The sequence below is a fragment of the Homalodisca vitripennis genome, chromosome 2 (genome assembly GCF_021130785.1).
Source record: "Homalodisca vitripennis isolate AUS2020 chromosome 2, UT_GWSS_2.1, whole genome shotgun sequence".
Classification (NCBI taxonomy): domain Eukaryota; kingdom Metazoa; phylum Arthropoda; class Insecta; order Hemiptera; family Cicadellidae; genus Homalodisca; species Homalodisca vitripennis.
The window spans coordinates 189,764,507-189,900,461 of record NC_060208.1 but is presented as its reverse complement, the minus strand read 5'-3'; the positions used below and the strand labels follow the sequence as shown (position 1 = coordinate 189,900,461).

Genomic DNA, 135,955 nt, shown 5'->3' with positions numbered 1-135,955 from the left:
TTGCAAAGCTAGTTAACGTGTTCGGAAAATTTCCATAGAGTAAACATAATCACAAACAAACGAAAAACAAATGATGTGTAATGAAAAAATCTACGAAAGAGTATTACTAGAAAATAACATAACATTTATGTTATGAGCTCGTGTGAGTTCTATAGTCTCCATCGCAGTATTTGTGTTGTTTGTAACGTTCAATCATAGAAATTTATTGAATGTTTGACATCTATAAACACCAATATTATAGGCATAAGTTATGAGTATCGCCACAATTAAATAGGCATATAGGCGAATGTAGACATAATTAAAAGAATCGAACTGAAATAATACGAACATGTGTGATTTAGTTTCTTTTTAATTAAACACCACATTAGGCCCATTATAATTAACATTTATTTACAGTTTAACTGTGTGGAAATACAATAAAAGCTTAAGGTCGTGGTAGCCAATAGATGGGAAAATTTAGCCTATACTTTCTTTCATAATAGACTCCATAAGTAATATTTCTACAACTGATACCACATTTAAAACTTCATTGACAAACTTGGTTAAATTTTTAGTTTCAGTAGGCTAATTGCACAGCTTATATTTTTAACAAATCCATATTCTTGATCATCAGCACCAAATTCTTTAATATATTGATAGTAGTTATAACTCGCTAAGATGTAACGTTTCTAGAGATTAAAAATAGTATACAATATATCTCGATTTTACCAACAAACAGTCCACATTTAAAACGTGTAAGCACCGATTTACTAAAAGTTTTCAATTAAAACAAACAAAACAAAAAAAAGAACAGAAATTGTCTACTAGAACAGTCTACTCGAAACGAGATTCACTAATCTACCATTTCTTTTGTACTGCCATTTGCCACAGAATTAACGATTATGACATTACTGGAGGAGTTTATGCACAGAGAGGCAGTATACAAAATAATAATTTGAAAATTATTACTTAACATATATAATAATAAAAAATAACAAGTGTGTACAATATTAAAGTTAGTATTTAAAGCCATAAAATAAATTCACCTGCAACAATCAATTTTTTGATCGATTGTTATTAAGTTAAATTTACTTCTATTGTTTTAGTTACTCGTGTGCAGCAGTAAAGTTACGAATAGAAAGTATTGATGATTCTTTTATTTGCACTTTTATATTAGTGTTTAACATTTTGATATGAAACAAAGTTCAAAGAAAGTGAGTATAAAGTGTAACGGGTACATAAGGGTTATAACGACCATTTCATGAATATTAGTAGACTACTGAACACAAGTGTTTTGAGTGCTAGTCGATTGTATGCATTAAGTCAGACAAACAATGATGGAAGTACTTATGCAGTTACCAATTCGGGAATTAGGGACAAACAAAATATGGCTAGAGTTTCAATTGTCTCTAAACCAGCTGTTTTTTAGATTCAATATCACACTAAACCTCCTTCTGCAGTGTGTTAATACATTAATGTGTTTTCTTCAAGGTATTTAAAACACACGTTTAAACATTTATGTATGACAGTTAATGAAGTAAAGGTTTTCTTTTTTATTCCTTCGGAAGCAGCAAAAAAGTAACGAATAACATTGACTTCCCTTTCTTTACTGTAGTAATTTAACATTGTATCAAACACGTTAATACGGAAAATATAGTAGAATGTACCCTTCTTGATCCATCCTAAAAGTTGTTTAAATACTTGTTATGTCTAAGTAGACAAATACACAAGCATATTCGTGTGCATTTGTGTGTGTGTGTGTGTGTGTGTGTGTGTGTGTGTGTGTGTGTGTGTGTGTGTGTGTGTGTGTGTGTGTGTGCGTGCGTGCGCGCGCGCGCGCTCGTTTTACTCAATCACGTAAAACCAAATGACCGATTGTACTGAAACTGTATGTGGACATTCTTAGGGTTCCTGGTTAACACATAGGCATATCCGTATTTCTAATATTCCTCCGGGTTACGCCAAACTGGTCTCTAAATTTAAAAAAATCCTTTAAGGCATGTACTACAGAAAATAAAAATGTTAATAGTGAAAAAAGCATGTTAAATAAATGTAATATATACTGATCTGTGTAAACATTTGTTATGAAAGATCAAACATGTGTTTAATTAATAAAACTATTATTATATTTTTTACATTTACTTTCTTGAACGCAAAGAGTAAGTTTGATGTTAACAAAACTTCTTATTTAATTTTTTTTCTGGAATCGCTGTTAATTTTGCTTAATTTCATAAAGTTAGGCTTAGGAGGAAAATTCCTTAGATTTATGTACAAGAGTTAGTAAATATTAGCTAGTAAAACATAGAATACAAATTTCGATTACAATTGCTATTTCAATATTTCAACTCCTTATTTACGTGGGAAAAAGGATTGAAAGAGGGCTTTATTGAGTGATGTAAATGAAAACCTTTTTACTTACACGTATTGTATACTTCCGGGCCTATTTTCTAGCAAAATACGACGTAGTATCTATTTACTAGACGTAACATAATATTTAACATGGGATTCCATATGATTTTTTGTCATTTATATAAAAAAGGGAAAGCGTAAAATATATTACAGAGTTTAGCGTTTACCAGATGAATATAGAAAATTTGAATATATATTTACTTTTTTTAAATAAAGGAAAAGAGGGTCTTCGGTAGAAGTAAAAATTATAAATACTCATTCGTATCCGTTAGGGTATGCCCTAACTCAAATAATATCAGATCAAATCTATTTTCAGAGTTAAAATGATGATTTTTCGTTTATTTTTTCCATAAATCGATTTATCTTACGCTCCTTTGGGAGTAAATCCCTCTAAAAATAATACGTAAAAAATACCATTTCTAAAATTGGTCAGATGTACAACCATATAATTTTATAATATTTTATATCTATAATTTTGCATTTTTCTGCTATATTAAATCATAGTTACAATTGTTGAAAATGGAGCTTGTATTGGCTTTACTCAATTCAACTACTACATTGAAAACATACCAACCTTTAATTGTAAATCTATATTTGACAGTGAAAATAAAAATATATACAAGATATAAAGAACATTTCTCCCACATTAAATTTAACAGAGAAGAAAAATCTGCAGTGGCACACAACTATATTAATACACCATATCATAGGAAAACCTAAAATTATTAAAACCCGTTAACACTCCAAGGTATTCAAATGCACGGGAATCCTATTGCATAAATGAGAAGAAAAACAAGATTTAGTAAATCAGGAAGATTGACCGATACAAAATTCATATTACTCTCGCGAAGATTACAAAAATACCTTTCAAAAATTAGATTGTATAATTCTAGTAATAATTTATTTTATTTTACACACTACGCCACACAGGACGAATTAATCTTAAATTACAAATCACATGTCTAACTATTATTAAAAATAAATTTAATTTTTGTATTTACTTTTTTGATGTGTCTGAAGAAGATAGCTTTGCTATCGAAAGGCCTCAAAAATAAAAGGTATTGGTTGGTGTGTTTTCAACATAGTTGTAATTCTTGAAAGGACACACTTATACTTTTTGTATCGCCCAGCTGGAACGGATCCAACTGTTAACTACAGACCCATCACGGCGTAGCCGTTGGTGTATACGATATGCCAATAAACACATAACTATAACAAGGTGACTTCACCTCACCTGCCGTAGGCAATACAGGGTGTGCTGTAAAACTAGCGGTGGTGGCGTTAATTGGTGTAACCCCCGACCACCAACGTAGGGTAGGCCCATTAAATTGAGTGACACTTTTATAGTGGGAAATGCCTGAAATTTCCACGAAATTGGTCCTAAAATAACCCTTAGGGTTTAATGGAAACGACCGCAATTACAGCTTAGGAGGGGACACGGTCTCAGACTGTTGCAGGGATAAATGTTCCTTGGATTTCAATGTTTGTCGACTGGGATGAAACATTGTTTTCCCCCTAAAGGTGCTTTTAAATTTTTGGAGATTTTGTTCATTTCACGACTGGTGGCGGACGAGTACCAGCTTATGCTTGCTGCGATAATTGCCAGCTATAAAGTGTAGATAAATCAAGAAAAGTTACATCCGAATACTATGAAATGATAAATGGTACTTAATGAATCACTTTATCTTTGTGAAAAAATGTCCATTCGTATCCAACAAGTTTTAGTCATTTCATGTGTTAGCCGGAGAAACTTGAGAGTATGAAAGTGGTTTAATGATCATACTTATGTATTTAAGTATGATCATTAAGTATTTAATGATCACCAAGAAATTTAAGTCTATAAGGCGAAGGAGATTACGAGGATCGTTTAGTAAGCCCGCGCAAAGTACAAGAGGTAATGGTACTGGTGCGTATGTTCGTTCAGGTGTATGTGGGTGTGTAACATTGAGGTTATGTTCAGTTGGTACAATCTCTTGGAAGAACGCACACCAAGTTTCAGCCCGATCGGTCTGTCTTTTTGTGTTTGATATTCGTTAAAATGGATAAAGTCAAGCGATTTTTAAAAAATGGGCGAGAAGGAATTTCGTGTGCTGAAAAAACATTACTTTATCATAACTCCAGATATCTTTGAAAACAATCCATAATATGGATGATATAAGAGTGAAGGTACATGAGATTGCTAGTTTTGTGAGCATCTCGAGTGATCGGGCTTGAGAAAACTATCCGCAATGCGGGTGCCGCGATTGCTCACGATTGACCAAAAACGTAATCGTGTTAAGTGTTGTAAGCAGAGTTTATAGCTGTTACAGCACAGCCTACAGGACTTTAAGCGTTGTTTCGTCACTAATGATGAAGCGTGGATACACCACTTTACACCTGAGAGCGATCTAAACAATGGTCGCCAAGGGGGAATCTACACCAAGAAAGGCGAGGACTGTTCCTTCGGCCGGGAAGGTTATGGCAGCCGCCTTTTGGGATACGCAAGGAATAATCTTCATCGACTATCTAGAAATGGTTAAAACCATTACTGGTGAGTATTATTCAATGTTATTAGATCATTTGAAAACCGAGCTGCAACAAAGACGTCCACAAAAAGTCCTTTTCCATCACGACGATGTACCAGTTCATGCCTCAGCAGTTGCAGCCGTAAAACTATTAGGGAATTAAGGTTCCACATCGTTTTACGAGTACATTCCCCTATTCACCATACTTTGCTCCGCCGGACAATTATTTGTTCCCTAGTATGAAGAAATGGCTGGCGGGAAGAAGATTTCACTCAAACGAGGAGGTAATAGCATAAACAAATGGCTATTTTCCATACTTGGACAAATCCTATTATTCGGAAGGGATTAACAAGCTAGAATAGTATTGGACGAAATGTATACACTTATAAGGTTACAAGTAGTATGTGTTAAAAAGTAAAAAATAATTAAAAAATAAGCATCAACGACCCTCGTATTAGTTCATGCTTGGTCAACTACCACTACGTGCAATGAGTTTTTTTATTAATAGATCATTGTGTGAAAAACACACTAGTGTAGGTCCGACATTTTTAGAAAAGAATTGTTTGTGAGCTGTAATGTTCTACTTCAGAACCAGATTGAGACGGTAGAAGTTGGATGGATATAATCTGCTATACTTTGTAACTTATCTGTTGTGAAATACTATGATCCTTATCAAGCAGGAAGTAAACACAAACACACATTATCTATTACATTTTAGACAAAGTTTAATCTACTATAAACACGCCTTGTACAATGATAAACCATACCAATTACAACAGTGCATAATGCAGAGTAATATTAACAATTCCAGTTATAAAGAGACGAATAGGAATAGATATCAGAAATATCGTATTATAAATTATTGTTATAAAACGTTACACCTAGAACTAACAAGAAAATAACAACCATTTACAAATATCTTAAGTCAAATAAATAACAATATTTTGGTATAGTATATAGAGAAAATACTAACACCAATGAACAATATAACAGCAATCTACTAGTAGATACTAAGCGGAAGACTTATCAAAACAATATTTAATAAATAACTACATTTCTATGATTAATATAACGTACCTAATGAGTGATATGAAACCACTCCAAGGATATTCTCAAAATGGTCCAAATGCCGTTATGAAAACTGCACACCTGCACACTTCATTTCCAAGTCTGAGTAATCTGAGGATCTGTTAGTGGGATTCAAATGATGTGGAGTAGTGGTGTCTCCAGGACAGGTTTTGCAAGCGAGTGTGTGTAGGAAATCAGATATCAATCTTCATAAGTAAATAGGGATAATTTATATGACTCAACATTTTGAAGAGGACCTATCGGCGAGCACTGAGTTCTAGAAGATTCATTACGTTTAGAAGAGCTACCACAGCACAGGGGACTCCGATGATTAAAAAAATTATTTCGAAAGACTTCAAAGATCCAATTTGACGGGTATCTTACACAGTCGGCTCATGCTCTTAGACCTGATCTAGAGTATAAAAATGACTTCGCGTATCATCTTTTGCTGAAGATTCATTCCAAATTTCAATGGAATTTATGGATCAATTTGTTCTTCATATGTTCTGTAGAAAACTGACAGACAGGTGCGTCTGACAATCTTCCTAGCAGAAGATGAATTAGCCAACCCTCTCCATAGTGATAGCAAAATTTCAAGTCTGTAGCTCAATTCGTTCTCGAAATATCTTGGGGGCAGTTATGTGTTACTGATGCTCAACTAAATCCCATGGAGATACTTGCACAACCATCCAGCTCTATTTTGCCTACATAAAATTTAAGCTTCAAGCAAATATCTAATTTCGGTCTCGAGAAGGCATGCAAGCATAGTGACACGTAGAAAAAAATAAATTTTCAGCTTCGAGTTGTAGCCAAATTTGCAAAAAATCACAGATCTGAAGTTCTATTCATTCTCGAGTTCTTCTGCGGAATGTTAGGCTTTACTAACGCTCTGACAACTCTCATGGAGGGACAAGAATCAGCATCGAATACGATGTCGTCTAAATGAATCTTCATGCATAATTTCATCGCTTTTTTAAGTGTTGGGGCAAAATATGATCTGAGGAATATCTATCATATTTTGATCATTTTAAATAGTTAACCACTCATTCAAACCTCCCACCAGAATTTGGCCAACTAACTATTGATTCCTTTCTCAAGAATATTCCTGTACGGTTTCATGAAATCGTAGGTTGATTTAGAATATTGTGTTAGTTGACTCTTGTGTCCTGGTCCTTAATTAGAATAACTGACAAAGCAAGTCTAACAGCACGTGCCAGCAAACACAGATTACATGATCTTTCAACATTTATGAGAGAAAAGAAAACTGAATTTTAAGTGTTACACTCATTGCAAACACGATAGCTCAATTATTAGATTATTTCTGCATTAGATATATATTTAGAGGAAATTGCATCCTTATGATTAATTTCAAGTTTTAAATTATTAAAATACGTGCAAAATAAATCATTATGTTATTAAGTTATTATGCAGATTATCTCAGTCGGCGCTCCAGATTACTGCTTGATTATTGTAACTCAAGGTTAAATAATGTTATTACTCCCAATTCTTGAATAATATTTAAATTTAATAAATTGGAGAACGATTGGTTTTGTGTTCAATCTTTACTTAGAATGATTTATAAGTACCTCCCTCGTTTTATAAACAATACAAAGATGAAATCTATAAACTGCATGGAGAGGATTTTATATTTTATAATAAGTTGAATCAATAATAAATATTTATTAATTTATTGTTTTATGAAAAAAAAACACTTATAATAGTAGGCTACAATATGAAAAATTGAAACCCCCTATTATAGTAGATGATTTTAAATAATTTTATTAAAAATTAGTATTTTTGTTCTCTTAGGACAAGCAGTCTAGAAAATTGTACCTAGTCTAAAGGACCTTTGCGCTGCTTCCGGAGTGACAGGATATTTTGTATTTAAGGTTGAGAGAATGGAACGCCTCATGTCCAAATTCATGAAGAAAAGTTTAGGGCACTAATCTCAAGTCATGTCCACTGGGAAGAAGCAGAAGCCAGCTCTGAACCAGCATCTCCAGTAAAGCAGGTAGAGAGTGGCACACCTTATATCTAGGCTGGCAAGAACCTTTGACTCTTAGGGAACAAACCACACCAACTCCAACAGTTATCTCTCGCAGTAGACTAGACCTACAGAATTACCCTTGCGCCTCAGAATCTCGACGTTTGCGGTTAGTGATGTGCCACTCCTAAACATCCATAAAGGTGTCCAGATTTAAAAGACACAGGTTTTTGCTGAACCCAACTGGAAGGTATAAACCAGCTAAAATTGAACCCTTTTGGGGGTTAAACATTAGTATATATGAAAAATTTTGGATTTGCAGAATATGTCCTTACTCGAAGTAAAGTAATAAATTCTACAATAAAGTACTAAGTAGAGGTCATAGCCTGTATTACGCTGAAACATCGATTTCAGATATTATTATATTATTGCTGTGTATATTGTATCAAGTTCAATACTGCATTATTAGTGAATTCAGCAGAGTCAAAATTATTTCGACTGGTATTTTAAGTACACAATGCCAGTTTTAATTCTTAAAATACATAAATATTTCTTAAATACTTCACTTTACAACAGAGTAACGACACAACGACCGTTATTACTTAGATAGAAACTCTAGCTGGGAAATTATTCACCTGACGTTACATCATAAGCAATTACTCTTATATTCTACTCAACCATAATAAATTATAGGCATTTAAAATTATGTGGCAAATTTTGAAATAAAAACAGCTGAAGATAAAAAATATTAAATTTTTTCAATACGTATGTGACTTATAGCTTCAGGGGAGTGCCAGATTTTAATCCACTTACGATTTAGGAAATTGCAAGTCACTTTTAAAATATTAAATAGGTACTAAAAACATTAAAATTAAAACTTAAAAAATTACGTGTATTTCATAATTATTTATTAAAGAATTAAAAAATTGTATAAATAAAAACCATGTTTCTCCCTTCAATCATCTTTCATGTAAATAATGGAAAAAGTTCATCGTCTTATCCTTAAAAGTTTTTTTGGAAGGGAGGGGGGGGGTGGAAGCTTGATTTTAGACGTCCCAAATTTAAAATTCCTACGACTCCTCGTACAGTAATAAAAAAGGTCTTTATAATTTTACTGTCTTCTTAGTTGGCATCTTAAAGGACTGAGAGCAAATTTTTTTATAAATTGAAAGGTATTCCAACCAAAAAACGAGTGCACTTTTGGTGATTTGATTATTTTTATTTTGGTATAGTGTATTTATAAATTACTTACCTGCTGCTTCGCTCGCAATTTCTTTGCAACACTCCATATATTTAATTGAGTAGCTCAAACGAGCTCAGTAACACTTAAACTATTTTAGAACACGAAGTGGAACTCCAAAATCGAAGTCCGTAGCTTTTTTAAGCGACAGGACTTATGGTATTGGATTTCTATAATATATTTGGAAAAAGTAGAAATTCACCAATTATTCCAATAGTAAAAAACGAATGGATATCATAAACAACAAATGTTCCATCAGCAGTTATGTAAAACATTTTTAAATTCAACAAAGGAATAAAATTTAAAAAAAGGAAAACAGATTCACATTATATTTAGAACACCTGATTTTAAAAGTAGGTTATCTACGATTAATTCCTTTTAGGTTGAAGCAATTTTTAAAATTATTTTAGTTATGTTGAAGTGCGTGTGTAAATGGTCTCTCGGAGTATCAGTGAACAATACCAAACCAATGATTAGCATCCACTAATCTGTAATAATAAACCATACGAAAATTAATTTTCACAATTTACAGGCATGTTCAGGCAAAACATTTTCGGATGGAACGAAATCAGAGGTCAACGGTGAATAATTGATATATGTGAATATGAGAGTCACACACGTGAATGTTGGGGTCGGAAATTGGTTGCCGTTGGCGTGTCCTTCTGATAGGACAGATTACTCCTGTGATTGCGCCGAAAGGGGTTGGCGGGGGTAGATTGCGTGAAACAACCCTCAACAGGTGGAACAGGCGATGGGCTTATGATGAAGAAGAGGGTTTGGGGAGCGGAAGGGAGGCACTAATTAAAAAATCCTACGAGTAACGGTACTTATAATATGGTTCTTTTTTTAGAAAAGGGTGAATGTGAGCGACCATAACATGGGCAGCAGTAGGTTCTTCTTGCAGTTTACCACATACAGAAGGTGGTTTGAAGACTATTATTATCGCCTTCATTCACGCATGCGCATCTGTGGAACTGGCATTAAAGTACGCCTTCCAATGCACCTAAAAAAAGAAAGGATCGCATAACCTTTAAGTTACTTCATTTCTTCAGTCATATCTGCAAAAAATTAACAAAATCAATTTGCCAGCTTCCAGTTCAAACTCTAACATTTTGCGTTAAACATACAAAGTAAAATTGTAATTTAATTCAAAACGTCATGTCTGTTGTGACATATTCATTGATTATTAATGATTAGGTACTTAAAAGTAACTTATCAAAAAATCTTTATCGCTTGATAAGAGCTGGCAAGGGCGTGTGCTTGCCCATTCGATGGGTAACTTTAACAAATTTGTCAAACATCTGTCAATATATAGGTGTTAAGATGACATTAACGCTCGCTAATAATGATACTTATTGCATTTGGACAATATTATATTGTCTCGCAACGCTGTCATCGGCTCAAGTTGATGTCGTAATCTAATCAGTTATAGGCACTCACTCTTACATGCAGTATCACACATACATACAATCAACCACTTACGCACGACACCAGATCCGGAATTCTCCAAACAGTTTTCCCAACAAACTTTCCATGAACTCATCAACCGGATACTACTCACTCGCCACCAGGTGGCGCTTCAATCGAGCTAGAAGTTTATTGGAATTTTTTAATGTATTCAAGGAAGTTTTTTTTAAAATAAGATGTCTTACAACGACTTCAGACAACAGATGCGCAAGTTCTGCCGTTCTGTGCTGTTGGACTCGGAAGTTGCTTCATACTGGTGGATGCCTCTACCACGTACAAAAACAAACCATGACCAGCATTTTTTAAATATCTCCGTGACATGAAGCCAAGCTAAAGTCAGAAGTCTAAACCTTAACTTCAAGATTTTTCGGACATTTGCCATCGTAAATTAATTAATGCCATTAGTGAATTTATTATTTAAAGGTTAATTAAATAATACCTGAATATCTGAAGAAGAGATCAAATTGTAGATCTCGTATCGTAGTGTTACTGATTTTTTTACAACGATATTTGTCACTGAACGATGGCAAATGTCCGGAAAATCCTGTTTCCTTCACAATCCTTCCATTGTCAAAAACAAACTTCAAACAAAAAATGTAACTTCAATTTCATTTCAATTGCCTTTCTGGGAGTCAAAACACTTTGTTCAGTCGTAAGTGTTTGGCAAATATCCCCGTAGTGTCACGCCAAGTGAAAAATGTATCGAGAGTTTGCCAAATCCTAATAGGCCATTTTTAAGATATATAAAGAAGTTTTAAGGTCTTGTTATTTTAGGTAAAGTTTTGATTGTGTAACAAATACAATCAAGGGTAAAACCTATACATTGTGAAAGCTCTATCCCAGACGGTGACAATATGATCATCCCTAGTCACCCTACGATAATATGGTTCTCCAAAACTTAATGGAGCTTGTCTCATCTAAGCGTACATCATCCACTAATATACCTGAATGAATTTTCTTGTTCATATTTCCTCATACAAAATTGTATAAAGGGAGACTTTCCATTTGTAGAAACAATTACGGTAAACCATCAGTAACAAATCCTTCTAACAAGGAACAAAAAATCAAACAGCTGAGAGCTTTTGATCATCAATGTAACAAGTATTGGATAGACTAATTAACTTAGCGTTAGCGAAGGTTATCATTCGAGAAGCTTAAAAAATAATTTATCCCTCTCTCTCCCTCTTCATTATTATATAAACAATATCGAGTTCGATGATGCTGCACTTCACTCCATTGAATTTGGCTGAGTGTTATATAACATTTTTACGTTGGCATTTGGGATAGGCATAATGGTAAAGAGTAAATCGCAATATAAATAAGTTTGTAAACAGACTAAGTACTATTGTAAAAATGACATTGTAACATGAGTAATTTTGCATGGAACCTCAGGAAAGATTGTTACGCGACACAGTGTAGCGTACTCCTACGTTGTATAACCATAGAATTTCCCAAACTACGTTAGAAGTTTGAATCCATATAGGAAGTGAGTAAGCTGTATTATTTGCAAAACGTTTGTGTGAAGATTTCCATTCAAACTCACCGAAACAGCACAAAATAGTAATTATTGTGATCAGGTTTGGTGGTTACTTTGAGTCGAACGATTTTTCAATCTTGGCAGACGAGGTGCCTGGTGAGATAACTCAACATGAGGGAACATGCTGTTTAACCGCTTGCGTGAAGTACTACCTACCAGACAAAAAAGGGCGTCGTCTTCAATGTACAATTTCGATGGGAGATACCGGAAAAAAGGCAAAGACTAAACAGTCTGCATCAGTTGTTACGATGTCGTTATGTCGGCCGTAACCAGCGTTGTAGCACTGACATAAACATTAGCTAACCACATGTTATACACTTACAATTAGTTCACACTCCTCGCCGTTTGGATGTCATTCGTTCACGTTTACTCCTTCCGTCTGAACCGCCTGTTATATGTTTTTGTACCGCCAAAGAAACGTCCGCTGCTGAAATGAAAGGATCAATAAATTGCTGCTTTACATTGTACCTTGTAGTATTTAAGATTGCGTTTTTAAAGAAACGCCGCTCGTAAAGTCGCTAATAAAGGAACAACAATCAAGCTCCACTGTTTCTGTAAAGTTTACGATAATATTTATTTATTTGGTTCTTAAACTGAAATCGAAATCGAAATACAGTTACTTGTGCCTAATTGGTTGAAAATCATTTAAACGAATTCGTCAACACTGATTATAACCTCTCTGTTTTGCATGAAATCGTTTTGTTGACGCTTTCTAACTTGTTCTTTTCATTGACCTTTCCACTTGATCTGTCTTAAAATTTTGTTTGTAATATTTATGTGGATATAGTAAAATGCCTTACAATTTTGAAAAATCAAAATGTCTTAGCTGTTGATGCCATGTGGATGTTTCCTATAACGTTTTTTACAGTTATTTATATGGACCTTAATTATATTTATAGTTATCAATGGTTCTATTTGTATGAAAAACCGTTTGTATCTGTCCGTAGAATAGTCCGTTGTTGTTATAGCTCCTAACTGTATAACTAAAAGTAGGTTACGGTTGTACAGACACAAATTCGCTGCTATGTATACATATTTGTTTTTCAGCATCATTATTAAGATCACGCACCACGGTTTAATTATTTCTAAATTTATTAGGTCACAATACAATTAAAATTTCGTTTAGGTAAGATTCACATTTTCTATAATACGAAAACTAAACTAAATTTATATATCTCCTGATCTAATAGTTTCATTGGAATGATTTAAAAGGCAATATAATGTTGAATTGCAAAACCTAATTTAATCTATGCGTGAGTATTAGCAGTTGATGCTATTATATGTTTTTCACAACTCACTATCAGATATTAAGCTAACATTCTTTTGCATCAAATCTTTAAAATTGATTTATTGTTATAGTTGAAAGATTATATTACTTATTATTTTTGTCTTTGTATGTTATGAGTTTATTGTAGTTTAAATCCATGTTGATTTTATTTATAATTATATTGTAATTTATGTTTGACATTCATTAGTGCTTGATAATGCCACTTATGACTAATGATTATTCATTTGTGTGGCATAATAAACGTTTAGCCATTTAATTTCTTATTTTATTCTTAGGGCTTGGACACGTATTTTGTTATAGTTCTTCTGAAGTTCAAGTCTAAACTGAAGAAGATATTCCTAAAATATACTGAATCTAATATATTGAATTTCTTTAATTATTTAATTAGTTGTACTAAAGCATGTAAATAAAGTAAAAATATGATTGTATATGACTATGATTAATGAAACATCGGAAAAGTTAGTTAGGTGTGCCCCAGAGATTTAAAACCAGACGTAGGTTGTAAGGTATTGCTGTACTGATGTAATATATTGTAAGTACGGTTCATATGAGATCTTCAACATTCTGAACATACGTTGGAATAAATAAACTATGGAATGTGATGAAATTAAAGTGATTTGTTTTGTAGTATTTCATAAGACCTCTTCGTGGCTTACATTTCTTTTTATTTATCTCACACACAATTAAAATAATTTTTGTTTGATCTATGTATAAAAATATCTAAAGTAAATTAAACTTATTTATGAATTAAAATCTGAATTCGGTTAGAACAGACAGGTGTACCTGTTTATTAAATCATGTACACATGACCTGTCAGTGGAACACAGTCCTATTTCATACTCATATATTCATTTCACCATTTGCATTTTTAGAAAGATTAATGTGAAAAGTAAGTAATTAAAAAGCTACATTATAATAATGGCGAATTACAAAAGCGTATAATATTTACTCACTGCGTTCAAAACATACAGATGTGGATGTATTCTAGTAAACGATAAACGCCTTCATTTTGTTGATATGCTATGGGCATAACTGTAATGCGTATATAGTATATTTACTTATGCAGGCGCTTGGTGAACATACGAGTTTGTATTTTATTAAACCAGAGGCAAAGTTTTTTTTCTCTATTATCAAACGATTCTGACGTGTAGATTTAATTATTTTTTGAGCTTTAATGAAACGAAATTAACGAAAACAATACAGTTTTTAAATTGTTAAAATCTACACTTTATTGTACTGTATATTGAATAGAACACTCATTTTCCAACATTGTACTCTGATACCTTTGATAAACCTGAATCTAAATGCTCAGCTAGAAATCGTTTTCAATAAAGTACTCATTTGAAATATAAGTACTGTGTTCTTTCTTATAGTACAAACTGATTCTCAGAAATAATTATCTATTGTATAAATTATAACAAGTGTGTACCAATATGCTGAATATTAATCGTAAACATTAATAAAATGAAATAATCTTATAACTTCTCCACACATATTTTGTAAATAAAGTTTTTGTACGGTCACAAGTAAAAATAAAAATAAAAGGATTCAGTGAAAATTGTATCATTTTAAAACATATGACATGTATGTACTATGTTTGTCATGCATCTCACATAAACTTCAAAAGTATGCAGGAGACCTATTTGTTTACACCAACTGGTACACTACCAATCTGAATGATTCTTAACAGATAGTGAGGTCTAGGCCTACTGAATACTTGAAGAACAAGCATCCTATACCTTTACTTTTTCAATTAAAAAGAGAAATTTTCAACATAATATGGAGATTGCAAAAGTACAATATAACTATTATTTAAATAAGGAAATTCTGAACTAGTAGAAAATAACAGTCCTATTGCTTTAATCATCCAAGGCTTTTGAAAACATAATCTCAATTAATTCAAAAATTTTTATTAAAATACGATGTAATGAATGGGAACTAATTTGGTTAAAAAAATGGATCATTCTTAGGTATTTTAAATATTTCAACAATCAAAGTGAGACTTGAACAAAAAACTATTCCTATGAGTATAACTATTCTCAATTTAAACAAGACATTTGTTAGTGTAACATCCTGATTCTCCCTACAGAATTACAAAATTATGGGATCAGAGATTTAACTTTAAATTGATTTGAATTATATATATATATATATATATATATATATATCTCAGAGAAAGAATTCAATACACTTACTGAAATAGACTTTCTAGATTCAAATAAGACCGTAACCTCATTACTTGTTTCAGCAATAATATCTGTAAAACTAAAAAAGACAAATTGTTCAATGAATTGTCAAATACATGCATGGGTTTATATATATATATATATATATGTGTGTGTGTGTGTGTGTGTGTGTGTGTTTTGTGTTGTTGTATGCACTCAAAAATAACATACCAGAGATGAGTCTATACGTTATGATAAATATGTATTGTGGACCTTGATTAAAACAATGTGTTTGATACTGACAAAATTAAATCACTCAATAACGTACAAAAGTATCAGACTTGTTTAAAACTGACATTGAGATTAGGCTGTACGGTAAAGACAGAGTAGCCCCCAGAGTTCTGAACTATGAAGACCCAAAGGACCCTTTCCTAGAGACCCAAGAAGACAAAGATCTTTTGACAGTGTTTGTTATTACAACAAAGATCAAAGACAAAAAAGGTTTTGCTTTTATTAAATGGGGTTTACTGTGAACTCGTTGGTTGTTTGCAGATAGAACTGATCCTAAATCTAAAGATAGTTGGTGTAAACGTTTAATACATGATTGGCAAAGGAAATTAATTAAAGGGCAGAATCATCTTTTATTCAATTAAACAATTTTGCATTATCAAGAGATAAGATGCAAAGTCGCTTATCCAAAAATATGAAAATGAATGGCGTGAAATTCATAAAAGACTTTTGGCTGTACAGTACTATAGTCACTTGTAACCTACAATTCGGAAGGCATCATAATAAAAATATTCAAACCATGGATTGTAGATTTTGAAACTTTTTTAATCATTATTGATTTATTGTTTAATAGATATCAAAATAAAAAAAATATTGATTTTGTTGTCAACATAAAATTCTCTTCTAAAAATTAATTTAGGAAATGATCAAAGCAAATATAAGAATTTATCTCCTAAAACCCAAAACCAAATAATCATGTTTGCATCACAGCATGTATTTGATGAAATCATAACCTAAATCAAAAGAGCTCTTTTTCTTGCTAATAAGTTTGATGCTTGCACGTACCATCGTACAAAATTCAACTCTGTTAAAATAGTTTTTGAAAATTCCTTAACCAATTTTATCTTATACAGGTATAGATAGCAGATTTTATATAAAAATGTCAAAACTAAAAGAGCAGAACATTTTGGAAGACAACGCTGCAGGAAGATAGAGTTTGTATAAAAATTTAAGAAATAGGCTGAATAAAGTAATATAAAGACCAAAGGTTTGATCTATTCTTACATCAGTTACATTAATTTTCAATTAATCCTTAAGAGCTGATATTTTCCACCAATAATGGAAGATTGCTTTAATCCGTCTCCTAAACAAGATCCCATCACCCGCTTCAACAACTACAGACCCATTAATATTCTGCCTGCTTTGTCCAAGGGTCTTGAATGTATAGTATCTCAGTTTCTTGAATCATAGAATATTCTCGTCACTCATCAGTCTGGATTTAGACAGTATCACAGTACGGAAACAGCGTTACTGCAAATAACATATGATATTATTGTTGTTGGAGAAGGCACACAAAACACCCGCATTGGTTTCTTTATGCTGAAAATTCCTCACCATAGAAGAGAGCAGTATTCAAGAAGTCATGTATCATAACTGCATATTGTATGTAGTCTTGGCTGTTAAGACTTACTTCTTGCAGCGGATGTCCGCGGTCTTGAGGTCCGGTAGTAACTAGATTTGGTTACTGGCAGGAGGAATGAATGTACAATTCTGGCTTCTCTTCTCCTTTGATTCAAGGTTTTGAAATCTGTTTATATTCATCTAGAAAAATGTTATATTTTGTATGTAACTGTTTTCATATTATGCTATTTTTATGTATATTAGGAGTGGTATTATTGTTATTTTTTGAAAAGTAAGCAAGTGTAATATTTGATCATTTTAATGTACACAGAAACTGTAACTTTTAGTTTTATTTATTAATTTATATTATTTCTGTACATCCTTTAGTCAAAGCAGTTATAATATTTTTAAGTTTAATTTTAGTTTTGTTTTAACTATATTAATTTCTCTTTGTTTATTTGTGTATGCTATTTATTATCAATTGTTTTTTAATTACAAATAATATTGTGCTTATATTTGTTAACACAGGTTGAGTGTTAGAAAAGACTTAATGGTCCCAGCTCTAATAATAGAGAGCTTAATCAATCAGTAGTATATATATATATATTGCTAATACATTGACTGCATGTAAAGATTCAAAAAGGTTTTGGAATTATTTAAAACAAAGTAGTATAGTGGGTGGAAAAAATAGTACATTGGATAAGGAGATATTAGAAATTATTAATATTAATATTTGGCTTGAATGGAATCAATCTACAATATTGATGAAGAGACTTTTATCTGCTATTTCCAAAATAAAAGAGCTAATGACAATATACATTTGACTTTAACAGAAGTCAGTGAGGACATAGTAAAGTCTGCTCTGAATAAGATCACATATAAAGACGTCAGCATTGACGACATATCTATTGTATTAAAAAAAAACACATTTTACTGATGGATGCTATGTGCAGAGCACTGACAGACATCTGAATAAGATTCTAATACTGCAAAAAAAAAAAAAAAAAAAAAAAAAAAAAAAAAAAAAAAAAAAAAAAAAAAAAAAAAAAAAAAAAAACAATTAGATCCCTTGCCAATCTTGAGCATCAACAAAGCTGCAGGGAAGCATTCAAAGCTCTGGGGATTCTTACTGTACCACCTCTTTATTTATGAATCTATCTTACATGACTCAATCTGCAAACCCTTGAAGATGTCTACAACTACCACACATGCCATGCCTCTAGATATATACTGCCCCAGCACCGAACAACTCTTTTTGAGAAAAAGCCATCCTATGCAGGAAGCAAAATTTAGAAATATACTACCGGAGAACTTACAAAATCTAACTGGAAACGCACTAAAGAAACCGCTAAAAAAATTTCCTTCTTAAGGAAACAATTTACAACATAGAAGAATTCAAGAAAGATGTATAAACTCTCTCTATATGCATATCTTACATTATATTCTATTGTAAAAATTGACAAAATCACTGTTCTTAATGTTCATGTAATAGCGATTTTTGACATGCTGCATGACTCATAAAACTTTGACAGTTAAAGAGCCTAAATACCTGTATAAATGACTTGTATTCTGGGATGAAGTCAGGGAGCGTTCTACACGCCAGGACAACATGCTTCATTTTTCTAGGGTTCATATCGAATTTGGCAAGACCTACGTTGTACTCATACAATGACCTCCTATGTAGCAAACAATTGACATGCACTGGTTTTAAAAGGAAGTTAAAGGCACCATCAGATTAACTTCGTTTCGTGCCAGTATTTATCATTATTTATGTATCTCAATTAGTTTTTGAGATATCCGGACAGAGAAATAAACAAACAGAGAGATGATAAATTTTACCAGATCCCTGAGTGATAGGCTTCGCTGATACTCAGACCATTACCATATCCTAACAGATCTCCAAGGTACATCAGTCAAGGGAGGATCCAGAAATGATTTTTGAAAGAAGCCATTTTGATTTTAGTATACCATTATTTTAGTAAATCTATACAGAGAAGCTGAAATGTTTAGAAAAAATGTATTCACACTCAAAGTTTAGTTCATTTTAAGTTAAGTTTATTTTATATTTATGATAACAATACAAGAGTAAGTAATATTTTCATAAAAGCATCTTTGTCCAAAATCTTGGAGGGGGCCTTGGCCCCCATGAACCTTCTGTTGGTTCCGCCACTGATGACCTACCAGGAACTGATGATACCTCTTTGCCCCCTTTCACCAGTCACTTTAACAGCCACCTATAATTGAGAACCTAAACCAATTCATTTATAGGACATTCTTATATTTATCTTATCTTATTTATCTTGTATCTTATGTTTTTATCCTATTTTTTAAAACATTAGTCCTAAGAATTAACATAGACATTAAGAATAAACATTAACACAGAATACTTTAAATATTTATTATACATTTTTTATTATACATTCACACAGCATTAAAACTAAGCAATAACACTTTTATACTGTACATTTTAAAAACATATATTCTTTGTTCATTATATAAATTATAAACTAAAAATAAGCTTGACGTATAAATAGTAAATTTATAGGTGCAGCAATTCTTATATACAGTACTTTTTGATCTTGGATGCTTACAATACTATATACAATATAGAGTATATTGTTAGAAAATATATTTTTAAAGAAAATTCCTAGGAATTATCATACATTATAGGATTTTATATCGGTTTGTTCTATTTTTGTATAAAAATCTCTACCCATTGATTAAATTGGATAAAATATTTACAGGATTTACATAATACGATTTAGGTAAATTATTGTGGGACTTAAATTAGTAATGGTCTTTATTAGATTTCAGATCGTAATTGTCATTTCATATAAGTAAAATTCTTTCTATTTCTTACTGTTAAGTGGAGATTAATTTATAGTTATGTTTAAAAATTAACCAAATTGCTTAATTTCAATTTAAATAATAATAAGGATTTGGCATGTTTTACAAGTTTACAAAAACATGTTTTGATTACAACATTTACAAAAGGTTTTGATAAATAATGGGTTAGGTAGTCGGGGTGTTACAGCTGGAAGTTGTGCATGGAGGCTCCATACTCTGGGCGGAACGCAGAAGCTTTGGAACGCCCTGTACGGTTTGAGAACTCAGAGTAGCGGTCAGCGTCTCCCGGTTGTGGCATCAGCAGCACTGGGTGTAAGTTGAGTGACTTGCGTGAGCCAGCCACTGAGTGAGCGTCTCCCATGAAGCCTCCGTTCACTTCCCCTGCAATAAAATAATAGTCATATATAACCTTTACACAGCAGCACTGGGTGTAAGTTGAGTGACTTGCGTGAGCCAGCCACTGAGTGAGCATCTCCCATGAAGCCTCCGTTCACTTCCCCTGCAATAAAATAAAAGTCATATATAACCTTTACACAGCAGCACTGGGTGTAAGTTGAGTGACTTGCGTGAGCCAGCCACTGAGTGAGCGTCTCCCATGAAGCCTCCGTTCACTTCCCCTGCAATAAAATAATAGTCATATATAACCTTTATACAGCAGCACTGGGTGTAAGTTGAGCGACTTGCGTGAGCCAGCCACTGAGTGAGCATCTCCCATGAAGCCTCCGTTCACTTCCCCTGCAATAAAATAATAGTCATATATAACCTTTACACAGCAGCACTGGGTGTAAGTTGAGTGACTTGCGTGAGCCAGCCACTGAGTGAGCATCTCCCATGAAGCCTCTGTTCACTTCCCCTGCAAAAACATAATAGTCATATATAATTTTTACACAGTAGGATAAACAAACCAAGAATACATAATTGATTGTTTGAACTTTTTGTACAAATTAATTCCGGTTAAAAGTTAGTGCTTCTTTGCTGGCAAATTTGGTATGATGCCGGTGTTCCAAGCTATATTGGTACCTATTTAACACTATACATAAAAATTTAAAATTCTCAAACATCAAGAAACATTTTTCTATCATAGCCTGGCAGAGGTTTACATTGTTAATAGATTAAAATTACAAACCATTATTTAAAATAATTTTATGTTAAAAAAGTTCCTTTTTTAAAAATTAAAAAATAAAATTATCAAATTTTTAATAAACAATTAAAAAGATCTGATAGTTAATTTCAGCCACGTTTAAACATTTTTTTAAGAGTTTAAATTTGGATTAAACATAACAACAAAATCTAAAAAATAAATTAAAAATCTTTAACATAAATAATTTAATTACTAAATGCACTCCAAAGATCGCTATTGCTCTGAAACAAATTATGCTTTTTCGTATTAAATCCTTCATGTAATTATTATTATTATTATACTGATGGAAACCAAATAAGTTATAATTGTGGTAATTCAGCTTAAGAACCATTTACAAATACAGTAAAATATAATATTGAAATACATTTTGAACAATTTTGGTCAAACTTGAACTTTTATGAACATTGTATGTTCGCTAATGGGATTTTTTCAGACTCTTAGCAGGGTGTAGACTACATTCAAATCATATAAGAAGCTTATGACATTGCATATCTATTAATGGCTAAGACCTGAAAGATCTTGGAGTTCTAATATACATACCACAAATAAACACAATAGTAACTTGCAGACAGAAATATTCGAGAAGAGCAAGTGTAATCAATTAAATGGTATCATTTATTTCCATACCATCTCTCTAAGGTGCCAGCAAGAGTCACTGTTGGGTTTCAGATTATGTAAGAAACTTGCAAGGAATGAAAAGGCTAACCATTTGGCAAGTTTGGACTCAGTGGTGAATTGTAAATGTACTCACCCGTCTATTTTGCTTTGTTTTTTTATGTATTCGTTTATGACACTGGACTTCTAGTCACAAGTGAATGCAGACTGAATGTAGTGCCATATGTAGTCTTGTTTATATCTGAATCAGACAAGTCCTTAGAAAGGATAATTAATTAAAATAGCTCAGTAATTAACTAAGGGACCTATATTTTACTGGATTTTTCCACCCACTTAATTGTATAGCTAATTGTATTAGCCATATCTTTATGATCACTTTTTCTTAAATCAAAATAAAATACTTCAGTTAAACCGATCCAAGGAAATAGCCAACAAGGGAGTTCAAGAGCCTCCGGACTCTCGGAATTTTAAATTTTTTCAATAAATTGTTTAGTAAACGATTATTATTATTATTTAAATAATTCAGTATTACTGACATGTACAGCTGAAAGATCGTTCTCAATAAAGAAGAACTGAGTCAAGAACTTTTTAAGGAACAAAAGGGGTCTAACTCACTGTCCACTACGAAAAAATATCAGCTGTCTTGATCCCTCAACATTTTTATCTGGCTACGTTATTGAACTGATCATACCGGACTTAGTAGTGTTGATATTTTCAAGAAACAGCCCACAATGTAAAGGAATATGAGAGTATTGTAATTGAATCTCATCTCAACAAATACGTAGCCTTCTTGTAGCTGAATTGTGTCACAAGTGGACAGTGACAGTTACAATGGAGCAAGTAGGCTAGACCACTCAATCCAGGGTGTTTGGTAATATCAGCATAACAGAAAATAATTTTTTGCTTCAAAAAATCTTAAAATGTATTAAGAAGATTGACAAATAAAAAATCCGTTGCTTCTCATTGCTGTAATTTTTAAGTCACTATAGTCAATTTGAATGCATTTGGAACAATGAGCTATCAACCAAGTGAAGGGCTGTATAAAGATTCACCATTGTGTGTCAGATTGGACAATATTTTACGAGATGACTAGAGAAAGTTTGGTACTAAAAGTAAGTTTACATCGTTTATCATACCCTTCCCTTCTCTGACCAATACAGACCAAGTTGACTATTCAAATCTGTTTCTAAGATTATTAGTAATTAATATTAAAGAAAAATGGCACTGAACTATTCAGATGAAAACAAGAAACAAGATCTTGTTAGATAATTTTTTAATGTTAATCAATGTTGATTAGTTTAATTCAGTAGAATGTTTACCAAATGACAGTTGCAAAGAAAAAGTAGACAGGCAATGTGGGAGAGTCTGATGAGTGTACACCTACACAGAAACTTTCACACCCATGTAAGTGAAGTTGCAGCAATTCCGGCGAGTTATTGCAGTTGAAAGGTAATTATTGTATAGAACTCGTATTATCACCTCATCTGAAGAACTTCAAATAATTTAGTTAGTTCCACAAAATATTCAAGCTTTCAAGGTAACTCTGAAGCTGCTTTAGCTAAAGAAAATACAAAAAAAGGAAGCTACAACATAGTCCGAAAAAATAGATTTCTAACTGGTTATTCTTTCAAGTTGATCCTATGCTCGGTACAGAAAAAAACCAAAGTGTCAAATTTGGATCCTGGATGTCCAAGAATGGCAAATTTAAAAGCACCAAATGTCCAAATGTTGAGATATTGAGGAAAAAGGTTGATCATTATGTTTAATACACTGCGGAGGATTGTTGACTAAGGAGGTGGGGTTCCTTTGTGTTAAAGGTTTTTGTAAGTCCAAAAATGAGAGCGTAGGGTCTCCTGCCTGAATGAGGCCTAAAAATAGCTTGTCTCCCCTTCTTCCAAGATGACATGACTGAGATGGTGCCTACTATTCCTCCTCATGGTGTAACATGAAAAAGGTGTAGCATTAACCCCCAATAGCTATATGCCTAAAAAGAAAAAAACAAAACAGAACAGAAGCCACAACCTTTCTCTTCTAAACATCATTTTCTAGAGACTAAAACACACTGAATTGCTGGTAAAAATTGATATTACTATATCACAAACATAAAAAATCAACATAATATAACTTTAAAATGAAATTGCTTCGTTACTCAGAAAAAATTTGTATAATTTCCGTTACAATTGTTAGATTTTTATACAAACTGTAATTAATTGGTCAATGGGAACAACCAACAATTATAGCCGGTAGACAAATATTAAAGTAATCATTGTCTCAATATTTGCTTTTATTCTTATTTATTTATTATAAATCTATTGCAACGAATGTTATGTTGAACACATGTTTACAAATTGAGAAAAGGGTCGTAAGAAAAACAAAATATTCATATGTATCCAAGCTACCTTTATAGAGGCTACCGTTGAGGCCATAGGTGGGTTCTGGCTGCAACTTGACATGTCTGGTGGCCAAGATGAAGGCAAGGGTTGCTAGGATTACTGCGTCCAGACAACCTATGACTGCCAGGAGGTAGGCCCAGCGCAGCGAGCAATCTCCTAGCGCGTAATGGCCTGCTGTCTGTCCACAGGTGCGCAGGACATCTGGGCTGGACCAAGACAGAGGAAACACTGCCGCTGCCCCGAGCATACACACAGCTGTAACACACAGTTGGGACTGTCTTAGGAGTGTAGGTTTGGGACCACTGATATTACTTTTAGAGACTATTAGATGATGATTGTAAAGAATATATTGTAACCATATTTGACTTCTGGGAAATATATTTAGTCGGATAGTTGTATTTCATAGAAATCTGCCAGATGTCATAATCTTAGAGCATTGTTGGAAAGTTTCCTTACAACTGTGATCATGACCACTGAGTCCAAAACTCTTTGTTGAAAAATGCACACCCATCTTAAAATCAATTTATAGGAAGTAATGTGGCCATCAACAACTATTATGAAACTCTGGCTCTATTTATAGAGATGGATTGAATTTGAAAATGTTTTAAAACCAGGTTTACAGTTAGTAAATTGCTAAATGCTAAAATGAATTAAAGTTTGGTTACAACAAAATTCAAATACAATACTCATTATAAATGTGTAATTTTCACTAAATTCATGATTTTTGAATTTTGTTAACCACAAAAATGTGTTTAATAAAATATTAAATGATTCCATATGGTAAATCATGACACATTTCATAGATGTAAAACAAAAGATCAAATTAAAAAATTTTTACTTCACACCACGAGATTCCACAGATGTTTTTTTAAAAGTTTTGGTAACAAACTGAATGAGTTTTTAGTGCTACTTATGTTATTTGAGTTGTTGAACTGCTTGGGCAATAACGTGTTCTAGGTCAAAAAGCCGATAACTATCATACAGATTACAAAATATCAAATAAATACTACATAAAGCTCATATTAAGTAATATTACCACATTAAAATAAATGACTTTGTTACGAAAGTGTATAATTTTGGAAAATTTCACACTTTACAAATTGTATCCTCTGTTCTTGACCAACCAAATGAAAAATAAAACCTCTACAATGTTGTAATACCTATGTATGTAATTTAGAAGCCTTCTAAAAACTAACCCAGAATCAACATATGCTTTAATTAGAAGTATATCTGATATTACTACAAGAGTAGTATAATGAATTTAATACATTCAAATATACTTGTGCAGTATAGTTAAACAATTCTCATATATTATATAACTTATTTATAAGTATTTCTTTCAATAAAAAGCGAGATACAATACAATACAACTAGATACAAATTGAATGTATTTTTATTCACTGCATTCATAATGTATCAAAAATTTTAAAATGTCGATGCTAAAATGAAGACAGAACACAAATAATAAAGGGCAAGGAATAAAATAAAGAAATCCAATTATAACTGACTGTAACGCCTTCATAAATAATACGCAATAAAAGAACCTATCTGTGCACAGTATGCAGCACCATTAAGGAAGGCGCTCTCCGAAATCTAGAAATCAGAGATGGCTTCAACAATACAAATGTAGAGTTGATAGATTTTCCTTTCATACAGTGTGAAAGTTTATGTATTCCTAAATACATACATTAGCCAATTAATTAAAGCATAATTAAATTTAAAATAGATGTGATTCAACTTACAAGTTGAATGTTAGACCACATATTTCAACTAAAACTTAGTGGACACTTAAAAATTGATTTCATAACAAATTAACCTTTTACGTAACTCTGACAAATGTTGTAAATCTAATTATCATTTCTTTTCATCGCTATTATCGTTAAACAAGTTAAATGGTAAGCTGTAACCATATTACACAAAAAAGATGATGATAGTGGTGGTATCATCTCGGACGTGTCCTTGAATAAATAACGAAGCAATAAGCTACGGCAGTAGGAACAATTTGTTACAGTATGGATAAAAACATATAAGGTTTCGTTCGCAAATTAAAAAAAAAAATGACGAACTTCAAAGGAAATGTGGTTTTGATCAGTTATAAACGGGAAAACCAAAAGTTCTATGTTATTGAGTTTGTTCAGGCTTCAGTAGAATTTTGTTGACTTTAACTGTAACGTTGCTGCTAAAAATACAATCAGCGTTTTAAACAGTAACGGCCCTTTTAAGATTTATCCAGATATTGTATTCATTCATCTTGGCCTAATGCTATAAAGTTGCTAAAGAAGTGAATCGTTAACAGAACACCATCTATTAAATCTTTGTGGTGGACCAGTTATCGTCGCAGACATACAATAATTACTTATAAAAGATAGCTTACATGTTTTTGTGTTCAAATATAACATTTCCCACAAAAACTTGTAAACGATACGCTATGGAATTGCACATAACTCTCAAGATATGCAATAAAACTATACATAGTAATCAGCAACATATGAAAAGTGGATATCAGTAAAGAGTATGGACAAACAATAAATAAATTTTACTTAAGTGTAGGTATCGATGCACCTGGATATTGTCACACACGTCGATCGCTCCTGTTATAATATTAATACATTTACTGGTTTTTCACCTCTTATAAAAATTAGAAGAAAGGGAACAAGATTGTTTATTACTTGTGAAAATGCTTTCCGCACGATATTAATGTTTAATACTGAGATATTTTTTATGGACATCATTGTTGTTTTGATTAACATTTTATAATTTAACTTACATTAAAACATAAAACCAATATTTAATACTTTTATTTTTTTCGTAAGGCCTTTCGATAACGAGGCTATCTTCTTCAAACACTTTTGTGATGTGTCTGAAGAAGATAGCTTCGCTATCGAAAGGCCTCACAAACAAATAAAATTTATTAAATATTGGTTTTATGTTTTAATGTAAGTTAACAGTAACCAATATAAGCTCCATCTACAGCATTTCAACATTTTATATGTATGTAGGCTTATTTTATTTTTACTATGACTTGTGGGTCAAGAGGTGTAGTATTAAAATTATAAAGCCCGTATCATAAGCTTCTGTTATAATGCTTTGGTTGTAGGCAAAAAATTTAAAAATCTAATTTTTCCATCTTTTTAGTTATTCATAACATTAACATACATCACCTTGCTGATTTAAACGGCTAGGCTTAAAAACAACAGCATATAGTACAAACGAACTGTTTAAGGAGCTGTTACTTTTAACGCACCGTGAATCACCTGGGGAATTAAATGTTAAAGTGGTAAGGTTGTTTTAAAACACAACAACCAGTTTACAACAGATTAAAAGTTAATAAAAATAATTACGAAACCTTTGAAACATTGTTTGTAAGCGCTCTATAAGACCAGAAAAAGTAATACAACGCGTATTTAGATAGTTGTTCACGTTCAGATTTAATTCTAGTTTATTGTATACCATGTTTGGTATATGAGGGTATCACATCAGAGATCTATGAAAAATACGAATGCATTACTTTTTAAGCGTACTGTAATAATTCTTAGCGTTTTAAAATTAATGCTTATATAGAAATTAGATAAAGACACTTTACTTGTCTAAACCCAGCATTACGACGCGTAGGCCTACAGCCCCGATACTGAACAAATGAAATCCTAGTCCTTGTGAGGGAGGGCGGGCGGCTTATATAACGGTACCGGGACGGGCGACTGCGGCTAGGCGGCTTGCGGAACACTCACAATTTAGGCTAATATTGTAACCAAGTAACCAGCGAGTAACTGACCACAGATTTACAACACACCCGCGAACCGCTCTGCTAGCCACGCTTTCACTAGAACCGGGCAGAGCCGAGCTGTAGTCCGTTACTCATTACATTTCACGGCGAGCTAACGCCTTCTCTACCTGGCGTCTTTGTTTTCCGGGTGTGTAACATCCCTTCCGAGTATGGTCGTGCGTGCAGATAGATGTATAACTTTTTTTTAAGGAGAGGTCAACCTTTTTTCGCCTGATTCTGCTCGTCCTTATGGGCCATCGCAAGGATTTTATTAAACAGAGTAAGGAAAAGCGGTACAGTACAAAGTTGACAGTACTGATAAAATATGTTTCGGCCACACACAGGATTTAAACCTTAACTAAGATTCTACTATGTTCAATGCCTTAGACCGTACGGACATCGGCTTTCCTCAGATAATATACGCTGTGAATCAAGTACGTAGCCAGAGACCCCCAGTTTTTTAAATGACTTTAGCGATTATTACTGACGATTACCATTATTTAAATAATTAAGTATTACTGACGTACTGCTGAAAGATCGTTCTCAAAATTATTGAAACGGGTTAAGAACATTTAAAGGAACAAAATGGGGAATGAGCGGTTGACTGCACTTTCCTTACTTTTTGTCCATTACGGGAAAATACCAGTCTTGACTCTTGGGGAGAGGGGTGGGAGGGCAATTTCCCTGGCTACCTTCTTGCCGTGAATATTGTGTTACGTTTAAAGGAACCACTAAGGACGTTAAAAAACTTATAGAAATTGGGACTTGTACTCTATACAATATAAATTTTTACTACTTTCTATACAATATTTGGTATTAACAAATGTATACATGTTGAACAATACAATAGACAATAAGGAAATTTGTAAAAATTAGGCTACGTAATTGTATACAATATTGTTTGTAAAATAACTAATATTTTACAGTAACTGACTAGTGTACCTATAAACGTAGGCATTAATATTGGCGTTTGTTTTACATAGTCAGCAAAACAAACATTGAAAGAGAAATGAATGAAGTGCTGGGTGCTTCTAACCACAAAAGAAACCCGTTTAATTCATTCTTCTGCTCGCAAGATAAGTGAATGAAACACTCAATCTCGTATTATAACATCAGCAACTCTGGTTGAAATGTTGTTTAGTATACTGAACTTCATTCATATGGTTACGTCAGACTGCCCTACATGATTCTCAAGCAACCTAGATGTTAGTTTCTGACTCGTAATGACTTTGGCGACTTGTGACGTCACATTCTACGAGTGAGTGATCGTGCACGACCACAAGAGGAGGTTGTTGTACTCAAAACATCATTATTGAAACAGAACCAGTCTAGTGACTCTTATCTCCACACTTGGCCACCACAGCAGCAAGCAACCAGACACCACAGCAACCCCACTTATCGACTGAGTGTCAATGACTCACTAACCGTTGCCTCTCCTGTACACCATGCAGGGCTAACCGCGTCTTACACCGGTATGGAACAACCTACTTTTATACCACAGACCAATCAGTATTGGATAATGAAACAGCCACCTTCGAGAGTCAAGGGATTTGATACAACCACTATAGGTATAGATTTCACCTCTGAATCTCTGATTGGCAGTTTCTGAATTAAAGCAATCGTTTCAGTGATGGACATCAAAATGTAAAAAGGCTGTCGCCCAACTACACGACTGTTGTAAGAAGTCATTTTTGTATTGTAATGTATTTCATTTTGGAGTTATAAAGTTCCCTACCATTTCAAAACAAAAAATATATATTTCAGTAGCACTATAAAGTCACATGGTATATAACTGTTGTATAAAAAGTATAAAGTATGTATTTGTAATCACTATAACAGTTTTTTGTTTCATTTTGAACGCTACGCTATGGTTCCTAAAATAGGGAAAAGAAATGTCACTTTTTGGAGAATCGCCTTTATACAGCAACCAAGCGATGTTAACTTCCCTTCTGTTACTTTAACAAACACGACACTGAATGTAAAATGAGCACAACGTGTTAAAGAGGTGGCGAGGTTTTAAAGAAGCCTTCATTATCCGGTAATGGTCCAGGTGAATGCCTCAACCCACATTCTTCGATACCGACTCAACCTTGAGATATACGTCAAGGTCACACAACTCACCAGAGGCAGATATCTGTGGAATAAATGCACCGTACCTCAAGGTGAGTGTGAGAGGTAACTATCTCGATGCTCTTAGTTCTACCGCTGGAGCAATATATATACAACTCTGCTGTTGTCCGGATTCCAGGCAAGCAACTCTCCTACTAAACAAAAAACAAGTGGTCAAGGACGATATCCAAAGAATTGACCCAGCTGCTCTCAATTTCAGTAAAAAAACACAGGATTCGGTCCTAAAAACAAGCTTTGTTGTTTTGCCACGTTAGCCTACAATAGTGCAAAACAAAATTGATAACATCGAATCAGCTTACGTTCACGAATTACTTCAAAGTACATAATTATGTCACGTAATTTTGAAACTTTTCTGACGCTCATAATTCTGACAAAGTGTTCATAGCTGTGTTCAAGTGTACGCAAAAACATGTTAGCAACAGGAGCAATTCGAATTCGAGATAATTCCGGCCCCAATACCAACCAGGTAATGTTGACAACATTACATTTAGTGGCTAAGTGGACGAGAGGAAGTCTAAGTTATAACTTCGTCTATATAAAATACAATTTTCATTTCATTTAATGTGCAACAATGCTTAAAGCAGTGCTGATGTAAATTAATTGTGGAGCTCAGGGATTTTCTTCAGGAGGCACCGATCCTATACCTTGACAAATGTCGTAGTAACATGTCATTGATTTTTGGCTGGCTATACACATCTGAATATAGAAAATAAAAACATTTTCAAGGAAACTGTCAAGTCTGAGCTTGAGGTTGAATAAAGAGATTCAACAGATGTTGGGTCTTCCACTGTAACGAATTGTGACAAGATAGCACCACTGATATTTCATAACATATAACCTAATTACCTATCGAAAACTTAAACAAACCACAGAACCAACAGACATAAGAGTTATCGAGTGACAACTGGTTCCTACAAACTGACACATCACATTAAAATACATTTCTACGTCTCTGACAATCTGAATTACCATTTATATTCCCGGAAGCAAGGTGAACATAGAAAAAAATATATTTTGGCTTTTGAAGCCTTTTGGCTAATAAAATAGAGCAGGGTGATTTTATATTAAATAATCGTTTGGTTATTGTTTAGGTATTTCCAATTGACTCACAACTACATTCGGTGAACTGAATTAAGATATACTGTAAATTAGGAATTGAAATCCAACCAAACTTTGTTTGGAAATGTTATTAACTCTATTTTACATATAGCAGAGCCTTGACATTTTAAATAACTCATAGTAGTTTTCAGAAACAATGTATCTCATGCTTAATTAAGTAGACATAGATTGAACTGAAAGGGGAATAGGTTCATAAATAGGGAATAGTAAAAATGCTCAGCAAATTCGATGTAATACCCAAGTTGTTGTTGCAAATACAAGTAAGAAATTCCAAGGGCGTGATGGATGTCTGAGTTCTCACCCTAGAAGTGGCTAGGCAATATGGGGTATATTGTAAGGGGGGGGGGGGTTCTCTCTAATAGAAAACAGTGACTTCATAGTTTTATTTAGAGACTTCACGTAGTTGTCCACTCCAGATTATCTGTAGGCCTTTTGCGTACCTTGGAGATGAGACCAACCAGTTTACGATTTTAGCAAATCTACAAACCGCGGAAAACAACTGATTAGATCCTCGGGAAATTCACCTCCTTTGTCCAGTCTACCGTTGCGCTCCCTTGATTTAAACATAGGTTGGTAGCACTGGTCACGTATTTCACAGCCCAGCCTGTAAGTATGTCAGGTCGCCCTGAGGTAATGAATGAGCTTCCGGGACCGTTTTGAACGCACACTCCAAATTGTTTGGAGCGTAAATAATAAACAACAGGAAGGGTAAACCCTAATTATTGCCTGGGCAAGTAGCAATATCTAATTTGTGGTAGATGATAATAGGATTTCCGTGAATACTTTTAACGTTATTGTGGTCGAAAATTAACAAATTTAATCAAGCCGATCTAATGAGGTTCGGCAATTCGAAATCGTTCTCTTTTTCAGACCTCAAAACTTAAGGACACAAGGTTAAACTTATACAAAATTAAATAATACATGTTTTATCAAGCTGGACTTTGGCTTGTTCATCGCCATATGTTATGTTATGTTATGTTTGTCCATATTTTATCTTGTGTTCATGTTTACGTGTCTTAACTTAATATACTTGAAGAAGACAACATATCAGTTGTCGAAATATAATGTTCTATAATTTGTGCCATATAATGATGACATTTGTTCGAAATAGTGTCATCCTTTTAGGTAAGCTTTAGTTGAGATGTGCGTTTAAATTTGAAGTAGAAATGTATTATTTGTTCAATTTTCGCAATAAGCTAATGGTAGGAAATGTGTTATAAAATCCGAATTTTTTGCCCAATTTTAATAAGTTAACAGTAACATTTGGTTTAAAAATATCTAAGCAAGCCGTAATTTCGGATTCAGCTACTAAAACAGATGAAGTTTGACAGAACAAAAAATTTTATGTAATGAACTAAAACCGACCATTAATACACAAAATGTAGTAAAAACAGCTGTGAACAAAGTGTGAGCTAAGTGCAGTTTGTTCTATTTTGAACATACTTGTGCTATTAATCTAGGATTACACTAAATGGTTGTTCGATTAACAAAGGAGCAATCCATCATGCCCTCATGGTAACTTTCACTATCAAAATAAAATATACAATTAAAACATTTATTACATGCATTAAAAAATAATATTGTTCAAATATCACTAAAAAGCCTCAATGTACAAAATGTTAACCAGAAAATTTAAAGCTAACATGGGCCTGGTTTGGTATCAGTGAAGAAATCAGTGCATTACGTTGTTGTATTTCAATGCGTGTTTGTTAAATTTAGCACCCACTAGCCTTCAAACCCTTTAACGACTAACTTTAACTCATAAAATAATGAACTTTATTTTTAAACTGACTTTGGACACAGTTAATTCAGAAGTTTTTAGTTGCACATGCATAGTTATGGGCTGAATATTTGTATTGTAAACCCTATGCTATTGTTTATTAAAGTAGATTGTTTGTGAATATTTTAAAATAATGGCCACCTTGAAACCATATATTAAGCCTATTTATGTTCATTATCCTTGCGTTTACGACCGATTTTCAATGAAATAGCCACAAGACATTGAAGTTAAAACCCATGTTACAAATTCATAAAAAGAGACATTGAATACAGCCTGTATTGGCAGTGTTTTGCACAATATTGCTCAAGACTCAACCGTGATAAGGTATTGTATCCCATTTAAAATGTAATTTATAATTACTTACTAATTTTAAATTCCATTTCATAAAATAAAACTGGAGTGTGAAAGATACGCTTTCATCAGTTTCTAATTTTCAAAAGTCAGCTTCAATCATTCGAGAAACTAGCAAGGGCTATCAATCACAAGGACTTCTACATCGCTGTGGATATCAAATATGACAGTAACAATACGTATTTTGTACAAGTAACCTATTTGATTCATCATGAGTTAACAAAGCAATAAAATTTAAGTGACCTCAATATGTTGAACTTCTCTAGAGCTTAAGTTCAGGCAGACTTGCTATCTCGATTTTTAAATATGTTGAGCATCCGATAAGAAGCACAGACATTTGTCATTACTGTGTTAGCAGCAGATGTGGCGGTGTTAATGCAGATTCTCTGAGAAACCAATGGAGGGAACTACAGTAATCGTAGGACTGTGTGACGATGATATAGAAGGTCGTATGATGAGAACGAGAACGGGTATCCACTCACTGTGAGGATAACGAGCAGAACGACCTAGGCCTAGTTACTGTTATCTATCGTCTATATGTTAACATTTATCAGCGGGACGCCCAATTGTGATATGTAGTAATGCTTTTAACAGCTCGTTTCAATGTGATAAATATGTGAAATCCCCAGACAAAGGATAACATAAACGAAAATTGTTGGCTTCCATAGCCCTGTGGTTGAAATCAGGAATTTACGGATTATATCCAAGACTATTTACAATGTTATCATCGCGACAAGTACCTAACAGGACACAGAAATAACACCTTATCCATAGGTTTAAAACACTTGATTGGCTTTGGGAGGTGGCTTAGAAATTTATTAATTTTTAAGACTAGTCGAAAAATGTTAAATATGAAATCTTTTAGAATAAAGATTTAAAGAAACATTAAATCAAGTGAAAGTTTAATATTATTTAATTTATTACGTACATGTGACCTGTGTTCGTTGGGTGATCCGTTACGATGTGTAACAGTTGTAACCGTTGTGAGTGAAATTGTAATATTATTTAATTTATTACGTACATGTGACCTGTGTTCGTTGGGTGATCCGTTACGATGTGTAACCGTTGTAACCGTTGTGAGTGAAATTGTAATATTATTTAATTTATTACGTACATGTGACCTGTGTTCGTTGGGTGATCCGTTACGATGTGTAACAGTTGTAACCGTTGTGAGTGAAATTGTAATATTATTTAATTTATTACGTACATGTGACCTGTGTTCGTTGGGTGATACGTTACGATGTGTAACAGTTGTAACCGTTGTGAGTGAAATTGTAATATTATTTAATTTATTACGTACATGTGACCTGTGTTCGTTGGGTGATCCGTTACGATGTGTAACCGTTGTAACCGTTGTGAGTGAAATTGTAATATTATTTAATTTATTACGTACATGTGACCTGTGTTCGTTGGGTGATCCGTTACGATGTGTAACAGTTGTAACCGTTGTGAGTGAAATTGTAATATTATTTAATTTATTACGTACATGTGACCTGTGTTCGTTGGGTGATACGTTACGATGTGTAACAGTTGTAACCGTTGTGAGTGAAATTGTAATATTATTTAATTTATTACGTACATGTGACCTGTGTTCGTTGGGGATCCGTTACGATGTGTAGCAGTGGTAACCGTTGTGAGTGAAATTGTAATATTATTTAATTTATTTACGTACATGTGACCTGTGTTCGTTGGGTGATCCGTTACGATGTGTAACCGTTGTAATCCTAATTGATTGTACACCCTTTTTCTGAGTGAGGTAAATAAAAATAAACTGAAATAAAAAAAACCTTCGTTTTGCAAGAATTGTACATGTTTAGAACAATGATATCCATTTATGCACACGTACGGATAATTATATACAGAGATTAGTATAGTTTATACAAAATTGTATCCAGTATTTTTTTAATAATAATACAAACCACCGTATATCATCTCTTAGTTGCAAACCATGAAATAAAAATGTCCAGGAAGATATATTTATTTATGTTTCTGAAAATAAAAAAGACGATTACTTCACCGAACGCTGTTTACGCTACCCATGTAATATAATGAACTGATGATTCAGAAATGATGAACCAATGAATTCTGGAACAAAATAGATTAATTCTTGGCACTGAAAGATCGTATGTGTATGGCGTAGTAAAAAACTATCTTGTAAATGTTATATTATTGTATATAAATAAGACTAGGAGGTTGGTTCTGTCACCAGAGCCAATTTTATATATTGAAAACTTCTGAGGCTGTGCCTAGTAGAATATACATTTTTAATAGCAAATAATCTACTTTTGTAATATTTAAATATTCGAAATCGGACATAAAAATAATGATCTTGGAATTATTTTAATAATAGATTTTATATTTTTACATACACGCATGTGAACCACTAAAAAATGTTTCTCCATAGGTGCAAAACACTCGGGTTCGCATGACATTGTAATATACGAACTGGATTTGACTTGAAAAATTGGAGAAAAAGTCGATTTTAAATTTTGACATTTCATTTTGGCGTTAAACATTTCTCTTAGGACTATGTTAAGAGTTGTCCAATACCTTATATATTAAAATTTATTATGGTGTGATCATTATAAGTCATTTAAAGTCGGGAAATGAAAGCCTACAGAGTAAGGCACGGGAACTTTCGACCAGTTTGAACGAGACAACGCAGTATTAACATTAAAATGTCTTGAAATCCAGAGTGTTCCTGAGGTGGCCAATGAAAATGTGTCGGGGGTTGTTAAAAGTGTATGTGTAGCTCTTAGATTTCAATATCGTTATGTCATGATGAATGTGTAGCATCGTATAGCAAGGCCTAGGAATGGTCCTCGAAGCATACTTCTATTATTCATATTGTTTGTCTGACAACTTATAGGTATAGAGAGGAGGGTGGAGAAGTAATATCCCGAAACGCCCTCAAATCCTAATTAATTTGTTATCTGGAACCTCAACAAATTTAGCAGGGGCGATCTTATCAGTCTCGTGGACGTGAGTGGAGTGACCTACCTACGAGCCGAGCGGTCACCAAAACAATTTTCTCCAGGATGTCAGTGTAACGCGAGACCGCTGCTGGAGCTGTCTAGAAGAAAGGATAAGGATGGGTAACGGCACCGAGATCACCGGAGAACTTTCACTGCATTCCCCACCCGGCCTCGGTCTCTGTCGTACTGCTGGGAGTGGAACATCGGTAATGGAACTGGCATGCAGTTACTGGGTTACCTCAATACCCCTGTTCTCTACCGGTCCGTCCTTACAGGCAGGACCGTTAGATAATATACTTTAAAATATAAAAATATCTTTGTACAAGAGATCCCACCAAAACCGAATCTGACACAGTTTGGTCCGAACAGTTTGGTGAACAAAATAAATAAATAATAATGAACTATTCCATCGATATGACCCCGAGTACAGGACAGTGAGTGAAGAAATGAGCCTAAGATAATGGAGGGTGTTAAATTAAAACGTTTTAAAACGATTTACAAGTGTTTGTAGTGGCGGTAATTTTTCGTAATTTCCTTAAATGTGGCAACACTGAACAAATGTTTAGTGTCGAATTCCTGTGTACTGTTTGCTCCACACATAACGTAGCTAGGGTGGGAAAGGTTGATTCAATGTGAATGTTGAGTTTACTTTCTTCTTAGTGCAGCAGCGTCGGGAATCTCGGTTGCTCCACCGTGCTTACAGGACACGTCTAAAACATTGCAGTGTACTTAATGAGACAATGAGAGTACCTTTTCACCTAGATTGGACTATATTTTGTAGTCTAGGTGTATCTAATACCGTAACGATATAACAATTTCATTTTCAGCGTCTTCGTCTCCAACATTTGCCATATCTTCAGACGAACATGACTTCAGATTCCAGGAATCGTGTCTATGACAAAATCAGATTCCAGATGCTGCACTAAGAGAAAGGTAAACTGAGGCTATACTCTTACTGTTCGTTGTAAGACCACATGCGGATTGTTACTTTGTGTTATTTTCACGTCATGTTTAAAACACTGGAATATTCAAGTGTTTCATTATAATATAATCCATATTATTGTAGAGATACATAACAGGGGGTTTAGTTGTGTTTTTAGCTAAAAGTTTTGGCACGAAAGTTGAACTAAACAAAGTTGTTTACGTAAGTACTAATTAAGTATGTTAGGCATTTCAAACTGATTCAATTGAGTATCATCTTCGTATACGAGTAATGCATTCACTAACATAGATGAACATGCGCTGTTCCTTCTGGTTATTTTTATTCAATCTAATTTATTTTCAAAGCCCTGGGATTTGGTGCTGATTACTATACTTTTAATATTAAACATAAACATTTAATTTTCCTCATTTTCTATCACATTTCAAAAAGAAAAAAAACAACAAAAATGTTTACATTTGTTTAGAGAGTCATGTGCGCTGGTCAATGGGTCTACAAGATAAACACATGATATAAAATTAATCTAAGTTGAAGAGAATTATGCAAAAGAATTAGCTTTTCATAAAACTATGAACACAACTCAGGTTTTTGTGTCATTAGTTTACTGAAGATTTACCGTCGGAAGTACAAATCAGTTATTTAAATTCACATTATTTTATTGCAATTTGTGTGAAATGGTTTTCAACTCAGCATATCTTAATTATTCGAGTAAATTTTACTTGGTTTTAGCTTCTTTTTATCTTTATAGATTAATCACGAAACGTTATATCCGATGTAGTAAAGTTTGTAAGGATATTTCAGACCCCCAAAGTGATAGGACAGTTGTTCAATCAGGACACACTATAATCACGTAATAAGCGCCACAGTTTAATTAGTGTGCTGTGGACAGGGATTGCTAATTACAATGTGCTTAATTAAAACACATGAGTTGTCGAACATGTGGTTTATTGATCACGGTTATTGACAAAATGTCCCTCTTGCCTGATACTCAAGTTTACCACCGTAAAATGGTTTCAACATTCAAGTGGTCTATTGAACATTATTATTGGTTTATTTAACAACTTCACGCATTAGCTTATCTTGTACACACTACCTTAGTTTTTTTTGTTCACTTAGGGCAAGAAGCTTATAAATTGCACTTAGTCCTGTAAGAACCTTTGCGCTGCTTCCGGAGTGATAGGATATTCAGGATGGGTAAGGTTAGGGAGTAGGGGCCGTATCCTATCGAGATCCATGAGGAAGAATTAGGGCACTACATCTCAAAGTAATCCCGGAAGAAGGGGAGGCCAGCTCTGAACCAGCCTCTCCAGTCAAAGTAGGCAGGGGGTGGCACACCCTTGTTAAGGTTAACAAGAACTTCTGAGGTAAGGGAACAAACCCCACCAACTCCAACAGTCATCTTCCACAGTAGACTAGTCCTATCGAATTGCCCATGAACCCCAGAATCTCAACATTTGCGGTTAGTGATGTGCCGCTACTAGACATCCATAAGGTTGCCCAGATTGAAGTGGCACATCGGTTTTTGCTGTTGCAGTGGTGGGTTCAACTGGTAGGTATAAACCAGCCAGAAGTGATCCATACTACCTTAGTTACCGAATAGACACATACTTAAACTAAAGTAGATTATATTTATATAGCTTAATAACTTAAAAAAGTGTCAGAAGTATAATAGTATAACTAAATACTAAGCAATCATTTTTCATCAAAACAAAGTTGTCATCAATGATAACTTTAGGGCCAGCTTCGTATTTGCAACTAGTTGTGAAGAAATCATTCCTCTGTCTGAACATGTCAACTATTGAATTGAATGTATGGTTTGTAAACTTTACACTATGTTCTTGATGATCCTGTGATGTTACTCGTATATTTGATCTATACAATGTATGTACAGCGTGGCGCAAAAGTCAATGGACAGTTGGTTAAAAGAAGAAAAAAATAACAGCATAACCATTTGGCGTACTTGGACCATATTTTTTTGAAGGAACAGTGACAGGAGATAAATATTTTGATATGCTTCAGAATTACGCGGTACCAGGACTCATGACGTTTGCAGAAAACTTTCAAGAACTTTACTTTCAACACGATGGTGCTCCACCACATTACGCCACTGCCGTTCGTGATTATTTAAACGAACGTTTCCAAAGAAAAGTTATTGGTCGAAGGGCAGATATTGACATGCCCCCACGTTCACTAGATATCACACCAATGGATTTTTTCCTATGGGAAGCAGTGAAGGACTCTGTTTATTCTCGAAAGCCTCCATACTATTGACGAACTGAAAGACTCCATACATGACGCATTTTATGATTTGGACAATGATCCCACACTATGCCATAGAGTATGTAACAGTATTCCAGAAAGACTTCAAAGATGTATTAATGAAGAAGGAAAACAATTTGAATATAAAAAATAATTGTAAGTATTGTTTGTAATAAAAAATAATTTCAAATAAATCTAGTCTTGTTTTAACCAACTGTTCAGTGACTTTTGCGCCACCCTGTATATACAGGCTAGTTAAAAACAACATTTAAAAATTAGTTATATCTTTGCTCTATATTAAACACACCATTTCTATTTTCGTACTTTAGAGAACACAACACTTAAATTATTGGTCCCTTCGTTAAGTTATCTACAATATCGACGGTTTATGGTAAGTCCAGAACGCACAACAGATGTTGGTTTTGTAAAATCATATTCCATATCTGGAAGTAAAAGAGAGTAAAGTGATAATGACAAATATCATAAAATCTTATATGCCTACATATCCACCAGCTCAAAATTAAAAATCTTCTCTAAGAGATTTTCCTGACTACGGTTTGCTCCACACTAAAAGTAACGTGTGGTGATTGTTTATGTCGTAGAACTCTTCTACTGAGAACCGCTATTGTTTGCCCAGGAAATACCCACATCAGAGGGCGTTTCCCAACACACAATATCCATTGTTCTACACATGCTAATTGGCTTGTTGCACCCATAGCTTACAGCCTTTCGTACATTTAATGATGTTCGATTACTGTAGATATTAGTCGATACTTGTGGTTCGACTCCTCAACCCGTCATTTGGAACGGAATAAGAAAAATAAACAGAAACATTTCTTTTATGTAACCGTATTACGATGGTTACATCATGCATACCTTACATACAAATTGGTAAAAAACCCCTGCCCGCAGTATATGGCAATCATGAGCCTCCATGCTTGCATGTTCCCCGAAACCATGATGATCACAAATTTAAACATTCAAACGCTAAGAATATGTTTAGATTCACTAATTAAATAAATTTAATTTCCTACCCAATTTGATTAAACTGGGTAAATGACAAAAAGTCCCTTATTGAAAAATTAAAATTTTAACGCCCTATGTACTAAACGTTTGATTTGGGATATCTTTCAATACGTAGTAGCTCTACAGTGTGCTAGTTTATTTACGACGAACAAGGTAGGAAGGAGTAGGCCACACCGCAAGTCGTGTAACAGACTTTGCTGAGGTTGCATGAACCATTTTAAGTAATTGTAATCTCGAGATGCCTTGCGGACACATAGACAGTCAGAAATCAAACAGCAAAGATCCCGACAGAAAAAAACTGTGCCATCCAACTCGGTTGTAGGCTTTAATAACGCTCAGCCAAAATCCACACTTAGACATGCACCATTATTAATAGATCTCATTCTTGTCTACGTAGAAATAGTTTTACACAAATTTAGTCTACAAACGTTAATAATCGTTCCCGAGATAATTTGCTACGTGAAACATTAACCTTTCTTCTAATTGAGTTATGTTTCATAGCATTGTTTAAAAATAAAAGTTCCAAAAGTTCTGGAGAGGTAGGGAAGGCACTACAACGCAAAAGTGCACTGACATAAAATATTGTCACCGACTTTTAACATTGGCATTCCTCTTTTTTTATTTTTTCATTTTACTTTATGAATAAACAACGAGATGTAGGCTACATGTATTAATACGTGAAATGTAGAGATCTCGTGATTAAACCTATTTCGTATACAAATTTATTTATCCTGCTATTTTTTCGTTGTCATGATAGTTACCCTTAAGAGCAATGTAAAAATATTTTGTAACGCTAAGCCAAATCTTATGCAGTGACATGCACCATAATCGAACTAAGTGTTTTCTATATAGAAATGGAGTTTTATGGAAAATTTCAAGTCTATAAGCAATGCCATTTCGTTTTTTAGATACCATGCGGACAGACAGACAGGCTTTTCCAGCTCTACTTCGTTCCCGCTCAGCCAATTACGAGTTTGGAACGCCTTAATGTTATTGATACCATCAACTGCAAAACCATATTTTAATGGAGCGTCTTCAATTCTACACTGCAATATTGCACATTACATCGATATTTTACGCTCCATAATGCAGCCTAGAGGATAATTTCACACTTTGGCTTGCGTGAATTGAGCTTTCAAACTGTCTACTTTCCAAAATTCTAGTTCCTAGCTTGTCTGTACTAGGTGTCCATAAATTACTCAATTAAACCTCCTCGGATGATTTGTCAAGCCAAAATAAATAGAAATAAAAAAAATAGAAGTATGGACAGATTTCACTTCCTGAAAATAAAAACTTTAAAAGTATATCAATATTTTGGTATTTCCATCGATATAATGTTACAATATCTGAAACTCTACGTTTCGAGAACTAATATTTGTCTTTTTCTTCAGGTATTAACCTTCGACATATAAAGCACAAGCAAAAAAATCGAAAAAAACGTCAAAATTATACTTATCAACAATCTGTACGTAAAAAGTGTGTGGCGGTTTCCTCTGACGCTTAGTCTATTTTACGCCTTCATGATTCGTTGGGTGAGTCAGTTATTTTGTGAACCTCCAAAACAGGAGTGACTCCCCTATACCAATTGTGTCTACTTTGTCCACATACGTGTAAATATATTGATGCTGTGAAAAGCGTCGTGTTCTTATAGTAATCACAACTTAGCTTATATAGTTGGTTTATTTTTATTACAATGCGATGGGGAAGGGACCGAATATCACAAAAAGGGCTCAAAATCTTCTTGATTAAACATACATCTAATACTACTATAAACAATTCTCCAGGATGGTGACGTCTATACCAGGGGAGACTGTTTGGGAATAAGCACGTTATCCTTTACCAAATATTTTAGAAATGCATCCTGTTATGCGTTCTCTAAGTTCGTAAGGTGTATAATTTTCCGGTTTTCCATTCCTGTAATCTGCAGTAGGAAGCGAGGCGGCGCAGCGACGGGACGCGCCGAAGCGTGCAACGTTTGAGTCATCTACAGGATAAGAAAGCGATGTTGTCAGGAGTGAACAATCCTTGTGGTTTACGTCATCATAGCTACTCCCTTACTAAGGCTTTTCCACTGTAGTCGTGCTCGACGACACGGCCAGACTTTCTAAAAAAAGGGATGTTGTACTTTCTGAAGACAAATATTCAAAACTTTCATGAGTTGTGAAGGAAACAGGATTTTTCCGGAAATTTGCCATCGTTCAGTGATACAAACAAAATCAGTAACACTACGTTTCGAGATCTGCAATCTAATCTCTTCTTCAGGTAAATAACTAACCTAACACATCATTACAAACTAGGCTAAAATAAACAAATCATACCAGAGCGTTGTGACACGCATAAGTCACGAAAATCTAAGGGCCATTCATTTTATTAGCCATGAGAGATGGACGGATGTCCAGTTTTAGGTTCTTGTAAGTTTACTGAAGTGATTCAGTGGAAAATACGTCCTCCCCCTACCCATAAACATACATTTCATTAGCCATGAGAGATGGACGGATGTCCAGTTTTAGGTTCTTGTAAGTTTACTGGAGTGATTCAGTGGAAAATACGTCCTCCCCCTACCCATAAACATACATTTCATTAGCCATGAGAGATGGACGGATGTCCAGTTTTAGGTTCTTGTAAGTTTACTGGAGTGTTTCAGTGGAAAATACGTCCTCTCCTACCCATAAACATACATTTTAGGTCCATTATTTCGGTACCTACATCGGTCTATTTACTGTCATTTTTAATTGTGCCATAATAGAAAAATAAATAAAATGCTGTATTTATCATTAAAACCTTCATGTGGGTTCTGATACACTCAATGTGGAGTTGACAGTTTTGGAGTTATGTCTTACTGAAATAATGTATCCCGCATGTTAAGTGATTCAACATATTCAATTATGTCCACATATCAGAAACTGAATAGGTTTCCATAAACCAGATATATATAGTAGAGTAATAGTTTCATGTGATCGTGCAAAGATATGCTCTATGATTATTTGTTAGTTTCAAATTTCGAATTGTAGAATCACCACAGGAGGACCCAAAATTGAAAAAGTTGTAAACTGTCTGTGGTATCACCAAATCCAATGTTGTCATTCTTACCTGGTACTGTTGCATCTTCGTTGATCTGTCCGAAACATGACTACCATACAACAATGTTTAATCTCCTTCATCCGAGATAAATTTCTTCTTTACAATGCAGACAAGAAATACGATCTAAGAGAAGAAGTTGATGTGTTGTTTGTTATGATTTATTTACTTTCTTTCAAAGTCATAGTCTGGAAATGTCCCCTGAAAATGTATGTGGGTCAAGAGATGCACGAATGAGGATGAGCAATTACTGTTTTATTTTCAATTACATTTCTAACTCGAATGAGGAGAAAGGATTTCTATGAAGAGGTTATTTTAACGAACTCACTTATATTGAGACTTTTTTAGGGAAAATATTCTTTGTATAATTACATCTATATTATGAGTCAATGGTTATTGCTCTTCACTTAATGTAGTTTACTTTTATTCCAGTGCTAGAATACAGATTAACGGATCGTTTGAATGTCGTCCCTTCATCGAGATCAATGTTTTGACTTTACATTACAAAGTACTCGTATCACCAGCTGAACTCCTGACCTAGTGGTGTTTCGATACTTTGGGAACAACTATCATCCTGAGACCATACCCCTATTATTAACAGACTGAAACTAGGCTCCTTCCCTTTCCATCAGGGAACAGGTTGAATTTATACCAGATTTCATTTTGCAAATAAACTGTGACTCATGAAGAAAATGCTTAATCAGACCTGAAAATTGTAGATAATTTCTGAACAAAGTTTAAAAAGTTTAATCAGTGCCTGTATATACGCAGTTAGAGGTAATCGGGCGTAAAAGTATATCAGATCAGGGCGTAGAAGACACATTTCGCAGTGAATGATAAAATGTGGCAAATTCAAATAGGCCTAATTCTTATGAAATATTTAAAAAGGTTACTAAAATTCTAGATTTTAGCAATGAGAGCGGCTTATAACAGAATTTATATACGGTAATGCAATTTCTCGCAGTGACTAATTTTTACCTTATTACGTATAAAACAACTAGGTTGACAATCTCCTCGGGGTATATATTTTTAAATATGTACATTCATTTTTAATTTTTGGGCAGGACTTTGGGCGTAATACACCGGCTATGGAAAATCATCACCAGCGTGACCCTGTTGTCAGCCATCTTCTTTTTATTGTCAATTATGGCATTGTGTAAGTGTGGCATTATTAAATGTAAATAAAGTAAACACACACTGCAAGTATAGTACGCCTTTTTTCAATTTACTTTATAATCGTTATGTAGTAAGTTTTAAACATTTATAGACTAGTGCCTCCAAAGTACTGTTTTTATTTTCCAGTTTTAGTGTGAAAGTTCAATATTTATTTACTCAGTACAACCTATTTTTGTCAAGCAGAGGCGTTCACGTCTAGATTAATTAAACATGGATCGTTAAATTGTGCAATAGAGGACTTTATGTTATATAATTTTATGGGTATAACACCAAGATTGTAAAATCTAAAAGTAATGGTTAAGAAATGAGATATTTAGACGTAAGTGTTTGCATGGATATAAAATTATGCAATGCAGTTCACGTTATGGCTGCCTCATTAACAATCTCATTGTACAGGGCGCCCCACAAGGAAAGATATAAAGCAAAGAGGTGACTATTAGAAAAAATTCAAATAAACACAGTTATAGTTAGGGAATGTTTTGCATATATTAACGCTTTAAGAGTAACACGATTCGAAAAAGAAACTTCCTAGACTAAAATTACAGAGAATTTTACATAGGTAACTACAAAACTTACAATTTTACTGACAGTGCGAACATTGCTATGGCACCTACCTAGGAACCTCTATAAAAGAATCTTTGCACAAGAAGAACGCAACTGAAATATAAATTATGGTTATGCCCGATTCGTTATATAAACTTCAATCGATTTGATTATGTAATCAATTACGCTCGTCTCCTATTTAATTACTGAATAGCGTAGCAAAATTGTTATGGTACGTACAAACTGAATGACTTCAGCATTCTGGAACAAGCAGAACAACCGAATAATCACACTTTTCATGGTTCCGCGTTCCTAGGATATCTGATTGATTTGCAGTTCACAATGGGTGAGCTAGTTCATTTCCTACACGGTTAGTTCTTTTAAGATTTATCGATATTCATGCCTTCACTTGAAATTCTTCGCCTTCAGTGCATTACCCAATGTTCTAAAGGGCCTTCCTAACCAGCAGCGGTTGTGTCAAGGTGGAAGTGAAGATACTTCATTACTGGGAGAACGTGCCTGTTAACGCGTTTGTTAACATTTGTGAAGGCTGTTCGTGTAGTGAAGCAACCTTTCGTGGGGTTGCCAACGCAGAGGTTAAATTCTCCGCCTTTTAATGTAACTGGCCGCGTTTACACCATTACAGCATTGTTGAGCGGAACGGAGCAATTCCCACGAATAATTAAGTCTCAGAGTGTGCACGACTCGGAGCGACCGGGCACGAAGATTGCCCAATTCACACAGTTTCCAGCGTGCATTAGCAGGTGCGTCGTGCCGTTTTAACACCTTCAGATGGGTGAAACGAAGCGGTGCGGTGATACGTTTATACGATACACCGTTATCAATATGAGTTAGAACATCAGAAGTAAAAAAAAAAAATAGAACACGGGCAGGATACTGGCAGTAATGCAGCATGAGACTGACGTAGGGTATGGAAGATAATTAAGAGTTTCACTCCTAAACGGTGTTGTGTGTGTTACGCTGCACCACATGTCACGGAACAGGCTTCGCTGAGTTTGCATACACAACACGTATCATGTATCATAAGAGTGTACTAGTTTGTGTACCACATTGATTTTGTCGTTACCATTTCAAGTCTATTATAGGTCAGTTCGTTTTCATAATATCATGCGGACAGATAGAAATAACTTTTTTCAGTCTCGAGTGATAGGCCTCGTGTTAAGTGTGGTTACGACGAGCTAAGTCTTATACCTCCAATGGTTAAAGAGGATACATACAGCTGCTCTAATATTTGTATTAGTACCCATAACACCCAAAGATAGTATTAGTAAACTACGGATCAGCAACTTGGTGATTTGTCTGAATTTCCCAACTGTTGTTACACATACGTATTTTTTTACAACGCGCGCGGGCGGTCTATTTATAAACAAAAACAGTAGTAACGTAGTAGAAGATGAAAGTGTTATACTATAACGTCTTTATTTAAAGAATATTTTACAATAAAAAAAATGCAATAATTATAAGGCAGGGAATGGAGAGCAGACAGGTAAAAATCATCCCACCGTCTTCAATTTCAACCACACAAAAAACATAACAAAAGGTCTGGTTCTACATTCCACTCTGTAAAAACGTACAAAGAAAATGACCGGTTTCCTGAATTGGGAGTGTGGAGGCTTGTGAAGGTTATGTTCGACATGGCAACAGCGCGACCGTTATAAGGAATGTTGCAAGGTTGCCAGCTGTTGTTTTGTCGCATCAGCTGTTCTAACCTGACTGAATGTGACACTGACCAATCCTGTGGGCTGTAGAGTGGATCTCAGCCACTGGGACAAGTCAACATCTCGTCCGTCGTTGTACTCCTTCTATCCTACTTCTGCCTTCTGATTGTTGTATTACTTACTCGCTGTAACGTGGAACAGCTTTCACCGAGAGGAAAACGCGGGAGGAATAAAATTCAGTCATCCCTATAGCAAACAGGCACCAACTGCTGTATTGTCGAGTGCAGTCCAAACAATTTGTTTTCCTTCTCAGCAAAAATCCTATACAGTTTAAATCACAATGACGAATATATTCTAGCATGTCCAAAGAATGTTGCTAAAAATCCACGATTATCTCATACCACTTCTCAGGTGTACTCGTACACGTGGGTACTTTTGTTCTTTCAGAGTCATGGTCTCTGTTACTGTTCTGATGTATAGTTTTCCACTGTCCGTGTATATAGTGTCTTCTATAGACAGCATAGGCCACAAAATGTTTATTGATTACATCCGTATGATCATCAGTGTCAATATTTTTCTACAACTTATGCAGATTAATGAATCAAGAATTTTGTTGCCACATATTCACTACAATTTTAACGTTTGTAACCTGCACATAGGAAATTACTTGTAGCTATTCCGAGAAAATCACTGTTCACATATTGTGGTTACGTTTCTATAATAAACAACATTCAGTTCATTTACAATAATGTCTCAACTAATTGTTGCACTTTAAAAACTTTGTGCTGTATTTATTTTGTTTCAAAATATTATAAAAATCGCCAGTAGAAAACTACTCGTATTTTGTAAACGAGTGGATAAAAAAGAGTACACCATCAATCAATGCATGGTATTTGATGTCCTTGAGCCAGTGAGAATGATTGATATGGAAGAGAAACGTCTGTAATTTTACAAGTATAATTGTATCAAATAATTAAATTATTTAATTATACCCTATACCACTTATTATTTTGTCTATGGAGATTTAGTGTTCCACGTAAAGTGAATAAATATTTTTCAGACAATTGTGCACGACACTTCAGTATAGCGCCAGAACACAAAAATTTTTATCTCTAAAAATCATAAAATAGTAAACCCCTAGAATATGGTGGTGGTCTTGCAACTAATGGTATTGTTGGTAGTATACGTATGTTTGTGAATATTGAATTTGGCATGGCGAATGTACCGGAAAGTATAATGTTAGTACATATCTGCATACGATATGACACAATCCTATTATTATTCTACATTTTGAGGTACCAGTTAAAAGTCCATATATGAGATGAGACAAAATGAAATTGATTCGTGCTTACTGATGAAATGGAAAACGTGATTGTTATATACCTTGTAATAATTAGTTATGCAAAACACAGATAAGATTTATTACAGGTACAAAAGTATCAGTCGTTCGTTTAGATTACTTACCCGACAAAACTTGCATCCACCCACAAAGATGGAAGACCTTGGTGGAGGCTATGAAGAAGAAGAGCAGCATTGCAACGATCGTGATAAGAGCAACGAGCACTGATAAGGCGGCCAGGATCGTGGCTATCTTTCCGGGCAGGCTTGGAATGCTGGAGAGGTCATCCAGACGACCTTGACAATCCTCGACTACTCCCACAGCGTTGCCGAAGTAACAGCTGCTCCAGAGTCCGAACCTCGCGGGGTTCTCAGAGCCCATGGTGTCCCCCATCCACTCTGGGGTGACGAACGCTACCACGGCGATGATGGCGTAGCAGATGGTGAATATCCCCCAGAGGACACCGATAGCCTTGGAGTTACGGACGTAGTTGGTCGCGTACATGTGCGACGAGTCTACATACTCCACTTTTGACCCCATTACGTCAACACTGCACTGTCACTACACTTCACTAATACACAACACTCGAGATTGATATTACCATAATAGACACGACAAGTGATAACAACAACAGTCCACTGTTAGGTTAGCATCCTGTCCACGTCAACAATAACCAGGAGGCAGTGCGCTGACAGAGACTGACTGAGTGTCCTGTCACGCACGAAGCAAGGAGACAAAATGGCCGCGGCGGAAGTGTACGGGGTGGGAGAACTTTCTGTGTCGCTAGAGAGCGCTCCTGTCCTGTCCCATACTCTCCGATGACGGCTTCTGTCCGAACTGTTATTGTGAACAGTCGAAGATCGTTTTACATTAAACCTATCAAGTAATCAATTAAACTCACAAAATTTACATGAACTAGATTGAATAAAATTACTCCAAAACTGTTATTTTTGTCTTTCTCTAGACTTTAGTTTACGACCACGCATTAAAGTCTCTGATTTAAGAAAGAAAATTTAAGATTGTATTAAATAACAAATAACTATTAATTTGACTATCTCATGAGCAGAATTCCAACTCTTTTCGTAATTTAGATGGAAAATTTAAATAAAATAAATAATAAAGTAATTTAAGAATAAATATAAATTTGGAATTTGTTTGACAAGTATAAATTTGTGATAACCATTTAAGTTATAAAATCCCGCAAAACATCAGACCTTTCAGGAGAAATTGGATAGAACATTTCAAAATTGGAAAATGAAAGTAAATGAAGATAAGATATTAAATGGGAGGTATTAAATTATGGTGTTATAGGTAAAACAAATGTAGGTGTTGTTAATTTTTTGTAATCAAGTTATAAGCAACCTCCACAGTTTTAAACACATTAAAAACAAACAAAATAACTAAAGGTAGGAGAACACACAATTTTGCCACAAATTATGTTCTGTAAGAATGACTAAAACTAAAGATGAAATGATAAAAAAATCATTCTGGCTAAAATCTAAAAATTCTCATTGCACCATGAATTTTAACAATTAAGAAACAATATGTACACAGTTCTATATACAATTAATGGCCATAAATGTGATTGTTATTAAATCTATCTATTATATAAAAATCTTATGGTATTTCTGTGTGTATGTCAATTTTACTCAATCATGTAAAAACTACTGAACCAATTGTACTGAGTCCCTGGTCAATTTATAGTTAGAGTAAGCTTGATAGTAACAATACATATTATTTCAATATTTTCTGCAACCCCTGCTGAGCACAGAGTAAGAATCCAGGTGAGAAAATTATAAGTTTTAGTAAAAATATACTTTTAACTTTACATTTTAGCAAATATTAAGTATGGAGTGCAGAACTGTAATGCAGATATAATAAACAAAGTTACTATCTGACTTTAACTATAAATTTAAGGAGTGTTATAAACCCATCTTAATTTTCTTTGACAGACCTGTGTATGTATATATATTTTCTTGATTGGAGAACTACGGTACAAAAAAAAACTGAGACCAGAGTAAATCATAACGGGCATAATTATACATTTTTTGGCAGATTTTCTTGATCGTGGCAACAAGACAAACCCAAAATTGGCATTTAAAATATAATTCACTTGAACCAGAAGTGTTCATACAAGTGTAAACCTATGAAATTGCGTGCAAAGTCGTGAGTAGCTTTTAGTTAACAATAAGCCATTAGTTAAAGATGATTTTCAATGTTTTAATTGTGTTTTTATTTTTTTTAATGCAGTTTTGTTCTGGAATTTATTTTTGTCAGTATTATTTCACCAATTTAAAAAATGTAATTGGCTATCTATAATATCAAATTATGATATCCGAGTTCAAATCAATTCTAATTAAAATCACTAAGAATTTTGGTTTATTTATATCAGACAAAAACTTTGATAAAAAAACAATCATGTTGAGTTTAGCTTCATTTCACCTTCCTTTAGTACATCTAATATCTGAAACTGTCACTTGATCCCTGGGATCTGGAGCCATGTCCATTTGGAGGGATAAAAAAGGCAGTGACAAAGAAATTCAAAACGAACTCTGTTTCGTGTTGACCTCATAGTCACCCAGAATACAAAAGAGGTCTGTTGCCGCAAATACTGCACTGAGAGGAAGCTAAAATGGAGCTGAAGTCAACATTCGCATTGAATCGACTCTTCCCACAATAGCTATGTTATGTATTAATATTTTTATAATTTAATCCTTGAAGTGTCACCTGAGCCCCCCCCTCCCCCAATATTATAGGTTTACTTGTTTTTTTTAGGTAATTACTAAAATCTAAACAATGCTCTAGTAACACTACACGTTATCCATAATTTTCTTAAGAATAAGTTGCATACAAAAGATGAAACTAAAAATTGTGTCTTAATTCCACAATATACATTTTGTTCTACATATGCTGATTTCAGAAACATATAGTTTGGCCATGTTATTACAAAAAAATACATACACTTATTATTTTCTTCATTTTGGGAAGAAATGAGAAAAATAAATGAATTGAAATAGCTTTAAGTAAGAGCCTGTAACAATTTATAAATTATTCTGTTAAGAAATTAAGTATTTATTAAATAATTTATAATAACTAATTTACAATGTACAATCAACTAATGTACAATCAACCTGTATTTACAGTATAAGATAGTTGAAAATGCTGTGTTAATACACAGTCATAGATAAAATATTGTTCACCGCTATTATTTTTTCTACCATCTTGAAGACATCACAGTTGTAGATACTACCAATAAGACTTTATCGGCATGCAGTATCTCACTGATGAAGAAGCAGATGAGTTATAGGTTAGGGATGTGTAGATTGGTAAAATGTGCAACAAAATTTCCCCTCCAGCTTTCACCAAACCTGAGCTTTAAAGCTTGGCAGGTTGTAAACCTGTAAGTAATCATTAATTACTTAATTTGTTGTCTTCATGATGGTGATGATTAGTTCATGAGTGAACTAAAAAAGCAAATTGTAGATAGAAAACTTTAAACCAAACATCTGACGAAGTCGTTGAGCAAGTGAGACAATGTTTTGTAAATAGCCCTACGAAATCGACCCGGCGTGCATCTCGTGAGCTGCAAGTACCACATACGACGGTTTGGCGTGTGTTAAGAAATTGTTTGCACTTGAAACCATACCGATATTCACTTTTACAAGCAATTAAAGACACTGATAAGATTGCCCCTAGGAACTTCTGTGTGGATATGTTAAATCGAGTGGATGATGATGAACATTTCTTGGACAACATAATCTTTTCTGACGAGTCCACTTTTCACTTAAGTGGCAAGGTAAACACACATAACTGTAGGATTTGGGACAGCGAAAATCTACATGAAACATTACATGTTCGTGATAGCCCTAAAGTGAAAGTTTTTTGTGCGTTGAGCAAGAGGGAAGTGTACGGCCCCTTTTTTTTTTTCCAAGAGAGAACCATCAATGGGATAGTGTACCTTGATATGTTGCAACAATTTTTAATACCACAAATCGATGAGGATGACCGAGAACGAAATGTTTTCTTTATGCAAGATGGCGCACCACCACACTATCTGACTGACGTCTGGGATTTTCTAAATGACCGCTTCCCAGGTCAATGGATTGGCCGTGATGCGTCAATTGCATGGCCCCCCCCCGTTCCCCAGACCTGACACCACTAGATTTTTTCTTCTCGGGTTTCATAAAAGATATGGTGTACGTACCTCCTTTGCCAGCCACTCTACCTGAACTTAGAGCAAGAATTTACGCTGCTGCTGAGCAAGTTACACCTGAAATGCTAGTGCGAGTCTGGGAAGAAATCGACTACCGATGGAATGTCAGCAGAATAACCAACGGAAGCCACATAGAACATCTTTAGTTTAAGGTAAAAAAACTTGAAGTTTTTTTCCTTTAAAATAACACTAAAACCAGCTCTGTACCTTGTTTAATAAAATTTATATGAATTTTCAAAGTTGTAAAGTCCTTTTTGAAACACCCTGTACATATCCGAATGTCACTGCATCCACAACATTGGTAGAATCTAAGTGCCACTGTCTCAACGGCATTGACAAAATCCAAATGCCACTGCTTCAATATCATTGGTAGAATTCCAGATTATAGCTTCCCTTAGGATCTCAGTTACGAATCACACACAGAATAAGATGAAGACAATGTTTATATGCCATCTGGTTGTCATGTGTCAATCAAGATTTCAAGTTCTCTCACTTAATAAGGAAGTTTGCATCAACTGGAAAGACAATGGTAATAGCCAGTCTAGCATGTTTAACTCCATATACTAAATGATTAAAAACACAAAATGTTTCCTTTATTTGAGGTATAAAAGAGATAATACTTGATTCTTTTATTTAATTCTTAAACTTTCAAACTGAAAATTCATGTTGTCCAGCTTTGTACCACACATGGTGTCTGTATTATTAATATTACATTTTAATAGCCGAAGGGTATGTATAGCTTCTTAGTAGATCTTTAGAATTTATTTTGCTGCACTTTTACATAACTCGTCACAATAGGAAAAGAATTGTGCCTGATCACAAAGTGCTCTAAGGAAAAAATGAGCTTGTTACATGTTATTTGTGTGGTGTAATTTTAGCTTTGCCTGGGAGAGATGAGGAAGGAAGGAGGGACTATTTCTCCGGAAGGAACAAGGAAAAATTAAAAGGAAAAACATTGGTCTTAAAGTAAAATAACTTCAATTTTACTGCACTGAATATAAAAACAATAAATAAATTTAACAAGACTAAAAACAAACAACTATAATAGGAACACATAGTATATTATAAATGTATCCATTCATTTTTACCTTGAATACATTAGACCACAGATAGTACACATCTCATAAACAAGACATTATGAAACTAAAGAGTGACTAAAACCAAATTTGTGCGAAATAAATACTTGTCTAATATATATTCATTAAATCTGTACAAATAATTAATTGTCCTAGTTTAATTTCAAGCCAAGTTCATGAACAAAAATATTTACTATGCTTGGTCTTGATTTGGATCTCTTAATTATCAGGCAAGCATGTGCCTACCTTATGTCACAGAGCTCACATTTATGTCCACCAATTCCTTTTCATTTGGGTTTTTTTTACGTTATACATGCCTTTAAACAATCAAACTAACATGATGAAGATAAATTATCTGCCAAACAACTTTTAATAATTATTAAATTTGTATAAGTGGCAATAGTCTTAACTCCACTCCACTTAACTTAACTCCAAGAAAGATTGTTGAATAAAAATTACTCTCACAGATTTTTTACTTACCAGGTGAGCTCAATAAATATTTAATTTATTGTTTATGTATATAAACTTCTGTACTGCAATTTTTTATCCAAGAAATTCTTTGGCATATTTTTTGTTAAGATTCCAAAAGTGAAGATAAAATAATAATTAATCACTGTTACAGTGTATAGTGTTCCCTGTTTTTAAGTCATACTTCTCACACTCAATTATTTTGACAAGCCAGCTACAGTTCTATCTAGGATGGAAGGGTGCGATATGAACCGTGTTGTTGTCCTCGTCGGTGTGCAGAGTTATCCCCAGCTCTGTCAGAACAGCAGACTCCACCAGTCCCTGCCGGCTCATGCCTGCTATCACCGCTTGGTTGTCCTTGTTGCCCTCACAGAGGTTCCGCACAGCCAATACCACCCACTGTATGATGACTGAACACTGCTCAGGAAACTGACACAACTCATAATGGTGATAAACTTAAAAATTAGTGCGAGAAGTACTGGGGCTTGAATATACTCACATATCCAATAATTGAAGGCCTTATTAAAATCCGCTATACCGTTTAGAGACCTAATGAATTATTTTTATACATAACATATATACAAATCGAAACAAACAGGAATAAGAATAATAATAGTAAAGATACTCAGACTTTCATTCATCCATATTTTCAGAGATTGTAATGAGTGGTCTTTGTTCCAAAGCCTTATTACTGGGATTTGAGCATTCAGTACAATCTCATTGTCTTCCATTACGTTGCAAATTCTAAAGAAGGTAATTTTTTGGTATGTAGGGAGCTTGTCCTATTGAAACTCTCAGTGAACAGAAAATTCTTGTGACATACCAGCAGGTAAACAGGCTTGAGAAGACATTAAGCATCAAGGAGGTGATGTTAGGTGCCTTCAAGGATGTACAGGAAGTCTATGACAACAGCACTCTTGCTATTATCAATGAGCTAGGTAAGCTATTCATGCGCTCGACTGAGGCACTCATAAAAATCAGCTCAGTTACAGCTACTTTTCAGGATAAGGTGATATAACAATTAAAAAAACATATTACTCAATAAAATAAGAAACACGGATTTAAGGAATGTATTTTTTATACCTCAAGCAGTGTCTGAATATTGATTTTCCAATAAACCACTTAAATGGCCAGCTGTCTGTAGATGACCACAGATCTGTGATGTTTATTTATAACTATGACACTAGACTATGAAAGGATACAAGGATTTCTGGCATCAATATTACAGCAATCCAGAAGCAGTGGTATTATGCTGAGCTCATTCATCTGAAACATTTTACAAAATCAAAATGTTAAATAACAAGATTTTTTTTAATTAATTGTAGGCTACACAGCGTTTCATATTTCAGAAAAGAATATATTCTATTCTACTCTGGTCACACCACTAATACCGACAGTGAAACACTGGCGTCAAGTACAGGGGTATTTTTAAGCATTCAAATGTTTTACTATTTAATAATAAATCGTAATTATAGCTATATTAAAAGTTTATTTTGACGACTAGGAGTACCAAATTTACCTTAAGGGGAGCATGTACCTTTTTCGGGTCCCATGTTATTTAAATGGGAGTACACTGCAACATGTCGGTACCATTATCTCCTAAACTATTAGACATATTGACTTTAAACTTTAGGGTTTTGTTCTACATTAACAGCTTTATATTTTCATGCCTTTTTTTAAAATATCTCAATAAACAAAAAAATTATCGTGGTAGCAATTTAACAAAAATTTTTTTTTGAATTATGTAAATACAATATTTTTTAAAATTATAAAAAACACAATATATATTGATAAAAAAGCATGAATCTACTCACCAACTAGTCTGCAATAAGTGTGTAAAATTTGAAGTCTGTAAGTCTAATAATTGTTTCACAACGTGTTCCGAAATGTCACAAAACGGTACTTTCGGTAAAACAGCTTTAAAGTTTTAGTTACACTTCAAAACACATAATCACTTTAAAATCCACCTGGACAGTAATCATCTTCTTCATTTTTACTCTTTTTTCCTATCCTTCTTTTTATCCTCTTCTTTTTATTTTCTTCTTGGACTTCTTTGTCAGCTTTTTTAACCCTATTGGAATCGATTTGTTGAAGGCCTTCAACCATAAAGCGTCCTGGTTGGATGCATAATCGTTCCAAAACATTCACTTTGGCCATTGCTCCTTCATTAAAACTAAGAACTGCATCACAAACCCCTAATTTTAATGTCTGAATGACAACAAATGTGGTCTTGGGTAGCCTATTCCAAATTACGCTATTGATGCTTTCATTAGGGTTCTGTGTTTTACCGTGCAGACACCTCTTTAGTAGGGCTGGGGCTGATAAATCCTTATAGATTGGTTTTATTTCTTCCATAATAGATTCAGGCAATGAGTTTGTATGTTTGAAATCATCTAGCTTATTATTTGCCTGAGCTTGTCTGTATTTGCACCAAGACTCAATCCCAGGCGGGCATAGTTCGTGCTGAGGTTTTGCGTCAGTCGATAATTTGTGATAGAACGTAGCCCATATTGCTCTCTTCATTTTTTCAACATCTTCCAAATTATTCCTTATTGCCATCCCATAAAAACGTTGTAAGTGATCTATCTCTACATCAGTCAACCTACCTTGTCCTCCAAGTCCTTTACCATCCTTCAATTTGATTCCTTTTTATCCCTCTTCAATCGCCGCAGTCTTGTTCCTAGTCGCTTCTGAATATGGCCTACACATTCAAGTTTTTCTAACAAAACATCATCACCATAGGGATTGTTTGCCACAACATGAGTAAACCCCTTAGAGTCCCCATCTCCAAGGTATTTTGTGTATCGCACATTGAGTTTAGCCTCAGAGCGGCGACAAAGAGTCAGAGCTCCCGCCACCTCCATTCCACCACTTGTACCTGAAAAATTTGCCAAACAAGTACCAGAATTTTTGTGCTGTTTCAATAGGATTTTGTCATGGCTTAGAGGTTTTCTGACACATTTATTACAATATTTGCTGAAACACTCAAAGTCCATAACCTTTCCTGTATCGAAGGATGTTGCTGTCATTACGCTGTTCACAGAGGTGAAGCCTCGCTTCTGCCAGGTACCGTCAAAAGCGGCTGCTATATCACGACAATCATCATTTAGGCTACGAACTTCATCAGCTGCCTGTCTAAGTGAACATTCACTTACCTCTGTTACAGCAGTAAGCAGTTTTTTATTATATTTTTCAATTCGGCTGTTTGGTGGAGCAATATTCATCACAGCAGAAAATACCCTACCAGAATCTAGGCCTTTGCCGATTGAACGTAGAGCATAAAACATATCTTAGATTCAACTCATACATATTTCTAACACATTTGGAGCTTATTACTGAGTCAGTATGTTTACATACATTGCAACAAATATTTACACGATGTACTATTCCACACTTGAAGTCTTCATCTAGGCTTATGTCAATGCAGTCGGAACTACTACAATATTTACATGCAGTGAAAGATTTTATTAGGCCAGAAATCTGTTGTAAATCTATTATAATATTTACATTGTTTATGTCATAATCACTAAATTTAGGCAACTTTGAATCATTAATCTTCTTAGAACTAGATGATTGTTTAGGCCTAGGCCTATTAGATTCACTTGTACCTGGAGAAGCACTTAGTCCTAGTTCACTTGAATTTTTACGAAATTGGTTACCTCTCTAAGACTGCTTATTGAACCTTTTCACTCTAGGCATGGCTAATACACAATAATATCACTTATTTATATAATAAATACACACTAAGAGTCCAAAGTTTTGATCACTGGCACCACACAAAATAGAATTACACTGACAAACACTGTTAGTAAACATAAACAATAACAATAATATCAATAGTGTAGGTTAGGTAAGTTACAGATGACTTACATCCTTCAAATGCATCTAAAGCAAGCAGTGCTACCAACCTAAAGGGGAAAAACTTAATAATCATACAATTGGAGCAAGTAATATGTATATAATACATTCTGACACTAACAATCCATAGCGCGCCATGTTGTCAGCTGAAAAAAGCGTGCATACATTTCTTAAAACACATTTTACACATATTTCTAAACCTCTCAGATATAGAGTGTTATATATTTTTGAAAAGGGCATAAAACATAGTATTTTTTATGATATGTTTAAAAAAAATCGATATTTTGGTGCCAAAAAGGTACATGCTCCCCTTAAAATATTGATTGTTTTAACAGGTTTACAACTTGGGCATCAGCTAACTGTTCTGATTAGTAGTCTCACATGTTTCACTATCATTATTTGGGAGATTTGTTAGTTTAAGGTTTACGCCATGTCAACACCATCAATTCCGATGATGCCATGGTAGTGAGAGTACTTTTTATGTGAACTAACATTTCATCTTAAAATGTTATTTAGCAATATTGTTACTATGTACGTCTGTATTTATTATATCAAGTGTTTCAACACAAATATTTGATTAGTATTGACATATTGTGTCCACACCATCTGCACCTATGACGCCACGGTGGTGTCATAGTAATTTTTATATAAAAAAATATCTTTTCATAAAAATAATAATACTCTGTAATTATAATGCTAAGTAAATATAGACTAGAAAAGTTTGGGATTTCGGGTGCTAAACCCCAAAATCGAGTTGAACGTGTTGTTAATAGTGATTTTCATGACAAACTTTTCAATTTTATTTCAAGCGTTTCTCCAGTAAATAAACTAAATATTTAAACTTTATATTTAATTTAATGACACTTTGACAGTCGCACATTCTATTCTTGAAAATGCATATACGATTAACATGGTTTAAAAGTTCAATGCAACTGCAAAGTAGAGGGTGGGCTATGTCACTTGACAATACCAGTCACTCAGTATCAACTTAACTCTAGTTGTAATCTGTCTGCTATTACAACAAAACAACAGTATTAGGTTATGTTGAAGTTAAAATCTTGTTAGAAGAGGTTTTGGTATATTAGTTTTTTAAATAATTAAGTTAATCATGAATAATAAGCTCCCAATAAGAGAATGTATCTTTATTCTTCAGCAATGCTGGTTACATGATCATAATTACAATGACGTAGTAGAGTCATTTGTGAATCAATTCCCAAATAGTAGATCATTATCACGACAAGCCATTCATAACCTAAATAAAAGGTTTGAAATAATTGGGTTTGTAGCTGATCTTCCACGATCAGGTAGGCCTAAATCTGTTACAACAGAAGAAAACGTCATGACTGTAGCGAAAAATCTTTTCCAATCGCCATCAAAATCAACCCAAAGAGCGTCTAGTGAGCTTGGTATATTTAGAACTAGCATTAGAAGAATGTTAAAAACGGTAGGGCTGAAACCATATCGACCTACTTTACTGCAAGGTTTGAATGAAAATGATTACGACAGGCGAATGGAATTTTGTGAGTGGTACAATACATTTTATAAATCCATTTTTTGGAGCGATGAGGTAACATTCAAACTTAATGGTCAAGTAATTGCGTGTACTGGTATTCTGAAAACCGACAATTAGTCATACAGACTAATTAAATGCCCCTAGAGAAAGTGTGTGGGCTGGATGGAATCTTTGCTGATGGACTTATTGGACCATTTATTTTTGAACAAACAATTAATGCTGTTGATTACCTTGATATGTTACATGAGGTAACAGTTGAATTGGAATTCAGTCCGGCATTCGAACAACTACAACCTATTTGTGAAAAATTAATTTGGCAGCAAGATGGTGCACCTCCTCACTACGGGAACCATGTGAGAGATAAAATGGAATGAGACTTTTGCAGAATGGATGGGAAGACGAGGTACAACTGAATGGCCTACGTGTTCACCCGGTATCACCCCAATGGACTGTTCACTTTGGAGAAAAGTTTATTCAGAGAAACCAAGGGATCTGCAACAATTAAGGAAACGTATTGAATCTGTATTTGAAGAATTATTTACCAAAGCCATCACTGACACCATATGCGCTTCTGTGCTTAAAATGTATTACATGTGTATAGAAAGTAATGGAGAACACTTTGAACATTTACTTTAGCTATATCTTTGTTATTTGGTATGACAATTAAAATTACAAACATTTATATTTAACATATGCTTTATGTAACATATAAATTAATACTTACTATGGCAATGCATTTTTGTCAAGTGACTTATGGCCCACCCGTATATAGCAAACACAACCAAAGCTAATATTTATTGAAATAAAATGTTTGAAAATGTGGAATTTATATTCTAAAATGTCCATGTATTCGATAATGCCAAAAGTTAAAATGTGTTCACCACAGAGGGAATTTAAAACATGAATAATTCATAATCAGTAACAGCTAACAATACAAATTAAGCATTATAAGTAATAATGAAGAATTCTCAGAGCAGTTGGAAAATTTGAAATCCCATTTGATTACCAATAGGCACAAAGTTTCCAATATTAACTTAAATTCTTTGTGATGCCTTTTAAATGTACGTATTTTTTGAGCCACCTTAAGATGATATCTATGATTTCTAAGGGCCCCACGCACATGTAAATATATACTGGAAACTGTGCTTATAGTTACACTGAATCTTAAGTAATAGTTAATTTTTATTTAATTCAGAAAATATAAATTTTTGTGCACAATTCTTGAAGCCATTATTATGATCAGCACAAAACGATACCTACAGAGCTTACTTTAACAGCCCATAATAACTTACCTTAAGATGATATCTATGATTTCTAAGGGCCCCACGCACATGTAAATATATACTGGAAACTGTGCTTATAGTTACACTGAATCTTAAGTAATAGTTAATTTTTATTTTCATTCAGAAAATATAAATTTTTGTGCACAATTCTTGAAGCCATTATTATGATCAGCACAAAACGATACCTACAGAGCTTACTTTAACAGCCCATAATAACTTACCTTAAGATGATATCTATGATTTCTAAGGGCCCCACGCACATGTAAATATATACTGGAAACTGTGCTTATAGTTACACTGAATCTTAAGTAATAGTTAATTTTTATTTTCATTCAGAAAATATAAATTTTTGTGCACAATTCTTGAAGCCATTATTATGATCAGCACAAAACGATACCTACAGAGCTTACTTTAACAGCCCATAATAACTTACCTTAAGATGATATCTATGATTTCTAAGGGCCCCACGCACATGTAAATATATACTGGAAACTGTGCTTATAGTTACACTGAATCTTAAGTAATAGTTAATTTTTATTTCATTCAGAAAATATAAATTTTTGTGCACAATTCTTGAAGCCATTATTATGATCAGCACAAAACGATACCTACAGAGCTTACTTTAACAGCCCATAATAACTTACCTTAAGATGATATCTATGATTTCTAAGGGCCCCACGCACATGTAAATATATACTGGAAACTGTGCTTATAGTTACACTGAATCTTAAGTAATAGTTAATTTTTATTTTCATTCAGAAAATATAAATTTTTGTGCACAATTCTTGAAGCCATTATTATGATCAGCACAAAACGATACCTACAGAGCTTACTTTAACAGCCCATAATAACTTACCTTAAGATGATATCTATGATTTCTAAGGGCCCCACGCACATGTAAATATATACTGGAAACTGTGCTTATAGTTACACTGAATCTTAAGTAATAGTTAATTTTTATTTTCATTCAGAAAATATAAATTTTTGTGCACAATTCTTGAAGCCATTATTATGATCAGCACAAAACGATACCTACAGAGCTTACTTTAACAGCCCATAATAACTTACCTTAAGATGATATCTATGATTTCTAAGGGCCCCACGCACATGTAAATATATACTGGAAACTGTGCTTATAGTTACACTGAATCTTAAGTAATAGTTAATTTTTATTTTCATTCAGAAAATATAAATTTTTGTGCACAATTCTTGAAGCCATTATTATGATCAGCACAAAACGATACCTACAGAGCTTACTTTAACAGCCCATAATATGTCTTATTTCTAGATTTACATATTCAATGCCTAAGATATTTTAAAACCTGGATTTCCCAAACATACATAGTTGTATTAATGAAGCAAATAGTAAAAATTAAATTCTACACCAGTCTGTTCTTATGTTGTTAAACATTTTTGCTTACATCAAAAAGTTCTGATAATCAAACAATTATATACCTCTTAAGTTTTGAGAAATAACTACTTTTGATAATGTACAAATATTTTACTGTAATCAAATTCTATAATATAAAATTAGTGAAGAAACATTTGAAAAACAAAGTTCAAAGACAATATGGTTGGTTGTAAAATATTAGTCTTTATGCTATGTTAGTTGAACATAACAGAATTTTCATATAATTCAGTTGAGATAGAAAATTTAGATTTTAGAAGTATTTCAAGGCAAGAAATTTGTTTTGTATTATCCTATATACATTTCATAGTAATGAAAACTAAAGAAATGGTTATACTGAAATCAGCAAATGTAACGCACCATATCCTGGTTCTCTTTGTGTTTCCAACACAAATTGCCAAGCACTCGCACCAGATTAGCCTTGAACCCAAAAGCTGGGTGGTTCTGCAGCTTATCATCAGCTTCAGAGAGTTTCGGAACTGTGGAGAAACAGTTGTTTTGCTCTTTGCCAGCCATGTGGATACTCTTCAACAGGACTAGAACATTTTATATTATGTAAAGGTAAGTTTGTCCATCATGTAAAATGCACCAGTTTACTTCAGTTAAAAATATACAATTGTAGCCTCACAGTTTGTCAAAGTACTTTATTTGATGATATATTGATTTATTATTCACATATAGCTGATTAATACTAATACATTTTATTACAATTGACAATTACATGAGTTGTATTGCAAAAGTCACATATTTGACAATAATTCAGTTTGCCTTTTATACTACTATTCAAATGTAAAATTTTTACAAATATACAGAGATGCTGAAAAGTCTTGAATCGGTCTAATATCTTCTGTACTCGTAAACGTACCAACATACAACTTTTTACAGTGACATAGGGCATAAAATTGAAGTTTTTCATACAATCAATACCATAGGAGGTGTTCAAATTGTTTCCCCTTGGCTTCTTAGCAATCCAATACCCCAGCTGATATCGCTGACAATGAGTTGTTTATTACATCTACTGGAATACGTGCAGTTTCTTCTACAATACGGTGTCGTGCTATTGTTACTAACCATTACAAATTTTTGATGTAAAATGCACATCTACCTATGCTTACATATAAGATTTTCCACTGACTCCTTACGGGCCATCCCACTGCGGTGGTTAATAGCTACTGATGACATCAAAAAGTTCATTTTTATACCCTATGTCACTGTAAAAGTTTTAAGTTTGTACGTTTACGAGTACAGAAGATACTAAACCGTTTTAAGACTTCAACAGACCGGCAGGCAGCAGGTAGGCTGGAACTCTTGTCCCTTGCTGATGCAGCATCTCTGCAACAAGCAGAATTGCTGCTGGTCACCTGGACCTCTGTACATCTCTCTCTCATTCGAGTCGATTGGTTGGAATGGCCACTCCCATCATCCTGCTATTCACCGATCTCCCAGTGATGTGCCAACAACCCATCAACAGCGTAAAAAGCTAAAATCAATTTTAGGTGACACTTCGATGCCAATGGCACATCTGAGCACTTGTTAAAAATAGTGGTAGAGAATTGAGTTCAGTTCAGGCAGCTGAGTTGAGCCGCTCTCTACACATTATTGATCCAAATTCCACATGATAATTCTCGTTGAATTAAACCATTTTATATATTAATAAAAATATTTGTTTTCGATATATAAGTTGAAATGTCATCAATCTGTGGGCGTCTGTTGTGACCCGATGTCAAGTGATGAAAGTGAGGTTTATGTGCTCAGGGTTCCATATAAGTTGCATCAAATCTGACCTGGAGGCTAAAAATACAAGATCTTATAAGTGCTGGAAATGTAATAACTGCAGATTATCACAACCTAACATAAGTAATGAGCAAAATACTGAAAATAAGTTCCTTGTTAAGATCACTGAAGAACTTACTAACCCCGGAAAGGAGTTGAGCGAGCTCTGTACATCAGTTGAGTTTATGTCTGAAAAAACTGACTCTACAATACCGCTCCTGAAGAAAATTAAAAAGTAACTATCCTCGGTAAGGAAAGAAAATAAGAAATTGAAACTAATAAACAGTAGCCTAGCCTCTGATGTATTTGAGTTGCAGAACTGAGTGAGATCTCTTGAGCAATATACTAGGAAAAACAATATCAGTGGAATACCAGTATCGCCTAATGAAAACATACTTGATTTACTGAAAAATCTTGGCTTTTCACCACATAGCTTCATACAGCAAGCAGTGAACTCCATCCATAATAGTTCAGTTCCAAAGAAAAGCTTTAAGAGAAGCTTGGATTACTAAATACAGGGAAAAGAGAAACTTAAATGCTAAGCAGGTAAGTAAAACTTTCCCTGACCAAAGAGTTTATCAGTGATAATTTTGTCACAAAAACTTGTTTGTTTTTTTTTTTAGAAAATAAAAAGTTCCTACCAAACTAAAGAACAAATCAACCATGAGGATATAAACTATAAGTTGGAGCAGAGATGGTAAATTTTTTGTTAGGAAAAATGAGGAGGAGAAGAACCAGAAGATTGTAACTTATAACGACATTGAAAAACTCAAATAGGCTTAGATGTCTTGCTGTCTCTTATGTAATATACAAGTGTGAACCTGTGAGTTATTTTGGGGCTTATTGCTTGTAATAAGTATAAGTAACCTAATGATAATATGATAAGTAACCTAGAACATTTTTTACTACTGAATGATAGCCTATAATACACATACATTGACATTACAACCTTTTAGAATGGTAGAAACAAATACATAAAATTATAATGTATTTCTTAAGGCTTTCTTTGGTATCAATAAAGATATACAACTCAATATAATCTACAATATAAAATAAACACCAGAAGCCTTAGAAAACAATACTCTGCTTACTGAAATTAGCCAAATCCAAAACAACTTAAAATGTATTATTTTGAGTGAAGTTTGGATTGGATGCTTCATCTCTATAATATTCCAATATTTACCATTTATTTGCTTCATGTAATACAGGACCGGTGGTGTTTGTGTGCTATGTTGAAAACATCAAGTTGATAAAGTTGAAATAAATGTGTTTACTGCTGACTTTTCTTTTGTAAAATAATGTAAACTGTTTAGGTTATTGTTTGTAGATTTGTCTCTCTTTATAGATTGCAAGAGTATCTTGAAAGTGAGTTCATAGAAGATCTGGAGAATATCTTGCCTCTGTTAAATAACGATACAATTTATACGGGTGATATAAATATAAATATACTGGATAGTAACAAGAACACACATAATTATTTGACACTAATGGACAGTTGTGGGGTTTTCCATGGTTAATTAATTGCCCTACATGAATATCACCCATTTCAAATTCTTGCAATGTTTATTACACCTATTATAAGTAATGTGTTTGATAATGGTTTAACCGATCATTGTATGTTGGGTCTTAAGTTAGTAGGGACATGTATAATAAATGACAGGCATGAAAGAGCAAAATTACTAAAACTTAAAAATAATATAGATTACCCGTGGAGGAGTTTTATCCTACAGCAAAGCTCTAGTAAAGGATTGAGAAAAGAGAGTTAGATCCTTAACCTGAAGAAAGGCCTCTGGACTTAGACAATCTAAAACGTTTATCTCTCCTTATGCAAAAGTGTGGTCAGCTCTCCTTGAACAAAGTAAGGAGGATATACGGATATGGTGTTAGGGATGTTCACAGGACATGGCCCTCTTAAGAAACATCTAATGAAGCCAGACTTATGAATGCAAACTCTGCGGAGAAGTAGAAGAATTAGTGGAACGTATATGGCTAAACTGTCCTACCATATGTAAAGTCAGGAAAAAATTCCTATGGGTGTATCTTCTTAGCCCTAAGGACATCAGAGAAAAGGAGCCCTCAAATCTGATTGTCTTCTGTAAAAGTTTCAAGATTTTGAGGGCCTAAACTTTAAGTAGAGGAGGCACAAAGGTCCTTTCAGGACTACATGTGGAGACTATTGTCTCTTTCCTTCTAGATAGAAAAAAGAGTCGGTGTCTGAGGGACACAGACCGAAATTGGTAAAGTTTGATTTTGACATGTTTGGTTTGAGATTGATGCCACTGAATGATTGGATGATCAAGTTCAATTCTATAAAAGTCTGAGTTACAAGGATTGCTCTCAAATGTTTGTTGGAACAGAAAGTCATGTCAGCATACTAAATGTACTTCTAATTTCAGTAGCGATGAACCAGTACCATTCACATAGATCAGGAAGAGGAATAGGCTGAACATAGATCTCTGTGGGACGCCGTACTTCAGATTTTTTTCTTTAGATATCTCTCATTTGCAACTTCTTGAATACCACATGAATCCAATTTATGCAGAAGTATGCTGTAATCAACTTAGTCAAAGGCCTTGGAGAGGTCTAAGAACATTCTGAAAGTGGGACTTTTACTCTCCAAACCCATCGCAATCATATTAACAAGACACACTACTGTGTGCATTGTCAAGTTCTCTTTTCAGAAACTGAATTGGTGTGTTGAGAGCAGGTTGTGTTTTTATAAAATTGAACCATTTGCGCCAGAAAAAGCTTTCACACACAAAGCTGGCACAATTGAGATAGGCCAGTAATTATCAATGGAACTCAGATCTCCCTTCTTGAAAATTGGTATTAATTCTGCAATATTAGAAAGGAAGGATAGATTCCCTCATCAAAAGAAAGGTTTACTGATTTCAAAATATGTTTAAAACATTTTTTAATGAGGCACACTGACATGACATTTAGACTAATTTCTTGGCCAGGAGTTTTCTAATTACTTTGACAACTTACCCTCGTGACAGGAATCAGCACCATACAGACTATTAAATCCCATGCCACTGTTAGTGGAGATTGGGACCATGATGGTCTTAGTTTGGCGACGATGTTCGCAAAAAAGTATTTAATTCCTCTGCAATCTCCAGGCTTTACTTATTAATTGTTTACTGATAATTATTTTGTTGATGACATTTTAATTACTTTAGTTAATGAAATCTAGGAGATTCTGTAAAATATTTTTGAATTGAGAATTGATTTTGTGATTTCATACACCTTTGCAGCTTTGATCACTTGCTTGAAAGTTTTTTTTTGTATTAGAAAATGAATGATCTGAACTAAGAAGCCATTTTTTATTATATATTTGCAGCTGCAAAGGATTTCTGCGTTGTCTGGGTTGAACTATAAGGTATGTCTATTGGCGTATGTCTCATAAAGTAGGGTGTCTGGGGTGGTGTAAAGCCATCATCATGAACAAGTAACAATGAACTCACTTATATAAACTTTTGTCGCTCTTACTAGAATATTTTTATTAAAGATAAAATACAGAACATTTTTGATGAATTTCTGACACAAGTTTTTGAATGACTATGACAATTGGGTTACTCACAAGCACAGTTGATGAAGAAGTTCCTATAACTCTGAAGAGCTTGGAGGTAGGGAGGATGGGCAGAGCAGGATGCCAATAGTTGCAGCAGTGTTGCCACTTCAATAGGTTCCAGAGCTTCCACACTGTCAGCCACAGTGCGCAGGATACACTCAGAGTGTTGGCAGAACTGAGAAGCCAGCTGGGTAACCAGGCTCACAGGTATGCTGTTATTGGACTGCTTCAACCGGTTCTCTACTACGTCAAGGATAAATAGTCTGGTAGCAATCAAACCACGGGATATGTCAGTTCGTAACAAGATGTAACAATTTGGTCATATTTACACATACTACATAACAATAAGTTTATTTTTTTTAATATTTGCTGTACAGTATGTCTAAAAATAATAACTAAAACTAAAAAATATAAATAACACACAAGTTTTTCAAAAAGTACAAAACCTAACATACTTAATTAAAATAACATGTATCTTGTTTACATTGAATAAACCATTATAATTAACTTACAAACCTTTTGCTTCATTAGTACAGATTTGTTTAGAACAAATGATTCTATTACAGTAGTTTGTTAACCTTGAAACAACTTTCAAAGTGCAGTGATAAGTATAAAAATTTTGAAAGCTTTCATCGTATCAACAGTATATTAACAATTAATAATTTTAACTTATCAACTTCAGAAGCACATACATTTTCGCACTTTTGATGACAATGTAAAAAAAATTTGTTTCATACAATAATAAGAGAAACCAAAACAATAAAAAAAATAATTAGGCCAACTGTACTTAACTAATGACATTATTTGGTTAGCTCTTGCATCCAAATACTTAGAAAAGACATTTAAACATATCTAGGGAAAACTCTATAAACTAAATTAAGCAATACGTAGTTAAACGTAGACCACGTTAGTGCATTTCAATTATGGGTTCCAAACTGGGGCTGTGTAACTAGCATAAGTCTAATTTAATGGATTAATTTGAGTACCAATAAATTAATTTGTTATGATTTACTGTATCCTATCCTTCAATTAGTTACACCTACATGTTTTTATTAGTTGTTAATTTTTTATGGTTTTAATGAACTTCTGAAAATTAATAAATGTATGAGAAAACTCATAAGTAAATCACTTACCTGCCTCCAACAGATATATTTGTAGTGTACACTTTTGACCAGTCCACATCCTGGGTCAGCATGTGTTCAACAATATATTGTCTGAAACAATACAGTTATAGAGAATTACTTACATTGCAAAATTTATGTAAATACAGGCTAAATAAATGCTGTTATTGTAAACTGCAATGGATCTGACTAGAGAATTTTTGAAGCTCAAGTACGAGGGCTGTTACACAATTTTATTTATTTAAAAAAATATTAGTAAACACACCTGTAAATTTTAAAATTGCTATATTATAGTATTGACATTGGTGACACAACTTTATGTTGTTACATCAATAAATGGTTGCTATTGTTATTTCTTAAACATCTAATCATGAAACAGCCAGTCGAATGGTAAGATGCAACAATGCAGTCAACTGCGCACCTCTTCTTATAAAACCTCATGCATTTCCAAGCGTCTCACGCCATTTTGAATTCATTTAACAATATGGAAACTTACACCTATTCCCTAAATTGAAGACGTGGCTAGGAGGACAGAGCTTCTGATCAGATGACACACTCTAAAATGCCGTGGAAAGCCTTCTCAATTGCATGCCACTGAACATTAAAACAGGAAAATTATTTAAAAGTTATCTAAACAATATTTGAATAATGATGGGTTCATGTTTTTAATGAATATATTCACAAAATACTTTTAGAAAATTATAAAAAGGAGTTACATTTGTATTTATATTATGTAAGCCAAAAGTAATAATATGTATAGTCTACTAATTGGTTGAATATTTAAACAGCTTAATACAGCAACAATGTATAGTACATATAATACTTTTTTACGATATGTTAACGCATCATTTGTATATTATAAATGTTTAGAACAAAAATATCTGATGCCTTCTACTCTATGAAAATGCAATCTAAAGTTGCAGTCATTTAGTAAATGCCAGAATATACAATAGAGTGCTCAAATTCCAAGAGGTATATGGTAATTTTTATGTTGCAAAGCAGGAGCGTATTCAGGACTTATGATGAGAGTTCAGGGTCTATGCAATGGCCAAGGTTATGTTCAAATATTCAATTCTGCACCAAGTTATTGTCAGGTAATATCAGCAACCAAGCAACGTACTAAAACATACCTTTGGTCGTAAAACTACTGAAGTGTATACTTGTAGTGTTAATTAAAACTAATTTTATGCATAAAAATCTACTGACTGAGTGTTACTGAAGCCCCTGGGGGAGCTGGGGAAAATTTTCCTCTGTATGTTTGTATATCTATCCATAGGACATCTCAAGAACCAAATGAGCTACAGATTTGAAATTTTTCATGAAGTTTCATTTCTATATACACAACATCAAGTTTAATGATGGTGCATATCCCTCGACAGGATTTAATAAGCGTTAACTAAGCTTAACTGTCCATAGCATATCTGGAAAACTCATTGACCTAAAGACTTTAAATAGTGCATGAAACGTAATTTCTACATAAGCAAGATCAACTTTTATAACGGTGCATGCACGACCATGGGATTTGACAGAGCGTTACTGAAACCTAACTGTTTGCAGGATATCAAGAACAAACTGATGAAATAACTTCAATAATGGTACAAGTTTGACCAGTGGATTTAGCTGAGCGTTTGTGAAGCCTAACTGAGAACAGAATTTTGAGAACAAATTGAGCAATAGAATAAAAATTGTGCGCACACACACATGGTGGTGTACATAAGAATAGGAGTGGTGTCTCCTTCGCTATTCTTAGCAGAGCCTGTTATGCAACAGTTCAATGTGCTTATACTGTATATAATACAAAGGCACTTTATATAGTGTTTTAATAACCAGATATATGTACCATTTCTGACCATGAGATTCTAGACGTTATACATTTCTGTGTCAGAACTTCATGTCAGATATTACACTTCAAAGTTAACATAGACAGTACCAACACTCACGCAAATTCCATGCCATCAGCTCCACTATCACAGATTATTCTGACGAACTCCTGGTCGTTCACCAAGTCTGATGTTAGGTTGGGACAGCCCAAAAGAATGTTGTACATCACCATTAGGCAGGTGTTGGTCAGTTTTGTGTCTCCATGTTGGGCCATTTTCCTGCGACAATAAGCCTGATTACTGATTAATATGTGTAATGTATACTAATAGGCTCTGATACAATATAAAACCTTTTTGACAAGTTAATTAGCACTATATGTTGTGCCTAATACCTTTATCAATATTAATGTTGACAGAAAGCAAGACATACACATGTGTACAGTACAGATCATAAACAGTATCATGTAACTGATTCAGTTTCAATAATCATAGTTTTTTAATTAATCCTCCATTTCTCACCATCAGTCTGAAACATCATGATTGGTGTTGGGGACAATTTTCTGATAAAATAATTTTCTAAAAAATATGGAAAACTTACATTACAAAGTGTCTTAAAGTAATGATAGTATTTTATCAAAATGAAAACGTACAGATTTTTTATAGGTTTTAAAAATACTTTAAAATTTTAGAATGTAAGTCATTGCAAAAAAATAAGAAACATTGGCAAACTAAAAAGACAGTTGAGGACACTGCGGGAGGAAGGAAACATAGCCAATGTGCCCTTTTACCAAGAAATCACTGTTTTAGGTCTGTTATAACAATTTCTTCATGTTCAGAAAATTTAAAGTCAATTCATTAATCTTTGATAATACTTTTTTAACCTTAGTCTATTTTTATGGTCATTATTTAGTAATAAATGACTTTCAAAACATAAAATAAAAAAAATCGGGTGTTCTTTTCTATAATATATAATAAAGAATATAGAAAAGGCAAAAATGCAAAACGAATGTTTTTGGCCTGGTACACTTATACAAGAGCAGCCTACACTGATCTCGTCAACTTCCACCCAAGTTAACCACCCTTAATTTAAGGCGAGTCCTCCTGACAGCTTTACCATGGAACAGTGACCGTCATAAGTGTATACCAGCCCACAAAAACCCCTGTCAGGCGTATACATCGAACCCGTGACTCCAGGGCTAAATCCTGTGTACAAGAGAAGCGCCTTAGAACACACAACTATCCTCACTATTAATGTCTTCAATGTGAAGATAGCTCACTTATGAATTGGTTACACCCTGGATTCTCTTATTGTGGTATTCTTGTTATTACAATAAAAATTGAAAAACTTCAAAAGTTTTGGAAAAAATGAGTTTTTACATGATTTTTATTTTAAATTTTGTTATGAGTTAAACTGTAAGCACTTTACACACGTAGGCCCTTTTCGATGAAGCAAATTAAATCAATGTATATCTAAAATATTGTCAGTTTCATAGTTAATATGATTTATTCATAGGTTATTTTCTAACAAAAATATGGCCTATCTACATTATAAAGTCGATTGCTAGAAAAAGGGCAACAAAACATGCATTTTTATTTTATTTTTCATTCTAACATAAACTTTAGATAGTGTGATGTTACTATGGTTTCTAAATGAGTACGTAATAACATCACATGACAATGTTTTAAATTAATCTCAAAATTATCTCCCTCCCCTCAAAAATGGTAATTTTGATTAGACAAAATTAACAACACCCTGGAAGTCAATTTACTTACCAACAAATCACCATTTTTTGGAGAAAAGTAAATATTTTAAACAGTAATAGTGAAAATTATAGATATCTAAGTTGACTTCCATCCAACATGGCTTTTCATATGGTGTTCATTTGAAAAGTTAGAATTTTATCTTTGTTTGAACAGTATTACCCATTTTGGACAGAGTAGTCAGGAATTGGGTTTCTTGGTATAATTTGTTTTGTCTCCAGGTTTACACTCATGTCAATTGCTGCAGAAATTGTATTGCTAGCTTGGCAGTTTGTTCTAGAACGGTTTAAGGGAGGAGAGTGAAAATTATTCTTATAATGAATAAACCAGTTCTCATTACTCATTGTGATGCAACAGTGCAGCTAGACTGGCTCATGGTTTATTTTGAGTAACAGTTCAACACTTCATAAATGATGGTCTTGAAACATCTGTGTAATCTTTTTTCCCCGAACATAAAACCACACGGCTTCTTATATTTTAACAGAGTATCAAAATTAAACAATAGAGACCTTTTTATTTGTTTTCTCTATAAATAACCTTGTAAATTAAACAATGAATTGGCTCTCTGTTAATTTTATATTTGTAAAATAATAATTTGTAGTGTTTATACTGTATTCCTGGTTTATCAGAGTTTTTGTTTAACTACTGTTTTATATATTAAGAATAAAGGCTTTTTGAACTAATTTCAAGCCATACAATAATATATTTCTAAATACTTGTGATATTATTCCAAGCTAAATAAACAATATTCAAAAAGAACATTATTCTAGCACATAATTTATCTTTGAAAGTGACTAACAGTAAACGATTAAAATACAGGTTTGAATGTCATACCAAATATATAGAAAATGAAAAGGAAATACTTTTCTGAGCACTAATATTAAAATTTTATTAGGAATTATAAAAAGTTACTCAGTAAGAAGATAATGTAATAGGTTATTTTGAAAGGATAGTTAGTAACCTATGCATACTTTTGTAAAGATACTGTTTATTTGAACAACAAACTCACTTTAACTGTAAACAAAAGCGCGCCCATACGATCTCCTGGTTCTTAGTGTTGTTGACTGTGAGATTGCCCAGAAACTGTGCACTGATACGAAGACACAAGTTCCACTCCTCACTGTCCGTTGTACTCAGCCCCATGCTGATGGCGGAGTCAGCATCTTGCAACACCTCAGCCTGCTGACCCAGCTCTTCCTGTGCTGAACTGTTGCCGGCACACGTATTGCGGAGAGATCGAAAACACTCGGTCACTCGATCTACAGCAGGCTTGTCCTCCAACATTAGCCTGTGTAACATCTCGGATGGATCTTCCATAACGGATCCTGTAGAACAAAATTAAACTAACAAACCTAGAAGCTTTCTAATAGTAGCCTACAATTAAAAAAAAGTCTGCACTTGTGCCAGGCTGAGTCTTTTATTTAGGTCAAATTCGCCTGATTTGAGCATTAATGTTATTTAAAATATCCTAAGATGGCATAATGGCTAATGTCAGCAATAACCAATAAAAGGTGACTTACGATCATAACAAGACCGTGCATTGAAATCTTATAGCCTATTGTTTTGTTCAAGAGGATGATGATAGCAATCGGTTAATAACACGAAACGCTTATTTTGCCGCTCTGGCCATTAACTTCACAATTACCATAAATAAAATTTAAATAAAATGTAATTCAAATGTTTCATATTCAATAGATTAGCTATTTCTAATCAATAATTTGATATCCTGATTTGATTGTGATGGTGTCCACTTACTATAATGCAGCCTAAATTAATACTAATATATCTAAAATACTAAATAAAAGTCAAGTATGAAATTAAAGGGATTAATTGTATATATGAAATTAAAGGGATTATTGTATATATGAAATTAAAGGGATTCATTTCATATATACAATGTCTCAACATCATAAATAAGAAAGGAACTATACCCATCAAACAGATAGGATAGGTATATATCAATCTCATTTAAATAACAACAAAAATCCTAAGGGTAGATTACGATAACCGGACCCGGTGTTTTTATATTATTATTACTATATCCATCGATATAATCAACCAATAGTAACTAATTTTAACAATAACTAAATCAATGGGACCAACTGTACACATATTGTTATATTCTAAACACAATTTGTTCTTCAAATAAGTAACTTCTTTTAAATAAAAAGATATGTTAACTTTAGAAAACTATACAAAATAACACTAATAGATTATTTACTGTGTCTTTCTCGGTTTAAAGATGTTCGTTTTGTTGTTACGTTTTCTTTACTATATGTAATTTTTCCTATCACCGGTCTTAATTTTGTCGTTTGATTAATAGTTATGGTTCCTTCATTATCTATGTCATTACGTATTTGTTTAAACCATTTCTATTAACTTGAACATGTGACTTGAATTTAGTATTTTAGATATGTTGATGGATTGATAGTTCTGTTATTCAATATTTAAGTATCGATAGTTGTAATAAGCGATATAGAAATTGGGTCCCTGCTTATCATACTCCAAATCCTAACAACACTTATTCAAATGAAGTCACTAATCAATATCATGTTAAACATTAAAGTACGTTTACATTGGTACAAATGGCTTAAGTTAAGTTATGCGATATTGTTTAGTAATATCCATATAAAAACCAATTCACTTGCACTCTACAACTAGTGCATTACTAGGTAGGGTACGATAAACGGACCCGGTCATGCATACCTAATATTCGCATCTCTATCATAATAATCCTAGACTATCAATCGATATAAAATATATATATTCCTCAATAACAATCATATGTTTTTAATTAAAATATGAATTTAATATTTACAGTGATCAAACAAATTATTATAAACAAAATTAGGAAAACTGAAGACACAGTTGAAGAATAGTTACATATTTTTCAAAATATCTAAAATAGGGCTACAAAACCTTACACATTAAAGACTATTTTACAAGTTACTGGACATAAAAACTATTTTATCACATATTCAGTGATCCGCTACTTCCTCAGCGGGACGACCCGTTAGGAGTCAGAAGAAAATCTTAAATGTAAGCATAGGTTGATATGCATATCAAATAAAAGCTCTTTAATAGTAGAGTACAGAGCCGCATACCCGACCTCAAACGGATAACCGAGTCAAAAATGACAGCTGTTCAAAGATGACTTGAGTTTGCAACTTAGGTTAATGTAAAAAATACACTGTTGAGCTTTTTGATTTTAACTTTACTAACCCAAAACTGTTTACAAGTAATTTTTGTTGTAGAATAATAAGTTGATCATTATTTGCAATGATTTAGGCATTAGAAGATTACTACTTACAGAGAGCCTTTTCACAACAGATGCTCCAAGAGTCCGCCTTCTGTTGTTTGACAGTGAGCTAATCAGTGATAAAAGGCCTCCACAGCGTGTTGTAGTTATGTTTCCTCTCGGTCCAAATAACCACTTTCTTCTAAGATCTTGTTCCTCAATTCTTCCTAATCCCGTGGTTTTCTTTTATACACCCTATTTTTAAGATAACCCCAGAAAAAGAAATCCAAAGGAGTTAAGTTGGGGAAACGAGCGAGCCATTCAATGGCACCTCTCCTTCCGATCTATCTTTGAGGGAACATAATATTTAAGTAATCCTTTAAGTTACAATATTCCTGTAGTGCGGGGGTGCTCCATCTTGTTGAAACCAGATTTGAGCCAAGTTTTCACCAACAATATTTCGAAGAGCTGGTATTATACGGTTTCTGAGCATGTCAAGGTAGGAAACTCCGTCTAAATTTCCGTTGATAAAAAACGGCCCCACAATTCTTCCATGTAATATGCTGGCCCAGACATTCAACTTTTGTGGGTGTTGCATGTGACCTTCTATCATCCAGTGCTTATCAGTCCAGTAACGGCAGTTGTGTTTGTTTACATTGCCATTTAACATGAATGTAGGCTCATCTGAAAATACAATGTCATTTAGAAGGATTTGATTTGTATCTAACTTGGTCATCATAATTTCAAAAAACTCAAGACGCCTGACAAAATCGTCTTCGTTTAGGTCTTAATGCAATGTAAATTTGTATGGCTTGAAACCACTTTTATGCAAAATTAAAAGACCGGGTCTGCTCATCGTACTCTACCCCATTACTAACCTGTATGAACATAACCTAAACATGATAACCTTTAAAACCTTCTTGTTTACGATTAACTCCGGTTATTATTGTGAAGTTATGCATATATACATACCTAAAATATTAATATCTGTAACAAATATTGTTAATATTACTCAATTTACGATCACTTTAAAGTATGAAAATGAAATTGTAGCCTATACTTAACTTCAAACTAAACTCAACTCTCAACAAAACAAGTCAAACCCAATCTTTTTTCTGATTTGCTAAATGGTCCGCTTAGAAAGCTATCCATGAAACTTCAAGGTACACAGTTTATTTGCATTTTTCTATTAATTTATTAGACAATGTTATAGTATACTTACGATGTTCTTTTGAAAATTCACATTGATTTTTTAATGCTCGTTTAGAATTAGTTTTTTCTTGAATATTTAAATAACAATGTTACTCAGCAAATCAATCAGAGCGTTTTTAGACTGCTGAGAACTGTTTTTATCCGTTTAAAAACTGTTGTTTACCATAGGTATATTTTAGACATTCTAACACTTATTCCATAGTTTCTTCCTTATCTATTTTACAATGTAAACAGGATGTTAAGTATCTTTTTATTTTACACAAACAGTTATACATGAATAATCTATCATTTATGTAAATTGCAAGTTTTAAACCATAAGTATCTTGTAAAGTAATTTTAAATATTTAAGCCAACTGACCTTTTGAGATTATTGTAATAGTTATTAATTTTTCACTAAACAATATAGGTTTTGAAGTCCTCGATTAGCGCAATCAGATCTTGGGTTTGTTGATGTTTCCTTAGCTAATTTGTCGTCCACTGTCTGATTATGTATTATTCCAACATGACCTGGAATCAATTTTATTGAAATACACACTTTTTATTTGCACGAAGTAACAGCTTGATAATCATCAAGTATTTACATTTATGTTGGATGTTTAATGTTTGAATTTAAAAACGTTTTCATGCTCTATTTTAATACTTTGAACCATCAGTATAGACCACCAGAAAGTATAGATAAGTTGTTTCCAAACATATATTAACGTATTGGTGGATTATAGTATTATTAGAAACAGTTTTGCTTATATTCCCCTTATCTACACCAATCTTAAGTAATAAATCTGTATTATTTATTGCCAGTGGTAGTTTAAGATCTAAATCATTTCAGAAAATCTGTTTTTGAGAAGTGTAGTTAGGGATCGAAGACTTGAATATGTAGTAATACTGTTATGTACACTTATAATAGGGGTATCCTTTTCTGTCAGTTATTTACTATTCCAATGAGTAGATTCAGGTATTTTATTTTATAATCTTTTAACAGTTCCTAGGCATATGCTATTTTATAAACAGAAATAAATATAGAATTTTGCATACGAAATATCGTAGGATTATATCTGTTATAATTTATAAACAAATCGAATATGATGAAACCATGGTTAGCTTACAATTAATTTGTTATAGTAAATACATTTTTTTAAATCTGCATAATTTTAACAAATCCCATTCTGGTTTCAAAAATTAATTTTCTAATAGATTTTATTAACTAGAAAGATAGAGTATAGATGTTTTTTTTTCAACGGAAACGTACTCGTATTTCCCTATTTTTCGTGTATTAATTGGGAAGAACGATTATCTAAGTACGGAATGATTTAGCCTTTCAATGGTTAGTCTCACTGCCTTAATCCTCGGGTTTTTGGCTACATTAATTAATTCTTCATGTATTTATATGACAAATCGATTATATTTAAAAATTATTACAAAATTAAAAACCATGTATATTTGAGGTTTACCTAAAAATATATTTAGCAGTGCAGATTGGTACCTTTTTACTGTATGGTGCAGCAATGATTCATCAAGACATTCCTGATAAGACTCGTTTGAATTTTAATTTGTGACTAAATAGGAGCTTACTATCTAGAGAGACGTTTTTACTTAACGCCAGCAGAGCGGGCAGATGTGGTAAAGCAAGGCCTAATACAATAAAAGCATTGAGAATTGTAATTATAAAGGAATAATAATATTTAAAGTGCAACACGGGACATAGTCTATTGGATGGACATTCCTCTTGTAATAGGACGAACATTTCTACATAAATGTTTTATTTAAACGAAAAAAATACAATAAGGTTATGATGTTATACCAATACGTATTCTCTAGTACGAAAGGTACTTATACTTTATTTTTTAATACATAATGTGTCAAAATAATAAATCGCTGTCTACACATGTAAATAGCAAAAAAATCTTAATGTGATGAATGAAACTTGTTCAATTTATGTCATTTTTCTTCATGATAAAAACATAATAGACTACACACTTGATAAAAACATAAAAATATTAAACATTTAACATTTGGTTCAAATGTTAGATGTTTCATCTAATCCAAATGGTTCATTTGGTTTTTATTTATTTATTTATTTTATTACTATTCATGTGTTACTACAAACTACGAATATGAATTAGGTTTATGCATTATAACTTAAACATTATCTCTCCTCATTTCTTAAAAAGTGAAAATGGATTATTCGTTGTTATATAAACACCAATAATGTACGCAGTACAAAATTACATACAATAATAACAAAGATTTTTCAAATAAGTTTCATTTTTGGTAGTATACACATGACACATGATTTATTAAACCAAAGAAGTGTGTATGACTATACAATAGTATTTCTTGTTATAAGATTTTAATGTCATATTACTTTTGAAAACGAGTTTTCTTACTAAGTAAATATTTTTTTTAATGTGGTATATTTTTAAGGTATTGATGTGGTTGTTTTAAAAAACATCCATATATTTATATTATACAACTCATATATTATGCACTAAATCCTTGGAATTTAAATTATTTTTTTCACAATTTAGAGGCAATGCTTTTCTCTGGCGTAATATATTTTCGTCTATTTATGGTCAACTTTCCTGTATTTCAGCTCCAGAATTAAGGCGGGGACGCTGGTAATTTCCTCCTTTCATTATCTGAGTATTATTTGGAGACGCTAATAAATATAAAATTAGTGAAATAATGTTAATAAGTTGCATACATTGGGATGGTTTAACATTTTTCACGTCACCATGTAATTTGCCACTTGTTTATGGCTAGATACATGTTTTATTAAATATGCATTTTCAAAAATAATTTATTGGCAGATTTCACATAAATGTTTCTAATTGTAATCACTCTCATGACTGAATTTTCGGAAGTTGTTGAGTTTTCTCCAAGTTTCTTAAACCTATATTATTGAAATAATGTTATTTTTGAAGAAAATATAACAGAAAGTTTTTTCTTGAAACTGTGAAAGTCTAGTATAAAAGACTCTTATATCATCATCGGTTTTATGAGGGTAATAGTTGTAGCTTTTGTTTGTTTCTTTTATTAGAAACAATGAACGCAGAAGGAAAACATGTCATAAAATTAGAAGAAAAGTTTAGGTATAAAACTAAAATAATGAATTAGTAATCGTCTATAACAAACACAACTGGACCTAATTAACTACGTAACACTGACAATTTTAAAGTAGTCATTCTTACGTCTCTCTAGAATGGAATGGTGTCTTTTTTTAATAACAACTCCACTATTGTTATTCAGCTTTTATTCATATACTGCAAGTCCCCAAGAGGAGGGAAAGGGTAGAGAACACACGGAGGTGCGTGGGTGGGGGTAAACACTGATACAACAGGCTATTAGTAGTAATGGCACTAATGTACCAGTAATGTGCTGGTTACAGGCTATTATACGCAACATATTGTGTACTTGGAGGTTCACATTATCTACCAATAGTAAAGTTATGGACATAAACTAGATGTAGCAGCTATGGGTACTAAGGTGGTAAGGGAATTTAAGAAAGCTGCTTCACTATAAAGAATAATCGTGTGTAATGAAATGATGGCCACTTCCCATTAAATACACCTTCGTTACACACTGATAATTCCACCTATCAACACAATCTTAATACCGTACTGGCGGTCATCTTGATTGAAGCCTCATAAGAACAATGTTAAATCTTATACACTTTCAAGACCTTATTTTTTAGTCGTAGACTAATTAAAGCTATCTCATTTGATAGATATAATCAATACACATGCTGACGCATTAAACAAAATTTCAATACTTTTATTTGTACGAAACTTTAAATGCATTCGTTAAAATACCCCAAACTATGAACTTTACAAAAAAAACTAACATACGTTTGTATGCGTATTGCAGTAGAGTCCCGGTATTCCAAAAATCCGCCTATTCCGAACATAGTTCAGTTCCAATTAGTTCGGATTAGTGGAACGCTACTGTAATTTTATATATAAAACGAGACACCTCCCACGACGCTATGAAAATCTAAGTGAAAAAGCGCATAAAGTTTAACACTGTTTTTACTGGAAATAACTCAAAATAATTTAAATAATGCAAGCTCTTAAAAGTTTATAAATTCGTAAAAAATGTAATGACTTTCTAAGTGAAAGAGCAGTCGTTTTTATAGACTAGTTTCTATTATTATAGAAAGGTTAACTGAAGAATATTATTCATTATGCCCCATACTGATTTATACTCACGATAATGTTAACAAATCGAGGACATCCAAAAGTTATAACAACAAAAACCTGAATTGGAAAATAAAACTCATCAATTTCAATAAGACATTATAGCTTTTGGTTTCTTGCCTTTCTCTTACTCCCAATTATATTTGTTACTTATTGTGAATATACAGGTTTATAATATTTGAGTTTTGGATTTTTAATTACTCGGAATTTATAGTGGGAAGTTTATGTAACTTTAAGTTACATTTACAAAACAGTTCTTTTCTTATTTTTATAAGTGATATGCACATATGAGCATTTTATGTGTTTAGGATACGAAATAATTAGTTCACATAAGAACAATATGGTGAAAACTATTACATATATTTGTTCCTGAATTGTTGTTGGTTATTAACTATAACATTTCACAATCAGTTTTTAATGAATAATGAGTGAGTAATATAAACTAAGGGGTTTTCTACTTTGGTAAAAGGTACACTTCGACTACGTCAGCAAGGATATTCTAAACAATTGAATAATGGTCCATGTTTATAGAAAATAAACTGAGGTTGTAGGAGGTTCATATAAGTTTCTGGACATGAATGTTATTAAGATATAATACAATTGCACTATTCTGTAAATAGTTGCACTTACTCCCCTTTCCACTTACCAGTTCCATTACAATGTGAAGCAATCTAGGTAAATCTACATATTGAGATTTAGGCAAACATCTTGTGTAGATTCAACATAACATTTGGTTCAGTTGTTCCTAATAACTTTGTGTTACGATGTTTTTGTTTTTGTATTGTAAGTGTTTTTAAACTCTACACTTCAAGCGTCCGGTTACTGGGTTTTACAAAGCGAATTTTATCCTACTCTACCTACTGTACATACCAACGGACTGGGGTACACGAAATACAAGAATGTTGAGAAACATTAAGGATATCTAAGTTGTCTTTGTAGACAAAATAAAAGTGTGATCAACACAAAACACAGCAAACAGTGTGGATGACTATTTGTGATATTTACGCGTATAAGTGATAATTACGTGTACGTTGTGTCTAGCTTCTAACGGCAACTCTTCTTCGAAGTTTATTCACATCCCAAAGTTAGAATACACTGGACACAGAGTAGATGCAACTAAAAGGGATATACGAACTGTATCAATGAAAGTGACCTATAAAGTACAGTGAGAGGAAGACGAAATCGCAAACTAATTGAGCTGAATGTAATCATTATATATGTAATCATATGTAATATGATTACATATATAATGATTACATTCAGCTCATATATGTAATCATTATGAGCTGTATATATGTAATCATTGCTCCGATCGTCCACTAATTAATTGTATGTTAATCAAAACGAACGTCTCAAGCTTATTCAATTGTACATGAACAAAATCCAAATGTGACGATGTATAGGATAAAAAACAAAGCTTCGTCTTTAGTGGTAGTGGCTCTCTTATTGTTATGCTCAGTATAGACGTAAATGTTTTATGTGATTAACATTTTCGTAACGCTTCAAAGATAGCTGTAATAAGCACCTACTATGGCGTTTTAATCCTGGAAACTTTCAGACATCTAATTCTTATAAATAACCAAGACCCTTCTTCTTTTCTGAAACGAACTTGAGTTTTTTCCCTTAAAGATATAATAAGTGAAACAATTATTATTGCTATGCATCCAAACGACTATCAGTTTTCTGTAAAGTGTATACTTTTAGAATATTTAAACGGTAAAGTACAAAACAGGTTGAGACCAATAAAATTATCGAAAAACTTTTTCGACGCGTATTGATTATATCTTTATCGTAATATATCTCCCATAATTGTACGACGAAAAATAAGGTAGTAAACGTGCATGAGTTTAACATTGTTCTTATGAAGTTAAAACAAGATGGCCGAAACTACAGATAAGATGTTCTTAACTGAGTTGAAGCTATTAGCGATTTGCCATGATAAACTACCACTGTTGAGACAAGTTAAAGCATCTTGCAACACTAAATTTGAAGTAGAAATATATGTAAAAAAAAAAAAACAAATAATGTCATTCCTAAGCACCAAGTATGTATGTTATACATGTTCTGATATGTACTTGAAAATCATCAACCATAAATAAAACCAACATACCCAATCCCTCCGAGAAAATAGCCTAAAAGAGAAACACTCTGTTTACTTTCTGCATATGTGCTATGAGAGGGACTAATGAATGGTACTCAGGGGCGATAGTAACCCCGTAGAGTGTACATCACCCTCTCTCTGCAGCCACCGGTAACCGAATTAGGCGACATTTAGCTCCATGATCAGCCAGCGCCGCTGGATTACAGGCTGCCGATAATCTCATCAGTAGGGTGTAGGGGTGGAAAGAGGGGTAACACACATGCGCTGAGCAACAACGCAGACTGATCCACCATCCTTCCAGTTGTTGTTACTTGTGTTCGTCAAACCCCACATAATATCCTTTAAGTACATAGAATATTTTTGTTTGCTTTAAACTCGAATTAGCCCCTCCCTTATTTGCCTTTTTTGGCAAATAATTCCTTCCAACTTCCACAGGTATGTGTCAAAAGCAAATACCGTCGTGTTTTGAAAGCAACGCGTATGGTTTGACTCAGTGGCGTATACAACATATTATTTCGAAGGGAGATGACACGTAGGGTAATTTAGGAGGGTATTATCCACCAATAATAGCGACTCAGGAATCTTTTCCCGGAAAATCGTTGAGTTTGAAGACTTTATAAATGTGTTCCAGCTTAAAACACACTACTAGTGAAATTTTAATGTTTTCCTTTCAAAATATCGGGAGGGGGGGTCTTGACCTCCCTTAGACTCTCTTATATACACCCCTGATCCGATTTGTTTCTTTAAATCAAATAATGTTGGTAAAAAATGTATAACATCAATTGTTGATTTTCGTTAAACCCAGGCAATTTATTTATTAAACCCAATCGATTTACAAACGGGCTGACTGGGCATATGCCCTGGGAGAAAAATTTTCAGGTTGGCGGTGGAACGGAAAAAAATAAGCGAACATTGGGTTTTGGTGCTTAAGAGACGCAACGGGAAATTTAACTTTTGACAAGGAAAATTCTTGTGGTTGAGAGTTTGAGTTTTCAGCACTGCCTGCCATCTTACCGCTCGCCATTTATACTTTCTTGTGTCACAATAGTTTACAGTACAATTATAGTTGTTTGTGTGATTTAGTGGTTTGTAATCAATCATGAGTAAAAAGTTGAGTGGAGTGGATTACAGGAAACGTGCTGTTAAAAAACAAAGCGATGAACTTAAGTTTTTGAGGAAAGTTGCGAAAATTGGCGATTTTTCACTGCGGCTGCCATTCATTTAACTCCTTTCACTGAGAACGTTGGTGCTTGGCAATCCCATCGACCTCGACGCCGTTGGAGCTTACACAAGAAGACTTGCTTGGTCAACAAATAATTCCACTCATTGTTATTTGTACCGTCAATGATGAGCTGGACGTGGAAGTTGTTAAGCAGAGGGAAGAACTTCGCAGTCAGAGGTAACCTTAGGCTTACCAAATTCGTTTTCTATCGATGATCCAGCTACTTGGAATGTCAGATCAGCCTTATGAGGAATAAGTTAAGTATTGGCGAACCGTACAATAAAAAATAGTTTCTGAAGTTAGATTTTTGGTTGTTAGAGGGTTGCCCTCAAGGAGATAACGAAATATTTGGATCAACCTCAAATGAGTTGTGCCTTGAATGCCTAGAATTTATTGGTGAATAGCCCATCACGTAGGAAAGTATGGTAACAAAGGTCAAGGGCATACTTCGTACTTATCTTCTCAGACCTGCATTGAGTTTATTGGATTTATGGGAAACTGTGTGCTAAAAACCATAGTAAAAGAAGTCAGAGAAGCGATATAGGCTACTCCTTTGTAATTGTGGATTCAACTCCTATTGTTCTCATTCTGACCAATTAGCTATTGCTTTGCGATACGTATCCGAGGCCAGAACGTAAGCCTGTAGAGCGGCTTATCAAACTTCTACCTGGAATATCGCATATAGCTGCAGTCATGGAAACATGTGTAGTTGGAGGCCTTGAAAGCTTATAGATGGATGTTGAGAATTGTAGGGGTCAAAGCTAAGACAACGCTTCTAACATCTCGGGGCCTTAGTCAGGTCTTGAGGCCAGAAAAAGAAGGACAGCCCACTAACCGAACACGTACCGTGTGCTGCACATTAATAAAATCTTGTTGGTTCTGGTTCAGCGGAGTAGTGCTCAGGTACCGTGGTTCTATTTGGTTTTGTCCAGGTACTGTACACCTACTGTTTTGACTATTTTGAAACAGTGTTTGGCAAAAACCCAAACGCCAGTGTTAAAGCCATTGTCAGAAACTAGATGGCCAGCAAGAGTAGACGCTGTCTTGGCTTTGGCAAGAGGTTATAAGGAAATAAACGAATCGTTGAGAATGCGATCTATGGATTCCAGTGTAAAACCTATTTCTAGGCTGGATACACAAAACCTTGAGGCTAAGTTTCAGAATTTTAAAACCATTCTATCCTAGTTGTATGAAGAGGCGTTTTGGAAAGAGTAGACGAATGTTCCAGTAACCTACAGAGTGAAAGTCTTAGTCTCGTGTTAGGAACCTTTAAAAATTTTGGAAGTATTATTAAAAAAGAGGTGAGTTTGATAAATGGGAGGAAACTGCATTAAAACTAGCTGGGTGCGATGTTCCTAGCTACCCAAGAATAAGAAAACAAACACATACATATTTTAAGACGAAACGAGTGATATCCAAGGAGAACTGAACGAAAGAAAAAAATAAATATAATGGACTTACTAATAGCAAACGTAGCTAGAAGGATATGGTTATAGCTGCCAGATTCCAAGTTTTACCTCTTCTACTTACCTACCCACAGGAGCCAACAGAAGTGAAAAGAGCGGCTTCAAAACTGGGTACGTTGTATTATGAGGACGTCAATGTACATTTCTCGAACGAATGTATTCATTTTCAGAGGTATGTAGAATTTGAAAGATTCAAAGACTTAACAGTGTATTCTTACATAAAAATCATCTATCGAGTACATTATTTTCCAAATCTCTAAATTTTATCAAAACTTTTTTACTCTACCAGTAAGAAAGTATAATGCGGAAAGAGGCTTTTCAGTTTTCGGGTAAAATATACTAAAAGGGTAACTCTTCAAAATCAATCGAATTCATTAGTGATAATCCGTGCAGAAAAGGATGTAACTCTATAATAAGACTTTTCTGAAAGTGGTACAAGACTTTGTCAAGAAAAAGTCACAAAAGACAATTTTCCTGTAACTTTATGAAAGGCAAAAAAATCTGTATGAAGGTATTGTTTTGAACTGTCAAGATTTCAAATTGCCTTTTTAGATCTACGGCTGCAAAATGTTTGTTTGTTTTCATTTGAGTATTTTCCAAAAAATAGTTTACGTTTCTTATTAGTTTAATGTGAATTTTAGGTAAAGAATATATTTTGTGTAATACTCATTGGAATCCAATTGGAAATCAATAGTTCAAATTAATTACTTTTGAATTTTCAATCCTCAACTGTAAAGAAGGACCTATACGACACCTATATAAAAAGTTATGATTTGTAACAATCTTGCATTTGAAAAGCTAAGCAACAAGTCAATGAGGTGGCAGAAAAATGTTTTTTGCGTAGAACACCTGGAACCTACAATCGAGGTCTGATTAACCCTATTGTTCTGTTACAGTACTTGTATTACCATAATATTAATAATAAATATAAAATAAGATATTGGTTTACTTCATAGTAGCAAAGCCTGCCAGGGTAAAAATAAATATACTGATTCTAGAACACTTTTTGAGTGTTTTAAAAAGTTATTCCTCTAAATGTATGTGAGTGTGTAAGCGCTCGCAAGTGTTATGCGAGTAGTAGCGTAGTAAGCACGGTTTTTAACGAATCTTAATTGGAATGTTTTTGAGTGTTAATGTCTGAAAAGCGATATAATTTATGAACGTTGCAGATAATTTAGCCAATAAATTATACTAAATAATTAAGTGGTCTGGAGGCCACGCTAAACTAAAAGCTCTCATGAGTTCTGTATAGGGGGTATTTGTTATTGACCCTTACGTTGATTGGAAGGCAGGCCACGATATTAAACACCAAAACACCGTGCCGGTTCGTCGAGGGAGCGGGCAGCCAGCTTTGATTTTGAACTCCGACCACTGAAACTCGTAGAACGTCCTCGCCCTACGGAAGCCTGAAGGGAAGAGTGCGAGAAAACCTAATTCCAGAAATCTAGAAGCCTGAACACTAGAACAAACCATAACAGGCAGAATTCCAAAGAAACATCTAGAAGAAGAGGTTAACCATCTGGAAAAGCAGACGACTCGACCAGCTGTAGGTAAACTGCTCCACGTTATTTGTCACGTACACTGAATTTGGAATGACTGGGCCCTAATTCATTAAATGAGGTCGTGGAACGTTGATTGGAAGGCCGGCCACGATATTAAACACCAAAACACCGTGCCGGTTCGTCGAGGGAGGGGGCAGCCAGCTTTGATTTTGAACTCCGACCACTGAAACTCGTAGAACGTCCTCGCCCTACGGAAGCCTGAAGAGAAGAGAAGGAGAAAACCCTAATTCCAGAAATCTAGAAGCCTGAACACTAGAACAAACCATAACAGGCAGAATTCCAAAGAAAAATCTAGAAGAAGAGGTTAACCATCTGGAAAAGCAGACGACTCGACCAGCTGTAGGGAAACTGCTGCCGGCCCGTCCATCGGCCAACAAAAATAAAGTGGCAAACGCCACACGTGGAGTCATGCCAGGAACTACAGACATTTTACAATCGTTATATTCACTGTTCATCTTATACGCAAAGCTAAAAAGATTAAAAAAAAAACTACGTGAACAGGTAACAAACAATCTAGGAATAGATTTTTTTGTATTTTGGAGATTACCACTTTATTTTAACTATGTTTTGTGTGTTTTTTACCATCAAATCAAACAGTAAAATACTTGAAAACCTAATCAACCATTACGTGAACTCAAATCAAATCAGAGTTTTAGGTATATTAAATTTATCAGCTATTTTAAAGTTTAAAACGTGGTGTAATTCATGGCTTTTTGAGCTGATATTATTATCTTATAAAATTGTGTTTGCTATATTTTCAAAGCTTTTCTGATAAAGTCAGATAATAAAGCGCATATTGTAAACAATGTATCATCCTCTTACTACAGTCTATTTACTCTGACTTTAAAAACAAGGAGAACATGAATTTATGAAAGGTGAAACACTTATTATACGGCAGCGGCATTACAAACTGCAGACATTAAGCGACTTGTGATTTCATTAAGGGCACTAATAAAGAGATGTGGCGGAGTTCCCCTGGCCTTGTGTTCCCTAGTGTTCCCTAGGGATTAGTCGTGATTGTGTCGGGATAAGCTCAGGTTACATGCACGAGTCCGCGTCGCGACGTTGCTTAGCGTACGATAGCTCATTCACCAGGAGAAAGTCTGGAGGGAGATTAATTCGTCCTTGAAGAATTTGGCAAAGTTTACTAAATCAATATTGATTAGCATGTGTAAAAGAAGGTAATGTGATGACGTTATTGAAATCTGGGAAAATGGAAGTGCCGTTGGACGAGCGGTCTAAGACGTTAGGTTTTGGATCTGAGTTAGCGACATAACAGATTCTCATCACCTGTCTGTGACCGTTGCACTTTTTGTCAGTACCATCGACCTTGTACCGTATCGACCCCATATTCAGTTCGATAAGGTCCTCATACAGTCCAGTGGCCTATGAGGACAGGCAAAATAAGGCTTAATGGGGTCGGCCTCTCCTTAAAGAACCCCATTTAAAGAAATATACACAAATTAATTTTGAAACTAACATGTTAGTTATATATTTTACCCATCAATGTTGCTTATAAAAATGCGTGCATAAATACATAGGACAATCCGCACTGAATTATTTTCAACAAAATCCCCATTTCGGAGAGTGGAGGTTAACACAAACCTCAATATTTCTCTGTACTTTTACGTTGTACTAGTACCAGTAATTTATCCATTACGCATATACGAAAAATTGAATAGATCTACATTTATTTTATGTCAAATAAAATATAATAATTATAATGGTTACGTTCAAGAAGAGAGTAATACTCCGCGATGTCTCATAGGATTTGGTTGAACAAGTTTTTTTGAACTGCCGCTTGAATTACCACAGAATGATATAACTCTATAATTATTATAATAGCGTAAGAATAGTACCTCACTGGATTGTATTGCTTAGTTATTCGAGGCACAAATTGAATTAAATTTTTATGTCACCTGCTTCACTATGGGGGTCCAACCAAGTCATTGCGAGACCAAAATCTGTTTCCTAGCTTATCTTCAGCTAATGCTATAGGTCGGTAGACTATTTACAGTTTTTGATTTTCTTTATATTTAGAACACTTGCCCGGATAACGAACATTTCAGAAAAGGGAGTCACCGAAAGTGCATACAATATTGATAGAGCTAAAGAATCAAGAACTCGAGTTACCTGAAACCAGGGGATATGCGTGATCGCACAAGAGACTGCTCTTTTGTCACTTGAATCAGTAGCGTTGCGTATTTACAAGTAATGGACCGACTACAATATGGTGGTACGTCACATCCAAACTCCATTGGAATGCTTTAAATTAAATAATTAGAGAAAGCTAAATGGCAACGACACGTTATATCTTATCGAAACGCCAGTGGGATGATTGAAATCAAATCAAATAAAGTCACAGGGTCGGGAAGATGTTCTCGAGACTGCTTTGTTTTCTTCTGTAATTGTTAGCTCTAGACTAATAGGCTTCGGGAAATCCCATGCTGCCTCAACGTACTATTTGATTTTTGACGCAGGATTCTTGTAAGGATCTACCATAACTTCTCGCCAAGAGTCCATCAAGCATTCTTAACTCGAAAAGGAGTTGACGGATCGTGGCGTGATGTAACGTTATCGTGTAACCACCCTCATTTGATGGTAAAAAAAATCCATCAGAATTCGGACGGAACGAGGCGTTATCATGTAGTCGCCTTCGTTTGATTTAATGTAAATAAATTCAATAGAATTCGGACGGGACGAGAAGTTGTCGTGTAGCCACTCACATGTGATTTAATGTAAAGAAATCCATCACAATTTGGACGGGATAGGACGTTGTCATATAGCCACCCCATCCGGAGCGGAAGGACACCATCAGGTGTGCATGGATAGGTTCGGAATAATAATAATACGCTCGGAATATTTATAAATTAATTTATTATGTTGTATTAGTTACACGTAAATGTTGGTACCTGATACAATCATAGCTAATATTCGTGCGGAAAGTGTTTTACAGAAGTATTTCGATACTAAAATTAACGTGTCTACTGATTAAAAGCTGTAAAACAAAGATGTTGCCATATTTTTGTACCATGTCTATACAGCATTAGACCAAAAGTTCTCCTCTAAATTTGACTTATACACTTTAATTAATTCATCCTATAATAAAAATAGTGAAGTAAAATCTTTAAATCAGTTCTTCTTGGTGCGCACTGTTATCACACTCATTTAAAACACAAAGAATATTTTAATCAGATTTAATGCCATTACGATACTTCCGGGCATATTTATATATTTTCATATGGGATAGCAATGAGTAGAGAGAAAATGTGTATGGCAGGAGGTATGTCTTGATTGTCCGAAAGGACAGCAAGATTTAGACATTTTAGAGTTATACGTTACAAAAAGTGTAGCTCTAACTTTCGAGGAGTGAGATATACCAGCTTCTCCCGGTGTCAAAACCTCTAATACGTAAAAAAACTTGAAAAAATTGCTTCAATTGGCAGTGGAAAAACAGTTTTTTTTTGTTTTTGACACCTGAAGGGGGTAGATTTCAATCCTCAAAACAGTATTATATTTTTGCATCGTATAACTATGGCAAATGTCTAAAATCCTGTATCGTTTGAAATAATCCTTCGCCAACAATAAACTTTTAACAAAGAGCAGTTTGTCCTGTACCTGAATGTCACCAATACTACAATCCAAGTACAATTTTTCTGCAAGGATCTGCTTGCACCTCACATAACCTAAGGGCAAGAATTGGTAATTGGAGCCGATGGACGCCGTGGCGGAACTCTACTATATTATACTTACAGAATATTGTCAGTGTAAAATGAATGAGCCACTGATATTCAAGATTCTCTTGTGAAGGCTTTTTCTTCATATATAGATTAGAATAATACTTCATATATAGAATTGTTTTATGAATGCGAGATTATTAAATAAATATTGCAATATTATTGGGAGATTTAATTGGGAGATGGGAAATTATTGCAAAAAATAACAGAGCAATCGGACATGTGCTCAAGCACCACATACTTAACGATACATGTACCGGTACTTTAAGCTATATTTGGAATGTTTGAAACTTTTATTGGGGCTAGACCATAAATATTATTAACCAACTTTATTTTATCACTTTAGAAAGCACATACACACTTCTCCTTCAGCCAAGTAATTTACACCCGTTCTCGTGTCAGGAAACTGTTGAGGTATCCAATGTCCCATTTTGTTTATTGTATGAAATATTTTGTTTTAAAAGCTGCTTTGTCGTCTGTATAAGGATATATAAAATATTTTATATAGTCTCACGTTTCATCGTGCATAAAAAATAAATACTTTTCAATAAAACTGTACAAAATAATCACTTTTTAGTGTTTTTATTACAGAGGGAATGAGAATATTCTTTCCTTAAATTACATATGAATTGTATTACTCAAAGTATTTATAACAAGTTTGTTAAAGTATAAACGTAACGTCTTAGCTTCGTTGGGGACTCGGGTATACGGGTATTGGCAAAATTCAGAGATAAAATTAAATTGGTGATGAGCTGATAGATTTGACAAAAGTAGAGCGTAGTTTGTTTACTGTTTGTGGATTTAACAAAAATGTTGACTTTGCGGCCGTTTTGTGAGTTAACCATTCATTGGAGATACAACAAACATTTGGTAGAAAATTCCTGCCTTCAGATTTCAGCTGAATCCTCTGAATCAGATATTTTATGGCAATTAATTTTATGGTGAATTGTGGTGGACAATTGTACTAAATTTAAAAATTCTAGAATACTAGTGGGTTAGACTATGTACCACAGCGGGTCATAATAAGTTGTTTTTATTACTTAAAGAGTAGTTAATGTAGGTCAGTGATCTGTTTGTTCAGAGGGTTTAAGGTTTAAATCACGCAGAAGATTATCTGGCCACATAACAGAGGTTCTAGGAGGAGAGGTAATGTTACCGGGGTTTAAAAACACGTAGTTCTTTACTGAACGATGTTGTGTCTGTTTTGAGAATAAGTAAACAGTAATCTTTATCATCAGAATAAGTTGATCAGGAGGTCCAATTCAATCAGGGTAGAATCTGGGAAAACCAGAGAGGTTTCCCGGGGGTTCACTCTGACCCCATCTACTAATGCTGAAATATTCAAACCTTTGACCAGAGATTATGTTCTCGAAGTGATTTAACAATAAATAACTGTTAAGTGAATATAAATAAAATTTACTCTGTCTCTTTCTAGTGGTTATGATTCGCTTACGCTCAACGTTTTCTGGGTCGACCGTCATTGAGCCATGTTTTGTAAACTATGTAACTAACGTAACATGCCAAATTTAATTTGTTCTCGAGACATACATAAAGCTCCGCTAACGCTCAACCAAAAACGCTGGAGTGAGGTTCACAGTTATCAAACTCCGTCTTGGGTACCTGAAAATAAAGTAACATACCAAATTCCATATTCACAGCTATATTCGCGCTCTAGAATCGTGCAGGTTGTAAAGGTTCACTAACACTTATTTTGTATTATGTATAGTAGTAATTAGTGGATTTCGTAGAAAAATGAACTTAATCTCGCCGACTCTATTCGGACGGAATGTAATAATATAATAACGTAACAGAATATAGCCAGTAAGAGTTTTGCAGGTTTTCAAAATGTTTTGTCGGTTATACGGCAAAAGCCACCTGCGTACCAAATTTCAAGTTTCTAGCACTGCTACCAGTAGGTTAGAATTTGTATCCTATATCTGTGAGTCAGTTTCATATGCGGCTGTATATTTATTAGACGGCTGTATAAGTATTTATATTGGATTATGCCATCTATTATAGTATAAAATGTTAGTAAATTTGAATACAAACATTTTGACTCCTAGAATATGGAAAACTGTTGATAAATAATGTAGATACAAGATTTTAACTGTTGTGATGCACGGTTAATACACGGCAAATAAATACAACCTAAACAGGAAAGTATTTGATACGTGGCAGCACACATTATTGGTTATCACATGTACAGTAGAGCTTATCACTGGAAAGACATAACAGCATCCTGGATAACAAAGTTGAACTAAGGCAGTTCGCACTTCAATTATAAATTAATTTATATTTGTGTACTAATTTTTTTAATATTGTTATTGGCTGAGCGTCATCGAAGGGACAGAAAAATTCAATTTCTGTTTATCTATTTGTCTGTCTGTCCGTCTTTTTTTGCCTGTCGAGAACGAACTAACTAACCTTCAGACTCCATGAACATCCATTTCTATAATAGCAACATCGAGTTTCATAAAAGTACGTGTCACTCCTAGGGGTTTGGCTGAGCGTTAGTGAGCATTTTACATTGGTGGAAAAGAGAAAATCGCAAAAATAAATTTGTAAGCAAACTGAGTTCAATCATGTGACATAGCAACATGTGACATTGCAACATATGACATAGCAACATATGACATAGCAACATGTGACATAGCAACATATGACATAGTAACACATGTAGCTACAGCTCAGCCTGTTACGGGACACGTCTGTATCGTACTCCTACCTTGTACGTATATATCCTCAATTTCAAGATCCTCACTAACCAATATATGGACCAAATAGGTATTGGACTTCTTTGAACTAGAAACCTTCGTTAAGATGGTAGGGCATCAGAGTACCTCAGAGAGCTAGACAGCTTGGATAACCAGTGATTTATACTAGGGTATACACAAATATACAAGGTGTAAATTAAGTCCTGATACGCCTGGATGTATTCCAAACGGATTGAGTTATCGATGTAAAATCTTCACTATACCTATTCAGATAATTTTTTGAAAATTCTCCTCATTTTTCAAAAGTGGGAAGAGGGGGGTCACTTTAAATTTTCAAATCGCAACCCCTATCATGTGACATTTTATTTGAAAGGTAAATTCAAAAGAAAAACAATGGCAAGAACAAAATATCTCTACGAAGATCCTAGCAATAGGTATGGGCAAACAACCTCTTACATCTAAGGGTGTAAATTAAGTCCTGATATGTCTGGATATATTCTAAACGGGTTGAGATATCAACGTCCAACCTTAACAAGATTTATTAAATTACTTTTTTAGATTTGTTGAGGTGAAAAAAATTTCACCCCCCTTTTAAAGGGAGATAGAAGGGAATAACTTTAAAATTTTAATTGCCACCCCTATCTTGTGACATGTAATTTTATATTGTGTTCAATGGAAACAATATATACATATAGGCTATATTATACTGACAACGGGGAATACTTTGAAGGGTGGACAAGAAGCAGGGCGGAGAAAACATCAGGGCCGGAATATTGTGATAGTAATATTGTAAGTATCCAAAAATAAATAAATACTTACTTTTTCCAAAGTTAAAAACAACGATCCAACATAAATCTTTCCTCACAGTAATATAGGCTATACTGATTCAGTTATATTTTCTTATTTTGATAAACAGTTAGAAGATTTAACAAACAAAAATACTGTAAAATGTATTGTAAAATTTGACATTAATAAAACCAATTGTGTAATCGGGAGGCTGTATTCAATATGAACCGAGTTTGTCAACACATAAACGTATTTACCAGTTCGGTGTAAGGGTCATGAACCCCCGCCCCCGCACCACTCAGAGGCTTAACCAATGCAGCAATTTCGTTTGATTCCCCCGCAACTGCGATTGGAAACAGTAACGCCCTTAATTGACAGAATGAACACAAATTGCTCTGTTCAATTTACCTTCAAATTGGCTCCTCCCCCTACTTACTCCCCCCTCCCCCGCCCGAACAACCCCTCACGACACGCGACTCTAATCAGCCCTGTTCGGGTTTTGTGTTTGACAATACGGCCGGGTAAAAATTAATATTGTTTGTTGAAATATTGTAATATGAACTGACTACCGCTCCGGTGCGTGCGTGTGTGCGCCGCGTCAGGCGATTGAATTGTGAGCACAAAACGGCCGCTGAAAAGTGTGAGAACAGATTTTGTGTTTGTATTTTGTCTTGTACACTCCACTACTGGATAACTCAAGCGATATAACACCAATTTATTGCTTACTGGCGTTAAAAGAATTTTAATTTAAATAGTTGTAATGATCATCCACTTAAAAAAATATATTTTTATAACATTTGTAATAAAAAAGTTACTATACAGTAGGGGGAGAAATTATTGTTTTTATTAATGTAACAAACCACAAAGTATTAATATTTGATTTACAGAAGCAAAACACATACAAACATGTTACCGTATGTCGGCCCAGTGCGTATTACTGTCACTGCCACCGTTCAATGGAAAGAGAAGTGAATCTCTTCCGACACCAGTAGGCCTAGTATCGGTGCTCCATAAATAAATGGACATAAATGTATTTGACGGCTCCAGCACATTTTATAGTTCATAAAGACAATTGTACATAACACGTATTATTGTTCTATATAAACTCAATATACATATATAATACATTATACTAGAGCGAGGAATACTTTGAAAGGTGGACAGAAGCAGGGCGGAGAAAACATCAGGGCCGGAATAGTAATATCGTAAGTATCCAAAATTAAATAAATACAATTGTTACTCTACTTTTTCCAACGATCCAACATAAATCATTCCTACAGTAATATAGCCTATACTGATTCAGTTATATTTTCTTATTTTAATAAACAGATAAAAGATTTAACAAACAAAAATACTGTAAAATGTATTGTAAAATTTGACTTTAATAAAACCAACCCTGTAATCGGGCGGCTGTATTCAATATGAACCGAGTTTGTCAATGGAACCAACGAGGTTCTTCTTCGCGGTCGTTGGTAGATAGGATGACAATGATAGAAAATACAGGTCGCATCATCATAATCTGGTTTTGTTTCTCTCATTGAAACATCCAAGTCAACACATACCATCATCATTAACAATGTTAATCGATATCATCAGAATATTCGCAATAACAATATTTATCAAGTGTCTTCCTTAGCTTTAATTTAGATTATATGTTCCTTTCGTATTTTAGATTTATAATTTAATACAGTTATTAAAAGTTATATTTTACTTTGTTATTATTTTCTCTTTGCATGGTGCGCCATTAATGGCGTAAATTCTTACAGCTTTGCGACTGCTTTAATATGGAGAAATGCCTTAATAAGATGTCCTTATATTACAGGCTAGTGAGTGCGAAAAAGAAGTTCAACTAAGCTCGCGGGAAAACAGCGTATTTTGTGACGCTCGTTGCGATGTATGAATACATAGCTTGCCCAAGGCGGCGGCCTACTAGGCTATATGTTTAAAAGGATGATTATTGGAGTTATTCATTACTAGCTATAATGACACATGACATATTATGTTCTACTGGGTGAATCCATAACATCTACCATCCATGTGAACTACATATCCATATTTTTCGAATCCACATTTTCGTATTAGATTCTTTTCTATTTCTAATAGTCACAATACATTTTTCTGCATCTCAAGAAACTGTTAGATTCTTTTAGGGTGTGCATTTAACTACCTGCATAGATTTTTGTATTGCCTTTTAGTCCAAATTTCGACTAGTCGAACTGGAACTTAGACCACACTAGTGGTAGTCGAAATTCAGGTTCAATTTCGAGGGGTTTTTTAGTGCCCAAAACGGGGGTAATCGATTAAACTAAAATATTCTGTAAAAACCTAATTAACGTGATAATGACAACAAAGTATTGGAATGTTTACATTCTTGAAGCTCTTGCCTTACTGGAAATGATATATTAATTCAAACAAACTCTCCAATAACATAAAGTTTTTTTATTTTTGTGAGGCCTTTCGTACTCAATGAGTACATTATTCAGTTGTGTGAGTCCGAAGATGTACTCATTGAGTACGAAAGGCCTCACAAAAATATAAAACTTTATGTTATTGGACAGTTTGTTTGAATTAATATATTGCAATGTTGTCATATTTTTTCCAAAAACTGCTATACTTCTAAGTGTGTCATACCTTGTTGGTCAGAATTAAGATCTTAGGCGAAAATGGAATTTTCTCTTTTAATAAGTAATTAAATGATTTCATAGTTCCTTAAATAAAATAACTTGAAACAAAAGAGATGTGCAAAATGTGCTACTGCGACAGCGAAAAAGAGTTAAAATTTAATTAGATTTAGCGTACCCTTTACAGGAACTTTTAGTACTAATGCACTTGTAACTGATAAAATAGATTAGTAACGCGTTTGAATAGTTTCTAATATAGTAGTTGTCTAATACAGAAACGGGGTACATTTAACATAATGCTCACAATAAACACAACTGTTAGTGTTGAAACTCGTACTTCTACAGTACTTCAGAATTCATCAGTTTCATATGCAATACTTATCTTCACTTCCTCAGGGTTATTGTAAAGTTTCGAGTTCTTATTTTATAGAATAGAACGGTTTAACACGATGCTGGGTAAATAACTTCACTTAGTTAATTAATACTTTACTTTAGTATTTGGTATTAATTATCAATGACGAAATAATGAAGCCTACAAAAGCTATAACAACATAATAACATAAACATATCATAATATAATGAACATTTAGCGATTTGAATGTTTGCTTGGAAGATCAACCGCAACTAATAATATTTAATATTGACATCGATCCAGCTTTCTTTTTAAACAAAAATACTGTTACGTTAACATGTTTTACAGATGAAATGTGCGTGTTAAATGTTTATCTTTATGTTAAAATTAACTAAATTTCTCTAAGGTTCTTTTATGGTTGCCTTAGAGTAATTTCTAAATTGTTGGAGTGGAAGTTCCTGGTGGCGGTGGGTTCACTACAGGAATCTATTTAAATATGTGGTCAGTAATGACGTCGATGTCACTTTTTCGTCCATATTCACGTTCAGTCACGCATGGTGCCAATTTCCACAAAATTCCCCACTTTATTAGTTTACACGGGCCGGTCTGTAAAAACGAACCTCTAACCGCATCAGCTGTGGCCGGCCTTCCGCCCAAACCTGGTTATCCTGTGGCAGATTTGTTTTGAAAATTCGACCACAAGGCCCCAGCCGGGCGGGATTCGGGTTGACTAAACTGTCGACTAATATGATCACCCCCCGTCCTCCCCCTCACTGAAGGGGGGGGACAAAGGCTGAGGGCGCTGTCACGAGGGTGAAGCTGTGTTATTAAAGTGCTCTTCATCTCTCACAACAAATCTCCCCCCTCCCCCACTCACTCTCTCACCTTGTTATCTGCCTTATCTCAGTCACGAATATTAAACATAACACTCGCCGCTTTGCCGTGTCGCCGTCACCTTTAATTAATGATAGCGGCGATGAAAGGACTGTGAGACCCTAAATTCGCCGATGACACCGGTGTGATAAGGTCGGATTTAATAACCCCAACCTTTTAGAAGTCCTGTTTTAGAAGACTGGTCGGAATCAAAATGAGATATGAGAGAATCAGCTTTTTCGGAAACAATGCGAGAACACTTCCCTTTGACGCGATTCGGTGTTTCTCGAGGTACGGTTGCTCAACTCGTATCCGGATGATCCGATAAGGCAAATCGAGTTGAGCGTCGGAGCCGCGGCGCTTCGTCCCACCAATATGTCCTGTTACCATCCTTTGTCGATCGATGCGGTACGGCAAAACTTGTTTGTTAGTTTATATACTGCCAATCCTGCGTTATGTGTGTTTCACAGCGACTGAGACTTCTTTCCTTAAATACTCGTAGCTTCTTTGAACATCCCAAGGACAAAAGTGGATTCTATGTCCGCTTTGGTGGTAATTACAATTAATTTGCGTGTTTAGTGATAACCGAATAAAACACCAGCGCCAAGTAATAGGAGTAATATCGATTGTTTTAGATTTAACATAGAAAGAATCAATCAAAAAAGCAAAAATAATAATAATAGTAATTTGACTTGACTTTTGATTTGACACATAAGTTAATTGGTTTTTAATCAGTCGTTAATAAATAAAAAAATTGTGTTTGCTTATCTGTTACTTTTCCAACACCCTTTTTTATTTCAGTAAGTATGAAAATGATTCAACTGAATTTTGTAAATATGGTACTTTTCTTGTGCGCATTTGAGAAAATACAGTTGGAAACATAATATGAATAATGTTTGTTATGATGCGTAAAAGATTTACAATTTACTGTACAAACGGAAAACGTTTTTACTAACATCAGTTAATATGGTGTATAGGATGAAAGTAGAAGGAGTTATAGTGGAATTTGGGGGCATTTTTGACGTTTCTCCACGCATAGAGTAAGTGCCGTCCCATTATTGTTCCTAAATTAGTCGTCTTTAAATCTTAATTTCATGAACCTGACGGGTTAAAACTGAAATCCGAATAAAATCGCATAAACTATGTTTCAAAATTTTATTCAATGTTTTAAGTTCCAAAATTCTCATTAGTCAGATACTACAGCTCCTTATACAGTATTTTAGGACTCGTGTATGCTTGATGAACTATTACTTTTTTTCAACTCCAGATATATAATTCTCGATTTTAAAGTGTATCAACATCCTAAGATATTCTTCATCCGAAAGCTTCGCATTCATGAATACATTAGGCGCGTACTGTATCTACGACCGTGACGCAAATATATTCTGTTTCATACAATGTGTAAGCATTTATTATTTCTTATAATTATAATTGTATGATTAGTTTTCTACTGATTTCTCTTTTAACTTTGATTTCAAATAAGTTCAACCACGAAGCGAGACATATTGTTGTTAAGAAGTAAAAAAACTAACATAGAACTTTTATAAGAATTGGTAAATATTAGGAGTTATCTGCGGCAAAATTTAAAAGTGTAGCCTTCTTAGGGAAACCATTATGATGTAATATGGTAGAACCCTATAATATGTTTAAAACAGAAGAAATATACATCATGTTCACATTATTTAAGTCCATGGCTAAGATATTCAAAAATTAAATTAAATGCTGACTGGTTCTGATTTCAGGATTTGCGCGTGTAGCAGCATGCATATCTGGATCTAATCGATCACATTTCCAATGCTTTAGTTGAGTTTGTCTGCTCCGATCAAGAAAATTGTACATATTTAAGGTCTTAAAACCCTATTTCGGTCAAAAAGTGTCAACTTCCGCCTGTTTAAATTTACCTATGATCTATGGTATTACTGTTGTGATAGTGGATTTGTCTTGTACCGACCAAGAAAATATACACCAACAAAAATCAACTACGATAAAATATTTTAAACATTAGGCCCTTGAAATGTAATTCCAGTCTAATATATTTCCAGTTTCATAAGTTGAAATTCTATTTCTGTCCCTACAATGAAAATGAAAATATAAAGAAAATACACATAAGTAGGACTAAGAAGCCCTACATGTACGGCCTTTTATGTACGGCTATAAATTGTCTATTCCTACTACTCCGACATTTTAAATTCACTTCCGGTCTAATCTATTTACGGTGCCAATTTTGAGTCTGACTTAGCCTGTCTGCAGTTAAGGTAAACAAAGCACAAAACAGTTTGTCACTCAATAACAGTCTTGAGATGCGGCACAATTAATTCACAATGGCATGAAAGAACGTCACGAGACGAAGAGACAAAGATAAAAGGAAGAACCCTTAATTCATTTCTCCGATAATTAACGTTGGATTAATAGCAAAAAGAGTGTCAGGAGGTGACAATGAATTTCAACTACCCACCTATACGAGAGAATCCAGAGGAGCACGATGCTAGCAAAGAGATAGTCTGACTCAGGCTTACAGTTAATTTAGAGGCCATTATTGTAAAAAGAAACCAATAGGTTACTAGCTTATAATATATATTGATAACGTGATAGTGACATGATCAATAGGTGAAACCCATGAATAAAAAGTGTAAACCTAATACATAACATATGAATGTACGAGCATAGGTCGTTTTGTTGTGAATTATGTAAATCTTCCCCGCTATGATTTTTATAAATAGTGCATTAAGCTTATATTTATTATGAATTTCTGCATCAAAGATTTAGTTTTCAATGATTACCAAATCGTTCTGTAAATTTTCCTCGCAGAATATAATTTATTACAGCAGTTTATGCATAAATAAAATAACATAGTGCCACTAAAATTTACAAATTTAGGAACAAAACTCAAAAACTCAATATAGGCAAACTGCGACCCTACCTGTTTCTGAAACCTTTAATTCAACTTTATACGTCAACTTTTGTATATCCAGTGGTAGTTAATTGAGGTAGTAAAAAGTTTTAATTGTAGCATATGTGTCCATTAACGTCACAAAAAATACTGAAGGGAAACTGTCTAAACCATATGCAGTATTTTAAATAAATAAATGTGTATAGAATGAGCAAGATGTCTTGATTATAACTAAAGCCAAAGTGAAACCTTTTACTGCCGTGGAAAATGTAACAATTATATAGCAAAAGGCATACCGGATAAATCTAAAATGTTTACATTTGTCCATAATACTACATTCAAACATACAATCTTTCCATTCATGGATACCACTAATTCGCCAGATCTCTCCACCGCCAACGTCAATGTCAGCCTTCCAGACTGGAAATCTTCCAACTATAATCCAGAAACTTGTCAATACTATAAAATGCCAATCGCTAAAAAGCTTTTAAGACGAGTTTCTAACGCCTTGGGTGTTTATTATCGTTATTTAGTCGTGAGTTGAAGGTATTATAAAATAAATGTGGACACCACTAGGTGATTTATTCATATTTTATTCAGGGCTGTGGATTTTTCATACGTTCAAGGGTGCCCTGCTCAGTACTCTTTATTTATAAAAACCTTATTTACGCACAGAAAATTTAATATTTCTCGGAACTTGCTGTGTAAGCAATAGTGCATTGTGCGTCGAACATTGCCATAAACCGAAGTCTGTACACGTTGTCTAGGAAACGGCTTCAAGCTGATTGGCTGCGGCAAGCCGAGTCCCCAACACCGCTTTGGCTTTCCTGATATATGGTTTGTTCTACTTTTAATTCAACTATAGCAATTTAAGACTCCTTAATGTCTGGGGAACCGATACATTTATTCCTGGGCAATTCTCCCAAGGGTTAAGACACGCTAAGTAGTTTTCAGTGAAGGGTTAATCCAAATACAAACGGACACAAGAAGCTGAAGACGTCTAGATACTAAAGCGCAATTCAAAAGAATTACTTCAGGACCTATGATGTTGCCAGAGTTCCAAAACTCAAAGTCTGTAAATTTACTTTGGTATTGGATCCTTGCTTAGGTTGATGCAAAGTACTTTGAGTGCGTTTCGGAAACACCTTTGAACAGAGTTGATAGCCCAGCGGTCTGTATTAGAATAGCGTAGTTTCGGATACTGTCTGTGATCGCTGTACTCAGAGCCACAGCTGGGGGGGCCTAGGTCGTGTGCCCCGGGCGGCAAAATTATAGAAGGTCCAGTCGTTGCACTGCAACTGGTGTTTACGCATAATTTAGTTAATCTACGCGCGAATTGCTTTACTATCGGGTCAAAAATAAAGATAAACGTGTTTGAAAGTTAAACACAAAATAACTAGCAGAACTACAATTGCGGGAATTAATTTAAATTTAGATTGTTTATTTCTGCATTTATACACATAAAACAAATTATTTACAAATAATAAATTCCAGTTGTGTCAGTGACGTTTTTAGGTGGTTATCAACCAAATTAAAACTTTAAAATTTCATAACTCGGAAAATTGAGATCTCCCCATGAAGATCAAATTTTCATACAAGATAGGTACAAATGTACTGTTTTAGTACGTAATTTCATACTTAAATGAATATGTTCTTTATTAAAATACCATATCAACTTTTACTCTTGACCGAGCAGTTCAAGAGAGTCTACTTTGATCACGTTAAATGGAGTTCTTAAAGTTATTATCCCGGGCTTGTAATTTTGTAAATCGCTATTTCAAGCGTTTAATTTTTAACACAGAGTTCAAGGTTTTGTTTATTTCCCGCAGCGGGCGCCTACTCATTTTGAAGGTACAAATCGCCAGACTAACATAGCAACACCGCCTAGGGCAATAATAATAATGGAACGAATATCACTTTCAACAAACAAACATTCAAATTCATTTTCTTCACAAAACACTGAAAAACCTCTCATTACAGTCCTAATAGGATGTTTACGCTTTCTTAAGGCCGGTATCGACAGTAATGAATGCCTCGTGGCGAATGCTCGGCTTTGCCTCGGACTGTGGATACCGGGGTTGCTCGCTATGAGGCGTTCGCGTCACATAATGTGAGGTGAGCCGTGTGCTTGTCGGTTTTAGAGCAATGCTCAAAGGTGCCTCGCTCCGAGCTGTGCGTCAAGTGGATACCTGCGATGTCTGCCTCGCACCGTACAAGACACAATTCTGCACTGCAAACCAACAAACCTCCCCAACGAAACTGTCATCATGGATAATCATGAAATTATCAGACAAACGTTTACTGTGGGACTCGAAACACCCTGAATATTATAATAACAACAAGCGAGACTTTCTACACTAAGAATGCGGGTGGTTCGCGTGCTCGCAGTGAGCATTCGTTGTTACAAACTAGCTGCTAGCTGAAGAGCTCACCCTGAGGCAGATGGCACGAGGCATTGGCAACGAGCAGCCTCGCACTGTCGATACCGGCCTTTACGCAGTGACAGGATATTCGGGATGTGTAAGAGGAGGCCAACTCTGTGCCAGCCTTTGCAGCCAAAGCGGTCAGAGCTAGCACGCTTTTATGTCTAGTCTAACTTTGAACAGACTGAACTATTCGTGGAGAGTTGATAGCCCAGCGGTCTGTGTTAGAGATAGCGCAATTTCGGATATCGTCTGTGATCGTTGTACTTTTTATGAGTACCATCGACCTTGTACTAAATCCACTTTTCTCTGATAGTGAATACAATTAAAATATTTTAACAAAATAACATTTATTAAAATATTTGTATATTTGTTGAAAATTTCTAATATCTCTGTCTCGTGAATATAATACTGCAATACGATCTGTATCTTCATAAACAAATAATATAATATAACATCATAATCATAATATTTTATAAATGCGAAAGTACCTTTATTTGTTTGTTTGTTTGTTTTCCCACGTAAACTAGTCAACCGATTGTGCCGAAATTTTACATGGACATTCATATGATTCATGGGATGAATATAGTCCTATTCATATTTCGAGAATCATAATATGAATAGGCTACGCACCATTGGCCTCTAAAGTAGTGAAAAAAACCCATCTTGGTCTTTAAAGTTGTGTAATATTAATTGAATGAGCCTGTCAAATGTAATCAACTGTCCTGTGTAAACATTGCTTATTAATTTTTATTTGTTTACACGTATAGTGAGTAAACTGTCTAAATAGTATATTTTTAAGAAAAATATAGGAATTTGAATTTTAGATTTCAGCGATTAGGTAAGTACTAATCTACCTTAGAAAATGTCCTTCACATAAAAAGGTCAGAATTTGACTCCGAACACTCCTTTTGAATAAGCCGACAAGAACTATTTTAGATGAAATTTCGCAGGATAATTTGAACAAATGTACCAATTCCAGCTCTAAATTTACTAAAATATCAAAAAACGTTTATAATAAATTTAAAGGCTGATATAAAATCCCATCTTACTTCTCTTTTGACAGAAAACTTCTCTGATATACATTTTCTTAATCGCGAAACAAAACAAAATCAACTATTCAATAGAACACACTAAGAACGAAGTTCATTACAATGGCCATTATAAAATTGTTTACATAATATTTCTTGATCGTGTCAACAAGGCAAACTCAACATTGGCGTCGGAAATATAATGCACTTGAACCAGCAGCAGTGGTCATAAACGTGTAGTGCCTACTAACTTGCGTGCAACGTAACGGGTAACTGGTAAAAGTGCAGATATAATATACAATGTAGTCTAACTTTACTATACATTTATGGACTCTTTGTTTGAAGGTTATTTTTGACGATGGAAGGATTGTGAAGGAAAAAGGATTTTTTCCGGACATTTGCCATCGTTCAGTGAAACAAGAAATCAGTAACACTACGTTTCGAGATCTGCAATCTGATCTCTTCTTCAGGTAAAGAACTAACTGATACATAATTACAAACTAGGTTAAAATAAACAAATCTTACCAAAGCGTTGTGGCACGCTTAAGTCAGGAATCACAACCTAAATGTTGTTTGTCAAATTCACTTTACCTGAAGAAGAGATCAGATTGCAGATCTCGAAACGTAGTGTTACTCATTTCTTGTTTCACTGAACGATGGCAAACGTCCGGAAAAATCCTGTTTCCTTCATTTAAGGACTATTACGAAACCTACCTAAGTTGTCTTTTGACAAAAGTAGACTTCTAAGGACTGTGTATGTATGTATATTTTCTTGTTCAGGAGAGAGGCAAAATCAGCCGCTTTGTAGTAAAAAATACTAAGACTGGAGTAGATTAAAATGACATACACTTTTTAACATATTTTCTTGATTGCGTCAAAACTGGATATACATATAATCCTGGTAATTATGGGTATGTTTGTTAAATCTGTGTCAGATATTGAAATAGAGAAAGTCTTAATAATAACTTATTTGATGGTCAGTAGGGACACTACTGTTTTCCACGCTGAGTTTTATATTCAAATTTTCTGTGAAGGTTTTTTCTTCATATAGAGATTAAATTGTGTTATGAATGCGAGATTAATTAATAAATATTCCAAAATTATTTGAAGATATAAAAATAACAGAGCAATCGGACATGTGCTCAAGCACCACATACTTAACGATACATGTACCGGTACTTTAAGCTACTTTTGGAATGTTTGAAATTTGTATTGAGGCTAGACCACAAATATTGTTAACCAACTTTATTTTATCACTTTATAAAGCACATACACACTTCCCCTTCAGCCATGTAATTTACACCCATTCTCCTGTCAGGAAACTGTTGAGGTGTCCAATGTCCCATTGTGTTTATTAGGTTATAATATGCAATTAATTGGTAGTTTGAGAACATTGGTAAGCTAAGCCATAAAAGACACTTATTTTTGGGGACAGGTTACAAAATAATTCAAACTATTGCAAAATTATCTGGATATATGAGTATTTAAAGTTATAAATACAAATGTATTCAAATTTCCCAACTATCTTAAAAATACTTGACTTAAAAGTGAAAATCTTTTGAATGCAGCAGTTAACTGGACGAATAAGAAGAAGTTTAGAAGATAAAACATACATTCGAATTGAGTTCCACGTTTATTCAGTTCGTTTACTACATCTTCAACGTGAACACTTCTACGTACCACTTACCTAGCCTACCAGATTGCTCGGTTGAGAGTGCATGATAAAGTGCTTGGAGGTAAAATTGACTGTGTGTAAATGACTCTAATCTTGATTTTTCCATAATATAAGAGAGATATTGGTTCAGTTTATACTATTACAGTATGTATTTACTGGCCAATAGTTTATAATCCCACCCAGCCACCAGGGTAACTGACGCTAGGAACAAGTAATTACTTCAAATTACACTACATAAGGTAACTTTTATTATTGTACAATACATTACACTAAACAAATATGTACGACATAAATACAATACAAGATATACATTATGCCAAGTTATATACAGTATTTATTTCACAGAAAATGTACATAGGGGCACTTTGAACATATGATAAGGCTAAAAACAATGAGAACTAAGTTAGGTATGAACAAGGCGCTTTTGTTTTTTGCACGCGGCGTACTGGGCAGTAAGAAACGTAAACACAATCGGTTTACGTCATGCTACAAGAATGAAACAGTTTTGTGTGTGGTTATTATTTTAAAGAGGACAGCACAGAAATCCTACACTTAAGACGTTGGAAACTTTTTTACATATGATTTATTTGTTGGAAACATGCCATGGTTCTTAAGAAAAAAGATTATTTAATTTGTAATTTTAAAAATGTAAATGAGTTTCAATAATTAAATATTAATGATTTATTAATTAATTATTGTAAGAATCAAAAATGAAATATTGCTATAATACAAATGTCCGATAGCTTGTTTCGAACAAACAATGCATTATTTAACTATTTAAATATAAATTATAAATAACTATCTAAAAAGGTGATGTTTAGAAAATATTATCTTGACTAATACTAATGAACTTTGGTAAGAAAACATTTAAAGATTATTTACAGTTCTCGTCTGACCCATAAATGTGTTTCTTCATTATTTTTAATAATCTTATTGGACTATATAAACGGATTAGTCCTGATTTCTAATAAATTGGTTTTAAATGAAGTTTTCATGGAAATCCTTGAAAATTAACTACGGTATGTAGCAATACTAGAATAATTTTAGGAATTTAACACGAAATATTATTAAATTCAAACTTATAAAGTATACTTTGTTGCCAAAATTTCTGTTTTTTATAATTTTGTTTGTGAATTCTACCACCGAAGTCACAGCACCCATTGCTACTTGTAACCTTACTATAGAGAACGTGCTACACTACCTTTTTAAATTTTTAAATTGCTAAAATACATTATTTATGCCAATTTTAATTTTTGTTAAATACTTCTGTCAATTTTACTTGGGAGACAACTTATATAAACTGATTTTTCATAGTCAATAGTTTAAACTAAACTTTCATTAAATTAAATCACTGCAACATTAAATGAAATTTATTACAAAATTATTAATTACAATAGTTTTTTGGTTTCATAGGCAATAGAGGAGGGATGAGAGAAAAGGAAGTACATAATAATTTTGATAAGAATATGTAAGAAAGTTGAACACTATGTCACAAGGAACATCAAAAGGAAAGTGACTTCAACAAGTGACAATAACTGTGTTACGGCGACACTCTTTTCTTTTTTAAACATGTAGCAAAAACATACAATAAATTATTACAATTCGAGGCACTCGAAATTAAATGGATAGGTTAGCTAAAATACTGTACTGGATTGTTCTTACGATCCAGTAGTAATTAGTAGGCAAACATCAAATTATAGGTGGATGTTTAAGTACAAGAAAGGTTGACACTCTTTACACTAAACTAGTCATAATCTGTATTAGATACTGACGACTAATATAAAAAATAAAACACTGTCCTTTCCAATACAGATAACAACACGATGGTTTAACTTTTCAAATTGGGAACAAATCATTACGGTCCTCCTCCAACTGTTAGAAATAAACAGTTTTGTAGTTTATTTTTCACCACCACTCAAGTTTTCAAAATCCAAAGAGTTTACACATAAAAAATACTTCACAATCCATCTCGTCTGGCGCACTGAAATGCTGGGTGTGATCACTGTAAAGCAGTCTCCTATGTCAGAACAACCCCGCTCTTCTGCACCACGTGGTATAGGCGCGACTGTCTCTGACTCTTGTCAGTCTACTGACGGTACCGGCTGTTCTCTCCCACTATGTCGATGATCTCATCCTCGGAGTCCGAACCGTCGTCGCCAGAGTACATCAGCTTGCCAGGGCCCTGCGAGAAGTCGACTGGGTGTTCTGTAATACACAACACATCTGTCAGGAGGTACATTGATTACAAATGATTTACTTTAATATTGACCAAATGGTTTCTGGGATTTCGTTTCACTAATTGTCCAGGGTATCCTCTGTACAAGAAGACTGAACTACACCGAGAAGCGGACTAGACAAATGATCAACGGCTGAAAATGGAACGTAATCCAAATTTAGACCTAGCCTGGAATAATGTGAAGAACTATCCCTAAAGACTAGATGAGGATTTTAGTAGGTAACCGGTGGGTTTCAGCCCACCGCTTATATAGAGGCCCACATATTTCGACCTTTGCTAAAAACATTTTGCCTGTTGGAAATATTTAAAGTCAAATACAAAAACCAGTGCAGTTATAAAAGCTTTACACGATACCAAATATTTTGCAACTTTTATGGCAACTCCGATGGTACTTTTCACAACGACATCCTTCAACGCATAAGCGAGCATGACCACTATAAAGGTTCGCTTGCACAAGCCGGGAGCAACAAACAGCTGATGCCTTTCAACTGTGACAGCAAATTACACGATTGTCTTTCTGAGTTTTCCTCTTGTTTGTCGCAACATATGTGCAAAGTTTCGTATCTTTTGATTTAGTATTAGTCTATGAATAATACTTTTTTAATAAAAATACAAAATGGCGGCTAGCGTCTAAACGACACATTTTTCAACCTATGCTTATAGAACTTATTTTGGAATCATGAGTACTATTATCCACAGAAGTTTGGGATACCCTTTTGTGAACAACCCTGTATGTATGTATATACGACATTGATTATGTTGGATTTACAACAAACCCATTCCATATAAGAATGAATAATCATCGTTGCTCTTCTAAATAACAGTATAAAAATTTGGTTTTCCAACACGCATTAATTAGGCCAAACAATTGAACAATGTTATTCACTATTCACTGAAAGGTATTTGCAAAGTACCCAAAGATGGAACAACATTTACTTAGAAAAATTTAGAACAGGCACATCAGTTAATATTAAAATTAAATACAGCCTTTGGTTTGAATAAAAGATGAATTGATAATTTGTATTCATTACGTATATTTTTTAATTTTTTTTCTAAAATCTATTCATTTACTTTATAAATCTTTCTCTGTTCACGATAGGTATTTATCTTAGCTACGAATAACATGTTAATAAGTTCCGTTTGTTTATGTAAATTTATATTTATTTATGTTAATTTTATTTGTTTGCTCTACTATTTTATTATTATTTATAAATCTTTTTTGAAAACTGAAATGCCAAAATATTTTAAAGGACATTTATACTAGGAAGTCTACTTTATGTTTATAAATAAGCATTTATGTAACTATACAACCCAAGTGGATAAATATATGGACACCTTTCTCGTATTTCGTAAGGTTTACTCAATAATTAAAATTATCGTCCCTTTTTAGATGTTTCATACAAAAATACCGAAACCACCTTTATTTTAAAATGTGAAATTATACTATTCATCGCATATTCTACCTTTCTTATCCCATCCACGGAAACGTAAAGAAAACGGTCGTCCTTTACAAGTAGCATCATGAAGTTAATTCCGAGGAAATCTCTCTAAATTAGGCGCTCAGTGGTCTGGCAGCAAGTTAACTTGGAGCTTCTACCAGTCAAGTTGACAAGTTAAGTTGGTCCAAGACAAAGCCCGCGGCCCGGGAAGACACAATTAGTGACAAACTTGTGAAACTCCAGTCAAAGGCCGGCCAATTCAGTTACAGCGCCGTCTTTCCCCTCTTTCTGGCCCGCCGCCACTTACGGTGTATCGGAGCTCAAGAGTGTCTTCTTTCGTCCACGGCCATTAGTTTATTTCAGCGCCGTCTTAAGTAATTTCAGTTCAAAGTCGAGCAGTTAATTGCGAGCGCTAATTATGTTATATTAAAAACGTTTAATTGAGAAAGTAACTTCATTAAGTGCCCCGATTGGAGTGTTTTAGTTATTAGACGACGCCGAGATCATTAGACGCTCCAACGTCTGGATGATTGCTCTTCTACTTTACTGAATTATTTTGAAAGTTACTTATAACGTTTAGCCATTACAATAATAATACGTACTAAATATGATGGTCATCAATTATACATTATGACTATCTATTTATAGTTTTATTTTAAATCGTTACATGGAGGTGTTTCTCTAAGGTGAAGCCATTCTATCGTAGTTTGAGTGGACAGATAGGCTAATTTCTTCAAATGCGAATATTTAAGCTTAGTTTCTCGTTATTGAAAAAAATATACAAAGATTGATAGTAGATAAACCAACCTTTCTTTCAGAGAATTCCTGAATTAATTTTATACAATTTAATCTAAATCGTAGGAGTTCAGTGCCACAGCATTAATTGACTACGTATATACCAAATAATGCATTCGTTATGAGAGTTTTTATTTTTTCACAAAACCTTGTATTTGAAATAAAAAATGTAAAATAGCTTCAAATTATACATTTACACCAATCGGCTTATCTACAAAGAACTGTATGCCAAAAATACGGACTAAACGTTTTGGCCGTTGGTGGTCTACACAAACAGACACAGAAATATATCTCAAACAACCTAGTTAAAAACTACTTATGTTGGACAGTTGATTATTTTTGCTATTTTTACTAGGAAATAAACAATAAAACATATGTAATCTTTTTTGATGTGAGAGTATCCGGGAGAACGAAATTGTACATATGCATTTTACTCGTATATTGTACCGATCGTAAAGACGTATATACATTCAAAAATGCTGGGAACTACTTGTAGTCCGTGTTGTAGGGACCTACTTTAGATTTCTTAATAAGGTGTTGGTGATGAGACATTTTGTTTAAACTAGTATTCATTGTCCTATGAAGGATAAAAATGACAATATTTAACTACACTACACAGCAGATCTTACAAATGTATTTCAGCGTATTTTCACAGGTTCCAATTCACAATAATTCTAAGAGCTTTGACATTCTAGAGCGTCATTAACTTATGTTCTATAGGAACTAAAGAATACCCATAATAGTCGCCAAAATACGTTTCATTTTTACATTTAATTTAAGTAATCTAATCAAGATCATCAAACTAACATATGATAAAATACCACACAGAATGACCCATCCCAGTATAGTAAATGCTGCTGCAAAATGCAGATATCATTTCCGGTCAGATTTAGTGACAATCGTAGTTCACGCGGGAGAAGGTCGTTGAAGGTCGAAAATATCAGCTGAGAGTTTTTACGCGGGAAACTATGCGCCGTAGTACGATATACGGAACAGCTTTGTTTCCTGCTATGAATATTCATATAACAATTTTAGGATTTGGAACTAAGAACAAATGAATAAATAATTATACAAAACAATGTTTGTAGAAATTATTATAACTAACAAGTTTGAAATGTTACTTTATTTATGCGCGAATTGGAGAGTTGCGTTCTGGAACGTCAGTATCATTTAGTGTCAAATACACGTATTCGTTACATTAAATAAATAAATTAAATTAATTAAATTTTACTTTATCGAAAACGGTTCACACCTTTCAGTTGTATGCAAGTGTTATTGGCCAAAAATAACAATATCAATAATTTTAATTAATGGAGAGAATTTTAATTTTAATCCATTGTCTATAATTATGGAGAGTTTTAAAGTTGACTACTACATTTGAACCCAAGAAAATTCCGTTTCGAATATCCAAAAAGATAATGTTTATACATGCATATGATACCTTTTAGTGAAGTATGTAAACATAATGAAGGAAGTAACAAGATACATTGAGATGTTAAAGTAAAAATACATCAATCTACTATGATGCTAACGCCGTAAAAACAAAACAGATTGACTTGTACAGACTAGAAACAGTACTAGAGCAAAGTATTGACTTACCCGAACCTGTGGAGCTGGAAATAGCAGCCGTCGATTTACTGGAGTGGTTTTTATCTTCTGCCAATTTCCTCAGCTGCTTTTTGTGTTTCATTCTTCTGTTCTGAAACCATGTTTTCACCTGAAAAATTTGGGATTTCCATTAATACAGTCAATTGTAACATGTTTATCAAATATTGTTTTATTATTGTATAAAAGCTCCCTTTCCATTTCATGGACAGCAAATCGTTTTTCTAAATTGGTAATTAAGGTTTTAAACTTTAAATTTTATTTACTCAATTCAGAAAGACTGTATTTAATTCTTATTTAAAATTTGAAGTATTTGTAATTAAAAAATTACAAAGACAAACAATGGTTTTCATTATAATTATTGCAAGTCAACAATTTGTATTCAGTTAGGCAAAGTTCAGCCTTGCCACTAATATAAGAGTCTGGAACCAGAATGATTGATTCTCTTGTTCGTCGAATCATTCACTCATACACCACACGCGCTATATCGTGTCCTATTCTCCTCAATTTAGCAACTATTTCAGACCAATCTCTACGGGTTTCTTAATCTAAATCACTCTGTAAAATGTCCCACTTTTAACTTCAACGGACCTGGGTCTCAGAGAGCTGCAGTGCCGTGGCTAACTCCACCCTCTCCGGCGTGGACAAATACCGCTGGGCCTCGAACCTCTTCTCCAGCCCGGTCAGCTGGTGGTCGGAGAACACGGTGCGGGCCTTGCGACGTCGACAGTGCTTACTGCCGTAGTCCGTGGCGCTACCAGTGAACAGCGAGCCGAATGGCAGACCTGCCAGACATACCAGAACTTGGGTCTTTGTCCAATGTTGTCAAAAAACATGGTGAACACAAATAAATGGTATATTTCAGGTTATACGGAAGTGGTATAAAACTGACTTTTAAACAGTGGATGAACCAACAACACAATAATAAACACAGAATGGTGTCATTGTTTATCCCTTTCAGCAAATATGGTATTTAAATAAGTCTCTTCCAGGTTATTTTAATCTTTTGGTTCATTTTGTAACAATTGGCCCCTTCCTAACTCGAAATAAAGTTACAGATACATGCTTTATTAGAAGTGTCGTTACAGAATAATGTATTAAAAATGTGGTAATTTGGGTAAGATGGGAACGATTTTGAACCATTAATCAAAAACTAAAAAATATTCCTTTGTTTGAAGTTTGTTTTTGACGATGGAAGTATTGTGAACGAAATAGGATTTTTCTAGATATTTGCCATCGTTGTGTTACTAATTTTTTTGTATCACTGAACGATGGCAAATTTCTTAGAAATAGTCTACTTGTTTGCTCTTTATCTCGATATTGTGAGTAAAAAATACTAGTAAAAATAGAAAACTTGAACGGACGAGTTACTTCTAAGAACTATTCTGTGATTGTATCTGTATTGATAGTCCAATATATCATGTATTGTGTGCTGTTCCTAAATGGTACTATATATCATGTATTTAAAAAAATATTTTTCTTTTTTATAATTATTATGATAGAACATATTATTTTATATAGTTTATGAGAAACACTGAGAATATTAATTGATGGAATGTAATTACTGACCTGGAGATGTGAGGAAGAAAGGCTCCGACTTGTGAAGGTAGGAGCCAGGGTAGGTGAGGTAGGCGGCTGCCATTGCGGGCGGCAGGAGCGGGTAGCACTCAGCAGCGCGGGATAGAGCGCGGGACACTGGCGACGGCATCTGCACACCATACACAAAGTTTTACTATTTTGTAAAAATGTGAAAACTTTTGTTGAACGTAATAAAGTACGAACAAATAATTATTTTTTAGCTTATTATAATTATTAGTTTTCAATGTCAAAGTATAAATTAGTGCGATGATCCAAAACTCATTTTGGTTTTCATTTCTTGGAAAATCAAAGAAATCTTGAATGAAACACAATGCAAAAGGTAAATATTTGTGTGTGTTTGTAAACATGTGCATTGATGACCGCACAAAATATCCTTACCAAATTCGGTATCGAGATACAGCGTGGACTCTCATTTCTTTTTTACTTTACAGTTTTGTTAAGTCTTTGCCCACAACTAAAGGTTTTATTGGTTAAATAAATCAAAATATTATAATATTAAACTGTGAAGATTTGTATTACATTTTCTAAATTTAAAGCATATTATATTTCATAAAATGGGACAAACTATACGTGTTACTAATGAATTATATATTTGGAAGATTGAAACTTTAATCTGACCCAAATGCAAATAATTCCTTAACTGGATTCAATAGGGACGAATATATTTTTATAAAGTTCAACTCGTAAATGGAAATAAATAAAAACGTTAATGGACAGTCCATATTTTGGCATATTTTCAATGAATGTTGCATGAATAATTTCATTATAATTCGGCCTGCAAACATGTTTAGTCTAGAAACATTGATTTTATATACAATCGTATATAACTAAAACTAAAAAGCAAGGCACGTTTACAATAAGTACTCAAAGTATTTACTCATTAAGTGTGTTTTTAACTATTCCCCAATCACTGGGGATTAATAAGTAAAAGCCCAACGTTGTGTCAGGCACAGGCGGACTTAATGAAAACCTCGAAAACAGAGTACGGAAAGAGTTAAAAAAACATTCAAGATCACATGCTGCAAAGCTTCAGTGGAAGATGTCCGACGGCGGATGGAGAAATGTAGTTGAATAATTTATAGATAAAAAGCTGTATGAAATCAGTTTTCTTTTTATCCCAGTCACAATTTTTACCATAAAAATAAATTTTTAATGAAAAGTATAAGATGGGTATTGATTGAGCACACTCTGTATATCCACTTGTAGTTCTGGATGAGATACGTTCTTCGATTTTTTGCATTAAACACTATTTTTTTTGCTAATTTACTTTACGTAATTTAGCAAACAAAACAAATGTATAGTAAAAACGCCAATCCTTAAACGAGGTGTTAAATTCTTGTTCATGTGTAATGTGTAGATTTTATGTATGCTAATGACAACACTTTATAGTGCAAGTAAATATACAGCAAACAACAGGTAATATTCTGATAAGAAGATTGCATACCTATACATTTATTATCCTAAAACAAAAACTATTGAATTCTTTGACACATAAAGCGGTTATTTCGTATTTTATTATTTGAAGTGTGCAATAAAGAATAAAATGCATTACTATCAACATATTTCTTTCCTATTGAACTCATTTGTAATTCGTATAACTGTAGCCTGTTGTTTTCTAAAGATGTATCAATAAAAATGATATGCTATGTCTATTGTATTCACTGCTCCTTGGAATTGAGATGTATTTTTATTTTTATTATTTGGTTGACAGATATATAACTTTACCAAGAAATGTTAAAAATATTGTTTTTGATTAAACATAAAACACATGATTCAAACCACTCTTGATGTTATTTAGAGTTTACATTCGACATATCTCGATTTGTTATGTTCGCATTCGTTCACAATTTTCATCGAGATAAGAGAGAGTACCCCTTTGCAATTTAAGGGTATCAGCAGATGATGAATGACCGTAGCAAAAAACAGTGTAGTGCAAAATGTAGTTGTATTTAGTTCCAGTTTATTTATTTACTCTATAATTGTATATTAATTCAAATGAACAAAATTGCGTAAAAATGAGTAAAAATACATTATAGAACATGTTACATTGTAATTAAAATTGTATTATTTTCAAAACTAGTCTAAATTTTTAAAATGCTGGTAATAATTTTAATCTGACGACATATTCATAACTATAAGCTAAGTATATACCACCAATATAACCTGGACTAGAAGTTTATTGGGTTTGAATCTGCGTTTACGTAGTTCAGAATTCCTTTGGAGCCATAGTCCATAACCCAGTGGCGAGTTTTTTTAAACTATTTTCACTACATTGGTAACAAATCGTCAATTTTGTCCAGTAAAAAAGCTAACCTAATTCACCTATTACTTTTTCATCTTTCTTATCCATAGATAATTATTACGGGATAGTTGAAACCGGGTAATGCAGACTCGAAATAATATTAGTCACAATGAAAGAGTTTAATAATTAAATAACTATAGTTAACAACTTCTATCTTTGTCTGTAAAGTGAGTTTTGGAGAAATTAGCAGTTAAGAGGCACATATATACCAAACAGACGTTTTTCTTACGTATAAATTATATTGTATGGAATTCAATAAATATAAATGCTATGATTATTTGTAACACACTTAGGTGTTTTTATTTAAAGTAGTTTTAATTTCTTTCTTAAAGCAGAGGTCTGATAAAATCATTTTTAATAATTTTAAATTTTATTACAAAATCGGTTATGAATTAAATAATTCGTCAGTAATTGTAAGACATTGGGGAGCTTGGAGAGAATTTCCACACTCGTAAACAGACTTGCAAGTTGTACTGAACTGTAAAATAGAAGGAGCTGTACAACAATTACAAACACAATTTCAAGTTTTTATAACTATTCGAGCTATAAAGACCTTAAGATTAATAAACAATGATTTTTCCCTCTTAAGAAGACTATTATGTTTGTTTATTTAAAATTAAAATTAAACCGAAACCCAGAAATTTGTAAAGAGATGCCCAAATTTATCTTTTCTTAATCATATGAAACTGATTATTGAACTTTTATAAAATGATTCATAATGGAACTTTATATTTGATGACATTTGGTATAAAAATGTGACCTTTAGACCTCCCACACACTTTTTTGTTTGAAATTTTGAAACCAAGGGCAGTTTTGAAATAGGTTGTTGAGATTAAAATTTGTACTATTTTGCTTAGTTAGGATTTTATTTACTACAATCCGATGATTGCAGAGAACTTATTTCTGTATGAAAATTCGCTAATTAAGAGTTTTTAGACAAAGCCCTGTATATTGAAAAACTAAAGTTTATATCATTACATAATTTAGTGAAGTAATGAATATACTCCAAAACATTGTGTTCTCTATCTAGAAAAGTATGATTACTTTAAAGAATCTTGAAGCATTTGGGAAAATGTAAGGCTATTAGTTACTAAAACAACTATTGATGTTTGAACATAAATTGTTAAACAAGACTATTTAAAAAGTACATTATAGCCTACAACAATTATTTTTAAATGGTGCCGTGTATAAGTCTGGATATTTCACTAGTCATTCGATCATTATTACTCCTTCATCACAAATCTCTTATCTGTGTTTTTAAATAGTTAAATTTGTTTTCTTTATATCTGGCGGCAGCTACATATCGTATATATTATACGTCATGACAACTAACTAAAAGTTTAAGTGATACATTTAAGTCGGTAAAGGTTTCAACATTTTAATGCAGTTATGGTGAAGTAATTAAAATCCATTAAATCCATCCAAAATATAATTTTTACCTCATAAGCTCAACAGGACCTTGAACCTTGAGCACAAAGTTAAGAGCTGGTTGTAGGGAACAACCCTGAGGGTTATCAAATTTAACCGAGATCAATGTAAAATCTATAAGAACAATATTAAACTTCGAGGACATTTACGTCCTTATTGTTGTGTAAAATTGTGGGGAAAGTCTCATTAAAAAAAACTCACCTGTAGTCAAATGAATTTTACTTTTTCTTGTAAAGTGTATATTTTTTAAGTGTTTAACAGAAAAATTAGAACAAATTTTAAATATTGTTTCCAAATAATTAATAAAAATGTCCTAAAACCTTAAATGTTTTATATGCAGTAAGGTATATCGTTAACAAGAGTTGTCTCACGTTACTCTTCGGCCCCAAAAATGAATAAATAGTAAGGCATTTACGTGATAAAATCAGTGTATGTATAATTACGTGACTTACCGTTACCGTATGGTTTTACACAACATTGATGCATCACACGGTGGTAAGTTTTCAGCGCTAGATTGTGAATAATCACAAGAATATTACAAATGGTTTCTGTTTATGGTTTATACAACATTGTAGTTGCTTGACAGATTCTACAGAAAACCAAGTTATAGGTGTGCATATTTACACACATATACAATGTTTTGTTTTGCGAATTCAGTGTGTACTATAGGATAACTAATATTGTTGATCCATTTTCGCTGTCTTTTAAATTCAGTAACTAGCCTAATGTCACTTGTACCGAATTTGAACGTCATCACAACTTTGAACATTAGCGTCAGTTAATCCGATCAAGTAAAAACGTAATATTTTGAGCAAATCTCATTATATTTTAATTACCTTATTATCATTAATTTTGAATGAAAATTTTGCAACGTTTAATAACCCAACGGATTTAGTAAAATCGTTCATACAGTTCAACATTTAAGATATGAACACCCTACTATCTTAAAAAAAAGCAAAACGGAGAATAATTATAGGCAACCAAACAAATAAAGATATGTATTAAATGTAAACGCTCTACTTCAAATAGTTGACGAATGGAAAACGCGGTCTAAGATAAATAATTGGGTAGTCTATCAGAAATGAAGGCGTTCTTGGACCTTATTTTGTGTAGTTGTTTTCAGCTCAAAGTCGATTTCTAAAAAAATATCGTCCGTTGTAAAAATCCCTTTTTAAATCATTGTTTAATCTTTACAATAAGATAACTTGGTGTAAGAGCTCTGTTTTGAAGAATCATTACGGTGAGTGAGTAACTCTATAAACACAGAGGTATTAGTTTCACAAATGTGGAAACAGAACAGTTCATAGTTATAGATAATAATATAGATAACAGTTATACGTAGATAATATAGATATTATCTATATTTACCGAGTAATTTTTAAAATCTAGATTCCAGTCTGTCTGTTTATATTCAGGTGTAGCTATGAGGATATGAGTTCTGTATAATACAGTAGCATTTGAGCAATGATACCGTTTCTAGTTCGTTTGTGATCATTGTGTTCTGTAAGATTTCTGAAAATCTAGGCTACATGTAGAATTAGACGCCCACTGCGGTTAACCTATTGCGGTTCCAACAGTGGTATTGGGAGAAATATTCAAGTTGGAGTCGGTTTGTTCCTACACATCGCTCAAATTGTGATAATCATTATAAAAAGTCAAGTTTTCATTCAACCTGTAAATCTCTCCACTGCAATAGGGCCGCAGTTATCTTGTGGGTTTAAATATTGATATTACCGATCACCATTACATTCATCATTGTAAGCAAACGTTTAAATTTCAAAATATATATATATATATATATATATATATATATATATATATATATGTATATTTCAAGCCTATGTATCCCATATTTTTGAGTTGCGTTTAGTCTTTTGAGTTCACGTCAATGATATCGCGGTTTTTAACGACTTTTTACGAGTAACTATGGACACATAAAAACTCTAGTTGAGCATTACTATGCCGAGTTTAATGTTTTCACAATAGTTCTGAACATGATACAATTTAATTTAAATTATCGCACGTTTCTCGGTTAACTTTCGAAAATCTCCAAACCGTTCCTTTAGCGATCACCTAATAGGTAACAGAACATGTGTACAAACTCAATGTAAATATGTTCTGTAGTTAAAAAGATTTCGTGATGAGTCAGTCAGTGGCTTTATTTGTGTACATTCAAAACATTCAAAAATATGAATTGTTGTCAACATATTTCATGACAATGTATGAGAGTGTCGATGGCCGAGAGGTCTAAGTCGTTGGACTGTGGGTCTGAGTTAGAGATAGCGCAGGTTCAAATCCTGTCTGTGACCGTTGCACTTTTTATCAGTACAATCAACCTCGTACTGTATCGACTCTCCCCCTTATTCTGTTTGATAAGATCCTCGCACAGGCAAGTGGTCCATGAGGACGGACAGAATAAGGCTTAAAAGGGGATCGGTCTCTCCTTTTTTAAAAAGAAGAAAAGAAAAGAGATAAACAAACCCACGATGATAATTATGCAGAAAGTCAAACACTATGGGTTTTAATCGACGCAAAATCAATCTAGTTTTTCACTAATTAATTCTGTAAAATAAATGCTTTATGATCTCGTAAACATGTAATGTACTTCATGTTTATTGATAACAGTTTATTCTTCATTTCCAGAATATATGAAAATCCTAGCAGTGTTTTCAAAATTTATCACAAAAAATTTAAATCATAAGATAATGACAATTAAATTTAAATATTAGAGTTTGTTGAATTTTAGCATATTTAGGATGAGTCTCATGTTGATTAATGAAAGGAGACGTCGGAAATTATCTCCACATTAAGGAAGCCGTGGATTCAAACCCTTAAGAAATCTTTGTTTCGTGTGTTTAACTATTACAGTTTCGCTGTAAGTAGCATACTCTTTTAAATCAACACAACTTATTTCTATAAATAAAAGGTAAGTGTGTTTAGGTGAAAACTATATTTAAAAATTAATGTTTTGAAGGCCACGTACAAATTTTATTTAATTATTATAAAATATAGTTTTTTTTTAATTTTTTATTGCAACCTTGTATTGTGTTCTAGAATATTAAATTTTATTTAAACAGTTGTTAAAGCAATACACTGTTAACTTAGACATGATGTACATTGTACTCCACTAGCTACCGAAACTAATTGCAATTGTTCGTTCACAAATGCAACAATAATTTTATTAACCTTCGGTAATATTATATTAATATTATTCAATATTAATATTAATATAATATTATTTAATGTTATTCGTTAATATTATTTAGAAAAGGAATTTCTTCTTATAATTATAAACTTATAAAAGTATAAGGCAACCTTAAAACTAGATATACTTGTATACTGTTAACAAATAAATTAAATAGACTTATCCAGAAACGTTTTTTCTTAGTTTTGTTGTTACAGTTTAGAAAAATATTAAATGCTTACAATATTAATTTAAAACAAGTTAATAAAATATCGTTTGCAAGCATTTAAAAATATACGGCTTTTAGGCATGTTCGTCTTATAGGGAAGCTTGTGTCTGTAAATTAAAGCGTAGAAGTATCGAGGCGTAGGTAGGCAATATAGATACACCCACGTGTTTAGGTTATTGTCTGTTTCCCATAGAATTAGTAAACCAATAAAATTAATAAAGTTAAATAAACTACTCAGACTAATAAAACTTCATCTAATTGTCAATTAAATATTACCGGCCCCCCCTTTTTTTTAAATATAATTAAATCTATATACGGTACATACAATCCCTTCAAGTCTTGCACCTTGTGTATATGAAGATGAAACAATCATAAAATGTTCTGTAAAATATTCTTCTAGTTTGTATTATTTTGTATACTTTGCGTAATAAAATAACTTTACACTTAGATTTATGAGATAACACGAACTGATGAGTAAGGTTCATTGTATATTTGAACGTTTAAATATAAAATGATAAACAGACATTAAAACACTTGTTATGAAACAACGATCGTAAATATTTTATTCCTTATAATAATTTTCACTATCTCGATTAGATCCTTGTTCGTACAGCTAATCGGTACACTACCTACTCTCTAAAACAGTTTTAATAATGGTGAATTATACCACAGCCAATAATACATTATGATTTACATTTTCTTATACCGACATAATTAGAAGTTTCATACTGAAAACGTTTATGAGTACAGTCTTTTCTGTAAAGATGTCAAAAATTCAGTACATTCGGTAAAATGAAAGAATCGACCTGTAGATCCCATTTAAGCTAACGAAACACAGATGTTCGCATAATATTAATGATGTGAATAAATATATATGTAACGGCTACTGAATATAAAGGCCATTTGTTTTTAAAACTCGTACATTTTTAGCAACAATAGTTTGAAAAATAGCCTAAAATTAAAAACATACAAATGGTTTGAGAAGATGTTGAACTTTTAAATTCGTTATTATATTTTAACAGTTTCTTGTAACAATCAGCATCATTCGGATGGAAAACTTCACAAGTTCTTACGATAACATTTAGACAGTTCTAATAACTGCCATTCTTTTTAAAATCGAAAGAACTACACATTTACCACACATGACATTACGACAGCATAAATTACAAAATTACCTGATTGGGGTGTCCGCTTGGATGCCCGGTCTTAGGTCTAAAAAGAATGTCCTCTATGAGAAAGGAGGTCCTCTGACTAGTAGAAGACCGCTGGGGATCCTTGTCCAGAGGATGCTGAAGGATATCCATGATTAGGTTATCATTCCAGGATCATAACAATTATAATCACAACACCCTGTAGTAGTCCTCAGGCCGGAAAGTACAATTCACAGCATCAAAAAACTTTGTAACGTGAATTAAATTTATTTGGAAAAAGAGAAAGGAAGTCCTTTTGGGGATTTAAAAATAGTTGGTAGCACACAAAGTAGTACACCGATGCTACGGACGACTTATAGTAAACTGGCGGGTAATTGCAACTCACGGACCGCTAATGATCTCCTGACAGCCATGTTAAAGGATCATCCACCGCGAGCACTCTGATTGGTCGAGAACGCAGGGGGTGCCGAGGCTCGCTTCTCATTGGGCCGTACTAACCCCCGTGTCGCTAGGCGACCGGGAGACGCAGGGGGAGGGTAACTGGCAAATCGCACATTCCGCCGTTACTCCTGTTCCTTCCAAACTGGCAAAGCCCTAATCTGCTCCTGATATGGGTAATAAGACGATATAGACGAGGGGAGTGGGAGAGGTTCCACTCCGCTCCGCCTGGTCGCTCTTACCAGCAATAACCCGTATTCTCTCGCTATTGTTGACTCGATATTGCACTGTATTAGTCGTATTGTGCCAGATAAACTCAATTACTCAACTAAAGCGCTTTGACGTTCCTAATAAGTCGATGATCAATCTGATATTGCAGTTTTGTTCCAATTTCTGTTGCCGATCTTAATATTAAATGTTACCATCTTTTGTACGTGCGTAATGGAATTATTAACAAGTAGAGAATTGTACTGCGTGTCCTAAATGGCTTGTAATGATTCGTTTAGTACTAATCAACGTTTGATATTTTTAAAGTTAAAATACAACTGTAAAACAGTTGAAATACTATGTAAAACACATTTAAACCACTGTACTGTTGCTTTTGGGGAAAATTGGGTGAATTTAGACAGCACGTGATTTGTTCAATTAAAAAGGCAGGTATATTTATTGTACGTTGCCATACTAACGGGATGAATCGTACATAAGACTCGACGTAGAGACATTTTATTTTATTAACTAATCGATTACTTTTAACTAATTGGTATTAATAACACTGATTTTAATAGCAAAATCTATAGAACCGTTAAAAGGGTTTTAATGAAACTTTTCCAGAGAGATCGTTAAGAAAAGAATCTAAGTGCTGAAATATAACAAAATAAATCTACGAAAATGTATTAACTTTATCATCAATCAAACTTTTTCTGATCTTCTATAAGTGAAGGCTTGAAATTTTTAACTTCGGTACCATTTGTATTCACATTGAAATTAGATAAAAAATCATAGCTCAACAACTATAATCCACGACAAATCACGAACTATACCAATCAGGAGATTTTCTTAAAGTTTAGAAGTTCATATAGGGAACCATCTCATTTCATTCATAAATGCTTCGATAAAACCTATCCAGAGAAATTCGTTTTTCAGTTCTGTAAATACACTAAAACCCCCGACACTTTTCTTAAGAAATGACGGACGATTGTATAAGGATATACGTATGCCACAACATTAATTTTAAACCATACTTTTCCCCATCTATTCATATTATTTATCTGGATTGTCCCCTAACCCCAGAGCTCCGTTTCACTGCTTTTATGTCAAAAATAGCATATATTAAGAATTGTTGAAGGAAATTCTATGGAATGTTATACAACAATTTATTTCACTTAAATGTGCTAAAATCGGTTTTTACTTTCTGCCTTGAGAGCTTTACCCAAGTAGTCTTTATATTTAAAGTTTTCAAACACATTTAATGTTAAAGTGTTTGTGTCTGTGTTTCTTAAGTACAGTACGATTTATACTCACAAGTTGTCCTTAACAATTTTGTGGGTAATACCATAAAAGAATCTCCGCCGATAGAACCTACGACTCCTCGCTATGATGTAGTGAAACGTACGCTGCAATTTAAAAATTTCCTTCATGTTTGTCTATTACGAACTGAACTATGGATTTTAAAAATGTCACGACGCTTAATTTCTACATAGAGAGTTTTGATGGTAAAGCATGCCTCGTCATGGGATGCGACTGAGCGTAGCGAAGCCAAACTGTACACAGGATATTTCGAAAGCGAATTGAGTTATAGACTAAATCTATTTCTTTAAACTTGTTGGCGTTTGTTATCTGCACGCTCATGTGGAAGGGTTACAAGCTTCCATACTTGTTACAAAACACAGGAGATGCTGATCATCCACCATTATGCTGACCAAACGAATATCACGTCACTTTAAGGATCTTTCCAGGAAAGGATGGCATATGACAAACATATTGTGAGGCTATGAATATTTTTGTAATCAAACCGTAATGGCAAACAATTTCAAATTCCTCACAAAATAAGCCTCTGAAATTTAAGGACATATTCTCGGCCACAAAAGGTGCTTTATAAATAATTTCTCTGTTGAAGGCAATTTGTTATACCTTTAATATAAAGACAAGGGATGAGTGAGAGAGTTGACATTATTAATGAGTAGGTAGGATTTAAGAAATTTAGGCATATTTTGATGTCTGCTTCTAAGGATTTTAAGGTTTAATTTTTAATCTAGTGGAGGGAATTAGGAAGGACGCGTAATATTTTAAAGGACGTTACAGCTTTATTTTCACACAAATTTGGAATGGGTCCCACTCGGCCTAATTGAACATATAACTTAATCGCAGTTTATATTATTATTAATACTTTTTCTCTTTGTTGTTGACCTGTATATTCTGAAATATATAAATCACTTTCTGAAGTGAGTTTCTATCTTTTTAATTATAACTTACTTTGGAACAATTCTCAACGTTTGTTAAGATTTTACTTAAATTAGTTTTAAGCCGTATTTTATATTCTAAATAATTTATATGTGAATGGAAAATCGGCACATGTTAAGGAAAACTGTTACTGTGGCTCCTTTTTCTATTTCTGATACCATCGATTATTTTTCCGGCTTTCAGTTTTAAAGTTGTGCACGGCCCCTATAACAAAATTGCGTACGTACCAAGCTGGCCAATTAAGTTAGTCGACATATTTATAAGATCAATTTATGTAGCAAGTTTGACTATTTGATTTTTGTTAGGCAGTTTTCGCATGCGGCGTTATATAGCAATATGTATATAAAGTTTGAAAACTTAGGGTTGTTTTGGGCTCTGGTGGTGGTTTTTTCACCATTTTCGGTGAAGTTATGTATAAGTTTCCCATAAATGCCACCATGAGGACAAATTGCAATAGGACGATTCTTTTACAAAATATACCTATTTAAAAACGTTCAAATCCCGATGATAAATCAAAATTTTGGCGACCAAAGTGAGCTTACCTTATGGAAGTCTCAAGGGTCGACACTTTAATGTATTCTTTTAACAGTCGACCGACCGTTTTTAATGTAAAAACACTTGCAGCATCAAAAAGTCGTTCAATTGTTTATATATTAAATTGACCAAAAATGTTGATATGAACAAGAAACGGAAGGTGAACTTTAAGTGTCTTACGGAGACATCCTTGCTGTTGAAGCCTCACAAAATAAAGTTTTAAATATTGTTGTGGTTCTTGAATAAGAAACCAATATAAGCTACATATTCAGCATTGAGATGCAGAAGGTTACTAGATAACATACAGTAGCTACAACGTTTCCAGTTGTACGTGCGATTTGAATAATTATGTCTATAAGTACTATAAGCAATTATAAATATATTTACTATAATATATTTCCCTACCAATATATGTAAAACCAATAAAGCCACTTAACCGAACTTTATTTGGTTTAGTGGTTAACCAACCGTTTTTGTTTTGAATGCTCCGGTTAATAAGATAATAATAATTAACGAATACGTTTCATTCTTAAACATACGTAACTTTAAACATTTTCAAAGGTTTGGTTAGAGTTTTTCTTATTAAAAACTAAAAGAGGTTTATAATAAAAGACCACTTAGTGCCGACAGTTTTCACAGCCCTATAATCAAGAAACGGCAGTGTCGCCGCCCTAACTCTATCAGGGTTGAAGCGCTTACAACGGGGTGGAAATGTCAGAATTAAAGCTCAGCTGAAGAGAGCAACCCCAAATGCCACTTAGGGAGTCAAAGTAGTCCATTATTGAGTAGCTCACGGCGGCAGGAGAGGGGGAGGGGGATAAGGCGTGTGTTTGGACTAACTCACAGACAATGAGCTCCCTGATAGAGGGATAACCCAATAACCACGCCAGTGCCGACAATTGAATCATTTCGCCCAGCGAGTCCGTGCCACCCCCCCCCCCTCCTTTCTGCCTTAATGAATACCTTCTTTATACCAACCCCGGTATTTGTGGACAACAATAATTGATACTGTCAGAGTCAATCTGTCATAGTTTATTGCCAGGGAAGGGCCGACCAGGGGATCTTTTATTGATGTTTGCTGTTTCGGGTTGTTCCCAGGGTGTATCTTATACGTTAGGATTGATAAATGTTTTCATTATTTATAATGACTATAATATTAAGAATTCTAAAAATACACATCGAAGAATTGTAAAAACCAAGCTGGTAGGATGTTTACAATGCCCCCTCCTATCACTTACATCCTAATAGTTATGTATATTAATCAGTCTTATTTAATTTCATAGCCCATTTTTTACTATTTTGTTAATTTGTTAAAAATGACTCAATCCTATTGTTCTGGATTGTATTTATGAAAGAAACAGCTTTCGAAATGCAGAAAAGAAATACGAGTAAGAGCACAAACAATACTTGCTCAAAAGCGCCGATATGGATAAAGCTGGTTGATTTTGAATTTACACAAAATGGAAAACAGCATTCTCAGTAATCCATGTTTACAAAATTTAAGACAGATAAAGGAAATTCTAATTTTAGTTTAAAAATTACTATCACATGTAAATATCTTTTTAAAATTAACAGGAAAAGCTCCACATATTCTTACTTGTATGACAAATTTTCTAAAATAGATTTTAATTCACGCGCATACAATATATGTCAATATTTGGTATTATACAAGTCTAGTTTCAACGCAACGTTGAAATAAAAAGTAACGACGCAACCGAAATATAAATGTCATCTATAAACTGGACAACAACTGGATCTATTAATCTGACAAACCAAAATGTAATTTCACGTTAAAATACATTTATCAACTGTACCTGCCAAAATCATATCCTACAACTGACCTATAACATCTAACGCAGTTTCATCTGTAGCACCACTCTACACAGTATATTACTCACAGTATCATCTGTACAGTGGTGGATAGTGTTTAACTAGAACCAATGGTCATTTACCACCGTTCCTCTCTAATCCGGTATTATGACTCGGGAGCGACCTGCGACATGAAAGGGCCTTCTAATGTTGTCTCCGGGAACACAATATCTTACTCATAGTACCATCTGTACAGTGGTGGATAGTGTTTAACTAGAACCAATGGTCATTTACCACCGTTCCTCTCTAATCCGGTATTATGACTCGGGAGCGACCTGCGACATGAAAGGGCCTTCTAATATTGTCTCCGGGAACACAGTATCTTACTCATAGTACCATCTGTACAGTGGTGGATAGTGTTTAACTAGAACCAATGGTCATTTACCACCGTTCCTCTCTAATCCGGTATTATGACTCGGGAGTGACCTGCGACATGAAAGGGCATTCTAATATTGTCTCCGGGAACACAGTATCTTACTCATAGTACCATCTGTACAGTGGTGGATAGTGTTTAACTAGAACCAATGGTCATTTACCACCGTTCCTCTCTAATCCGGTATTATGACTCGGGAGCGACCTGCGACATGAAAGGGCCTTCTAATATTGTCTTCGGGAACACAGTATCATCTGTACAGTGTGGTGGATAGTGTTTAACTAGAACCAATGGTCATTTACCACCGTTCCTCTCTAATCCGGTATTATGACTCGGGAGTGACCTGCGACATGAAAGGGCCTTCTAATATTGTCTCCGGGAAAGTTGAGGGTGCTAACTCTGGTGAGGGGGTGAGTCAAGTAGGGAGGGGAACCCCGGGGGACATAATAAAGGAGCAATAAGCTTGTTGATATAAAGCCAATAGGGACAAGAGACATCAGTACCTGCGAGAGACGCGTCCGTACTCATCTGGCATGAGAATTTACTCTTTAACTAATTGCAATGACTTTACCTTTTCTTTGTCTGACGGAAAATTAAATACAAGTATTGTTTTTATTGCAATTCTAATACTCTGGCCGTGAATCTATGTATCAGTGTAACTACTACAACACCAACCCAATTATAATAAAATAAAAAGTAACAAGTGAAAAAATAGGCGATTTATTTATAATGAAATAGGCGTGGTTACTTGTCAAATTTGAGTCTACAAACTTGTTCACTGTGTCTCCATGTATGTCTGTTTGATATAATATATATTTTCTCTACTACCAACATTGAAGTACTTGTTATAAATTGATCAGCAATTTTAAAACAAAGTTGTTAAAATAAAAACACCCAAGTATTGGTTGTCTTTAGAATTAAATGGAAAGCGCAATGTTTTATAATCAATTTAATGTATACTGGAATTAAGTGTTTATATTTAAATTAGATTACATAAATAATATGTTAGAAATGTGAAGTCCATTCGGTTTTTAAAATTAATTTATTAGCTGACCTTTTAGCTCAGAGTAAACTTATATTACTATAATAGTTTATTTATTGGGTTTACCAACATCAAAGGCGCACGTATACATAGGCAACATCAATATCATTGTACGATTCAAATCCCCTATTTCCTATTTTACAGAAAGTTTTAATGTTGCTAACGATAATAAATAATAGAGCAACATATGTAAAATAATAATAAACTTACAGCACACATACAACTGTGCACCTCATGAGACGATGAAAATACCTCTTCAAGAAAATATATATTCTCAAAAGGTGCGAAAATATCTAGATGAAAAATGAATAATTGCAACCTGAATAACCCATTCGAATTCCCCGTACTAAAATTGGAGCGAATCTCTACTAATCTTATGACTGTTAACTTGTTTTATATCAAATGTTTACGTTTTTGTAGACATCTAATATAAATTGCATTTCATAAATATAAGAAAGGACTACTAATGAAGTTAATATTATTTCTTACATTTTAAGTGGTGCGTCCAATTGGACAAGCTGGATAATATGTTTGTATTAAGAAAAAAGAAAACTTTTTATCCAGTTGGACAAACTGGACAATATGTTTGTATTAAGAAAAAAGAAAACTTTTTATCCAGTTGGACAAGCTGGATAATATGTTTGTATTAAGAAAAAAGAAAACTTTTTATCCAGTTGGACAAGCTGGATAATATGTTTGTATTAAGAAAAAAAGAAAACTTTTTATCCATTTGGATAAGCTGGATAATATGTTTGTATTAAGAAAAAAGAAAACTTTAATAACGTATGTTATAAAACATGGAAGTTGTACCGCCTAATTTCGGCACGTTTACTTCAAAATATAGCTGACTATAGTATAGCTACATTTATTTGTTTAGGGCAGAAATGAATTTGAACTTTTCCCCAGTAGACAATAATATTAAAACTGATAGCCGTCTTAAAGGATAGATCTTCAAGTTTAGAGTTTTGCACTCACAGAATGGTGGTTTTCCCTCTATGAGACGTTCAGAGTTCGTTTTGAGCTTCTTCATTCTTCGTCACCGACTATTTTTGGATCCCTTCAGACGAACGTGACCCCAGATTTCAGGAATCAAGTCTGCGAAAGCATCAGATTTTAGATACTGCACTAAGAGGAAGGTGAGCGGGAACTAAACTCAACATTCGAATTGAATCAAGCCTTCCCACCGTAGTTGCGTTATGTAAGAGGAAGGTGAACGGGAGCTAAACTCAACATTCGAATTGAATCAAGCCTTCCCACCGTAGTTGCGTTATGTAAGAGGAAGGTGAACGGGAGCTAAACTCAACATTCGAATTGAATCAAGCCTTCCCACCGTAGTTGCGTTATGTAAGAGGAAGGTGAACGGGAGCTAAACTCAACATTCGAATTGAATCAAGCCTTCCCACCGTAGTTGCGTTATGTAAGAGGAAGGTGAACGGGAGCTAAACTCAACATTCGAATTGAATCAAGCCTTCCCACCGTAGTTGCGTTATGTAAGAGGAAGGTGAACGGGAGCTAAACTCAACATTCGAATTGAATCAAGCCTTTCCCACCGTAGTTGCGTTATGTAAGAGGAATGTGAACGGGAGCTAAACTCAACATTCGCATTGAATCAAGCCTTCCCACCGTAGTTGCGTTATGTAAGAGGAATGGTGAACGGGAGCTAAACTCAACATTCGCATTGAATCAAGCCTTCCCACCGTAGTTGCGTTATGCAAGAGGAATGGTGAACGGGAGCTAAACTCAACATTCGAATTGAATCAAGCCTTCCCACCGTAGTTGCGTTATGTAAGAGGAAGGTGAACGGGAACTAAACTCAACATTCGCATTGAATCAAGCCTTCCCACCGGAGTTGCGTTATGTATATAGAGCAACCATTTTTTGTCATTCAGCATTTACATTTTGTATATACAGATGTCAAAAAAATACGTTGTATTAGTTAGCACATTCTTTAATTTTCTAGAGAAACATATTGCTTGTTTAAGGGGGGGTCGGGAGCTCCATTTAAGCCCATGTTAAATTCTCAAACTTTAAGGAACATTTACCAAAAAACTTTAAATGATAGCACTTAGAACTTTTTTTTTCTTGATAAAGCACAACAATATACATATTTTAACACAAGATTTTTTTTAAAAAATTTTTTTTTGGATTTTTGGCAATTTTTTAAAAAAATACTCTAAAAATTACCAGTAAATTTTATAAATTAGTCGCAATAAAAAATTTTCTGATTGAAATTTTTTTAAATCCATGTGTTAAAATGTGTGGAATAATGCCCTCTCCAAGATAAAAAAAAAAAAAATTGATCTATCATTTATAGTTTTGGAGATAATGTTCCTTATTTACCGAAAACATTCATTTTCGGAAAAAGCCATTTATTTGGAACATCCATTAGCTTAGCAACTAAACTTGTTTTATGAATGCATTCCTGCACCATATGAGGGATTTTCTGCTTCCTCTGCTTCATAGTCATCTTCTAGCCTCTTTTTTGCCAGTGTAGTCTGTCTTTGACACTTTTTTTCTATTTCATTGACGGCTTTATTCGCTTTTTTGATGCGTAGCATGTCCATGTCTTGAAGCACATACACACAGTTTACCCCAGGTACAATCCCTAATTTAGCAAACACTTCGCATCTGACTTATTGCCTTTGTTGAAGACAGCAATAGCATTATATACCCCTAATTCTAGAGTTGATAGCATGACAAAAGTTCGCTTGTGAATACGAGCCCAAATCATGTTATTGAGCGATTCACTTTGGTTCTGTTCATCAGGTTTTGAAGAATTTGCAAATTTACAATGTTATTAGTGCCACAGTTACCTTAGTACTTATTGTAATCAGCAAGACAAGAACTAATTTTCTTACTAGACAAACTCTTATTTTGAGGCTCTGGAGGAATTGGGCTTGGTGAACTAGTCCTAGGGTCTGGGCTTTGTGTACTAGGCCTAGATTCTAGACTTCTCACACAGTCATTATCTACAAACACCACTTTAGGCTTCCCTACTTGCTTACGTTTTTTAAAAACTTTGTTACAAAATCTAGGCATTGCAATACCTTTGAAATAAAACTTCTAACACACAGAAAACACCAGGAACTTCAGAAAATAAAACTGTGACATTTGAAATGTTATTCTTGGTTATAAACAGAAGAAAACAAATACAAACAAGGTAATGAAAGAAAAAACAGGTGACAAACAAATGTACCAATAGCAAAAAACGTAATAGTAATACAGCTCTATTTTGCATAAAGAGTTATAGTACAATATAAAATACTGTCTCCTCAATGCTGAAACTCTCACCAAAAATTTGAAGTGCAGCCTTTAGAAAAAAATTTTTTATTCAAGAACTACTTGACCGATTTTCATGAAATTGGTCTTGAATTAACCGCTATGAATAGCAGAATAATATTCAATAAAAAACACAAAAAAAGTAATTTTTGATGCATTTGACCTCCCGACCCCCCTTAAAATGTCAGAACTAGTATGCTAGAGAATAACCAAAGTTCTAAGTAAAAAATTGACTGTTTATAATGAATATTTACGATTAATTTAAGTATGAACCATTGTCGTTTTTTGTTTTCAATTTTTTAATTTTTTATATATACAGAATGAGAAAAATCTGCAACAATAGAAACATACAATATAGGTTTTTAAAATACTCAATAACACAAAAAAATAATAATCTTTATATTGTATGGAAAAAGTTTGAACAAAATTTAAAACAAAGAATACACATCCTCAGTAATTTTAGTATCCAAAATGCGATCGACAACTCCGTGTTGGATGCAACCACTTCAATTTTCCCTAAACCACGTTATTAAAAAGGCTGCATGTAAATTCCCAGTTGCACGTCGCTGTTACAACGGTTGAGTTCAGCCAATAGTTTAACAACCACGGAGCCAGGGTAACACGGCAGGGCTGGAAGGGTGCTGAAGAGGGAGTAATCGCGGCTCGATCTGCGCCTATTAGCGGCCCAGCACCTCGCGATACGGCACGGACTCTCTAATGAGGCCCGTAGCCCGTGTACAAGTGCGCCACTACAGGACGTTCTTCTGACATTTAGTGTGATCGGGGCCGTGGTAAACATTTCGGCGTCTTTAGGGGTCTGTAGGGTCGTTAGCCTTGGAGTAAAACATTTACTTTCCCAAGAATGGGTTTCACATAACCCAAGTCTAATACCGAGGTAAATACAGTGTGATCCGATAAAACAACGATTTTCAAAGTAAAATAACGTTGCATGAAATTGAACTTATAAATTACTAGCTGTTTTCCACGGCTTCGCACGCTTTTCGTAAGATTTGCCCCTTTGTGTTTAGGTGAATTATATTTCCAATGCCGAAGTAGAGTTTGCCTTGTTGCCACGATCAAGAAAATCTCTCAAAAGTGTATGTTTATAGCCATTGTACACGCACATGTACTTTATTATAAAGTGGTCTAACACTCAAGCTTTAAGTTGAACCAGAAATTTATTTTAAAGACAAATATACATCATATCTTAGCGCCTTCAAATATTGTTTGGTTATTTAATATACGTAACTGTCTCGAAATTAAAGTTTATAATATGCAGGCACTATGAAAACATATCTTTAGCAGCGTTGCCTGGTGGCGAGTTACATCAATGGGCAAAGCATATAAACCTTCTCCGTGGAAAAAATACATTATACATACAAATTTTCATAACGATCGGTCAAATAGTTTACGATTCTATAAAGGACATACACCCTTAATATTTAAATTAACCATGAGTATGTAATTTTCATTTATGTGTTTATAACATCATGCACTTGTTTCCATCTTCATCCAGATTGTATTTAAATGGTGTCACTAAGTGTTAAAACAAACTTGTGCCGTTCTTTAAGTCGGTAATAGTGTAAAGCTTTGTAACCAAGCACGATCGCAAGCAGTTAAATCCGGAAACCGAAAAAAACGTGAATCGAAGCTCCGGAAACAGTCACTGTCACATCTGTCGTGTGTGCAGTCACTCAATTTTTCTGGAAACATAATGAGTTTATTTCAATTTTAAACTGTTGCAATTGTGAAAATGAAACGTTCTGAATCATTTTAACATATGATACTATTGTTGTGGAATAAACATTGTGTAGTAGCCACAGACTTATTAGTTTCTTTTTAAGCGTCAGTAACAGAAGCGCGATGTTGACTTGTTAACTGTTCCGTGTTTACTGAAATTATATCTGCTGTGTTCTTAATTGTTGCAATATGAACAGTCTAAACATAGTAACAGTTCAAAAACAGCTGTTTAAAAAGTGTCAGGCTTAATGTTGATCCTCCCATTACATGTTGCTTAAAATATTAAAATGTTATAAATATAAAACATGATTTTAATACCTATTCTATTATTTTACAGCCCAAGCTAGATTCGGTAGACAATTCTGTTTCCTATTAAACCTTACAAAATCAACCAGATTATTATTTTAAAAGACACCTGATTGTTTAAGGCGTGATGGAACGTAAAACTGTGGAAAAAATGTGTATACACGTCCATTATATTTTTAAATAGCGACAGTCAGATTTTTCATCTAGTGTTCGACTAAACTCTTAGTTGTTTTTTAACACGATTGGTGTGTTTTTTTAGAAGAGATCTACAGCTTTTTCCAACAATAGTATATTTATTATTTATTAAATATCATTATTATAAGATAAGTACCGTACGATACAATAAATTTGCTTATCTACGAGGATGCCCCGAATTAGGTACAACGAAGGCTCTGCGCGTACGAGCATTATTGACCAATATTCCTCCACCTCATGACGAATAAAATATATTTTACTTATTTGGAATCTAAATTTTATACATTTCTTGTGAACCCAAAACATCTTACTTATTTTCATAACCGATTATTTTCAAAATAATACTAACACATTCATTCTATACAGGTCCTCCCCAAACAGAAACATTTATTCAATGTACTGGAAATGTTCCCCAATTTTCCGCAGAATGTGTTACGGAACTAAAATTATTACAAACGTGATTCCCATATGCACTTTTTTCGCTGAATAAAAAATGTTTATAATTTGTAAAATTTTTTAAAATTGTATTTAAAGGAGAGAAGTTCGAGGTTTATACCTTCAACTTATAAAAATATAAATTTGGCGAAACTATACAAATATTTGAGTCACATCAACGCTTGAATGAAATCTAACTGAAACACCGTCACGCATACCCAGCGTTCCATAGCCTCTATTCTACAACTCAATTATGTCAGGATATCACCGATCTTGACACAAAATCTCTTTCAAACATATTTTTCTGTTCCTGTAGCAATTTAATACTTTTTTAACATTAATAATAATTTGTTAAAAATTCTAAATTGCCTAGAGAGATATTGATCGAATACACCAACCTCAAGCAAAACATTGAAATTTTATTTCGTTAGTCAGGTATATGGGCCAAAACTTATAAACGAACATCGTGACATAAATAAAGACATTCACGATTTTACCGTAATTAATTTTACGAAATACAGTATTTAATAAATAATCCTGTCATATGAACTTTTGTAGGTAAAAGAGTCACAGATTGAAAACAAAGGACAGGGTTGTAAATGTGAGCCAAGAATCTTCCCCGTGCACACTCATGAGACCATGATGTAGGTCTATCTTCAGAGGGGAAAGGTCAGGAGCCGACCGCAAGTGACCACAAATGTCAGAGGAATGTGAACAGTAACCGCCATTCTCCTGAGCTGACATTTGCTTGACACACAGACACTTGTTATTATATTAGTTTACTACATAATATACCATGATGTAGGTCTATCTTCAGAGGTGAAAGATCAGGAGCCGACCGCAAGTGACCACAAATGTCAGAGAAATGTGAACAGTAACCGCCATTCTTCTGAGCTGACATTTGCTTGACACACAGACACTTGGTATTATA

At 33.8% G+C, this 135,955-nt stretch overlaps 3 protein-coding genes across 6 annotated transcripts; all 3 read right to left on the bottom strand.

Moving 5' to 3' along the window:
* Positions 1–19,654: 19,654 nt before the first annotated feature.
* On the bottom strand, positions 19,655–49,178 carry LOC124355209 (LHFPL tetraspan subfamily member 3 protein). 4 transcript variants are annotated; one of them, XM_046806224.1, is made up of 3 exons: positions 48,550–49,178; positions 24,273–24,521; positions 19,655–20,616 (listed from the first exon to the last, which is right to left on the bottom strand). In XM_046806224.1, exons 1-3 carry the CDS (start codon positions 48,962–48,964, stop codon positions 20,516–20,518), a joined length of 765 nt encoding a protein of 254 aa, XP_046662180.1. In that variant the 5' UTR covers positions 48,965–49,178; the 3' UTR covers positions 19,655–20,515. The 4 variants fall into 4 exon arrangements, with proteins under 4 accessions (XP_046662180.1, XP_046662181.1, XP_046662179.1 ...); XM_046806225.1 differs by having other exon boundaries at positions 19,655–20,498; positions 48,550–49,175; XM_046806223.1 differs by lacking the exon at positions 19,655–20,616 and adding an exon at positions 20,623–20,734 and having other exon boundaries at positions 48,550–49,177.
* Positions 49,179–53,596: 4,418 nt separating this feature from the next.
* LOC124355208 (ataxin-10) lies at positions 53,597–76,629 on the bottom strand. The gene is made up of 8 exons (XM_046806220.1): positions 76,500–76,629; positions 73,299–73,614; positions 70,649–70,807; positions 68,721–68,801; positions 67,597–67,850; positions 62,604–62,779; positions 55,384–55,447; positions 53,597–54,591 (listed from the first exon to the last, which is right to left on the bottom strand). The coding sequence occupies exons 2-8, from the start codon at positions 73,604–73,606 to the stop codon at positions 54,404–54,406; spliced, it is 1,230 nt and encodes a 409-aa protein (XP_046662176.1). The 5' UTR covers positions 73,607–73,614; positions 76,500–76,629; the 3' UTR covers positions 53,597–54,403.
* A 29,981-nt stretch (positions 76,630–106,610) lies between these two features.
* LOC124353381 (brain-specific homeobox protein homolog) lies at positions 106,611–122,724 on the bottom strand. The gene is made up of 5 exons (XM_046803225.1): positions 122,378–122,724; positions 114,030–114,168; positions 113,052–113,245; positions 112,455–112,572; positions 106,611–108,590 (listed from the first exon to the last, which is right to left on the bottom strand). The coding sequence occupies exons 1-5, from the start codon at positions 122,504–122,506 to the stop codon at positions 108,472–108,474; spliced, it is 699 nt and encodes a 232-aa protein (XP_046659181.1). The 5' UTR covers positions 122,507–122,724; the 3' UTR covers positions 106,611–108,471.
* Positions 122,725–135,955: the final 13,231 nt, after the last annotated feature.

Coding starts and splice junctions, on each gene's coding strand:
- LOC124355208 (XM_046806220.1), bottom strand. CDS start 73,606: ATGGAAGATCCATCCGAGATGTTACACAGGCTAATGTTGGAGGACAAG. Junction 62,780..67,596: donor CTTCTTCATCAACTGTGCTT/GTGAGTAACCCA, acceptor AAAATGTTCTAG/TCCTGTTGAAGAGTATCCAC. Junction 54,592..55,383: donor TATTGATGCCAGAAATCCTT/GTATCCTTTCAT, acceptor AGCAGTGTTCAG/TCATCATACAGTGGGTGGTA.
- LOC124355209 (XM_046806225.1), bottom strand. CDS start 48,964: ATGGGGTCAAAAGTGGAGTATGTAGACTCGTCGCACATGTACGCGACC. Junction 24,522..48,549: donor GTGGATGCAAGTTTTGTCGG/GTAAGTAATCTA, acceptor TGTGTGTTACAG/CTGTGTGTATGCTCGGGGCA. Junction 20,499..24,272: donor CAACGGTAGCCTCTATAAAG/GTAGCTTGGATA, acceptor ATTTTATTGCAG/GGGAAGTGAACGGAGGCTTC.
- LOC124353381 (XM_046803225.1), bottom strand. CDS start 122,506: ATGGATATCCTTCAGCATCCTCTGGACAAGGATCCCCAGCGGTCTTCT. Junction 114,169..122,377: donor CAAGCGGACACCCCAATCAG/GTAATTTTGTAA, acceptor TATGGTGTGCAG/ATGCCGTCGCCAGTGTCCCG. Junction 113,246..114,029: donor TTTCTTCCTCACATCTCCAG/GTCAGTAATTAC, acceptor TATGTCTGGCAG/GTCTGCCATTCGGCTCGCTG.